Here is a 144,179-nt window from a genome sequence, read left to right as displayed (position 1 = left end):
CTAAAGATGTCACTTTAGGTGGTGTGGTCACAATGGACATAGAAGTCATAGATAAAAAACTCGACTATCTCTTACTGGGTCGCAGTTGGACATATGCCATGATATCCATCATATTTACTATCTTTCGCATCATCCTATTTCCATTGGATGGAAAGGTAGTTACAGTGGACCAGCTATCTTTCTTCACCACTTATTATTCCATGTTGCCAAGCAGCTCTGTAACCCTAGTAGGTGGTGTACCTAACTCTTATGTCAATGTTGGGTAGTGGATGTCCCGCGTAACAATTTTGGGTTTGATAGCCTAGAAGGTAGGATAAAAATATTGTAAACCTCTGGAATATGAGGAACGCAAAATGTAAAAGGTCGAATCAAAGGGTTGTCTGCCTAAGAAATAATATAGAATAATAGGAAGTAAGTCGGTCTACAGACCATAGGAAGGTATAAATAGAGCGTGGATCTATGAGGGAAAGGTAGTTCTTTTTGGAGTATAATCTTGGATCTGAATTGTAATGGGTTCTTGAGGAGAAGATTCCGAAGGCATCTGTGAGTCTGAGTTGAGTGTTTGGGTAGTGGATAGATGCTCTGCAGCTGTCTGCATAGAGGCCTAGAAGAGTCTGTAGCTGGGTGTGTGGGCCCCTATAGCTGAGTGTGTAGGGCAGATCTGGAAGTATTGGTGATAAAGGGGAAATAAAGATAAGTTTCTATAAATTATGTATTAAATCTGGGTATCACGGATCTGACATTATGGTTAATATATCTGTTTGATCTATATGCTTATGTTATATATGCATGCGAATCTAAGTTTATTCTAAGTGCACAAAATGGTTAAATCTGTTAAATGTTTTCTTAAAGACCTTGCTAATTATATCTGATTTACAATACTTCATCAAATAGATTAGATCTATAAACCACTTGATAATAGAATGTAGAAGTTATTTTGGGTTTGGATCTGCATGAGTCCAGAGTAGCGTGAAGCTATAGAAAGGTGTGCAAAACCTCCAAACCACATCTAGACATCCTAAGGGTGAGAAAACCTGGTTCCAACATCGTCCCCTACTATCTGAGTTGAGACCTTAATCTGCGCTCCACGGGCTGTTGCTGAAAGGGTCGGTAGCTGCGGGATTTTCTTGGCTAAATAATTCTTCCGAACCTGGGTCAAGCCCATATAAGCCAACAAATGGTTCTGTTGTTGGGACTGAGATCTGCCTAAAGGGTTTCTAATGTGAGATGCGGGGAATCTATAGAGAAAAGAATTGAAGGATCGAAGGGACCATGAATAGTAGTAGTTCAATTGTAACAATGACGAGCGTGATCTAGTTATCGGTATTCCAAGGAGCAGGAGGCGAAGACCCGAAACAATACTAGTTCGTGTTAAAATTAGTATGGAAAGCGCAGTGAATTGCAAATGATAATATTAGAAAGGCTACCTTAATCAGCGTGCTACAGGACCGAGCATTGACATTGTACATAAAATACTCAAGCGATCACCCAAAGGCGGGGCCAATAGAAATCCAGAGTGAATTAACGAATGAGTTTAGCTGGCTGAAGTTAGAAACACAATTGATCAAAGGGTTCAATGAGATCGCAATGATGCCTGGGGAAACCCTATGGGATTTAGACCAAAGACTAAAAAGTATTATTTGCGAGGCTAACATGACATTAACAGATGCGTAGCACTACACTTGGTTTATGGCATCCTTCACACCATGGATGGATGGATCCCATGGACAAAGCATTACAACTAGTAACGGCCGACATTTTCAAGATGCCACTAGAACCAGAAGAAATTGTGTAGCACAACTAGTCGCGGCAACTGTGCCAGGCCCTCGAACTCTATAATTTCCAGGTAGAATATTATAAGGACGATCCAAAAAATGTCAATAATTCAGAATCCAAGGGGAGCTGGGAGGTGCACAGACCCAAAATCGAAGATCTAGATATCATGGTGCCATTGAAAATGAAACAAGTCAATATCGGAACCAAAGAAGACCTAAAGTATGCTACAGTTGAGGACTATTGGGATGACGCCATAGTGGAGAAGGTCGTTGAATTTCTTTGGGAATATCGAGATTTGTTCCCAACAAAAATCCCCGAGATAAAAGGGATCCTAGCAGACTTGATAATGATGAAGATAATGTTGAATCTAAACACAACACCAGTAAATCAGTGACCCTACCGATTGAATCCAAAATATAAAGCAAAGGTTTGCGAAGAACTGGATAAGATGCTGGCAGTAGGAATCATTGAACTAGTCGAGGAGTTCAACTGGGTAAGTTCGATGGTTGTGTAGGAGAAAAAACAAAAGGGTGAGATTTGCATCTGCATGGATCTCATGAAGCTCAATGATGCCTGCATTAACAATCCATTTCAAACACCATTTACAGATGAAGTACTAGAAAATGTGGGGGGCAAGGAAGCCTAATCCTTCACGGATGGGTTCTTAGGATACCACTAGATCAAGATCGCACCTGAAGTCAGAAGTAAAACAATGTTTTCCACTGAATGGGGTTTCTTTCAGTACACGATGGTTCCCTTTGGACTAAAGAATGCGCTGGCGATATTTTCACGAATAGTGGTAGCGACATTCAAAGAATTTATACACAAATTCTTAGAGGTATATATTGATGATTGGACAGTGTTTGGATTGGTTAAGAAGCATGTAGCGAGCTTACGGTTAATACTGGATACTTGCTGCCGACACCAGATTGTGCTAATTCTAAAGAAGTGTACTTTCCTTGTCCCATTTGCGAACCTGCTGGGCCATGTGGTCTGTAAGAAAGGCCTAATGATAGATTCGACAAATATCGTTGTCATACTCAATCTACAAGCACTGTGGAGCGTCAAACAACTACGCGCCACACTGGGACACATGGGCTACTATCGAAAGTTCATCAAAAGCTACGCCAAGATCATAGCTCCGATGGAATAGTTGCTGAAGAAGGATGGTACTTATTACTAGAATGAGAAATGAAATAAAAGCCTGGAGACACTTAAGGAGAAGATGGCTTCAGCCCCTATATTGATCTTTCTGAAATGGGACGTCGAGTTTAATGTGCATGTCGATGTGTCATGTATCGCGCTAGGGGTGTTACACAGTAATTTGTCACTGCCTTTCTGTCAGTCACCCTGCTGTGCCCAGAATTCACAATCACCAAGTTCCTGCTTCCTGAACTGTCTCAAAAACCCATTTTTCCAAAGTTTTGTTCATCAGCGCGTCTGTTCCTAAAATAACCGCGATGACTGGCGCCCTGTAGTGTATTCCGTGCGCTGCCAGCGCGGAAGCACATCACTTTTCCGCGCTGGTCCACAGCGCGCCTTTCCCGTGTACTTCCGCGCTGACATGTCTGTCCCAGTTATTGAGACGCGGCGACAGCGCGACAGTTTCCTAATAATCCGCGCTGATCCAGTTTGGGCGAATTTGTTCAAACAACCAGCCTTCCAGATAACTCCAGGCTTGGTTGTTAGCTTTGTGAATGTCGACTCCCTTCTATGGCATGTCTGTTCGACCCTTTGCAACCACTTCCCTTGAAGATAAGCTCATCCTTCCACCCTTTTAGGAGGCTCCTTCTCCTATATAAACTCTCACCATTACCATGAGCAGCTAGTTAGACATAGCTTGGAATAGCTTGGATTGTGCAGAGCTTGTAGTGCTCAGATTGCTGCTACTATAGGTTTGGTGTGCTAGGTGTGGAAGTGATTGATTGCTTAGGGAAGGATGTTTTGTGTTACTTGTGTGTGAGAGAGAGTTGTTTGTCTTGGGAGAATCATCCTCAAAGGTGAATGCTTGAGATACATGCTGACTGGCCCCTCCTGAGAAGGTTACCGACGTCAGAACATTTGGTTGTACTCTTCTCTATTCTGATTAATAATAGATGACTGCTATTATTGTTCCATTCTCATTTGTCTATGCTATGGTTAAATGTGAATTACATCTTTTCTGACTGATGTATGGTTGCTTTTACTAGATTTCACGCTTGCGTTTGTTTCCTCTTCGTGTGTGCAGGTATCCATTCGCGGAGATCGCGGAGGATCGTGACCAGCCGAGGCGAAGGAGCGAAGGCAACATCTCTTCGTCAAACGACAGCGCAGGAATCCAAGTAGGTGCTCTTTACCTCTTGTTTAATCATAATTAGGAGCATGCGTAGCAGCATTGTGTGATTGTTGCTAGACCCCTACTGGGCTAGTAGGGATCGCCTCTATCCGTAGAGGGGATTTACCTCTCCAACAATTTGGCAGACTCCGCTGGGGATCAACCTTTTTGTCTTTTGGGTCCACTTTTGTGTTTGACTTTGATTGGTCTCTTTTCCGATTTTTTGGGATTGTCTCTGTGCTTATAAACTTTCTGGGCACTCCTGGGAAGTGTCTTAATTGTTAAAAGGCTCTTGCCTTTGGTTTGGGAAGTTTTTGTTTTGGCCTTGCTTGTTTTTTGCTCTCAGCGCGTTTTAATTTAGAACAGTCGCGCTGACATCGCGACCCTGTTCCTTTGGTACTCTTTCCATCACGCATGTACGTCTAACAGTCGCGCTGACCTCGTTTTCAGAGACAGCGCGCTTTATGCGTGTCCTTCCGCGCTGACATCGCGCCCCGTTTCTTTGTGATTTTTGTCATCGCGTCTGTGTGGCTTCTTTCCGCGCTGACCTCGTTTTTCTGAGACAGCGTGCTTTATCCCTGTCCTTCCGCGCTGACGTCGCAAAGTTGCTACAGGCCTCCTCCTGTCAGCGCCGAGTTGCTGAAGGCTACCCGCGCTGATCTTGTAAAGTTCATTTTTGACCAAATTGGCCTCCTAAACTTTTTGCTGTGACTATCCCTTCTTCTCTCCACCTGTTTGATGACTTGCTTTTCACTGTCTAAACTCTGAGTTGCTTGATTGCGGAGCTTGGTTCCATAGGGTTCCGTTTTAGTTCAGTTTTCTAATTTTGTGAATACCTTCCCTTTTGCTTTCGCTGCTTGGTTCGTGTTTTCATCATTACTTTTACAATTGCTGGATTGTGTTGGGTCTCTAATTGACTGGTTGCGACTCTTATCCTTCGGGTGTTCGCTTTTCTCCATTGATTTCGCACTCTAGCCCTAGGGCATCTAGTGGCCGTGTGTGTGTCAAGCCTACCGTAGGAATCTTGTTTGCTTGTTTGACCAGCCGATTTCAGATTTGTTTATGCACTTGTTCAGTGATTGTTGGAGTGTTTTGGTTTGTGTTTCCGAGTGGTTTTTCGCTTCCTCCTTGCTTGCAATCCTTGCTTGTCTTGCCGAGCTTAGATCACATAGCTCGTGCAAAACTTAGTTTTCCTTTGATTTGGAAGCTTTGGTTGAGTGCTTTGGGAACTTTGTGTGCTTTCATTAAGTAGTTTGCTTGGTGTTTCGGTTCCTCCAAATTCATTTAGATGCTTTGTGTCATTGAAAGGAAATCAAACTAGTAACTTTGCTTTAAAAATTGAAAAGGAAAAGAACATTTCGTTGATTTGCATCTTCAAAAGAAAAAGTTTCCTTTCCTCGCTTTAGTTGCATCAAGTTGCTTGTTTGCTTATATTGGTTTTGTTTGGTTAAAATTCTTTGCCCTCTCATAGCTAGAATTCATCGAACAAAATGGAATTCTTTGGCATGTAGCTTGCATCTAGGTAATTGTGAGGGAACATACGATAGAGCTTGAAATCGAAACTTGATCTCAAGATCAACTGTAAAATGAACCAAATGAATCTAAAAACGCATTGGAACTGAACGCAAACATCTAGAGGTCTAGGTTAGAGACGTGTTCCGGCGTCTTAAAACATAGTCACTGTTGTTTCACATTAGGTTGGGTGATTCCTCCTTCTGTGACTCGATAGTGGTCTAACACGGACTGCGCTCCCACGTACCGTTGCGTATATAGGGAGACCCCATTAGGCTCTTATCCTTTATCCATAGGAAGCCGATTCTGCCGCCTTCTGAACCGTAACGCACCGAACACAGCATTCGGGAAGATTGACTGCAGTACGGAAAGTCCTTGGCTCTCATACGATTGCTGAGGTGTATAAGCAGTTTTACGGGTTGCTTGGTAAACCTTATACCTAGAGTCTCCAGAGTAGTCACTTTTGATCCTTTTCGGACTCCCTAAATGAAAAGGTGCCTGTGAGCGTCTTGTCACTTCGTGCTCATTAAACATTCGAAGGAGACTGGAGTCATCTTTTCATCCTTTTCTCGACTCCTGAAACATGAAAAGGTCAAGTTTGGTTCTTGTGTCTTAAAATTAATTTGGCCACGATAACATCACCTGTTTTAGATCTTGTGTGCGATAGTTTTGAGTAGGGTTTTATCGTTAGTTTCCTTTAGGTTTTCTAAGGGGTCTGGTCATCCTGGCTGACCCATCAACTCCCGGTCCAAGTGATCAAGGTTCTCCATCCTCTGTTGCTCCAGAGGTACCAGTTGTAAGCGGTACTCTTCCCATTGTTCCGAGTATCTAGCCTATCAACGTACGTGCCCCAGGCGACGAATATTACATAGAGGATTGGAATCCTATCTGGGAGCCCGATTATACCCCCCGTACCCCTCGTACCCCTCTCGGTATGTCGTCTCCAATGTCTTCTTCCCACATGGATGAGACAGCTTCCAGCACCAGTGAGACGCCCGTAGTGACAGACATTGAGACCCCGATCCCGGCTTCCTCTCCCCTCCCTCCACGATACCAATCAGTGAGGGATAGGTATGCCGCTAGAACGACTTCTACAACTATATGGGATCCTAGTCTTGTTGCCTCCACCGGGCCCTTTGTTTCGCAACCCCTTAGTACACCCCTTACGACAGGGCTTAACACGCCCGTTACCTCAGTTCCCACTCAACCTACTGTCTGTGTAGCACGTTCGACTCCGGTTGTCAGTGCTGTACCAGTTTCCTCATCTGCAAACCCTCAAGCTGGTCCCTTTTCTGGTGGCATTCCAGGGTCAGGGCCGTATGATGCTTTTGGGGAACCCATAACGGACCCAGATTACGAAGGTCCCCTCTTTTACTATGATGAAAACGGTGAGTACCTCGAGAGCATTTCAGTTCTTCCTCATCGCCCTTTCGAAGAAAACGAGGAACCGTTGAATGTTACGTATGATCCCGCTACTCACACTTTTCTTGGGAACCGGGATCCTCCCAGACAGCCCATAGGACCACCCAATCAAGGCCAGCCACTCTATGTGCAAACCCCCCAGGGGCAACCACTTTATGGCCCGCCTGACCCAGGACAATCTGGGGGCCCACAGGGTCAACCTTACCAGGGACAACCCATGGGCATTGGAGGTCCGCCATATCCACATCAAAATCAACCTACTGGACAACCGGAGCAACCTTCCATTCAGCAAGGCCAACTCGGTTTCCAGCAAGGGTACCCATCTGGACAAACTGGGTCAGTTTACAATCCTCAAAATCAACCAGTGGTCCAACAAGGGTATCCTCTTGGGCAGGGTGGACAACCCTATGTACAACAGGGCCAACCTACCGCCCAGTTTGGTCATCTCCCTGGGCAGGGTGGACAACCCTACGTTCAACAGGGCCAACCTACCGCTCAATTCACGAATCCTTCTGGGCAAGGGGGGCAACCTGCTATACAGCAAGGCCAACCCTCTGCTCAGCCTATAAACCAAGGGGGGCAGCCTGCCATGCAGCAAGCCCAGCCCTCTTCTCAATCCGTTCACGTTGGGGGGCAAACGGGCCAACCGTCTATACAGCAAGGTCAACCCGTTGTCCGCCTCAATCGTCAACCTGGACAAGCTGGCCAACCTCGACGTCAACTAGCTATCCAACCAGTTCAGTCATCCGTTCCGCAAGGACGACCCTTGGTGGCGCATGGACAACCTGGTGCCCAGCAGGGCTATCCTACTGGCCAACTAGGTCCATCTCAAATCCGACCAAGTCAATCTTCGGGACATATGGTTCAACCCCAGCCGGTTCAAGGACATTACCCTGGGCCTCAAACTCAAACAGGTTATCAACCTTCTTACCAAACGCAGCCTGCCTATCAGGCTCCGTATGGGGCCCAGCAGTCATATGGCTACCAGTAACCCCAGGGGCAAAATCAGTTTGCTCCTTATCAAAATTACCAGCAACCACAGGTCACCCCTTATCAAAATTACCAATATGGTGCACCTGCCGGGCAAGCTGCTAGTACATGGGGAGCTGGGGGGCAGACACAGGGACAGCCGTCCGCATATGGCCAAAATCCATACGGACAAAACCCCTACGGACAAACTCCCTATGCACCAGGCCCTTTTGGGCCAGGTCCATCGGGACAAAATTCTTACGCGCCAGACCCTTTTGGGCCAGGTCCGTCCGGAAAGAGTTCGTGGGGGCAACCACCATCTGGGTGGAACCCTAATGTTGCCTCGAATCCGCAGCCACAGATGTCCTTCAACCCGCAGCTACCATTTTTGGCAACGTTGGAACTACCTGATGTGTCCAAGTTAACAAATGACCCTATTTTGCATAATCCATATTGGCCACCGGTTCCAACCAAAATACCAGGTGACTGTCCAAATTTTGACGGCAAAGCCGGCAAGGACCCTCAGGCCCATGTAATGACTTATCACCTTTGGTGCTCATCTAACTCATGGCTTGATGATTCTATCCGACTTCGCCTCTTCCAGAGGAATCTCACTGGTTCAGCTGCTAAATGGTACATCGAACTCAATCGCGGCATGTTTTCAGATTTCAACTCGTTGGCTATGGCCTTTTTAACTCATTTTCAGTTACCCATTCGGTACGAGACTGGGACCCATCTGCTCACGTCTCTCAAACAGGATACGGCTACGCACATCTCTGATCATATACATGAATGGAGAAGGCGTCGTCGCTTGATTAAATTTTGGATTCCTGATCAACTCCTGACCGACTGGTTTACCACGTCCTTTGTCCCTAAAATTGCCAAAGATATCGCAATGGGGGCGTGTGTAACTGAAGAGCAAGCAATCGCGCGAGCTCAGTACCTCGACTTAGTGTATTCTCAGTCAGGTACTTTGTATGAGTATTTGCCAGATGCCCCGAGGCCTGGACAACCCAAAGCTCCACCAAAGCCTTCTGTTGATGGAGTTATTGGTTCTGTAAATTCATCATCTAAGAAATCGGCCGCGAACCCTGGGAAGCAGAAACAGAGCGCCTCTCAAGAGAATGCTCCTCAGGGCCAATCTATTTCTGGGAATACCTCCGAGGTAAATGCCGTCCAGTCCACCGTGGCAGACAAATCCTCGAAAGGCAAAAAGAAAGGGAAGGCCAAAGATAAATCTGGACAGCCCAAGCAGAACCCTCCTAAACCTCCCTCCGAGGAAGGAGCCAAACGGAAGCCTAAGTATCCTTGTCTCATCTGCGAGGAGGATCACTACACCAAAGATTGCCCTAGGCGGTCCGAGGTTAGTCGGCTTTTGAAAGGTGCTCCAGGGTCTCCTGCTGTGCTTAAAGAGCCTTTCCCATCCCAGCAGACGCATCAGGTGGCAGACCCTTCTCAATCCTCTTCCTCGTTCGGTTCTCAGGTGTTCATGGCTGGAACCATCCCCATCCATGTTTCAACTCGAGCGAAAGATTATCCATCTTCAGCCGGGAAAGAGCCGGAGGTTCCCTCCAGCGCTCCTCCGTCCAGTTCTAGTCCCCTTCATATCGAACGGCCCAGCACCGAGACGATCCCCCGACCCCCTCCCAAAGGTGTACTCAGGAAGTCATCTTATAACCCCAATGCTCGTGCTGCCCAGCATTATAGCATTGTGGAGGACTTAGCTCAGGCTCCGTCTGCTATGTCCGCGTTAGAAGTCCTCCAGAGCTGCCCCTCCCAGAGGAAGTCCTTACTATCAGCGATTGGTGGCATAGACCCGGCAGATTCGGATTTAATTTCTTTTGATCTCGAGGGTTTCACGCAGAGACTGCCTCACCAGGTGGCCTTCCTTATACAGGTTCTCATCAACGGCAAAACGATCCATCGTACAGTCATTGATGAAGGTGCCTCAACCTGCATCATGTCGGTTGCTTGCTGGAAGGCTATTGGTTCTCCTGCTCTGAGCCAGTCTCCTACGACCCTGGAGGCTTTCGATGGAAGAGAATCTCGTCCGTATGGTATCCTCCCGCGATTGCCTATCTCTTTAGAAGGGAAAACAGTAGAAGTAGAGGTTGAAGTCGTCGACGCTAATCTCACTTACAACCTCCTCCTTGGACGAAGCTGGACATATGCCATGCAAGCCGTGGCTTCCTCCTTGTTCCGTGTCGTTCGCTTTCCCCATCAAGGGAAAATCGTCACGGTGGACCAGCTGTCCTTTTTTGCTTCCTCTTCTGAAGGGAATGTGCCATTCGTAGAGCATACCTCCAAGTCGCTAGTGAGTGTGGGTGCTAGATTATTCAAAGATCCCTCCTTGATGGGAGTCTTTCCCCTCCCACCTCCGAATCTCGCCTCCGTTAACATGATTACAGTACGTTCTGATCCATGGGTTCTCCCTCCCTTGAATCAGGAAGACTCTTGGGGCGAGATGATGCCGTTGAGTCCTGCCGAGCTCAACTACATCGAGATTGTCGCTGCATCGGCTCCACCTCTTGAACCTGCTTTTCCAAGCAGTGTTCCCGATTCATATGACCACTTCCCTTGGTTGGGAGAAGAGGCCACTTCGGATCCCCTGAAGGAATCATTTCCCTCCGACGAGGCTATCATTGAGACTATGTCTCTCGAGGAACTCCCTTGGTTAGATTACCACCATCGCTCTTCGTTTCTCCCTCCTCATTCGGAAATGGTCACATGTCTCGAGCGGTTTGCTTCATGTGTCCCATCTATCCCTCTCCAAACGCCTGTTCAGTTATATCAAGTGTCTTCGGAAGGAAATATGGGTAACATTACGCAAACCCTGGCTATCGACATCTCTGTCAAAACAGGGATTGTCGAGAATATTTTCATTGGAGTCACATGCACTCCTGAGGAAATTCAACTTTATACCGCTTTATTTCGTGAATTCCGTGATGTTTTCGCATGGTCTTATGAGGAAATGCCCAGCATTGACCCCAGTATTGTGGAGCACGAAATCCCTACTTATCCCGGCGCTAAGCCTGTTCGTCAGCGTTTACGCCCAGTGCACCCTCGAAAGGCTGCAGCCATCAAGGCCGAAGTTGAAAAACTCCTTCGAGCTGGTTTCATCTATGCCATTCCTCTCACGGAGTGGGTATCCAATATAGTCCCTGTGAAAAAAAAGCAGGGTACTATTCGGGTCTGTGTTGACTATCGCGACATCAATCGCGCCTGTCCAAAAGATAACTTTCCTACGCCTTTTATTGATCAGCTTATTGATGACTGCGCAGGAAACAAAATTTATTCATTTATGGACGGCTTCTCTGGTTACAACCAGATCAACATAGCCCCCGCAGACCAGCATAAGACTGCTTTCATTTGTCCTTGGGGCACCTTCGCTTACAAGAAGCTACCTTTCGGTCTTAAAAATGCCGGCGCCACTTTCCAGCGTGCAATGTCGTATGCTTTTCATGATATCCGACACATTGTACAGCCTTACCTGGATGACCTTCCAGCTCATTCAGCTAAACGTCAAGACCATCCATCTCATTTACGCGAAATCTTTCTCCGCTGTCGACACTACCGTATTCGACTCAATCCGCATAAGTGTGTCTTCTGCGTAGAATCTGGCCGACTGCTCGGGTTCATCGTCTCCCGGGAAGGTATCCGTCTGGATCCCCTTAAGGTCGAGGCCATTTTGAATCTTCCTCCCCCTGCCTCTCTACAGCAGTTACAGAGCTTGCAGGGGAAAGCTAATTTTCTCAGACGATTCATCCCAAATTATGCCGAGGTGGCTAAGGGTTTCACACGATTATTAAAGCGAGACACGCCCTTTCGCTGGGACGCTATCGCTCAACAATCTTTTGAGCGTCTTAAAGACCTTTTGGTCTCAACTCCGCTCCTAAGACCTCCAAATTACCACCATGACTACACCCTTTATCTAGCTGCCGCCGATACCACCATCGGCATGGTTTTAGTGCAAGACGATGATGATGGCACCGAGCATGTTATATATTATCTTAGCCGCAACCTTCTGGATACGGAAACTCGCTATGCATATGTCGAGAAGTTGGCATTGGCAGCTGTCTATGCCGTCCAACGATTCCGTCACTATATCTTGTTGCGCACGACGACCGTGATATCTGATTGCAACCCCATGACCTACATTTTGTCACGGCAGTTTCTGGGGGGCAAATACTCGAAGTGGATCGTAATCCTCCAAGAGTTCGACTTGGAATTCACTGCAGCCAAGTCTAAGAAATCTCTGGTCTTTGCTGAACTGCTCTGTTCCTTACCATCTCAGTCCGCACCATCTCACTCAGAGGAGCATATTCTGGATGAAACGCTATTTCTCATCAGCACTCTCGACCCGTGGTACGGGGACATTATCGTATATTTACAAACGTCTTCATTTCGTCCCAACACATCGAAAGATGCTCGACGACGAATTCGTCACCAAGCTCAACCATATCGCATTTTGGGCGATACCCTGTACCGCCTCGGCGTCGATTCTGTTCTTCGCCGATGCTTAACCCTCGAGGAGGCTGAGCGAGTCTTGAATGACTGCCACTCCGGCGCTTGTGGCGGCCATATGTCCGGATACGCTACCGCTCAGAAGATCCTCCGTGCTGGTTATTTCTGGCCTTCTATCTTCAAGGATTGCATCCTTGCTGTACGTGCATGTCACGAGTGCCAGGTCTACCACCGGAAGATGCGTGCACCTGTTGCACCACTGCACCCTGTCGTAACCGTAGGTCCATTTGCCAAATGGGGCATCGATTATACGTCCTGTAACCCTCGTTCGGCCGGGGGCATGGGTACATTATCGTTGTTGTGGATTATTTCACCAAGTGGGCCGAAGCGATGCCTACATTAAACGAAGACGGTCACACAGCGGCGCAGTTTTTATTCAATCATGTTATCACTCATTTCAGAGTCCCTCAGGCTATTGTTACATATCACGGAAAGCATTTCCGAAATCATATGATGACGGAGTTAACGACCCAGCTAGGCCTGCGCCAAGATAGTTCGTCACCATACTATCCACAATCTAACGGTCAAGTCGAAGCCGTGAACAAAGTTTTGATCACCATGCTTCAACGCACCGTCAACACGCACAAGTCTAACTGGCATCTTATGCTTTTCCTAGCCTTGTGGGCCTACCGGACTTCTGTGAAGGATGCCACCGGTTTCACCCCGTTTCAACTGGTCTATGGACTGGAGGCTACCCTTCCTGTCGAATGCGAGATTCCTTCATTAAAATTAGCTGTCGAGTTGCTTCCCAACACCACTCCGGTGGAGGAACGGCTTCTTTACCTAGAACGGTTAGACGAGACTCGTCGTTTGGCTTCTCTGGCTATCGAAGCGCAGAAGAAGAGAGTCAAGGCTCACTTCGACCAGAATATTCATCCCCGTTCCTTTGTTGAGGGAGATTTAGTACTGCTCTACGATCAAGCTAAGGATAAGCTGGGGGCAGGGAAACTCGAATCTATGTGGTTAGGTCCCTACATCGTGAAAAGAGTTTTACAAAAGGGCGCATATGAGTTGATTGATTATGAAGGAAATCCTCTTGACAAGCCCCGCAACGGGCTGTATCTGAAGAAATATTATGCATAACTTCACGCACTCACTTTGTATATACGTGTGTTTTGTGTTTTTCATGCATGAGTTTCGTTTTTGCTTTGGTATAAAGGCGTGTTTGCCTCTTATTATGTTTTCTTTTTCCTGTGCAGATGTCTAGTACACCTTATGTTGGTTTCGCTGATGGCGCCTGCCGCAGCACTTGTAATTTGTCTTCTGCGGCGTGGGTGATCTACGATCCTCACGGAGAGTTGTTAGACCTTCAGGGTGTCTGCCTAGGTCGTACCACTAACAACGTTGCCGAGTACAGCGCTGTAATTGAATTACTTGCCGAAGCAGTTGACCTCGGCATCCGAGAACTAGTGGTGAACCTGGACTCCCAGCTGGTCGTCCATCAACTCAACGGGCGATATTCCGTTAGAGACCAGCGCATACTAAGGTTATACCTACGTGTAAGATTGTTGGAACGGAATTTTGATTTCATTACTTATCAACACATTCCCAGACGATTAAATACATTGACTGATGCATTGGCAAATCATGCGTTAGATAGACATTTGCGTAACAGATAAACATCATACAGGAAAACATAGATAGCATAGTAAGACCATGAGCATATGTAAATAAATCATTTCAAGCATAGTTTACATATGTGTGCTTTTAAGCTTGCATTAAAAAATATAAAATCCATGGGTCATGTGTCATGCAAATTCATACATAAGATCACAATTGTACTGAAAAATTGCATAACATAAACAAGACATCATCACATGTAACAATGATCCATCCAAAAAGCCGGTATGTATATATATATATATATCGTGTGGCGCACTAAGGCGCTCAAAAATAAGTGTGCATGTCCAAAATCTCAGTACATCTGAGTCATGTGTCTCAAAACAACAGTGGAAATAAAACCTAGTTAACTAGTCAGCTGGATGATGCTCTCTGTAGTACACAGCTGCTCGTGCTACCCGCCTCAGAAGGCGGTGCACCCTGGGTTCCACCCCCACTGTATGGATCTGATGCTGTAAGGGGACCTCTTCGACCCCCTGGTAGTCAGGCACTCCCTCCAACAACCCCTCAAGGTTGCGAGCCACAGTCTCTGACGTGTCAACCCCTGGAGGGACTAAGGCCAAATCCCTAGCTCCCTGTCCTTCTCTCCGTGCCGTGGCAGCTAGGCCAATCGGTCTAGTAGGCCCCACATCTGCATACCATGACATTTATTAGGACATGTACATAAAAAATTCAAAAACATTGCAAAACTCAAAAGTCAAAGTGTTATACCTGCATCATCCCACTGTTCGCCTGGGGGCAGCACCAGGTCAGGGTCATTGCGGAAATCCATGGCCGCGTATGGCCAGTCCTCCACGAAGATAACCTGCTGATCTAGCCAGTCCCGGAAGAATGCTCCCTAGCTATGTGGCCGGCCGCCACCTCCACGTGGCATGATACGAGCCCATCGTGAGGCCCTCGTCTCCCGAGGATCCCTAGGAGCATCCACGGCCATCGTCTGCAGCCGCATGGCTGGCACTCGCTCTAGAATGAGTGGGACTAGGATAGACCCGTAGCCGAATTGTTTCGTCTCCCCGCGACGACAGTTGCTCAACTGCCTCTTCATGTTGTTGGTCACTGTTGTGCACCAATCAAACACTGTAGGCTCAAGGCAATCAAGAGCTAGCATGAGGTGGGTCTTTGAGGCCTCGTGGTTGGCCATGCTTCCCGCTGCCCGGGTCACCATGAACAGGATGGTGCGAAGGACTATGTTTCCCACTGTGGGGATTGCTACTTTCCCACTCCTCGTCTTCTCAGCTTTCGGACATACTCGAGCCATGAGGTCATCTAAAGGACCGCCGCCAGGTCGCTGTCCCTCTATGATGGGCCTCGCACCCCGGCGTGACAACCCAGTTAGAAAGAAGATATCCATGTGGTCAAATTCGATATCTTGGCCCCGAATAGTGAATTTCATGTCCACTGGGTTCCATGCCCTGATCAGCAGCTCAAGAAGATCATGCTGAGCCCTTAGGCGAGGTGTGAGAAAAAATTTCATAAAACCGCAAGCCCGCATGGCATTGCAGCAATCCACATTGGCCCAAGCAGCAATATCTTCAACATCGTGCACTCTTTCCTGCCATTGGAAAGCCATTATGTCCTGCACAAGCCATGAAAACAAATTAGAAGTGCTGGCATAGAAATTTTCACGTTCAAAATTGAAACAAAAAAATTTTTCCGCGCCAGCGCGGCTGTTTTAAAAACAGCCGCGCTGGCCATGGCAGCCCTTTGTTATTTTTCGAGGTCAGCGCGGAAGAACACGGGTTTTCCGCGCTGACCCGAAGTTGGCCGCGTTCTGTCTTAATTCGGCCAGCGCGGACCCGCGTGGGATTTCCGCGCTGACCGAGAGCGCATCCATGCGCCAAAAATTCACCCAATTGGGCAAATCCGACCGCTAAAAACCTACTAAACATGATCAAAATGCAGGGCAAGGAAGAGAGAACCTACCTGGAAGAAACGGTTCGAGAAATGGTGTCCGTACGGGCTGGAAATCACTCCGTCAACTTTCTGGCTTCTCCACGTCCTTCACGTCCCAAAATGGTAAAATGGTAAAAATGATTTCTTACTCCCCCTATTTATAGTAAAAACTCATAAAATGGCCATATTTTTTGGGTTTTTACCATTTTTAGCCATGACTTTAGCCCTAAATTTGTCGGATGCATGTTTTAATATGTTTTTTGCACATATCGAATGGATTTATGCGGGTAGTGCTCTTGTGCAGGTTCAGATAAAACAGCTTGGTCATGACGATTCTCCGTGCATGTGATCCCCAATATGTCGTCTCTAAGCTCTTTTCTGACATTAAACGAGAGAAGATAGCCGGGCTTCCCTTCAGCTCGTTAAAAAGAACGAAAGGCGGTCATTTTAAGCTCTTTTTCGACCGTTGAACTTAAAAAGATTGCCGGGTGTTTGTCATTTCGCACTCGATATCGGCTCTAAAACGACGTGTTTTCGACCGCTTTTTTACTTTTTCGGGTCGAAGGCACTATCCACGAAAAGTACTCCTCGGTCGTAATGGTCGGGCGGTTCTTTCGAGCATAGTTTTATACTTTTTCGGGCTCGAGAGACACAACTATACGAAAAAGGGCCCCCCTGGAGTCTCCTTTTCCGCGATCTTTTCAGACTCTCGAAACAAGAAAAGATGCCGAGTTTTTCCTTTGTCAGGCTCGTTAAACACTTAATGACATCGGGAATTGTCGAAATGACGCACATCAAGCATATGCTATCCCCGTCAAGCTTGTCATCCAAAAATAATCGGGGTACCTGCCAGGAATGGTGGGGAAAATGGAACTATGATTACAGTCGTGTCGGCAGTACGTCGCTCTTGAACATGGCACTCCGCTACTTCGTGTCTGGGTGGGGTCATCTCATCTTGTTTTCACTAGCCTCCATGGGTTTGGGATATCCTATTTGGCCTCTCATTTGCTCATTGCCGTCATCACCATATCCTCTGCTCATTTGATGTCAAGTACTGCCAAACCCGTCTTAGTGCCGCCATGTGTTCAAGAGAAGTTGACCTCTGCAACAATACAACCTCGTCTGCTATCTCACACAAATTATTTTACCTCTGTCTCGCGTCGATGATGTGGGAAACATCATGGCCCACCTTCGATCAAGGTCCTTTCCCGTCGACTCCAACTCATTATCCGGGAAGGGGACTTAGAGACTCCCTTCAGGTGCCTTGGAGCCTGCATGCCTCAATGGCAGGTTCCTCATGTTCGACGTAAGGCTTACATCACTGGCCTTCGATCGAATGATTCCGTGGGTGTTCGACGCTAGCTCATTGATTCACACGCCGCGGATTGTACCTATAGTACCTTGAGGGCCATTGTCATTATTGGTGGTACCTCTCGCGTCTGTTAACAGTTTCCATCATTGACTGGTAATCAGACGATGTTCATGCATGTTCGACTTCAACTCCTGTATTCACATGTTTGAACTTGTACTTTGTTCGGGTCGAGATGGAGCGCAAGACCCTGGATCCCTGTCTGTTACGGTCCAGGCTGCGATTTTGTGGATGATCATTACATGACTCATTGATGGATGGCTGCGCCCATACCTGAGTCTTCATGGATGGCTGCGACCATACCTTATCATTGTCTTGGTCTCTTAGCTGGGTGGCTCCGTCCATTCCACAGACCATTTCCGCATGTCTTTTGGATGGCTGCGCCCATGCCTAGACTGCATGAACTTGATTGTCAGAGATTTTCGGTCCTTCCTGGTGGTGTTCCAGTTCGGCGTGTGTTGTAAAGCATTTCACCCCTCCCACTCTCTCGGTCTTCATGCTTTAGGGGGCATCTGTTACACAGTAATTTGTCACTGCCTTCCTGTCAGTCACCCTGCTGTGCCCAGAATTCACAATCACCAAGTTCCTGCTTCCTGAACTGGCTCAAAAACCCATTTTTCCAAAGTTTTGTTCATCAGCGCGTCTGTTCCTGAAATAACCGCGATGACTGGCGCCCTGTAGTGTATTCTGTGCACTGCCAGCGCGGAAGCACATCACATTTCCGCGCTGGTCCACAACACGCCTTTCCCGTGTACTTCCGCGCTGACATGTCTGTCCCAGTTATTTAGACGCGGCGACAGCGCGATAGTTTCCTAATAATCTGCACTGATCCAGTTTGGGCGAATTTGTTCAAACAACCAGCCTTCCAGATAACTCCAGGCTTGGTTGTTAGCTTTGTGAATGTCGACTCCCTTCTATGGCATGTCTGTTCGACCCTTTGCAACCACTTCCCTTGAAGATAAGCTCATCCTTCCACCCTTTTAGGAGGCTCCTTCTCCTATATAAACTCTCACCATTACCATGAGTAGCTAGTTAGATATAGCTTGGAATAGCTTGGATTGTGCAGAGCTTGTAGTGCTCAGATTGCTGCTACTATAGGTTTGGTGTGCTAGGTGTGGAAGTGATTGATTGCTTAGGGAAGGATGTGTTGTGTTACTTGTGTGTGAGAGAGAGTTGTTGGTCTTGGGAGAATCATCCTCAAAGGTGAATGCTTGAGATACATGCTGACTGGCCCCTCCTGAGAAGGTTACCGACGTCAGAACACTTGGTTGTACTCTTCTCTATTCTGATGAATAATAGATGATTGCTATTATTGTTCCATTCTCATTTGTCTATGCTATGGTTAAATGTGAATTACATCTTTTCTGACTGATGTATGGTTTCTTTTACTAGATTTCACGCTTGCGTTTGTTTCCTCTTCGTGTGTGCAGGTATCCATTCGCGGAGATCGCGGAGGATCGTGACCAACCGAGGCGAAGGAGCGAAGGCAACATCTCTTCGTCAAATGACAGCGCAGGAATCCAAGTAGGTGCTCTTTACCTCTTGTTTAATCGTAATTAGGAGCATGCGTAGCAGCATTGTGTGATTGTTGCTAGACCCCTGCTAAGCTAGTAGGGATCGCCTCTATCCGTAGAGGGGATTTACCTCTCCAACAAGGGGTGATACTTACTCAACCAGGAGCGGAGGGAATTGACCATCAGATTATGTTCGCGAGTTGCTAGTTGTCAAAAGCTGAGAAGAATTACTCCACTACCGAGCATGAGGGCTTAGTGATGGTATACACACTTCAAAAATTCTACCACTATCTGCTTGGAGGCCACTTTAAGATGTATACCGATCACTTGATGTTAAAATACCTAGTGAGCAAGCTTGTGCTGGGGGCACACATTTGTAGGTGGTTGTTGTTATTCCAATAATATGAATTTGAGGTCGTTATAAAGCTGAGACATCTAAACGCAGGCCTAGATCACCTGTCCTGAATTAAGACTGGCGAAGAACCTACAAATCTAGAGGACAGACTCCTGGATGTATAGCTATATGCGGTGCGCATAGCAGATGGCCATTTTGAGGATATAATCCATTTCTTCACTATAGGAACCACACCGTAGGGATATTCTGTTCAGTAGAAGAAGGAATTGGTGATACGTGCAATAGACTTCACCATGATTGCAGGACATCTCTACAAAATGGGCAACGACGAAATATTGCGTAGGTATGTCTAGAAGTTCGAGCGAGGACAGATCCTGGCCAAAGCACATGCGAGTGTTACTAGCGGACATTATGCAGGTCATGCCATAGCCCAAAATATTCTTCACATAGGATTGTGGTGGCCCACTTTGCATCAGGATTCGAAAGCACACTATTGAGCCTGCAACGTATGTCAATGGATGGGGAAACCATCACGGAGAGATGAAATGCTACTCCAGCCATAGATTATGCTACATCCATTTGAGAAGTGGGAAAGCGAATTTGTGGGACCTATCGAGCCACGAGGGAAGACGCGTGCATGCTATATCATCACGGCAATCGAATATTTGACCTGATGGGTAGAGGCACAACTGGTTAAGGACTACACGGCTACGATAGCTACGAAGCTTTTGTTCGAGAACATACTGACAAGGTTTAGATGTCCCAAAATCTCATCAGTGATCAGGGAACACATTTCCTGAATGAAACAATCAACGCACTCACTGAGGAATTCTAGATATATCACCAACAGAGTACGCCATACCACCCGCAAGCGAATGGGACCGTTGAGGCATTCAATAAAATCTTGGAGACTGTGTTGACTAAGGTTTGTAATGTGCAGCGAAATTACTGGGACTTGCACATCCCTGATGTGCTGTGGGCATACCGAACCACGTGCAAGAAGCTGACGGGCCAGACACCTTTTTGACTAGTCTATGGGAAGGAGGCCATTATTCCTATGGAATATATTGTGCCTAGTCTGCAAATGATGAAAATCACAGGTATGGCAGAATGCGAGGCTTTGGAGGAAAGGTTAACGCAGCTAGAGGAACTGGAGGAGGAATAGTTTTTTGCTGGATTCCATCAGCAAGTGAAAAAACAATGCGAGAAAGCATTGCATGATCGCCATATCAAGGTGCGCACCTTGAAGGAGAATGATTTAGTATTTCTATATGACAGTAAGTTCAAAAAATTCCCTGGAAAAATCAGAATGCATTGGTTGGGACCCTATGTTGTCAAATAAGTTACCGATGGGGGCGTGGTTCAACTTTCCAAACTCAATGGAGACCCCTTCCTAGGTCGAGTGATTTCCCGAAGCTCTACATGGGCGGGCTGGTCACCTGAATAACCATTCAAGGGATAGTCTCACTGCTCTAGCTATTTGAAAGATAGTGTGGGATGGTAAAGCAATCTGGGGGAAAGAGGCGTGAGTACTAGGCTATGCATCAATTTGGCTCATCAAAAAGATCGCAGTTGCACGGTAAGAAGTGCACTGATGCGTTGCTAAGAAGAGAGGTGACTGTTCCTCTCACTATTCATGACAAGATGTTTGCATTATTGCGAAAGGGAGTGGACGGAAGGCATTTAAGAGAGGGAGTACGAGCTAGATATGGAATGAGCTACCACAGATTTTACACAAGGATGCTAGAATAGGCGGGAACCAATGAATTTGAAATTTGAATTGCTTATAAATCACCGAGAGGCATCCACTAGACGATATACACTTCTAAAAAACACCTGCTGGTTATTGATATGGAGCTTTTCATTATCTCTACACCAGGAGTCAGCCCGAGGGTGGTGATATGGCCGATGAAGAAACAAGATTCGCTAAGGAACATGGTGGTGGTAGCTGCAGGTGTCTCGCGGCGTGTAGCATCAGCAGTAGGGGATGTACTGGAAAATGGGAGACACGAAGTAGAATTGGTCCAGATGTGGTCACATCACCCAAGGGCAGGTTGGAGAACCACAACAAAAAGGAAAAATGATGGAAAAATGGAGACCATCAGTAGAAACAAAGTTGATAAGTTGTCTCTGAAGGACCTTGAGGATTGGGATCTCGCGATCGTAGCACAGGTCTTACAAAATTGCAACACAAGCTGCAATAGACCATGTAAAGAATATATGTGAAGGTCAAAAATGGTTGTGGTGGCATAAGGAGGTCCCATATGCGGCTCCCCTCTAGAGCTAAAATCCTACGAGGGGTTGTCCAGTGTTAATTGAGTAGAGCAGAATGAGCATTATCTATCACAAGAATTGGTAGAAACAATGAAGCAGGAGCCTGACGAAGCATTGTAGGAGACAACGAAGAAGTGGTAGGACAACGAGCATCACTTAGAGGAAGGTGAATCATAAAGCCGGGGCAGCATATCTCACCGCACCAACGAGTGACTCAGGATGAGTCATGATGATTGTGTTAGGGGACTGTTGGGTAGCGAAGGTCCCGCGTAACCGTTTTGGGTCTGATAGCCTAGAAAGTAGGATCAAAATATTATAAACCTCTGGAATATGCAGAGTGCGAAATGTAAAAGGTCTAGTCAAGGGTTGTCTGCTAAAGAAATAATATAGAATAATAGGAAATAAGTCGGTCCGTGAACCATAGGAAGGTATAAATAGAGCGCAGCTCTATGAGGGAAAGGCAGTTCTTTTTGGAGTATAATCTTGGATCTAAATTGTAATGGGTTCTTGAGGAGAAGAGTCTGAAAGCATCTATGATTTTGAGTCGAGTGTTTGGGTAGTGGATAAAAGCTTTGTAGTTATGTGCACAGAGGCTTGGAAGAGTCCGTAGCTGGGTGCGCGGACCCCTGTAGCTGATTTCACAAGGAAGATCTGAATGTATTAGTGATAAAGTGGAAATAAAGATAAGTTTCTATAATTTCTGTGTTAAATCTGGGTATCACGGATCTAACATTATGGTTCATATATTTTTTTGATATATATGATTATGTTATAGATGCATGCAAATCTAAGTTTATTGTAACTGCCTGAAATGGTTAAATCTGTTAAATGTTTTCCTAAAGACCATGCTAATTAGATCTGATTTACAATACTTCATCAAATAGATTAGATTTGTAAACCGCGTGATAATAGGAAGTAGAAGTTATTTTGGGTCTGGATCTGAACGAGTCCAGAGCAGTGTGAAGCTGCAGAAAGGTGCGCAAAACCTCCAAACCACATCTAGACATCCCAAGGGTGTGGAAACCTGGTTCCAGCACCCTCGCCTGCTACCTCGGGTGAGACCTCAGTTCGCGCTCCATGGGCTATTACCGAAAGGGTCGATAGCTGTGGGATTTGCTTGGCTAAATAATTCTTCTGAACCCGGGTCAAGCCCATATAAGCCAATAATTAGTATCGGTACCAATCTACTGAAGGCTTCTTCCTTCATGGGTTGTTTCCTTCTTTATCCGCCCCATGTTTCATAAACAGTCAATATGCTTTCTTATATTTAGACATTTACACATACAGAGAACAAATGCTGCTACACCATCTGAATTGGCCTACCAAGCCATTCAATCTACATCCGCATCTCCGTTCACTTTGTTTATAGCCAATGGTACCACTACCCCTCCCATAAATGTTAGAAAATTATATATTACGGAGCAATGGAACACATAAAATATTGCAGAAATATAAACACAGAAAATGCACAAAACAAGAGAGACACAGATATACGTGGTTCACCCAGTTTGGGCTACGTCCACCCCGAACAGCCAGTCCTTCCTTTCTATTATCCAGCAAAATGAAGAGACACAACCTACAACAAATCCGTTGTAATATCCTTTGTTTTCTCTCACAGTCTCACCTCTCTGTTTCTCGCTCACACAGAATTGTTAGCTTCTCTCACAAAACAATAATAAATCCAAAAATAAATAAATAAATTAAATATTCCAACCTAGGAATTTGTGCCTAACTCTTGGGTTGTTCCTCTAAGATAGGAGTTAGTTTAGGTAACTCCTATATTGGTGTGTGTCTGGTGAGAAATTATCTCAACCAAAGGAGAAATTATCTCAACCAAAAGTGTCTACGATAGCACGCACTATCTTGAGAACACTATCTCTCATCTATTTATTTGTAACACTATATTCAATTTTTTTAATGAATGAAAATGAGAGAGAATACCTGAGGAAGCATGACGCTGAAGCTTTTTCGGTCAATATTTTGTGTCTCGTTATTATGTGTGCTTTACATATTTTCTGAGTTAATTTCATTCTCAATAAGAATACACATCTATCACACAGCCTCAAATACAATACCCTCATACAAAGAGAGGGGTTGCCTTCTAGGGCAAAAAACCCTAAACAAACATAAGTTCTACCGTCAGATCATCCGCCTAATGAACGACCCAGATTGACTAGAAATTACTATACTTTTACAAGGCAATTTTACATTTATTTTTGGCTTCGGGGGCGCTGCCCCGAGCCCCCGTCGGGGGACCGCTGGCCCCCGGACCCCCCAGCCGGGGGGGATGGGCCCCCCCGAACCCCCGCAGGGGGGACAAGTCCCCCCCGCACCCCCCCGCGTGGAGGGGTGTACAAAACATCCTCGGGTATACATCCGGCTGAAACAAAGACCTCTGAAAAATCATGCTCCACACACAACAATAAATGCTCCTTCTTTCAATCCACTCAATCAAGTCCTACCTATGGATGAAGCTATTCGAGAAATCATGAGTTTAGAAGAGAGGCCTTGGGAGGATTTGCGCCATCATGTTTCTATATCTGATTCAGACATGATGCCTCTTCAAATCTTATCCCTGACAAACTAGAAATTGTTTGCTGACCCTATACGACCATCCAAACTTTGGAGGTGGAATGAAACATGGAGAATATTTCAAAGACATTGCTCATCAATATTTTTGTCAAGATAGGCATCATGGAAACATCCAAATTGGATCAGATTGCAATCCTGAGGAAATCGCAAGCTTTGCTTGCCTTTTTAAAGAATTTCGTGATGTATTCACCTGGTCTTATGAGGAAATTCCTGGCATAGATCCATCTATTGTCGAGCATGGGATCAAGCTTTATGACAATTCTAAACTTGTCCATCAAAGGCTTCGACAGGTCCTTCCTCACAAAATAGCAGCCATAAAAAATGAAGTATAAAAATTGTTACATGCTGGTTTTGTCTATCCTATTCCTTTAACAAAATGGGTTTCCAATCTGGTTCCCGTTGATAAAAAACAAGGAACCATCCACGTATGTGTCGAATATCGAGACTTGAACACCATGTGTCCCAAGAATAATTATCTTACACCACTCATCGATCAAATCATCGATGACTGCACCAATTCTGAATCATTTTCATTCATGGATGAATTCTCAGGTTACAACAAGATTGCTATAAAACCCAAAGACCAGCACAAAACCGCCTTCGTCTACCCATGAGGCTTCTTTGCCTATCGTAAACTCCCATTCATTTTAAAGAATGGCAGAGCAAATTTTCAAAGAGCCATGGACTACACATTTCACGATATCAGGCATATCATTGAAGCTTACTTGGATGACCCTCTAGTCCATTCCAAGCAACGAACACAACACCTAAACCACTTAAGAGCCATCTTTCTTAGGTGTTAGTTTTACAACATCTGCCTAAATCTACATAAATGTGTTTTCTTTGTCGAGTTTGGATGCTTACTTGGATTCATAGTCTCCAAGTATGGGATTAGGGTTGATCCTGATAAGGTAAAGGAAATTACTCAATTTCTCAAACCACAATCCATCCTACAACTCCAACGTTTGCAAGGGAAAGAAATTTTTTTATGATGGTTCATTGTAAATTATGTTGAGTTGATGAAAGGCTTTATGCACCTACTTAAGAAGGGAGTTTCATATCTGTGGGATGATCAAGCTCAATGATCATTTGATGCCTTGAAAAAGGCATTTATATCAGCCCCACTCTTTAGCACTCTCGACTATGGTCGTGAATTTCTTCTATACCTGGCAGCCTCGCCATCCTCTCTTGGAATGGTCTTGGTTCAGACTCATTATGATCGGAGTGAACATGTGATCTATTATCTGTCAAAAGGCTTGGTTGGTCCCGAACTCAAATATTCACATGTGGAAAAACGGTCATTGGTTGTTGTCTTTGATGTCAGCTGATTCTGACACTACATCTTGCTGCAATAGACTACTGTGATCACCTTGGAGAATCCCATGAGAAATATTTTGTCTCGTCAAGTAATTGGAGGAAAATATTCAAAATGGATCGTGAACCTCCAACAATTTGATCTGGTTTTCATAGCTGCCAAGGCGAATAACTCCTTAGTCTTCATTGAACTTTTGATGGACCTCCCCATCGTCAATCCTAACAAGATAGCCCACGATCCTCTTTCAGATGAGGCTATCTATCTTATCAACACCACTAACCCTTGGTACAGTGACATTCTTGTCTACCTCCAAGCACAATGGTTCTGCCCCAAACTATTGACAGGCAACCATGATTGCATCTGCCACCAAGCACGACACAATCTAGTGATTAATGATACATTATATCTTCGTGGTGCGGATGCAGTTCTTCGACATTGCCTCTCTCATGAAGAGGAAGAACATGTTTTAAATGACTGCCATGTTGGGGCACGTGGTGGTCATATTTATGGCATATCTACTGCACATAAAATCTTGTGCACAGGCTATTACTGGCCAACCTTATTCAAAGATTGTGTCAAGGCCATCCAGAAATCCCATCCTTGTCAAGTGTTCACCAAGAAAATATGTGCTCCTCTTTCCCTACTGCACTCGGTGATCTCCATTGGCCCCTTTTCCAAATGGGGGATAGACTTCATAACCTGCAATCTCGTTTCCTATACTGGACACAACTATATCATGGTAGCTGTGGACTATTTCACGAAATGGGTCGAAGCCCTTCCCACCTACAGAGCCGATGGAGAAACCATGGCACTATTCTTGTTTAATCAGGTTATCTATCATTTTGCTGTACCCCGCAAAATCGTTACAGACCATGGATCTCATTTCCAAAACCATATGATGTCTAATTTAACATCGCTTCTTGATTTTCATCATGATCAATCATCCTCCTACTACTCCCAAGATAATGGTCAAGTAGAGGTCATTAATGGTGTCTTAAAAACCATGATCTTTAGGTTGGTAGGAAATCATAAAAACAATTGGCACCAAATGTTATATTCGGCGCTATGGGCATATCGAACTTCAGTAAAAAATTCCATGGGCTTTACACCTTTCTAACTAGCTTATGACTTGGAAGCAGTTTTACCCATCGAGTGTCAGATCCCTTTCCTGCAAATAGCCATTGAACTCATGACCGACACTACTATCGAAGAAGAACACTTACTATACCTCAATCAACTCAACGAAACCCATTGAGATGCCAAATTGGCACTCGAGTCTCACAAGCATCGGGTAAAAACCCAATATGGCAAAAAGGTCAAGCCTTATTCTTACCAAGAGGGAGATCTTGTTTTGCCCTATGATAAAAAACATGACCTCTTGGGGGCAGTAACACTTCAAACCTTATGGCTAGGTCCCTATGTCATCAAGAAATCCCTCTCAAAAGGGGCATATGAACTTTAGGACTGGGAAGGAATCCCGCTTGTCGAGCCTAAAAATGGGCTCTATCTAAAAAAGTGTTATTCCTAGTATTGCACTAGGCATGTGCTTTGTAATTTTATGTATTTATAAGTTTTGCTTCCTTTTTTGGTGTGATTGGATTCTTTTGATATTTATTGGAGTGTTTGTCTCATACATCCTTCTCGCAATGCAGATGTCTTCATTACCCTTAGCATACATAGGATACACGAATGGTGCCAATAGTCATACACAATACATTACATCAGCTGCTTGGGTCATCTACACAGCTGAGTTATAACTATTTTGTTCCAAAAGAGTCTTTCTTGGTATTGCCACCAACAATATTGCCAAGTACATGTCTGTAATTTCACTTCTCATAGAAGCGTCATCAAGGGACATATCCAATTTGGTGGTCAGTATAGACTCCTAGCTAGTTGTTATGCAATTGACAAATCATTATCGCATTCGTAATCCAACATTGTTACGTCATTATTTAAGGGTACGACTCTTGGAACGAAAATTTGAAATAATCACATATGAACACCTTCCTATAGAATTTAATGCGATTTCTAATTCATTAGCTAACTATGTATTTTATTGGCATCTATCTCATTCACTATAGAAGCATGCATGAAAAGTAAAAATTTACTGAGTTAAAAATTTTACAAAAACATTTAAAAAACATTTACGCCATCAAAATACCAAAATGTCTGTATATATATATATATATATATATATATATATATATATATATATATATATATCAAAATCCAGTATTTTACATCGAAATATTCAAAACTTGGATGTTTTAAGTACAAAATGGCTACTAAGCCCAGCTAAAAACACCCATTGGCTACACCAAAACACTTGCTAAAAAGAACCTACTACTCTTGAAATGCTAAAACCGCTATAGCTATCCTTCGAAGAGGAACCAGAAACCGCTTAGGTACACCAACTGTGTGTCGTTTCATATGAGCGGGAATATCCCTCATAGGAAGGTGGGGGGGGGCACCCATGCTAAAGCCCTCTAGGTTCCTCAAAACCTTGCGAAGACTGTCAGCATCACCCCCACTAGCAGGTAGTTGGCCTCCTCATCGCATATGGCAGGGTTTGCCTGCAGGTCATAATGGCGCCATATCTGTGTTAAGCATAAAGCTTCATGTTAGTACTTATTTCACCTATAAAAACATTACATAAACATTAAAAAGCTAAAAAATACTTGAGGTACTTTCAAAAATCATTCTCACCTTGAGGACGCCAGTTGGTCTCGGGCAGCAGCATCAAGTCAGGGACGCCGGTGAATTCCATGCCCTCATAAGCATAGTCATCAATGATCACAATTTGGCCATGAAGCCACTGGGAGAAATCCTCCTCGAAGAAATGTAGGATCAGTCCTCCTCCTATGTGAGGATCGAGTGATGACCATCACTCTTACCTCAGCTCCCTCAGATCAAAGGGACCTAATCTCATCCTTGGGCGCATAATAGGTACCCTCTCAAGAATGGATGAAACTATGAGAGTACCATACCCAAAGTTGTGTTGGGTACGAGTCTTTCGTGTCGTTAACTCTGCCTTCAACTGGCATAGCATTGCTTCACATGATTTGAACATTTGTGGCTGGACACAATCAAATGCAAGCGACAGTTGGGACTTTGTTTCAACATGGGGACTCTTTGACCTCGCCAACTACACAATCAAACATAAAATTGCCCTCATAGACGTGGACCTTATCCTCTCTATGGGGACTCTGTTGTTGACTAGTATGCTCTCATGGATGCAGTAGGATTGCACCAGCTCTAGGGTAGATCGTGGATCTGGCCTACCCTCGGTGAGGTTTTCATGTGCCCCACTTCATGACAGACCAGTTAAAAAGTATATGTCATCGTAGTAAATATCCAGATCCTGATCTCCAATCCTAAACACTTTCTCGTGTTCATCCCAGCGCTGGATAATCCATATTAATAAATCCTCCTTCCCTTTCATCAGCTCCAACTTTGCATACTTTAGTAAACGGTAGCGGCGCAATGCAAGTATGCATGTTGTATTGTTTCACATCAGCAATTCCTAGTTATCATGGGCCCATTCTCTCCATAGACTAGTCATTATGGCCTGAAACCTACACAAAATGACCCTAAAAACAGTCCAAATGGGGCAAAAAAGCTTTAGGAATCGTTACATGAGGTTTTAAACTGCGTACTTAAGCTCTAACACTCCCCCTAGTAGTACACAGGGAGGATTAACACCCTCCAATAGGTCGTACAGGGTGTTTAACGCTCCATACAGGCATGTCATGTGGAAAGAGTCAATTTTGTGGACAAAACCAACCTCCCTAGAAGCTTAAGGCTTTCTAATGACAAACAAGACAATTAAGAACAATCCTTCTCTAAATATGCATTTACCATATAAGAAATCAAGTGTTTAGATCCTACCTGTAATCCAACGCTGTTGTAGTAGTCCAGCCTCATCGATCCGGATGAGCTCCTCCTTCTCTTCGAAACATGCATTCACTAACAATCAAACGATTAAATAGCACCTGAATATCTCATAAAGTAAAACATATTTAACATACAGAACAAGGAGTATATGAAACAACTCATAAATAACAAATTGTTGAGAAGAATGGACTTATTTGTATAAATAGGAAACAAAAGAAACCATTACAACCTGAGCCTTGGTGTTGTGCAAGTTCCTCCCAGGGTCCAGCAAGAGTTTTCCTTTACTTTGATCATCTCACCCACTTCCAAATGAAACAAGAAAGGATGGGGATCTCTCCTCACAAGCTTCTACAAGGAAGTCCTAATCTCAGCAGCATCTACCCTTAGGAATGTTCAGATTTCAACCTCTCCTCCCTCTGGCCCAATGCATGTATTTATAGTGCTGTAGAGGAAATTAATCAGGTCCACCATCAATGGGATAAGCCCCTTTTTGGGTGGGTTAGCTCCCCTCTTGATGGGATAAGTTCCTCTTCCATAGGGATACATGAACCATCTGGAGGCGCTCCATACACATCAAACAAGCTTCTAGAATGCTCTAGAAATGACCACAAGTAACTTTTTTGAAGTGAAACTTGCACCTTTTGACCTTTACAGGAGTACGCACCCATTGCTTTACAGACAGAGCGTACAAGTACGCAGGTATTGTGAACTTGGGTTGCATACACGCAGGTAAGGCTGAGAGAAACTACGTACCCAGAGATAATTGACTTTAAATGACTTTTCTCTCTTTCTTGGAGTTTTGACATGGAAAGCAGAGGCATGACACTTGCCAAGGAGGATAGTATGACAGTTGATGGAGCCATACTAACTGCAAATAGTCATGGTGACATTTTTTAGTGTAACAGATTGCCCCCTAAAGTGCGAAGCCTGAAGTAGATTTAGGGTTTCAAATCATCTAGGAAGGGTGAAGTACTTTATCATTTCAAGGATTATCTTGTGGAGAGCCTGGTCAGAACCTGCAAATATTCAACACAAAATACATATATAAGATGATATCATCGCTGAGGTAGGCATTCCCATACTCAGATTGAAAACTTTAACTAACAATCTAACTACTGCTCTGATACAGGAATGATTTTGCAGTACATCACAATCATAGACACATGTAGACACAGTATGGACGCAACCATCTGTTTATGATTAGTCTACTATATAATAAATACAAAACTCCTCGCAGCCTGCATGGTGGAAACTAGATCCAGGGTCTTGATTTCTACTTCCCGAATTGGTACGATTCTATCCATGCGAATAAATGAGTTGATGTCAAACATGGTAGAAACCACTTGATTACCAGTTAATGATGTAAACTGTTAACAAGTGTGAGAGAGACCACCAGTGATGTCAATGGTTCTCAAAGTACCCAGTACAATCCATGAGATCTGAATGAATGGGTTGATGTCGAACATGTCACGGAATCCTTCGATCGAAAGTCAATGATGTAAACTGCCGTCAAAGGCGAGAAACCTGCCATTGATGCATGCAGACTTCAAGGTACTAACGATTTCTAAGTCATCTCTCTAGATAATGTGCTGATGTCGATAGAAAGCGACCCGTTGCAGGCAAGCCCACAACATGAAATCATAGTTCAAGTTGAAGAAATATTGCTGTAAGGACTGACTCAGGGATGGTCAAAATGGATGACAAGTATTTTTCATATGAATGGTTTATTTGCAGAGACCTCTTGAACACATAACGACACGACAGATGGCTTGGCGACAATTGACCCAAAGTTAATACCCAGAAATGGTTGAAGACTTTCAAAGTGGTTTAATCAAATTTAAGACAAAGGATTTCCCAACCCAGGTGAATGAAAAAGTGTCGTGTTCAAGAGTGGTAATAAGTTTTTCTGTGACAAAGGATAACAAATAGGCTCATTCTTCTCTCTTTTCCCCCACCATTTCTGGCAAGTACCTCTTTATTTTTAACAAGCTTGAGGAGGATAACATATGCTTGATTATAAGCTCATCCTTCGGATGAGTCCAACTTAGTTTAGATTCAAACCCTAAGAAGGAGTGGTCCGTTCCTGTTTGTAATCGAATAGGTCCTCTACTGTGAAATTTTAACGAGTCCAGTATAGGAGAAACTCAGCGTTTTTCAATTTTAGAGAGTCTGAAAAAACTAAAGAAGACTCCAGGGTTGAACTTTTTCGTAAATTTGTGTCTCCCAAGCCCGAAAAAGTATAAAATAATACCTGAGAGAACCGCTTGATCTTGCGACCAAGGAGTACTTTCATGATTAGTGCCTTTGACCTGAAAAGTAAAAAGCGATCAAGGACACGTCGTTTTATTTCCAGTATCGAGTTTGAAACGACAAAAACTCGGCAATCTTTTCTTGTTTTTACAGTCAGAAAAGGGCTATAAGGGGACCGTCTTTTAATTCCGTTTTAACGAGTGTAAAAGAAACGCTCGGAAATCTTTTCATGTTTTAGGAGTCAGAAAAGGGCTTAAAAGATGACTCTGATATTTTGGTTTGTGAAAAATGATAATTTTCTCTGAAAGTACTTTTGTCCTGCACAAAAACAACACATTACTCATACCTGTTTAAGATAGGCAAAAATACATTGAAAAATATCTCTCCATCATGAAAAACAAACAAACCTAGCATTCATTTATCCAAAAAACCTATAAAAAGACTTTTTACCATGTCATTTTTACCATTTTACTGTTGAGGGAGAGAAAAGGGCTTTTGGCAAGAAACTTCCCGTGGACTTTGCGGAGAATTCGACCGTCGGAATCGAGTGCCGTCTCTTTCAGGTATTCCACAACATCCTCCTCTTTGTTTTCATCTGTTTAGAATTTCATTTTAAGCCCTAGTTTGATTTTTTGGGGGCTTTGGGGTTTCAAGATACGCTTCTCGGGGTATGCAGGTGCCCCATGGGCGACCTGCGTACCCCGACATTTTCGTTAACGGGAAAATGGCAGGAGTACGCAGCCTACCTTCAAAACAGCTGCGTACCGACGCTCTATTTCTGAACGCGGGGTGCGTACTCCGCGCAAAGCAATTTTAAAACCCCAAATCTCAAAACTAAACCATTAATTTTTTATTTAATGAATTCTAATGGGTGCTTTCTGGTGTGTAGATTGCCCACCATGCTTGATTGGCACGAAAGAGAACACGAAGATGTCGATTTGGCCGCAATAGATCATCAACCCTCCATTGATGCTTTGAAGGCATGCGGTCTCTACAAATACTGGGCCATACCTGGCATGAGGGCCTAGGTGCCATTCTTAGAGTGGCTGGTTGAAAGGTGGAATGTCTAGGAACAATGCTTTTACATCAGAGGGCAACAGCTCGAGATTGAGCCCTCAGACATATATTTTCTCACTGGTTTGCCTAATAGGGGCGAGCAAATGTCTGTGTTCGGGACTAGGCGGGGTGGCCAATCCCTTGCTAGTCTCTGGCTAGAGTGGTGCAACAATCAAAACTAGGAGAAGGGGATAGAAATCAAATACATATCCCGACCTGAACTTATGGTAATTGCCTTTACGGTTACCAGACTCTGCGGTGCGGCCGCTTTGCACATTGCCACCGGGTCCCAAATGCGGATGGCGATTGATTGCTTCCGAGGCACCATTTTCAACTGGTGCGATGCTGTATTGGCCAATATGAAGGGCCAACTGACTAGGGCAAAGAACGAGCAATTAAAGACCTTTGGGTATGGGCATTTAGTTGTGAGCCTTTCCCTAGAGAGAGTTCCGATGCTGATCCCCCAGCATCTCACTGTTGCAGTTGGGCCACCTCGGGAGCCAAAGTTGATGCGATGGGTTGCGGTGATGGCCCGGCATCCTGATGAGGGAGCGGGAGTTGTCTGATTTCCTGCGGGTTACTTTCACTGGTTGGAGGACCAGGTCTTTGCGATCTAGGATTTTCCGTATGCCGGAGTGGATTTTTGCAGTGATCCGGACATGGTTCTTCCACAGGGAGAACAATGGGACGATAGAGGTACTTCATTTTTCACAAATTTTTAAATTATCTATTTTTTTTGTTTTTATATATCGTCTCAAAACTGACAGTAAAAATTTTCAAAATGCAGATGTAGGTCCACGACGTCCAGCCAATCTCCGGCCTTTCGAGAGGAGACAACAAGTTGCACCGGCACCGGTCCCACAGGATGCGGCTGCAGAGACCTTAGCTGAGTTGGAGCAGGATCTAGAGTGTCTGACGGTGGATATACCAGAGACTACTATAGATGATATTCCTATCAGACTTCAGCGCTATGTAGTCGCAGTCCCAGGACCTTTTAGGAGGTTCTTATGTAGGGTAGCCCGTGCAGTGGTGTCATATAGGGAGCACCACCAGTGATTGGATGGTCACATTTTTAGACACATGTGACATTTTGGTTTTTTGTACTTATCATTTTTGCCGATCATAAGGTGTTTTGCAACCTATGATCGAAGACGATGTATTTTTTGACACACTCCTATCTATATATATCATTATTAACGGCTTATCTTGTTAAACATGTGTGACTAAATGTTAATGTTTTTAAATTTACATGTATGATTATCGCAAATGTCTGTCTAACATTCGAGAAGCAATTGCATCTGCTAATGTATTAAAAGACCTTGGAATATGTTGATATTTGATGTAATCAAATTCACGTTCTAAAAGACACACTCTCAAAAATAACCGTAATAACACTGGATTTCTAATGGCATAAACTCTATTAAGCTGTAATACAACGAGTTCAGAATCTAACCTCACTATCAAACTCCGAATCCCGAATGAAATGGATTCAGATAATAACTCAATCATTGCACTGTATTCTGCAATGTTGTTTGTTGTTTGACCGAGGCTCACCCCATGCATAGAAACTAACTCGTCAGAGGGCGAATAGATAACCCAAGCTGTGGAAGAGATATTCCATGTACTACGAATAGCACCATCAGCAAATCCAATATACGTTTGGAGAGGCATCGACATCTGCAATCATCAAGGGTAAAACCAGGATAAGCAGAATAACGACGAAAAACACACTTTCTAAGCTAAGCACACTGTCTATACTAACAAACACACTAGCTAGAAAGAAAAATTAACTTAACTAACCTAACGAAAATCTTCACACCCACCATTTAAGCATAGTACCTCTTTAGGTAAAGTCCATTTCTGGGTTTACCCAAAGAGTCCCCGTCAAAGTCAACCAGCTCATAGGCCCCTTTTGCTAGCTTCTGCTTAACAATGTAGGGTCCATGCCACATAGGAACGAATTTTCCAACACCTAATTTATCGTTAGCTTGATCATATAATAGCACTAGGTCTCCTTCCGAAAAATTTCGAGGGGTCACATTTCGATCATACTGAGCTTTCATTCGTTTTGCATGAGTCTCGATTGCTAGTGCAGCATCGCGTCGAGTCTCATCTAATTGAGCTAAGTATAATAAATGCTTATCCTCTTCAGAAGTATCTGGAAGTAATTCGACAGCCATTTGAAGTGATGGGATTTCGCATTCAATGGGTAGCACGGCTTCCAAACCATAAACTAGTTGGAAAGGAGTGAACCCTGTTGATGTTTTCACTGAAGTTCGATATGCCCAAAGCGCGGAAAATAACATGTTGTGCCAATTCGACCGATGAATCCCAATGATTCGTCGGATCATGATGACCAAAACTTTGTTGATGGACTCAACTAGACTGTTGGCTTGTGGATAATGAGTTGAGATATCGTGACGCAAACCAAGCTGGCCTGTAAGTTCTGTCATCATAATGTTTCGAAAATGGCGCCCATGGTCAGTGATTATCGCTTGTGGGACACCGAACCTAGCAATAATGTGATTGAATACGAAAATTGCAGCGGTCTTGCCATCTGCCTCGAATGTAGGCATCGCCTCGGCCCACTTAGTAAAATAATCAACTGCAAGGATGATATACGCATGCCCCCCGGCCGAGTGAGGGTTACATGTAATAAAGTCGATACCCCATTTGGCAAAAGGACCAACGGCAATTATAGGGTGGAGAGGAGTTGGTGGTGCGCGCATCTTGCGATCAAACACTTGACAATTGTGGCATTTTCGAACCGCAATGATACAATCTTTAAACATGGACGGCCAGAAATAGCCAGCACGCAACACCTTCTGAGCTGTGGCATACCCAGACATATGACCGCCACACGCCCCAGAGTGATAGTCATTCAAAACCCTTTCTGCCTCTTTGTGAGTTAAGCAACGTCGGAAAACCAAGTCTGCCCCACGGCGATAAAGAGTATCTCCAATAATTTTGTACTGTTGGGACTAGAATCGAATTTTCCGACGTTCTGACTTTGAAGCTTCGGGCCGAAAGGATTGGGTTTGGAGATAGATGATTATATCCCCATACCACGGATCTAAAGTGCTGATGAGAAACAGAGATTCGTCCGCAATGGGCTCCTCTGCCACAGTTTCCGTGTCAGCATGCGAGAAGTCACACATCAACTCTGCAAAGACTAAAGATTTCTTAGACTTAGATTTTTCAAACTCTAAGTCGAACTCTTGCAAGATAACGATCCATTTAGAGTAATTTCCCCCTAGCAATTGTTTAGTCAAAATGTAGATCATAGGGTTGCAATCCGAAATGACTGTAGTTTCATGGAGAAGAATGTAATGACGAAAACGTTGGACAGCCTGAACGGCTGCCAGGGCTAATTTCTCCACATGCGAATATTTTAGCTCAGTGGGATTTAATGTTCTACTAAGATAATATATCACATGTTCCGTTGTGAATTCGTCTTCCTGAACTAACACCATCCCAATCGTGGAATGAGAGGCAGCGAGGTACAAAAAGTAGTCTTGGTTGTAGTTGGGAGGATGCAACAATGGTGCATGGGTCAACGCATGTTTGAGTGCATCAAAAGATTGCTGAGCTATCTCATCCCAAGCGAATTGAGCGTTCTGTTTCAACAAGCGTGTAAAACCTTTTGTAACTTCGGCGTAGTTGGGAATGAATCGGCGTAGAAAGTTTGCTTTCCCTTGCAAACTTTGGAGTTGGCGAAGACTCGAACGGGGAGGCAATTTGATGATAGCTTCGACCTTCGAGGGATCGATGCGAATGCCGACTTTTGAAACTACAAATCCTAGCAATCGTCCCACTTCTATATAGAAGACACATTTGTGTGGGTTCAAACGTATACGATAATGCCTACACCTCATGAAAATTGCTCGTAAATCGACAAGGTGATCAGCTCGATGTAATGAATGAGCAGACAAATCATCGAGGTACGGTTGCACAATGTGTTTGATGTCATGAAACGCATAAGACATCGCCCTTTGAAAAGTGGATCCGGCATTCTTAAGCCCAAAAGGTAATTTGCAATAAGCAAATGTCCCCCATGGACAAATGAAAGCCGTTTTTGGTTGATCGGCAGGTAGAATATTGATTTGATTGTAACCGGAAAAACCGTCCATAAAGGAAAATATTTCACTGCCGACACAATCATCAATTATTTGATCGATATAGGGTGTTGGATAGTTGTCTTTGGGACAAGCACGATTGATATCCCTATAGTCGATACATATTCTTATTGTTCCTTGTTTTTTGTTAACCGGAACAATATTCAATACCCAATCCGTTAAGGGGATTGGATAAATGAAACCTGCTTTCAACAGCTTCTCGACTTCTACTTTAATTGCAGCCGCTTTTCGAGGGTGAATCTGACGCAAATGTTGCCGAACGGGTTTAGCGTGCAGGTAAGTCTTAATCTCATGGACAACAATTGCGGGATCAATTCCTGGCATTTCCTCATAGGACCAGGCAAACACGTCGCGGAATTCTTGAAATAGGGCCTTGTAGGTTTGAATCTCGTCATCTGAACACGAGGCACCTATATGAATGTTTTCAGTGATTCTGGGCTTGACTGAAATGTCAATGGGAATAGTGCGAGAGATGTTTCCCAAATTCAGCTCTGAATCAGGATGTTTCATTGGATTCTGAGCTTCTTTGACATATTCAGCTGTAAAAACTGATGAGAAATCGTTTTCAAAGTGATCATCCTCAGGTAAAAACGAAGATCTATGATGGAGATCTTCCCATGGTAAATCGTCTACACACAGGATTTCACAAAGTTGTTCGTCAGATGACACAACTTCGAGAAACACTATTAACTCCGAGGTTGAAGTGAAAAGTGATTCCTCACGGACCACATTCATTTGGTCGATTTTGGTTGAACGCGAGTCGGTAAAAGACTGCACGACTTCGTAAGCAATTTCATACGGACTCAAAGGCATAGCATCACCAAATGAGTCTATTTCAGATTCAGAAGGAACGATCCAAGGATCGTTGTAAACAATGGTATCTGATGTAATCATATGAATGGATGCGAACGAAGACACGGCGTTGATTGGAGGAAAAGGAAAAGTTCCCAGTAAACTGACATCTTTAACTAATCCTACACCAACATCCTTATAAGGGATAGTCATTTTACCGACATGCTGGATACTCTCTGAAGAGGCTGGGTCGGATGAAAAATAAGCCAGCTGGTCTATGGTCACGATCTTGCCATTATGTGGAAATTTTATTACTCTGAAGACCGATGAGACGACCGTTGTCATAGCGTAAGACCAACTTCGACCCAAGAGAAGGTTGTAGTCTAGAGGGGTATCAACCACCTCCACATCCAGACTAACGGTTTTTCCTTCAACCCCTATAGGCAAATCCTGTAGAATGCCAAACGGATGGAACCCACGGCCATCAAAGGCTTTAAGAATTGTCGGGGATTGGTTAAGTGAAGGAGAACCAAGCGATCTCCAACACTGAATCGACATAATACATGTGGAAGCTCCCTCATCAATTACAGACCGATGAATAGGCCTGATTTTTACTATCACTAGAATCTGGAAAGCCATCTGATGAGGTAAACGCGGTGTACTATTTTCTAGATTAAAGATTATCAGGTTCGGGTCCTGAACATCAACAACTCCTATAGCCGACAAAAGTAATTTTTGTTGTTCTGGGCATGATTGCAGCACTTCTAAAGCCGACATTGCTGAGGGTGAAACAGCTAAATCCTCAACAATGTTGTAATTCTGGGCCGCTCTCGCATGTGGATTGAAAGCAGACCTTCGAAGTACACCCTTGGTGGGCGGTTTAATTACTAAGTCAAGGTTAGGTTTCTCGATCTGTAGTGGATCGGAACCGGGAGCTGAGGTTGATGGATTTGACTGAGAAGATTCTGCTTCTTTCGATCCATCAACAGGACTTTTACTACCATAATCGTGTGACCGAGTCGCAATCCTTACATGAGACATCATCAATATGGGTTCTTTGACGGCACTCGAGGAAGAACCTATCATTTTGCTATCTTTCAGAAATGGATCCTTCAAGACAGAAGGAATTTGGGAACCTTTGACTAGTTTCGCAACCTCGGCCTGATGAGGGCAATCTCTTGTAAAATGATCTTCTTCACAAATAAGACAAGGATAACGCGGCTTGCGCTTTTCGTCATTGGTTTCCGACTTTTCTGTTTTCTCCTTTGGAGCTTTGTCTACTTTATTCTTCTTCTTGCCTTTCTTCTTCCCACCGTTTTTTGATTTAGCCGTAGATGACTCTACAGCGTGTATATCAGCAGAAACTTTAGCAGAAGACTCTTCTGTTGGGGAGTCTGGTAAGGTGATAGTGGGTGAAGAATTCTTTGAAGACTTATTCTTGCTTTTAGTATTCACCATACCAATCATGCCATCAGCAGCATGAGATCCCGAAGGAGCAGAAACGATTTGATTCGACTTTGGAAGATCTGGGATCTTTTCGTGTAACGCACCTGACTGAGTATAAACTAAGTCAAGGTACTATGCCTGAGCAATGACTTGCTCTTCAGTAACCACTCCGGCCTTAGCTACGTCTTTAGTAATCTTCGGTAATAATGATTTAACAAACCATTCAGCTAAGATTTGGTCCGGGATAAAAACTTTCACTAAACGCCTTCGACGTCTCCATTCATGAATATGGTCGGAAATATAAGTGGATGTCGACTGTTTTAATGAAGTTAATAACTCGGTGCCATTATCATATCTGACCGGCAACTGAAAATGTGTTAAGAACGAGGTAGCTAACTGACTAAAATTATAAAAAGAGGCTCGTGGTAACTCAATGTACCACTTGGCCGCGAGACTAATGAGCGTACGCTGAAAAAGACGTAAATGGATCAAATCATCCGAGATAGAATTTGAAGCACACCAGAGGTGGTAAGTCATCACGTGATTTGATGGATCCTCTCCAGACTTACCTTTGAACTTGGGTATTGTTACACCAAAAAATGTCACCATGACTATTTGCAGTTTGTATGGCTCCATCACCTGTCATACTATCCTCCTTAGCAAGTCTCATGCCTCTGCTTTCCATGTCAAACTCAAAGAAAGAGAGAAAAGTCATTTAAAGTCAAGTTATCTTTGGTACGCAGTTTCTCTCAACCTTACCTGCGGGTACGCAATCCAAGTTCACAATACCTGCGTACTTGTACGCTCTGTCTGTAAAGCAATGGGTGCATACTCCTGTAAAGGTCAATAAGCACAAGTTTCACTCCAAAAAAGTTACTTGTGGTTATTTCTAGAGCATTCTAGAAGCTTGTTTGACGTGTATGGGGCGCCTCCAGATGGTTCATGTATCCCTATAGAAGAGGAACTTATCCCATCAAGAGGGGAGCTAACCCACCCAAAAGAGGGGCTTATCCCATTGATGGTGGACCTGATTAACTTCCTCTACAGCACTATAAATACATGCATTGGACCAGAGGGAGGGGAGGTTGAAAGCTGAACATTCCTAAGGGTAGATGCTACTGGAATTAGGACTTCCTTGTATAAGCTTGTGAGGAGAGATTACCATCTTTACTTGTTGTATTTGGAAGTGGGTGAGCTGATCAGAGTAAAGGAGGACTCTTGTGGACCCTGGGAGGAACTTGCACAACACCAAGGCTCAGGTTGTAATGGTTTCTTTTGTTACCTTTTAATACAAATAAGTCCATTCTTCTCAACAATTTGTTATTTATGAGTTGTTTCATATACTCCTTGGTCTATATGTTAAATGTGTTTTATTTTATGTGATATTCAGGTGCTATTTAATCGTTTGATTGTTAGTGAATGTAGGTTTCGAAGAGAAGGAGGAGCTCATCCGGATCAACGAAGCTGGACTACTACAACAGCGTTGGGTTACAAGTAAGATCTAAAATACTTGATTTCACATAGTATAAATGCATATTTAGAGAAGGATTGCTCCTATTTGTCTTGTTTGTCACTAGAAAGTCTTAGGCTTCTAGGGAGGTCGGTTGTGTCCGCACCGTCGACTCTTTCCGCGTGACAAAATGGCGACTCCACTGGGGAATCCATGAATGTGCTTGAGTTCATTTTGATTTAATATTTTGGTCTGAGAAAAAGCGCTTGCTTTCTGATTTTTGGCTGTCTAACTGTGTGTTTGGGTGGGTTAGCTTAGGGTTAAATTAGATTTTCAGTTTTCTTAGCTTTGCCAGCAGTACGCAGGCTTTGAGTTCAACACAGTGCGTACTTGTACGCACTGTGACTGTGTGCACAGAGCGTACCCTCACCTATGTAAACAGGTCACCTGCGTACCCCTGTCAAATTTGAGAAAATCTCAATTTTTGCTTTTTGCTCTTTAGATTTTTTTTTTTAATTTGCTTTTACTGCCCAGATCCATTAGTTTACTATCAGAGATCTTCACCTAGACTTGTTCCATTAGTGTCGAGAGTTTTGGTAGAATTCATAGGGATTTTTCCTTAGGGTTTGATTTTTAACTGGTCCTGTAGTGACTTTGGCATTAGAGGTTGTCAAACTTTGGATCTCCCTGGTTTTGTTCAACCCTCTAAGGAGTCGGGCCTGTTATCAAATTCACCCTTGTGAGAGACCTACCTTTGTGTCTTCTCTTTGCGAATCTCGAAAACGTTTATTCATTGAACTTTGATTTTTTTTTTTTTTAAAAGAACAAAAAGATTTCAATTTTGTTTTTTATGATCAGTTTATGATTCTGCATGAACTAATCCTTAGTTACATTTTGACTGAGTAAAACATCCGGGAATCATCCTTGTAGGCTTTTTTCTTCATTAGTTTTACTTTTAGGTGAATTTCCCTTTAATTTGCTTTTGAGTGATTTTGGTTTGATTGCCTTAGATTTGTTAAATTTGATTTTCGATAAATAGTTTTACATGCTTGATTAATATAGGAAAAATACAAAATCTTCTTTGAAAACAAGTTTGCTTTGGTAGCATTTGTAGTCTTTTGAAGAAAAGGAAATTTTGTGAATAATTAGTGGTCATGAGTTGCATGTTTTGAAAAGATAAAGAGAATTGTTTCTTTGATTGTCTTTGTTAAGAAAGTTATTTTCTATAAAGTTTGCATTCTCTCAACTCTCTTAGCTAGGAGATTCATGGAAAAAGGAAAGTAGTGTAAATCATCTTAGGTGCATCTTTGTAGTGGTTGAGAGTCGAGTCTACACACCACCGGTTTCATCTCCACTACCTTTTGTCTTAAAGAAAAACCATAAAATTAACGCTTAAAGTAAAATCAACTTAGTAACTTTTTATTTACTAGGGCTCTGAAACACCAATATAGATCAGGCTAGTGTATTGGAGTAGGAGAGTAATTAACGCTCCAAGACAACAAAACCAAACAAGTAGCTGATCTTGTGGTAGGATAAATGCAACTATTTCATTTATACTATGGGAAAGCTCCTCTTAAAGGAGAAGCACGAGCTCGTGTCCGAACCAGTGAGGGGATCAATCCTCCCTCGTTGGGAACGACGCCAGACACGCACGTATTACAAACAGTAAACCTCGGATTAACCATTGTCAAGGAGCCAGGGGTCACTTGTCGGTAAACCTTGGATTATTGTCAAGGAGCCGGCAAGGGGATTGAGCTTGATACTCTGCCCTTGCGTGCTGTCGGAGTGTAGACTGTTCCCCCAGGTGTATTTGTTGCTTTTGGTAACCTTAGTGACCATTATCTTTAGGATTCTACCCGAGGTGACGGTGGAGGGAAGATCCCACTGTACCTGGAGCAGACGTCGCCTAGACTCACTTGGATTTTCCGGGGGGTTCACTTCACTCGAGACGGTTAAAGTGGAGGAACTTGTGCCGGTCTATTCATTAAGCAGGTTGTCGGGGTAACTGTTCCACCCACCACTTTTGTACTGAATTCGGCAATGTTGGGCTTCATCACCAACTAATGTTTTCGGTCCGGAAGGCTACTGTTTGTGCATGGTTTGACGCCCTAAATTCTTTAGGCGTGTGATTCAAATTTGTTTGGTTCTTTAGAGACTTTAGGTGGTTTGCTTTGAGATTTTACTTTGTTTGCATGTGCAGTAGTTAAAAACTTTTAACTGTGGCGGAATTACCGAGACAGTCCCGTAGACTTCGGGGCCAATCTCCTGAGATTGTTTCCGTGGCCGAATTGTTGAGGAGATCCTGTAGACTTCGGGGTGAACCTCCTCGAGACGACCCGAGTAATCTGGAAGGTTTGAAAGTCCTTGTAACTCCTCCTAGTGGCAGTAGAGTAGGTTCACCTGAAGAAGGAGAGTCTTCGTTGGTAGTCCATCCAGATTACCAAAGTCTAGAAACAGGTTACAATCCTGAACTGAGATAGACTCATTCGGTGATGCTTTGCCTTTGAGTCCATATGAAATTGCTTATGAAGCCGTGCAGTCTTTTACCGACCCGTGTTCAACCCAAATCGACCAAATGAATGTGGTCCGTGAGGAATCACTTTTCACATCAACCTCAGAACGGATAACGTTTCCCGAAGTTGTGTCATCTGACGAGCAACTTCGCGAAATCCTAAGTGTAGATGATCTACCATGGGAAGATCTCCATCATAGATGTTACACAGTAATTTGTCACCATTGGTCACCGTCCCTATCGCCCTGTTTCCATACATTGGAGGACGCATTCCGGGACCTGTGAGCAGTGACATAACCCAAAAACACTTGCATTATGTTCCCCTGAGTATGTACTTCATGTTCCCTGAAGACACCTTCTGCAAATTATCCCTGAAAAGTGCTCTTTTTCCATTGGCGCAGGTCCACAATATCTTACCCGCGCCAATAAATGAGATCCTCAAAAGAGGGCGCGACCACTGGCGCTCTGTCACAGAACAACACTCGCGCCAGCCCAGTTTAGTAATGATTTTTGCCAAAAGCACGCCCATATGATTTTTTCCCTTCAGATCACGAAACCTTTTGAGGGAAAAATCCAGTGGATAGAGGTCGAGCGTCATCATCTATCCTTGACAACTATCCACAGTAGCTTTTCCGAGATAATTCCAATCCACAATGGGTGTCCTGGTTCATCGAATCTTTCTACCTTATCCATCTATAAATATTTGTCCTCATGCATTAGACAAGCTAGTGCTAGTTGTTGAGTTCTTGGAGGAATGCTAGTTGTGATTATCATGAGTGATAATGAAGCATAGAGAGGTTATGCTGCCGGAGAGGAGACACATTGCAAGACACATATAGTTGCTCGCCCAGCCAGAGGAGAGGTTCAACGTCAGAACCTTGGTTGTAACTTTTCTTGTCTATTATTAATTAATGAGCGACTACTATTATAGTTCCAATCTCATTGTCTATTATAGTGATGTGTGATTTATTTCCTTTCTGACTGAAATATAGTTGTGCCTTGGTGGATTTTATGCTGGTATCTGTTCCTTCCTTTGCATGTGCAGGTGTCCGTTTATGATCTGCTGGAGCGAGGGAGCGGGAATATCAACTCTGCTTCGACTACAGCGTTGGATTTCAGGTTGGTCTTTTTAATTCACCTTTAATGTACAACTAGGAACTTGTGTGGCAGCGTGGTTTGATTGTGGCTAGTTCTGTTTTAGGCTAGTGGGATCGCCTCTGTTCGCAGAGGGGATTTACCTATCCAACAATTTGGCGACTCCACTGGGGATAAGCTATTTGGAGTTTGTCTTGCATGTTAATTTTCTCTTGCTTGCTTGAGTGAATGAGCTTCCTGGGTCAGTTTTGAGTTTATTCTTTACTGTTTGATCCATCTGAGCACTGTCAGCCCGACCTGAGGTCGTGTTATTTATTTTTCTAGCCGGTAAGCTTAATTGGCGCAGTTATTACTCTAACAGTCGCGCCAGTTGGAGCATGTTGCTCAAAAGCAACTCGCGCCAATCCTTTGGTAGCGCAAGTTGCAGGCTGACAGTCGCGCCAGCCCTGTAAATTTTTCTTGTGTGTGGGTGGAAAGCTCTTTCAGCCTCTTTTTATATCTCTTACAGCCTCTGGAAGTGTGTTGAACCTCTGTTTGACTGGTTTTAGCCTTTATCCTTCAGTTGTTTGCTTGTTTCTATTGATTTTCGTCTCAGCCCTAGAACATCTAGTGACTTTGTATGTCTAGCCTTCTGTGGGAAGTTTCGGTCTCTTGATTATCCAGTCAACTTGTTGTTTGTGTTCTGCACCTATCCAGTGATTTTTTAAAGCTTGATCTTCTATACTCTGAGTGATTCACTTCTAGCCTCTTTGGATTTTACTTGACTTCATTCGAACTTAGATTACATGGTTCATTGAAAGTCTTTGTGTTTTTCCTTGCTTGCATAGTTCATTTTGGTGTTTCAGAGTTGGTTCTATTTCATTAAGTGAACTTGGATTGTGCATATCTCTTAAGATTTGTTTAAATGCATCATGCCATCTTAAAGGAAAGAAAAACAAAATATCTTTTGCATCATATTAGTTAGCGTTTATTGTTATTTGTTGCTATTAAAAAGAAAAAGAAAAAATTTCATTTCTTGTTATTAGCTGCATTAGGATCTTTGTTGTTTGTTGAGTGATCATTTCATTTGTGTAAAGATCTCAACCCTCCTTTAGATAGAATTCACCGAATCAAATGATATAGTTTTGGCATATAGTTTGCATTTAAGAAGTTTTTGAGATATCACATACGGTAGGACCAAAAAACTGAAACATAATCGAAGATAAACTTTAAAATAAACTCAATGAACATAACAACGCATTGGAACATAACACAAATACTCTAGAGGTCTAGGTTAGAGACGTGTTCCGGCGTCTTTAAACCTGGTAGTTTATCGTCGAGTGGTTGGGTGATTCCTCCACAGTGAAACGATAGGTGCCAATACGGACTGAGCTCCCACGTACCGTCGCGTATATACGGGAAACCCCACTAGGCTATTATCCTTTATCCATAGGAAGCCGAGTCTGCCGCCTTACAAGCTGTAATGCACTGAACACAGCATTCGGGAAGATTGACTGTAGTACGGGAAGTCCTTGGTTTTCATGTAATTTCCAAGGTGTATAAGCAGTTTTACGGATTGTTTGGTAAACCTTTTACCTAGAGTCTCCAGAGTAGTCACTTTTGATCCTTTTCGGACTCCCTAAAAGAAAAGGTGCCTGTGAGCGTCTTGTCACTTCGTGCTCATTAAATATTCGAAGGAGACTAGAGTCATATTTTATCCTTTTCTCGACTCTTAAAATATGAAAAGGTCAAGTTTAGTGTCTTAAAATTTATTGGCCACGATAACATCTACCCAATTAGATTTTGTTTGCGTTAGCTTGAGTAGGATTATTTCTCCTTCAATGGCAGCCTTCCCGGCGCCCACCGGCCAAGGTATTCCTCCTGATGGGAACCCTCGTCCATTTCCTTCTATTGGAAATGTCGGTGTTCAGTATATCACAACATTTTCTTTGCCTGGGTTGACCATTGGTTTACCTGTATGGTTGTTTTCAAACTCGGTGGTCTCGAGTGTGATAACTCCTGTTCCGCCACCACCTCCTCCACCCGAACAACACCATGTTGATTCTAAGGTAGACCCCTCCCCTTCTTCGCCCATTGCTGCGTCCTCATCTTCTACTTCGCCTGGTGAAACCTTGGATTTCAGTAACCAGGTGGCTAAGAAGAAGAAGAAGAAGACCAAAAAGAAGAAGTCTCCTAAGGGAAAGGTCGCATCTACCACGAATATATCTGAAGTAGAACCACCTTCTGCTCCTCCGCGGAAGGCTAAGTCTCCTTGTCGATTATGCAAGGAGGACCATTTTCTTTCTGATTGTCCTGGTATTCCTAGGATCCTAGATATATGGTCCCGTGACCCGACTCGCCCCTTGTCATCGCAGATCGACGATACCTTATCAGTTGGTAAGAGAAAAGGGAAGGTTCGTTTCCCTTGTCGACTTTGTGAAGGTAATCATCTCCTTCGCCTTTGTCCACTTATGGATGAAGCCTCCCGTCTTTTGGAAAGTCTGTCAGCTCCCTTACCCCAACTACCCGCTGGATATCAGCGTCTTTGTGCAATTGCAGATCATCTCTCCGCTAACCAAGTGATCAAGCATGATTCCTCTTTGGTCCAACCCTCTCTTCCCGAACCTAGCTGTGCTCCGCCTGTTCCAGACCAGTCCCTGGTCGGAACGAGTGTTGATTTACATTCATCATCTATGCACCACTTTATCATCAAAGATGAACCACCTGAGTCCAAACCAAACGAAAGTCCAAAGTTCCAGATTACAGTTGACCCGGTCTTTCAAAAGGTCCAGCTTACAAGTGACCCGGTTTTGCCTACAGAAGTTCCATCCTTAGATGATCTTACATCTGAATCCAAACCAGACAAAAGTCAAAAGGTCCAGCTTACAAGTGACCCGGTTTTTCCTTCAGAAGTTCCATCCTTAGATGATCTTACATCTGAATCCAAACCAGACAAAAGTCAAAAGGTCCAGCTTACAAGTGACCCGGTTTTGCCTTCAGAAGTTCCCTCCTCAGATGATGTTATCACTGCAAAGAATGAAGACCCCACCGTCCAAATTCTATTCATCAACATAGACTCTAATGATCAAGTGAGCATCCCTCTCATTCCTTCGCACTAGGAAGAAAGTCCATCAGAATCATATCCGGCCGTCTATCCAGTCCCACCTCCAAGCAACCTAGTTGTTTCCTTCAATTGGGATCAACTAGGCAATCCTCGGTTACCAGCCTCCATACCATTTCGAATTATAGTCCAAGTCTACCGCATGGTTATGGCCGGTACAATTATTGATGAGGGATCTCCTGTGAGTATCCTTTCTTCAACAGCTTGGGAAGCACTTGGTTCCCCACTGCTTCTGCCTGAGATAAGAAACCTTACAGGTTTCCATCGAGAAACAACTCGACCTTTAGGAATTCTTCCCAATGTACCTATCACATTAGAAGGGAAGACTGTTCAAATGGGCATCATGGTAGTCCAAGGTCCGTTAGATTACAATTTACTCCTTGGACGAGACTATATTTATCGCATACGTGCAATTGTGTCCTCACTCTTCAGAGTGATGTGTTTTCCGCACGAAGGAAGGACGATCAAGGTCGTAGACCAACTTTCATTCCCCGGTTCACACTTCACATATAGTCATCTACCTGCAAATCCCCATGGGAACTCTAAGAGGCCCAATGCATTCGCCGAGCAAGCCGAATCAACTGAATCAATTGCATCAACAGAAGCAGTTGAATCACTCGCATCAGCTATTTCGTCTGCGCAACCAAGGGACAAAACAACAAGAAGAGGAGCATCCTCGCTCAATCTGATAATAGGACTGCTAGCCCCCCTTATGACTAATAATAAGAATAGTACTTATCACCCTCCCTTAGTTCCAAACATGGTTTTCATTAAATGGTGTTATTTCCACAGGAAATGCCTCAACATCCACTCCGTCATTCTGATGACGGCAGTTGACCCGGGCGCGTGACTGAGGCCCGGGGGGGCATGCATCCTCCTTCAAAATCGAGTCTTTCCAAGTAAACCTTCATTCCATCCACTCCGTGAATGCCATGAAGCTTGGGGGGCATGTACCTCGATTTTGCATTATCATGCTGGGGGCATGCAAAAATTTAATAAGCATAGTTTTTCGTTTCAAGCTTGTGTAAACATGAAACTGAATCCAAGCAGAGTTCTCCATGGTTCAAGCTTGTGGAAAAAATGAACCCATACCTGATTTACATCCCGTGATTACCTTTTATCTGCTAAATTCTGCTAGATGAGCCTTGGTTGTTTCATTCCATCGCCACCATCTCTTTGGCCGATTATATGCTTTCACCTGGTTGTTTATCCTTTCCTGAGGAACTGCAGCGATGAGTGGTTTTATTAGCCAGCCTCTTGACCTTTACATGTTTCGAGCAAGTTCCACCATTAACGGAACCAGTTGCTACCCTTTATACCACTCGTTCCTTCAGGACGAGTCGCCTTTACGCTCTTTTCTGACTCGTAAAATATGAAAAGATTGCCGAGTATTTTTCCTTTTTGACTCGTTAAAGAAAATAAAAATGGAGGTCTGCTTTCAGCTCTTTTCTGACCATTTAAAGAGGAAAAGATTGTCGAGTCGCTCCTCTTGACTCGTTAAATGTTAATAAGGGGTGGTCGTTTTAAGTTCTTTTTGTCGACCGTTAAAACATAAAAAGATTACCGGGTTTTTGTCGTTTCAAACTTGTTAATGGTTATGAAACGACATGGTTTTGACCGCTTTTTTACTTTTTCAGGTCGAAATCACTAATTATGAAAAGTACTCCTCGATCGTAATGATCGGGCAGTTCTTTCGGGTATTATTTTATACTTTTTCGGGCCCGAGAGACACAACTTTACGAAAAAGGACATCCCTGGAGTTTCCTTTTTTGCTGTCTTTTCAAACTCTCTAAACATGAAAAGACGCCGAGTTCTTCCTTTGTCAGACTCGTTAAAAATTGATGACATCGGATTTTGTCACACCACAAGCATATGTTATCCCCATCAAGCTTGTTAAAAATAACTAGGGTACTCGCCAGAAATGGCGGGGGGAAAAGAAAATTTTTGAACCATAATTATTACCGTGACGGCAGTATGTCGCTCTTGAACATGGCACTTTTTTGCTTTCGTGTCCAGGGTGGGGATATCTCATCTCATATCTTTCACTTGCTTCCATGGACGTGGGTACCTTATTTGACCTCTCATCCACTCATTGCCTCGTCATCATGACCTTTGATACATTGATGTCAAATACCGCCGATTCCATTAATGTGTTGCTGATATGTTCAAGAGAAGTTGACCTCTGCAAAGAAACAACCTCCCTCTGATAGTTCGCACAATCTTGATTCACAACATTATCTCTCTGTCTCGTGTCGATGATGTGGGAAACATTATGGCCCACCTTCGATCAAAGTCACTTCCTGTCGACTTCAACTCATTATCCAGGAAGTTGATCTAGAGACTCCTTTCCGGTGCCTTGGAGCCTGCATGCCTCAATGGAAGGTTCTTCGTGTTCGACGTGAGGTTTTCATCATTGGCCTCCGATCGAATGATTCTACAGGTGTTCGACTTCAGATCATTAATTCACACGCCGTAGATTGTACCTATAGTACCTTGAGGGCCATTTTCATTATTGGTGGTACCTCTCGCATCTGTTAACAGTTTCCACTATTGACTGGTAATCAGACGATGTTCATGCATGTTCGACTTCAGCTCATATATTCACATGCTTGAACTTGTACTCTTATACGGGTCGAGATGGAGCGCAAGACCCTGGATTGTGTCTGTTGTAATCCAGGCGTGATTCTTGATACTTGACTCATTCACTGGATGGTTGCGACCATACCTGAGTCAATTCATTAATCCTAACTAGATGGCTGCGTCCATACTGTGGATCTAGATTATTTATGTACTCTCTTATGGATGGCTGCGACCATACCACGTACATCATGTAATTGAACTATCAGCCGTGTCTCTTAACACAGATCCTCGGCGGCAGCTCTATATATGTGTTCTTGTGTGTTCTCATAAAGCATTTCACCCCTCTCTCTACCTCTCGGACTTCATGCTTTAGGGGGCATCTGTTACACAGTAATTTGTCACCATTGGTCACCGTCCCTATCGCCCCGTTTCCATACATTGGAGGACGCATTCTGGGACCTGTGAGCAGTGACATAACCCAAAAACACTTGCATTATGTTCCCCTGAGTATGTACTTCATGTTCCCTGAAGACACCTTCTGCAAATTATCCCTGAAAAGTGCTCTTTTTCCATTGGCGCAGGTCCACAGTATCTTACCCGCGCCAATAACTGATATCCTCAAAAGAGGGCGCGACCACTGGCGCTCTGTCACAGAACAACACCCGCGCCAGCCCAGTTTAGTAATGATTTTTGCCAAAAGCACGCCCATACGATTTTTTCCCTTCAGATCACGAAACCTTTTGAGGGAAAAATCCAATGGATAGAGGTCGAGAGTCATCATCTATCCTTGACAACTATCCACAGTAGCTTTTCCGAGATAATGCCAATCCACAATGGGTGTCCTGGTTCATCGAATCTTTCTACCTTCTCCATCTATAAATATTTGTCCTCATGCATTAGACAAGCTAGTGCTAGTTGTTGAGTTCTTGAGTTCTTGTAGGAATGATAGTTGTGATTATCATGAGTGATAATGAAGCATAGAGAGGTTATGCTGCCGGAGAGGAGACACATTGCAAGACACATATAGTTTCTCGCCCAGCCAGAGGAGAGGTTCAACGTCAGAACCTTGGTTGTAACTTTTCCTGTCTATTATTAATTAATGCGACTGCTATTATAGTTCCAATCTCATTGTCTATTATAGTGATGTGTGATTTATTTCCTTTCTGACTGAAATATAGTTGTGCCTTGGTGGATTTTATGCTGGTATCTGTTCCTTCCTTTCCATGTGCAGGTGTCCGTTTATGATCTGCTGGAGCGAGGGAGCAGGAATATCAACTCTGCTTCGACTACAGCGTTGGATTTCAGGTTGGTCTTTTTAATTCACCTTTAATGTACAACTAGGAACTTGCGTGGCAGCGTGGTTTGATTGTGGCTAGTTCTGTTGTAGGCTAGTGGGATCGCCTCTGTCCGAAGAGGGGATTTACCTATCCAACAATAGATCTTCGTTTTTACCTGAGGGTGATGGCTTTGAAAATGATTTTTCATCCATTTTTACGGCTGAATATGTTAAGGACGCTCAGAATCCCATGAAACATCCTGATTCAGAGTTGAATTTGGGAAACATTTCCCAAACTATTGCCATTGACATTTCAGTCAAAACTGGAATTATTGAGAACATTCATATAGGTGCCTCATGTACAAATGACGAAATTCAAACATACAAGGCCCTATTTCAAGAATTCTGCAACGTGTTTGCCTGGTCCTATGAGGAAATGCCAGGAATTGATCCCTCTATTGTTGTTCATGAAATTAAGACTTACCCGGACGCTAAGCCCATTCGGCAACATCTGCGTCAGATACACCCTAGGAAAGCGGCTGCAATTAAAGCAGAAGTTGAGAAGCTGTTGAAAGCAGGTTTCATTTATCCGATCCCGTTAACGGATTGGGTATCAAATATTGTTCCAGTTAACAAGAAACAGGGAACAATAAGAATCTGCATCGACTATAGGGATATTAATCGTGCTTGTCCAAAAGACAACTATCCCACGCCCTATATCGATCAAATAATTGATGATTGTGTCGGCAGTGAAATATTTTCCTTTATGGACGGTTTTTCCGGTTACAACCAAATCAATATTCTACCTGCCGATCAACCAAAAACGGCTTTCATTTGTCCTTGGGGGACATTTGCTTATTGAAAATTACCTTTTGGACTTAAGAATGCTGGAGCCACTTTACAACGGGCAATGTCTTATGCGTTTCACAACATCAAGCACATTGTGCAGCCGTACCTCGATGATTTGCCTGCTCATTCTTTACATCGAGCTGATCACCTTGTCCACTTACGAGCTATTTTTATGAGGTGTCGGCATTATCGAATTCGGTTGAACCCACACAAATGTGTCTTCTGCATAGAAGTGGGATGATTGCTAGGATTTGTCGTTTCAAAAGCTGGTATCCGCGTCGATCCCTCGAAGGTAGAAGCTATCATCAAATTGCCTCCTCCTTCGAGTTTGCGCCAACTCCAAAGTTTGCAGGGGAAAGCAAACTTTTTACGTCGATTCATTCCTAACTACGCCGAGGTTACAAAGGGTTTCACCCGGTTGTTAAAACAAAATTCTCAATTCTCTTGGGATGAGATAGCTCAGCAATCTTTCGATGCACTTAAGCACGCGTTGACCCATGCACCGTTGATGCATCCTCCCAACTACAACCAGGATTACTTTTTGTATCTCGTCGCCTCCCACTCCACCATTGGAATGGTCTTAGTTCAGGAAGATGAATTCGGAACGGAACATGTGATATATTACCTTAGTCGGACGTTAAATCCAACTGAGCTAAAGTACTCACATGTGGAAAAGTTGGCACTGGCAGTCGTTCAAGCTATCCAGCGTTTTCGTCACTACATTCTTCTCCGTAAAACTATAGTGATTTCAGATTGCAACCCTATGATCTATATTCTAACTAAACAATTGCTAGGAGGCAAGTACTCCAAATGGATTTTTATCCTGCAGGAGTTTGATTTGGAATTCGAAAAGTCCAAATCTAAGAAATCCTTAGTCTTTGCCGAGTTAATGTGTGATTTCCTGCGTGCTGACACGGAAACAGTGGTAGAGGAACCCATAGTGGACGAATCTTTGTTTCTTATCAGCACTTTAGATCCGTGGTACGGGGATATAATCATTTATCTCCAAACCCAATCCTTTCAGCCCGAAGCTTCTAAGACAGAATGTCGGAAAATTCGATTCCAGTCCCAACAATACAAAATAATTGGAGATACTCTTTATCGTCGTGGGGCAGACTTGGTTTTCCGACGTTGCTTAACTCATGAAGAGGCAGAAATGGTTTTGAATGACTGTCACTATGGGGCATGTGGCAGTCATATGTCTGGGTATGCCACAGCTTAGAAGGTGTTGCATGCTGGCTATTTCTGGCCATCCATGTTTAAAGATTATATCATTGCGGTCCGAAAATGCCACAACTGTCAAGTGTTTGATCGCAAGATGCGCGCACCACCAGCTCCTCTCCACCCTATAATTGTCGTTGGTCCTTTTGCTAAATGGGGTATCGATTTTATTACTTGTAACCCTCACTCGGTTGGGGGGCATGCGTATATCATCCTTGTGGTTGATTATTTTACTAAGTGGGCCGAGGCGATGCCTACATTTGAGGCAGACGGCAAGACTGTTGCAGTTTTCGTATTCAATCACATTATTGCTAGGTTTGGTGTCCCACAAGCGATAATCACTGACCATGGGCACCATTTTCAAAACATTATGATGATAGAGCTTACAGGCCAGCTTGGTTTGTGCCACGATAGCTCAACACCTTATTATCCACAAGCCAACGGTCTGGTTGAGTCCATCAACAAAGTTTTGGTCATCATGATCTGGCGAATCATTGGCATTCATCGGTCGAATTGGCACAACATGTTATTTTCCGCGCTGTGGGCATATCGAACTTCAGTGAAAACATCAACAGGGTTCACTCCTTTCCAACTAGTTTATGGTTTGGAAGCCGTGCTACCCATTGAATGCAAAATCCCATCACTTCAAATGGCTGTCGAATTACTTCCAGCTGCTTCCGAAGAGGAGAAGCGTTTATTGTATTTAGCTCAATTAGATGAGACTCGACGTGATGCTGCACTGGCAATCGAGACTCATGCAAAACGAATGAAAGCTCAATACGATCGAAATGTGACCCCTCGAAATCTTTCGGAAGGAGACCTAGTGCTATTATATGATCAAGCTAATGATAAGTTAGGTGCTGGAAAATTCGTTCCTATGTGGCATGGACCCTACATTGTTAAGCGAAAGCTAGCAAAAGGGGCCTATGAGCTGGTTGATTTTGATGGGGACTCTTTGGGTAAACCCAGAAGTGGACTTTACCTAAAGAGGTACTATGCTTAAATGGTGGGTGTGAAGATTTTTGTTAGGGTAGTTAGGTTAATTTTCTCCTTCTAGCTGGTACGTTTGCTTAGTTTAGACAAGTGTGCTTAGTTTAGACAAGTGTGCCTAGTTTAGAGAGTGTGGGTTTTCGTCATTATTCTGGCTTATCTTGGTTTTACTCTTGATATTGCAGATGTCGACGCCTCTCCAAACGTACATTGGATTTGCTGATGGTGCTTGTCGTAGTACACGGAATATCTCTTCCGCATCTTGGGTTATCTATTCGCCCTCTGACGAGTTAGTTTCTATGCATGGGGTGAGCCTCGGTCAAACAACAAACAACATTGCAGAATACAGTGCAGTGATTGAATTATTATCTGAATCCATTACATTTGGAATTCGGAGTTTGATAGTGAGGTTAGATTCTGAACTCGTTGTATTACAGCTTAATAGAGTTTATGCCATTAGAAATCCAGTGTTATTAAGGTTATTTTTGAGAGTGCGTCTTTTGGAACGTGAATTTGATTACATTGAATATCAACATATTCCAAGGTCTTTTAATACATTAGCATATGCAATTTCTTCTCGAATGTTAGACAGACATTTGCGATAATCATATATGTAAATTTAAAAAACATTAACATTTAATCACACATGTTTAACAAGATAAGCCAGTAATAATGATATATATATAGATAGGAGTGTGTCAAAAATATACATCGTCTTCGATCATAGGTTGAAAAACACCTTATGATCGGCAAAAATGATAAGTACAAAAAACCAAAAAAGTCATATGTGTCTACAAAAAGTGACTAGCCAATCACTGGTGGTGCTCTCTATACGAGACCACTGCCCACGCTACCCTACACAGGAACCTCCTGATAGGTCCTAGGACTGCAACCACATAGCGCTGAAGTCGAATAGGAATATCATCTATAGTCGTCTCTGGTATGTCCGCCGTGAGACGCTCTAGGTCCTGTTCCATCTCGGCTAAGGCCTCTACGGCCGCATCCTGTGGGACCGGTGCTGGTGCAACTGGTACTCTCCTCTCGAATGGCCGGAGATTGGCCGGACGCTGTGGGCCTACATCTACATCTTGAAAATTGTCACTGTCAGTTTTGAGATGATATAAAAACAAATAAAAAGTAAATAATTTCAAAAATTTGTGAAAAATGAAATACCTCTATCGTCCCATTGTTCTCGTTGTGGAAGAACCATGTCCGGATCACCGCGAAAATCTACTCCGGCATAAGGAAAGTCCTGAATCGTGAAGACCTGGTTCTCCAACCAGTGAAAGTAACCAGCAGGAAATCGAACAACTCCCGCTCCCTCATCAGGATGCCGGGCCATCACCGTAACCCATTGTATCAACTTTGGCTCCCGAGGTGGCCCAACCGGAACAGTGAGATGCTGAGGGATAAGCATCGGAACTCTCTCTAGGGCAAAGCTCACAACTAAAGGCCCATACCCAAAGGTCTTTAGTTGCCCGTTCTTTACCCTAGTCAGTTGGCCCTTTATGTTGGCCAACACAGCATCGCACCAGTTGAAAATGGTGCCTCGGTAGCAATCTATCGCCATCCGCATTTGGGACCCGGTGGCAATGTGCAAGGCGGCTGCGCCGCAGAGTCTGGTAACTGTAAAGGAAATTACCATAAGTTCAGGCAGGGATATATATTTGATTTCTATCCCTCTCTCCTGGTTCTGATTGTTGCACCACTCTAGCCGGAGGCTAGCAAGGGATTGGCCACCCGGCCTAGTCCCGGAGAGAGTCAGTTGCTCGCCCCTATTAGGCAAACCAGTGAGAAAATATATGTTAGAGGGCTCTATCTCGAGCTGGTGCCCTCCAATGTAAAAGAATTGTTCCTGGATGTTCCACCTTTCAACCAGCCACTCTAAGAATGGCACCTGGGCCCTCATGCCAGTTATGGCCCAGTATTTGTAGAGACCGCATGCCTTCAAAGCATCAATGGAGGGTTGATTATCTATTGCGGCCAAATCAACATCCTCGTGTTCTCTTTCACGTCAATCAAGCATGGTGTGCACCCTGCACATCATAAAACATCTGTTAGAGTCCATAAAATTTTAAAATTTTGGTCTATTTTGGAGAAATGAGGGTTTCAAAACGCGTTTTGTGGGGTACGCACCCCGGCTTTTAGGAACAGAGCGTATGTACGTAGCTGCCCTTAAGGCCAGGTGCGTATGCCCGATATTTTCCCCATTGAGAAAATATCGGGGTACGCAGGTCAGCAGTGCATGACCTACGTACCCCAAAGGGCGCATCTTGAAACCCCAAGACCTCCAAAAAATCAAATAAAAACCTAAAAATGAATTCTAAACGGATGGAAATTAAGAGAAGGATGTTGTAGAATACCTAATGAGACGACGTTCGATTCTGACGGTCGGATTCTCCGCAAAGTCCACGGGAAGTTTCTTGTCAAAAGCCCTTTTCTCTCCCTCAACAGTAAAATGGTAAAAATGACATGGTAAAAAGTCTTTTTATAGGTTTTTTGGATAAGTGAATGCTAGGTTTGTTTATTTTTCACCATAAAGAGATATTTTTCAATGTATTTTTGCCTATCTTAAACAGGTATGAGTAATGTGTTGTTTTTGTGCAGGACAAAGGGACTTTAGGGTAAACTATCATTTTTCACGAACCAAGATATCAGAGTCATATTTTAAGCCCTTTTCTGACTCCTAAAACATGAAAAGATTTCCGAGCTTTTCTTTTACACTCGTTAAAACGGAATTAAAAGACGGTCCTCTTATAGCCCTTTTCTGACCATAAAAACACAAAAAGATTGCCGGGTTTTTGTCGTTTCAAACTCGATATTGGAAATAAAACGACGTGTCCTTGATCGCTTTTTACTTTTCAGGTCAACGGCACTAAACATGAAAGTACTCCTTGGTCGCAAGATCAAGCGGTTCTCTCAGGTATTATTTTATACTTTTTCGGGCTTGGGAGACACAAATTTATGAAAAAGTTCACCTTGGAGTCTTCTTTAGTTTTTTCAGACTCTTTAAAATTGAAAAACGCCGAGTTTCTCCTATACTGGACTCGTTAAAATTTCACAGTAAAGGACCTGTTCGATTACAAACAGGAACGGACCACTCCTTCTTAGGGTTTGAATCTAAACTAAGTTGGACTCATCCGAAGGATGAGCTTATAATCAAGCATATGTTATCCTCCTCAAGCTTGTAAAAAATAAAGAGGTACTTGCCAGAAATGGTGGGGGAAAAGAGAGAAGAATGAACCTATTTGTTATCCTTTGTTACAGAAGAACCTTATCACCGCTCTTGAACACGACACTCTTTAATTCACCTGGGTTGGGAAATCCTTTGCCTTAAAGTTGATCAAACCACTTTGAAAGTCTTCAACCGTTTCCGGGTATTAACTTTGGGTCAATCGTCACCAAGCCATCTGTTGTGTCGTTATATGTTCAAGAGCTCTCTGCAAATAAACCATTCATATGCAAAATACTTGTCATCCATTTTGACCATCCCTGAGTCAGTCCTTACAGCAACATTTCTTCAACTTGAACAATGATTTCGTGTTGTGGGTTTGCCTGCAACGGGTCGCTTTCTATCGACATCAGCACATTATCTAGAAAGATGACTTAGAGATCGTCAGTACCTTGAGTTCTGCATGTATCAATGGCAAGTTTCTTGTCTTTGACGACAGTTTACATCATTGACTTTCGATCAAAGGACTCCGTGACGTGTTCGACAACAACCCATTCATTCACATTTCATGGATTGTACTGGGTACTTTGAGAACCATTGACATCACAAGTGGTCTCTCTCACACTTGTTAACAGTTTACATCATCAACTGGTAATCAAGTGGTTTCTACCATGTTCGACATCGACTCATTTATTCGCATGGATAGAATCGTACCAAATCGGGAAGTAGAAATGAAGACCCTGGATCTAGTTTCCACCATCCAGGCTGCGAGGAGTTTTGTATTCGTTATATAGTAGACTAATCATAAACAGATGGCTGCGTCCATACTGTGTCTACAAAAGTCTATAATTGTGATGTACTGCAAAATCATTCCTGTATCAGAGCAGTAGTTAGATTGTTAGTTAAAGTTTTCAATCTGAGTATGGGAATGCCTACCTCAGCGATGATATCATCTTATATATGTATTTTGTGTTGAATATTTGCAGGTTCTGACCAGGCTCTCCACAAGATAATCCTTGAAATGATAAAGTACTTCACCCTTCCTAGATGTTTTGAAACCCTAATCTACTTCAGGCTTTGCACTTTAGGGGGCAATCTGTTACACCAAAAAATGTCACCATGACTATTTGCAGTTTGTATGGCTCCATCACCTGTCATACTATCCTCCTTAGCAAGTCTCATGCCTCTGCTTTCCATGTCAAACTCAAAGAAAGAGAGAAAAGTCATTTAAAGTCAAGTTATCTCTGGTACGCAGTTTCTCTCAACCTTACCTGCGGGTACGCAATCCAAGTTCACAATACCTGCGTACTTGTACGCTCTGTCTGTAAAGAAATGGGTGCGTACTCCTGTAAAGGTCAATAAGCGCAAGTTTCACTCCAAAAAAGTTACTTGTGGTTATTTCTAGAGCATTCTAGAAGCTTGTTTGACGTGTATGGGGCGCCTCCAGATGGTTCATGTATCCCTATAGAAGAGGAACTTATCCCATCAAGAGGGGAGCTAACCCACCCAAAAGAGGGGCTTATCCCATTGATGGTGGACCTGATTAACTTCCTCTACAGCACTATAAATACATGCATTGGACCAGAGGGAGGGGAGGTTGAAAGCTGAACATTCCTAAGGGTAGATGCTGCTGGAATTAGGACTTCCTTGTATAAGCTTGTGAGGAGAGATTACCATCTTTACTTGTTGTATTTGGAAGTGGGTGAGCTGATCAGAGCAAAGGAGGACTCTTGTGGACCCTGGGAGGAACTTTCACAACACCAAGGCTCAGGTTGTAATGGTTTCTTTTGTTACCTTTTAATACAAATAAGTCCATTCTTCTCAACAATTTGTTATTTATGAGTTGTTTCATATACTCCTTGGTCTATATGTTAAATGTGTTTTATTTTATGTGATATTCAGGTGCTATTTAATCGTTTGATTGTTAGTGAATGCAGGTTTCGAAGAGAAGGAGGAGCTCATCCGGATCAACAAAGCTGGACTACTACAACAGCGTTGGGTTACAAGTAAGATCTAAAATACTTGATTTCACATAGTATAAATGCATATTTAGAGAAGGATTGCTCCTATTTGTATTGTTTGTCACTAGAAAGTCTTAGGCTTCTAGGGAGGTCGGTTGTGTCCGCACCGTCGACTCTTTCCGCGTGACAGGTATGTCACTGGGCAACTTATTTGGCATTGGCGGCCATAACGGAAGATAATTTATTGGATCGTTCGTTAGGCGCGTCAAGCCTGGTAAATCCAAAGTTGCGATAAACGGCAATTGCCGATTAGGATCCCTAAAACTCTGAGTCACAAGACCAGTCCCAGGAGGAGGATATCCAGGATAACTTGGAATAGGAATCGCATTCGGGATATTGTATCCTCCCGGAAAACCAGGATTAACCGGACCGTACTGGGGTTGCTGTGGTTGTTGATAAGTGTACCCAGGATACGGTTGATACTGGTAAATCGGTTGTTGGACAGAAGGACTGTATTGGTACTGTCCTTGGTACGGTTGATAAACAAATTGTGGTTGAGTAGTAACAACCGTACTTAAACCTGGCTGCCCCACAGGCATCTGAACCGTAGTTTGAATCGTAGATCTAGACAAGGGTAAATATGTCTGTGGAGTAGTGGCAGAGACAGTAGAAACCAGAGCTGTCGATACTCCAGAAGTAGGTGTGGTGGAAGGAACAGATGTTGCGGTAGTTGCAACAGTCATTTGAGATGGAGTACTAGGTGCAATTGGCGACTGAGTAACTACCGAAGGTACAAAAGTTTGAAAATTAGACCGGACTAGTTGCTGGGGTTGACCAGTAACCACAGGTTGTCCAGTTTGGGATGACAACTGTACGCTTGGCTGCAACACTTGTTGAACTTGTGATGGATCCCACACTACATTTATTCCGGGGTATTGACCCATGACAGGTTAAGGATATTGAGATCCATAACCAGATTGAGGGTAGGATTGAAAATTGAAAGGTACATTTCTCGTACCTTGAACATAAGATTGACCTTAAGGTGGTTGATAACCTTGACTCGAGTATTGACCTTGGGGTAGATACCCTTGAGGTAAGTACTGATACTGGGGTTGACCTTGAGGCATATATTGATACTGAGGTTGACCTTGGGGTACATATTGAGGCTGGGGTTGTGTTGTGGGGGAAAGTATCCAACTTGGAATGACCCTAACCCACTCTAAGGGTGACAGTTCCTTAGCAACAACTGAAAGCAAAGCAATCTAAAGTTTCTTCTTTATGACATGCAAGAGATAAAAGGGATAGATCCACTTACCGATGTCTTGCGCAAATGGTCGATCCTATCTCCTTTGTTTGCCGCTTGCTCCCAGCTCCAAGTCTTTTCACGGGCCCAGCTACACGAGATCCTGCAAATAAGACAAGAAAAGGAAACTACAAGAGGCATGCATGCATAAATGATTCAAGGATTAGCATAAATCAAAGACGCAAGTAAAACAATTCATCATTGAAACACATGCGAATAGAAGAACCTCAAATGCTTTATTAATATATGGAAGTAAGGTTCAGGCGGTGATACAACCATGAGAGGTCCAATCCAGCATCACCTTCCCGACGGAGAGAAATCTCTTCTTCACCTCCCTCAAGCAATCACCCAATACTCTCAACTGCAAACCAACAGTGATTCTTTGCACTGAATTCCGCCCTCTAGATCCCATGGGATGAGATCTTTATATAGAGTTTTGGAGTGAAGGTAAGTCATGTTGATGTGTGACTTGCTGTGCTCTTCAACTCCAGTTGTTCTTCAGTCCTTCACTTGGAGTTTCTACCTTCCACTTGGAGTTCTAGAAGCTCTTAACTCATTATTAGGCGAATCTTTTGATCACATGCCTTTCTGGAAGCTTCCTGGGCACTGGCACTTTGAGAAAAAGATTCCTCCACATGTCCAGTTACGCCCAACGCAGGTAGCCTTTGTCCTACCTGCTTTGCAACGCAGGTAGCCTTTGTTGCACCTGCTATGCAACGCAGGTAGTAAGGTACCCTTTGGAGCAGCTGCTTTGATTCAAAATTGACCTGTTTTGAGTGTTTTTTCAGTGGAAGACTGATTTGCAGAGCTGTGGTTTGCTGACCTTGTTCCTCTAAGGGTAAGAACAACATGTTTGAGGACTTTGGATCCCTCAGATTATTGACATTTCATGCTCCATGCTGTGAGGCACAAAAATGTCTATAACAGTTGCCCCCTAAAGTATGAGGTCGTTTATCGGGTGAAATGCTTTATTAGGAGGATCCGAAGTTCATTCAATCGTCGGGAGGTGACTTGTAACAAAATACAATACAATACATTATCTTTTCATACTTTCTTTTCATGATCTAGCTGAGGCGGGCATTTCCCATGCTCAGCTTTATAAATACATTTGCCGTACATAAACAGACGATCGTCTGATAAGAGACGGATAATTCTCTGCTTTTAATTATCATCCTTTCAGTAGGATAATCATCTGCTGCACATGTCTATGTTTTTATCTCCTGAATATATATCACAGCCCGGATGGATGAAACTAGATCCGGGGTCTTCAAACTTCCGATCTTCACACTAAGTACAAGTCGATCCATGTGAGAATTTCTTGAAGTCGAACATGGAAAGACATCGCTTGATTACCAGTCAATAATGTAAACTGTTAACAAGCGCGAGAGGAATCACCGATAATGATGATGACCCTCAAGGTACTGCAGCACAATTCACGTGGCGTGAATATAGGATCTGACGTCGAACACCACGCAAAGTCCCCCGTCGAAGGTCATTAATGTATACCTATCGCCGGAAGTGAGAAACTTGCCATTGAGGCATGCAAGCTTCAAAGTACTGAGGGGGTGTTCCTAGATCAACTTCTTGGATAGTGAGCTGATGTCGACAAGAAGCGATCCGTCAAAGGAGGGCCTTAATGAATCCCACATCAGTGACACGGAATGGAGCTGGTGATGATGGTGAAAACGATCTGTGAAATATGATTCAGGGTGGCGGTCATGGAAGGATGAAAGATGATGTATGGTAGTGGATGGGACCCGGTTGACACTTTCTGAATGACATCTCTTGAACATATAACGACACTGATGAGATGGATCGGTAGCATTACCCCATGTATGGATGGTATGGCGAGACCATGGTGAAGGGACCGGTGAATGATAATAACCCAACCCGATATTTACGGAGGCAAAAGTGTCATGTTCAAGAGCGACTTGCTACCATTAAGCTTTGAGGTTCTTCCCAATTTTTCCCCAGTCATTTCTGACCAGTACCTCTTTATTTTTGACAAGCTTGAGGAGGATAACATATCCTTGATCTATAACCTGCCCTTCGGGCAAGCCCATCGCTATGTTTTTAATGAGCCGAGCGATAGGGAAACTCGTTCTCGTCTATAGACAAGTTTGTCACTTATCACCCCTTTTTAACGAGCCCAGCGACAAAGACAGCTCGGTCCTTTTCATTTTTAGAGAGTCTGAAAAGGGTACATAAAGTGGACTCCAAAGGTCCTTTTTCGTCATCTAATCCCTTAAGTCCGAAAAAGTATAAAACAATACAGAAGGGATGAATGTTCGATATCTTTATCGAGCCGAACCAGACAAGCGCTCGATCTTTTTGTGCAATAATCCCTCAGGTCCAAAAAGATTAAAATCTAGAGGAGGGATAGCTCCTCCGGTCCTTTTAACGAGATGGAAGGCCAAAAACTCGGCAAACTTTTCATATTTTACGAGTCAGTGAAAAGAGCTCAAAGAAGACTCGTCTTTTGAGGAACGAGTGATAAACAGGGATAGCAGCAGATTCCAGGTACAGGTTGGAATTTTCCAATCACGGCAGTATTACAAGGATGGCTAGGTGAAATCACTCTTCACAGCTGTTCCTCAAAATGGGTAAACAATCAAGTGGATGTGAATGATCGGCCAAATGACAAGTGGAGGTGATGGTGCACAAACACGACCAAGGCTTTTATGGCTGATGAATTTACGGTCTCAAATGGTTATTTACCGGTTCATTTTTTCTGAATGAGCTTGAATTCTGGGGGAAGCTTGCTCACAAGCTTTGTTTATTTTTTAACGAGCATGAATTTCCGCGTTAAAACTGCTCGGATCTTGCGTTTATTTTTTAACGAGCATGAACTTTATGCTAAAACTGCTCGATTTTACCAGTCACAAAGTAGGAAGGTCTCGTGTGAGATAGCTATTTTTTATGGAGCTTTATCTCACGAAGCTATGCTCCATATCCTCTCTTTATGCAAGCTGGGTATCGGCTAATCCTACGAGTTTAATGGGTTAGACCTACAGGTTTAAAGGGAGGACCTAAAAAACTAAAAAACAAAATAGCCGCTCGTGCTTGCATTCTAAGAGGTTTGCATGCCCCCAGGTGTAAGTCTAATTTCAAGGTTACCCCTCAATTTGCAGGTAAAACATTTGTTTTACCGGGAGAGGCCTACCTCTTTCTGGTTACCCAAAGATTGTTCTGTTAATTCTTTTAAACAGAATCTTTCTTCGGCGATGTTTATCATTAGGTTATCCAAAGATGGTTACAATTTGTTGCAGCAAATAGCATCTCTTTCTTTGGGGCTGCCCCTACTTATCCTTTAAAACATTTGTTTTAATGGGTGAGGCTGGCCTTTTACCCAAAGACGGTACCTACTTGCTGCCGCAAACGGATCCCCTTCTTCGGTAGAGCCTACATATCTAGACAAAGGTGAATGACCTTTGTCAAACAAGTAACCTTGACAGAAGAATCCTATTCTAGAACAACCCCACTCCTAACAGCCCCTTCTGAGATTCCCAGTCTCTCTTTGTCTTCTTGTCCTTCTTCTCTACGAAGATGGCTCAGAGGAAGATTTTCAAAGATGAAGGAGGGGACGGGGTACGGACTAGTCATATTCTTCCGCGGAAATTCTACTTTACACCCAAGGTTTTTTCTGCCTCCAGAGCAGACCAGGATGCATGCCCCCTGGGTTCCGGCCTTCCTTTCCCGAATCACTCGCCTTCATCAGGAAGAAGAACCGGAGGTAGAGACCCTTCTTGATCGAAAAGACCATTGAGGATAGGTATGTGGCTATTCGCGATGCGTGATCCCGGGAGTGAAAGTTGGTCTACGAGCTTGACCATTCTTCCTTCGTATGGAAAACACATTATTCGAAAGAGTGAGGAGACTATTGCTTCCATGCAATATATATAGTCTCGTCCAAGGAGTAGGTTATAATCCAAGGGTCCTTGGACGACCATCAAATCTATCTTGACAGCCTTCCCTTTCAGTGCAATAGGCACATTAGGTAGAATCCCTAATGGTCGACTGGTTCCTCTGTCAAAACCCGAGATATTTCTTGTCTCAGGCAAAAGCGCCGGGAAACCCAGTGCTTTCCAAGCAATAGAGGACAGGATACTCACAGATGCCCCTTCATCGATGATAGTTCTAGCCATCACCATTTTGTATATTTGGACTATAATTCTAAACGGTATACTGGCTGGTAACCGGGGTCTTCCTAGTTGGTTCCAATCAAAGGACACAACTAGGTTGCTCGGTGGTGGGACCGAATATACGGCCGGATATGATCCTGACGACGCTCCTTCCTGCGATAAAGGAGTGGGCACATTGCCCTGATGTTCATTAGAATCGGTGTTGACGAAGAGGACCTGGATGGTGTCATCCTTACTCTCTTCGGTAGGGGTGTCAACTGAAGATGAATCCTCAGTGACTGTGGTATGTGAAGATGAAACTTCTGAAGGGAGAACCGGGTCAACTGCCGTTTCGACCTTTGGACTTTCGTCCGGTCCGGATTCAGTAGGTTCACTTTCAGCGACTGACACTTCAGCTGGCCCTATGAGCAGGGCAGCTATATTTTCGACCAACGAAGGACTTGGCGCGAGTTTTTGATATCGAGGAGGAAGTAGCACCGATGCCACCGGTTGATCTTCCAAAACTCTCTTTGCTTCGTCTAAAAAGGGACAACGGCGAAGGGTGTGATTTCCTTCACACAGTTCGCAGGGGGATCTCAATCCCTTTCGTTGTCTAGAACCTTCACTTTCGCTGGTCGACGGTAAGCATTCAACCTGGTTGTCAGAGGTTGACGCTTCCGAATCGTGCAAATGAGGGGACCAGTCCCTTAGTATCCGGGGAATACTGGGACAATCTCTGTGGAAGTGGTTCCCTCTACATATGACACGGGACGATTTGGGCCCGGTCCGTGCTGTGCGTGGGTTTTCGTTAGATACCTTCTGCTTGCCCCCAGGCGCCTTTGGCTCCTTCTGCTTCTTTTCTTTCTTCTTCTTTTCCTTCTTCTTTTCTATGGGAGCTGCACTTTTGGCGGCTTGACCTCTCGAAGAAGAAGGATCGGAGGAAGGCGTATAAGAAGTGGAAGGTTGGAGGGTAGCTCTAGACGGGTCTAACTGTCGACTCGACTGTTCAGGAACCGTGGTGGTCTGAACTACAGCGGTTGAGAATAGCCAAACTGGCAGGCCAATCGTCAGTCCTGGAAGCGACAATGTGGCCATGTGGGGCGCACCAACTTCTCCCCAAGAGGAGAAAGGGCTAGGGTTCCCATCATGTGGAATCCCTTGGTCGGTGCGTTCCATGTTCTCAACCTTAAGATCAACGTAGGAATCAGGGGTGATTATGTTCCGTTTAGAATGAATTTTATTATGACGACGCTTTAGACACAACTTGCTTTTTCACTTTTTAAGAGTCGAGAAAAAGCTAAAGATGACTCTAGTCTCCTTCGATGTATTAACGAGCCCGAAGTGACAAATGCTCGGATGGACTTTTTCAGTTATAGAGTTTGAAAAAGGCCAAAAGAAACTACTCTGGAGTTCTAGGCAAGGGTGTGCCAAACCTTTCGCGAAACCACAGAATACGTTTTACGGTACGAGTGGTCGATCTTCGTGAATGCTGTGTTCACTGCATCGCGATCAGTAGGGCAGTCGACACGGCTTCCTATGGATAAAGGCTTTGTTCCTATAGGGGTCCCCCAATATACGCGACGGTACGCGGGGGCTCAAGTCCGTATTAGTGCTATCGTCCCTCAGGAGGAATCACCCACTTTCGTAGAGATCGACAGTCACTATGTTTAACGACGCCGGTTCACATCTCTACCTAGACCTCTACTATGTTTCGTTATGTTTCAAAGTGTTGTTAGATAAATTCAGTTCTTTTTAGGTTGATCTTGCTTAGCAGTTTGCCTTTATGGATCACCACGTGATGTATATACAACTCCTAAATGCAGTCTAAGAATGATAAGCAAGCTTTTTTCAATTCTTTCAACTTATGAAAACCTTAACTACTGAAGGAAAAGAAAGACATCATCTTTTCAAACAGATCATGGAGCACACACTAATGCACCTTTCCCTAAATCGACATGCAAACTGTCAAAATGCACATGCACAATGCAAGTATTTCTTTTCTTCTTCCTTAATGTTGATGATTACAAAAAGAAAGTTGTTGTATAATTTCGAATTCGATTTCAAGCATAAGCAAATAAGTTTTGTCCAATAATCAAAAGAACACCTTAAGATTCGCTCATTTCAACACAAGAAATAATGAAATTCGAACCATATAACGAAAGCAAATGCTCAAGCAGCTATGAACAGCAATAAACTAGCTCTTAGAATCGTAACGACTCTTTCTCACAGGTCTAGATCCAAGAGGTCATAGCAAGACTAGTTCTCTTTCGCTATGGGAAACAGTGAATGACAGCAAGATATACAATAATAACAATCATGGTTTCAACATACAACTGAGGCGGAATGAAGGCAAAGAGAAGTGGTTTCAGCTGGGTATACAGGTTGACAGCAGGCTGCAAAAACAATATTGAAAACTGGGCAACAGACAGTGGGGAACCCCAGTTGCTCAAGGCAAAACTGGATCAGCGCAGGTACTGCACTGTCAAACAGGGATGCAGCGCAGGTAGCCCCTTCGGGACCTGCGTTGCAGTGCAAGTAGCCTTTGTTGCAGATGCACTGAACGAGACAACTCTCGTCCTTCCCAGATTCTGGGTCACAGTTTGCTCAAAAATCAACGGTTTTTGCTCAAATCAGAGGCTATCAGTCAAGTATACTCTAGAGGATGATTAAGGAAGATGAACACTATCACAAAGAGCAAAAGAGTCCTTGTGGATCAGCTCTTCAAATCATGAACATGCCCAGCACTGGGCTGGAGTAGCTACCCTCTACTTTGCATTCGAAGGACTCGCATGCAGTTCGATTCGGCACCCCCTTTGTTCAAGAGATGAATAGCAAGAATACACAAGCTACCAACAAGACACGATCCCCAGTGGAGTCGCCAGTCTGTTGTGGGGGAAAGTATCCAACTCGGAATGACCCTAACCCACTCTAAGGGTGACAGTTCCTTAGCAACAGCTGAAAGCAAAGCAATCTAAAGTTTCTTCTTTATGACATGCAAGAGATAAAAGGAATAGATCCACTTACCGATGTCTTGCGCAAATGGTCGATCCTATCTCCTTTGTTTGCTGCTTGCTCCCAGCTCTAAGTCTTTTCACGGGCCCAGCTACACGAGATCCTGCAAATAAGACAAGAAAAGGAAACTACAAGAGGCATGCATGCATAAATGATTCAAGGATTAGCATAAATCAAAGACGCAAGTAAAACAATTCATCATTGAAACACATGCGAATAGAAGAACCTCAAATGCTTTATTAATATATTGAAGTAAGGTTCAGGCGGTGATACAACCATGAGAGGTCCAATCCAGCATCACCTTCCCGACGGAGAGAAATCTCTTCTTCACCTTCCTCAAGCAATCACCCAATACTCTCAACTGCAAACCAACAGCGATTCTTTGCACTGAATTCCGCCCTCTAGATCCCATGGGATGAGATCTTTATATAGAGTTTTGGAGTGAAGGTAAGTCATGTTGATGTGTGACTTGCTGTGCTCTTCAACTCCAGTTGTTCTTCAGTCCTTCACTTGGAGTTTCTACCTTCCACTTGGAGTTCTAGAAGCTCTTAACTCATTATTAGGCGAATCTTTTGATCACATGCCTTTCTGGAAGCTTCTTGGGCACTGGCACTTTGAGAAAAAGATTCCTCCACATGTCCAGTTACGCCCAACGCAGGTAGCCTTTGTCCTACCTGCTTTGCAACGCAGGTAGCCTTTGTTGCACCTGCTATGCAACGCAGGTACCCTTTGGAGCAGCTGCTTTGATTCAAAATTGACCTGTTTTGAGTGTTTTTTCAGTGGAAGACTGATTTGCAGAGCTGTGGTTTGCTGACCTTGTTCCTCTAAGGGTAAGAACAACATGTTTGAGGACTTTGGATCCCTCAGATTATTGACATTTCATGCTCCATGCTGTGAGGCACAAAAATGTCTATAACAGGTTGACCTTGAGGAATGTACTGTACGATGGGTACATACTGTCCTTGAGGTTGCCCCCCAAACGCAATTTGTGTACCTTGAGGTTGCCCCCCAGGCATTAATTGAGGCTGCCCCCCAGGCGGTAATTGACCACCTTGAGGTTGAGAACCGGGAATCGAACCTGACATCATATAAATGTCTCCTACACCCAACGGTTTATTACCATTGTTTCCAGCTAATGACCCATGTCCATTGGGTTGAGGAGATGCTCCTGCAAAAGTACCAGAAAGTGACTGATACCTAGCAGGAATAGAAGGACCACCATACAAGAAAGATTCAGGAGGTTGAGTAAACACAGACGACTGACTAGACACATTTACAGGAGTATAAATACCTCCGAGTGGATAAGGAGTACGAGGTGGAGAAAAACTTATCCCTGAGTTGTCTAAGTAATTAGTTAACGAAAGATACCAAGTAGTACTTCTAGGTGGACTGTAAAAGATAGATTCACGCTCTCTTAGATCAATAGTAGGTTGATCTTCAAGAATAGGGCCGCCTACTTCTTCTTGCGGAGCAAGTTCTTCAATAGCTATCAAACCAGAAGGAATATTTTCGGTGATGACTCTTTCTACCCTAGGTGAATCAGGAACACTAGAAGTTGGAGTAACAGGTTCAGATATTTCAGGTTCTTCGCCTATATCACTAGTAGATGAAAAACTACCAGCAAGCTCGGAAACTACAACAGCTTCAGGATTATAACCTGTTTCTAGACTTTGGTAATCTGGATGGACTACCAACGAAAACTCTCCTTCTTCAGGTGAACCTACTCTACTGCCACCAGGAGGAGTCACAAGGACTTTCAAACCTTCGTAATGACTCGGGACGTCTTGAGGAGGCTCACCCCGAAGTCTACGGGATTTCCTCAACAAATCGGCCACGGTAACAATCTCAGGAGACTGGCCCCGAAGTCTACAGGACTGTCCCGATAATTCCGCCACAGTTAAAAACTTTTAACTACTTCACACGCAAACAAAGTAAAATCTCAAAGAAAACCACCTAAAGTCTCTAAAGAACCAAACAAATTTGAATCACACGCCTAAAGAATCTAGGGCGTCAAACCATGCACAAACAGTAGCCTTCCGGACCGAAAACACTAGTTGGTGATGAAGCCCAACATCGCTGAATTCAGTACAGAAGTGGTGGGTGGAACAGTTACCCTGGCAACCTGCTTAATGAATAGACCGGCACAAGTTCCTCCACTTTAACCGTCTCGAGTGAAGTGAACCCCCCGGAAAATCCAAGTGAGTCTAGCCGACGTCTGCTCCAGGTACAGTGGGATCTTCCCTCCACCGTCACCTCGGGTAGAATCCTAAAGATAATGGTCACTAAGGTTACCAACAGCAACAAATATACCTGGGGGAATAGTCTACGACCCGATAGCACGCAAGGGCAGAGTAACAAGCTCATTCCCCTTGCCGGCTCCTTAACAATAATCCAAGGTTTACTGACAAGTGACCCCAGGCTCCTCGAAATAATCCAAGGTTTACCGTTTGTAATACGTGTGTATCTGGCGTCTTTCCCAATGAAGGAGGATTGATCCCCTCACTGGTTTGGACACGGTCTCGTGCTTCTCCTTTAAGAGGAGCTTTCCCAGAGTACAAATGAAACAGTTGGATTTATCCTACCACAAGATAAGCTACTTGTTTGGTTTTGCTGTCTTGGAGAGTTAATTACTCTCCTACTCCAAGACACTAGCCTGATCTATATTGGTGTTTCAGAGCCCTAGTAAATAAAAAGTTACTAAGTTGATTTTACTTTAAGCGTTAATTTTTATGGCTTTTCTTTAAGACAAAAGGTAGCGGAGATGAAACTGATGGTGTGTAGACTCGACTCAAAGCACTAAAAAGATGCACTTAGGATGATTTATACTAATTTTATTTTTCAATGAATTCCTTAGCTAAGAGAGTTGGAGAATGCAAAATTTATATAAAGACAACTTTCTTGGCAATGAAAATCAAAGAAACAATCTCTTTATCTTTTCAAAACATGCAACACATGACCACTAATTATTTTGCGAAAATACCCTTTTCATTCAAAGACTCAAATGCCACTAAGCAAACTTTTCTTTCAAAAGAGATTTTTGGATTTTTCCTACTTAACAAAACATTTAAAAATCAAAAAGCAAACCTTTACAAATCTATCAAATCAAAGCTACTTAAAATCAAATCAAAAGAAATTCACCTAATAAGCAAATCTAATGAGGCGAAAACCTACAAAGTATGATCCCAGGATGTTTTACTCAGCCGTGATTTAACTAAGGACTAGTCAATGCAGAATCAAAAACTAGTCAAAAACAAACATAAAATCTTTTGTTCTTTTTTTGTAAAATGAAATTCATAGTTCAATCAACAAACTCTTCCGAGATTCGGCAAAGAGACAAAACAAAGGTAGATGTCTCACAAGGTTAGATTCTATGAAAGATCCGACTCCTAAGTAGACTGCAAATACCAGGGAGATCCAAGGTGTTACGACTTCTAAAGCCAAAATCACTACAGGACCAGTGTAAAAATCAAACCCTAAGGCAAAATCTCTATGAATTCCACTAAAACACTTGACACTGACGAAACAAGTTCAGATGAAGATCTCTGGTAGGTAACCAGTGGATCTGGGTGGAAAAAACAAATTAAAAGCAAAATCTAAGAGGAAAAAAGGAGAAAATTGAAATTTTCTCAATTTTGATAGGGTACGCAGGCAACCTGTTTACACAGGTGTGGGTACGCTCTGTGCACACAGCCGCAGTGCGTACAGGTACGCACTGTGCTGAACTCAGAGGCTGCGTACTTCTAGCAAAACTAAGAAAAACTAAAATCTAATTTAACCCTAAGCTAGCCCACCCAAACACACAGTCAGACAACCAAAAACCAGAAAGAAAAAGACTTTTCTCAGATCAAAGTTGCAGACAAAGGAAAAATCATTCACATCAATGGAGTTCCCCAGCGAAGTCGCCATTTTTTCATGCAGAAAGAGTCAATTTTGCGGACAAAACCAACCTCCCTAGAAGCTTAAGGCTTTCTAGTGACAAACAAGACAATTAAGAACAATCCTTCTCTAAATATGCATTTACCATATAAGAAATCAAGTGTTTAGATCCTACCTGTAATCCAACGCTGTTGTAGTAGTCCAACCTCGTCGATCCGGATGAGCTCCTCCTTCTCTTCGAAACCTGCTTTCACTAACGATCAAACGATTAAATAGCACCTGAATATCTCATAAAGTAAAACATATTTAACATATAGACCAAGGAGTATATGAAACAACTCATAAATAACAAATTGTTGAGAAGAATGGACTTATTTGTATTAATAGGAAACAAAAGAAACCATTACAACCTGAGCCTTGGTGTTGTGCAAGTTCCTCCCAGGGTCCAGCAAGAGTTTTCCTTTACTTTGATCAGCTCACCCACTTCCAAATGAAACAAGAAAGGATGGGGATCTCTCCTCACAAGCTTCTACAAGGAAGTCCTAATCTCAGCAGCATCTACCCTTAGGAATGTTCAGCGTTCAACATCTCCTCCCTCTGACCCAATGCATGTATTTATAGTGCTGTAGAGGAAGTTAATCAGGTCCACCATCAATGGGATAAGCCCCTTTTTGGGTGGGTTAGCTCCCCTCTTGATGGGATAAGTTCCTCTTCCATAGGGATACATGAACCATTTGGAGGCGCTCCATACACGTCAAACAAGCTTCTAGAATGCTCTAGAAATGACCACAAGTAACTTTTTTGAAGTGAAACTTGCACCTTTTGACCTTTACAGGAGTACGCACCCATTGCTTTACAGACAGAGCATACAAGTACGCAGGTATTGTGAACTTGGGTTGTGTACACGTAGGTAAGGCTGAGAGAAACTGCGTACCCAGAGATAATTGACTTTAAATGACTTTTCTCTCTTTCTTGGAGTTTTGACATGGAAAGCAGAGGCATGAGACTTGCCAAGGAGGATAGTATGACAGTTGATGGAGCCATAATAACTGCAAGTAGTCATGGTGACATTTTTTAGTGTAACAAGGCCATCTAGAGGGCACTAGTGTGCAAACACTGCTTTAGGGCACCTCAGATCTGCAAAAGTACACCCCTGAAACTATCAAGAAAGGTTAAGAAATGCATAGAGAAAGGTTTTAGCCTCTAACTAGGATTGATAGCACATCGAGTGGTCGCCTAGATCTCCTGCAATGGTCTGTGGAAAATCTGCTCCTCTTTAGCTCCAAAATGCTCACACAATTCTCAAATAGTAAAAATGGTGAATGTGAAAGCTCAAAACACTTCCTTACATTTATTTTTGGAGACATGTTTTTTTTTAAATCATTAAAGAGAAATTAGTCCATTCCCCATGATTTTTTATCATGCATGAACCCATATGGATAGGAATTGTTGCCTTTTATACTTTTTTAGCTTTTGATGAAAGTACCTTCAGGAATAAAAAGCAATAAATGCTGCATGCAATTCTCAAGGAGCGCTTTTCTTTTATGGGATATTTTATCGCTCTAAAAAACTGAAAAATCCTTGAGTTTGTCATCGTCGGGCTCGTTAAACACATACGATGACGGTCTTAGCAACACTTTTTTGTTCTTTTTCTAGCTCATTAAACTAAAAAAGACCATTAGAGAATTTTTTTAGGCATTTTTTTCTTGCTCATAAAACTGAATCCCAAGTTTTCTCTTTAGGTTCTTTAAGTATTTATAAATATAACTCAAGCATTCTTTTCGGTACTTTTATCTCTCATTAAATTGAAAAATCTTGAGTTTTTGTCTTCGGGCTCATTAAAAATCTATGGCAGCAACAAGAGCACTTGCTTTTTTGGGACCATTTCTCGCTCTTAAATCAAAAAATCCCCGAGTTTTTTCCCTTCTTCGAGCTCGTTAAATCTACGAAGAAGGAATGGGCAGTTCTTTTCCCTCTTTTTCCTTGCTCACTAAATTGAAAAAGATACCTTGACTTTTCTTCGTTTGACTCGTTAAAATTTGATGAAGGCATTGAGTTTGTTGTCGCGTGACTCATTAAAAATTCACGACGAAGAATGAGTTTAGTCCTTCTTCTCTTACTTGTAACAAAATGAGGTCAACATCTATTGAACACAGGTTTCTCTTTATCCAGATTAAATAGATCAACTCACATAAAAGTAACCGATCTAGGTATACTATTAACCTTTTGTTGCACCCGATAATCCTTTTCAGACTCTCAAAACATGAAAAGATCGATGATTTTGCCTGTCTAGATTCATTAAACTAATCATATAGGGCACAGAGTGACTCTTTTCACGGTCCTTTTTAGACTCTTAAAATATGAAAAGATCGAAGAGTTTACCCGTTTGGACTCACTAAACTAATCAGATGGGGAAAGTAGACAATACAAATGCATTCAATATTAGAAAGCATGGTTTGGAAACAATCGTTCGCTTGAACATGGCACTCCCTCAGATAAAACTTCCTTGTGACGGCCTCTCAATATGAATCCTACCATCCCATGAGTTTAGCCTAAATACCCCGATGTTCTTGCATCTCTGTATCATAACACTCTTTGGTGTTCATGAGTCTAGTGTTGCATGGTTAAAACTATTGTCATGCCTTCTATTGTTCAAGGGTTAACCTTTTGTTTCCTCCATCAACCCATCAAGCATATCCTTTCATCATGCCCTCTGTTGTTTAGACCCAATGCTCAAAGATTCCTCAAAAAACAAAATCATTCTTGTCCTGTTTCATGTTGATTGATGTAGGACATGTTAGTGTCAGTGCCTTCACACTACCATCAATGATCAAAATTGCTCTTTTTGCATGCATGTTAGGTGTCTCATTCAATCGGATACATTCCATTAGGGCATGGATCATATAATGGTAGAGGTTTCATTTTAGTTTCCCTCATGTCATATACCTGCTGACTTGCTCAAACATCTTTTCAGTTGTTCATAATTAGTTCCATTTCATTTTTAACCAGTCCTAGGGTTTAGTTTCATTAGGTATTAGGGTTTGTCTTCATGGTCATTCAGAATATATAAAGTGGTCAACAGACACATGAGGAGGTTAATAACGATAAAAAAAGTAAAAAATTATTAATTTGTAAACTTAATGAAGTTCTAACCTCAAAACTTGTTTTGAGGTAAAACAGAGCATTGGTATTTTTCATGTAATTTGATGTAGTTTTATGGTTTCTATATGTAATAAATGATCACATACTTCTCCTGGTCACCTGATGACATTGCCAAGCACCTGCCACTGTAAAAATCAAGTCATCTTGAGCACCAATCCGCTTGCAAAAGAAAAAGAGAACAAACCCTAATTTCCTCTCCCACTGAGCTAGGGTTGGCTATGGGATCAGAGATATCTGAGCAAAGGAGGCATAAGGGATATTAGAAGGCATGATGCCAATTCATATAATTGAACATCAGATCTCCACCTTTTTTCGAGAAGTCATTCCAAGGAACAAGCTATTCATCATACATAAGGGACAATTTTTCTTCAAGCTATGTTTTTGAGCGTGAAAAAATGAATTTGGAAAAAGTGAGAGAGGGTATTGTCCATAATAGGCCAAGGAAGACAAACGTCCTTCATTTTTTACATAGGTGTCATGTTTTTAGAGAAATGTAAAAAATACAAATTGCCTCAAGAGAGTTAATGCACCTCTGAAGTGACCTTGGGAAAATCAAGATTTCTCCTAGCTTGGTTGGCCAAATGACTTTGTTGATGAGTCAAATGATAACTAGACACAAGGAGCTTTCCAATGAGATATCATGATCTCACTTCGGAGTTGAGAAAGACCTTAAAAATTTGACTACAACAAAATTATCCATTTAGGAAGCCTCACTTTGCACATTTTGACCAGTCTTGGGAGTTTTGACTTTTTACAGGGCAACTGACCCCCAAATTGGAAAATTCAAGATTTTCGAGAAAGTAGAATCAACTAGATTTCCAACGAGCTATCACGCGCCAAATTTGGACACCAGGAAGGCCTCCAAAAGTGGTCTATAAAAAGGAATTGCACACCTGGAAGCCAGTGTTGCGCATAGAAAAGGCGTTGCACACCTGGAAGCGGGCGCTGAGCATAGAAAAGGTGTTGCGCACATCTGGCAGGTTTCCAGTGTAAAATTACACGGGCACTGTGCATACAAAAGGCACTGCACACCTGTGTGAGGGCACTATGCACCTGTCAGACACACTCAAATTGCTCCAAATCACTTCAAGTTGCCTCAAAACTCCAATCTCCTCCTCTTTACAAGTACATTGATCCTCCTTGTTGAAGAGTATTCTTGCATGAAATCTTGTTGGTCTTTAACCCATTAAAACAAAACTCTAGTATCCAGTGTTCACCATAATGTTTCAAGGTTCACTTGTTTATCTTTGTTGCTGATTCCTAAAACCTCATACACTACATACTAAAACCCTACCCTCCATATACCCCCCCCTACACACATTCCCATTCCCTCATATACACTTCCCTAAAACTCTACTTACATACTGTTGTGCTCTACAACAACCCCCCATTTCATATCATTTCTATTCACAAAATTATCATATGAAATGGGTCCCTTTTAGTTTTGATTGGTACCAACTTTGTATTATTCAAAAAGGTTCGAAAACAAAATGAAAAAATTATAAAAGACCTTTTCGACACACCAATTTTGGTCTTATAATATAAATAATCAATCTTTTATCATTGCGATAAAGCGATCGCAAGATCGCATATCGCAATGGAAAAGGAGGCATAACTTAAAAAACCATCGGTTTGCTCTGACGCGATAACATGTAATAGCTTATCGGACATCGACAATCATAATTTCCCATAATTAAAGTGCCTTTCAACCCAATGCGATGCGATATCGCTATCGGCGATCAGCGATACACTATGCATGCTTTTTAAAGTGTCTTTCGATCCGATGCGATGCGATATCGCATATCGGCGATCAGCGATATACCATGCATGCTTTTTAAAGTGCCCATACTCCCAATGCGATGCGATGCGATATCGCCATTGGCGATCGGGGAATTCAAAATGTGTCAATATGAAGATTTAAGTTTTCCCCGACACCCGATTGCGATAAAGCCAAAAGCGCAAACTTCAAAAAGTCGTTAAGGCAGAGGGATATTACGATTAATTCGTATTAAAAGCCTTATATTTCAAACAGTGATTTACCTACGCTCAACCGCAAAAACATTCAAGGCACGCTTAAACTAATCATTCGGCCGATTAATGATATGATGGGCATTTAAAGGATTGGCAGGTTTTAACGGCCATTTAATGAAATAGTAAGTCTAAAAATCTTCTCATAGATTGTATCCGCGGCCACTTTAAAGTTAATCTCTCATCACGCATTGATCAATATATCTCACTCATATTTGGTTTTCGCTACCAATTCTCTATGTTACGCTTATTTCCACTTCTGTGCAGAATTCTTCCGAAGTAATAGATTCAAGCAGAATGGGGAAGAAGTCTAAGAAAACCACAGTCGATTCCACTGCACCAGCCACAGGACAAGCCGTTGCTAATCTAGAAAATAAAAAGAAAGGATTAATATCTGATGCTACATGCTTAGGACTCGCCAAGACCACTTGGAAAAGTACCTATAATTTGATCGAAGCCGAAGAACCAAAGGTGACGGGAGTACAAGCTACAACGGGTTCCAGTAGAAAATCTGATGGTACTTTGAAATACTTGGCCGGCTCTTTCCTTCATTCGATAGCATCTCGGGAGCAAATTATCCCATATACGGATGTAGTAAAGTGGGCAATTGAGGAAATCCCAATTACAGACAGAACTTTATGCACCAAAGATGGGAGAATCTTCGGTTCATTCAAGCCTAATGATTTAAGGCAAATGTATCATTTGCCTGAGCCAGAGAAGAAATACAACAAGGCATTTATGGAGAAATTCCGAAATGAGAACGAAACTGAATCCGAACCCATTCGGGAATGGAGGCAAAATCCAGCGAAACACAAGCATGAAACTTCTGGTAAGTACTCTGTGGATTCCCTTTGTTCTCCGTATTGTTATGCTGGGATAATGATGTGTAGACTGTGGGGGTTGCACGATTCCGCTAACTTCACTATAGAAATGGTTCCCTTGATGGAAGCGGCATGTAATAGCGAGATAATGGATTGGGCAACCATACTACCAGATAAGCTAGTGAAAACAATTCTTAGTTTTAGAACTAAAACTTCCGTCTCAGAAAGGATTATTCCCCCATTCTACTACAGTGCTTATATTCTAGATACCCTGTGTTTTAATTCTGAGTTTCCTGTACTCGGCTGGAGGTGGACTCCACAAGACCCCACGCCTATTCACATATACTATCAAAAATTATGGAAGACTTCCTACAAGCACCATTTGTACCAAGTCTGTAACGGCTTCATGTTACCCATTCATTATTCTATTTTTAATAAAACTGCTCCCCAAATTTCTTACCAAGCAGGCATTGATTTAACATCAATAGGAAGATGGTTCGGAGAGGAGAAATTTACTTATGTAATAATTTTCGGCAGCCAAGCCGAACCTCATGTCCTTCCTTTGTACATACCTGACAAACTGCTAGCAAGGGAGATAGCCTATCAGATCATTTCCGAGGGAGTTACACAGACTCTCAAGAAAAATAAGAAGCAGGTCTGGCCCTCCTTTCCTCTGAGATGTGGTGTCTACACTTTGCATGATTTCAAACATGCAGAAAAAGAAGCTGCAAAAATAAAATCATTAACTCTGGCAACTCTCCCAAGTAGGTGATTTGATCCCAACAAAGTCGCCTATAATGCACTTGAACAGGCGAAATTAACAAAGTTTGATCATGTAGAAGATCAGTTTGATGACCTGTTCTCTTCAGATGAATCAATGGATCAGGTTAGATCGCTGGCCATAATGCAATACAAAGATGAAGGGTTAACTGAATTCAACAGACTTAGAGAACAGAGGTTGCAAACGCTGCCTCTAGATCTGTTAGCAACAACCCCAGCAACAAGACCAAGCGAGCCTGAAAAACAACATTCAAAGGAACCTCCGGTTACAACAAAAGAACAAGAGAAAGCGCAGGAGGAGACCCAGACTAAAGAGCAGGAGAAAGTGCGGGAGGAGACCCAGACTAAAGAGCAGAAACAGAGCAACATAGAAGTGAATGTGGATACTCATATTGATCCAAAATTGCTCTAGGAATGGCAGCATTTTTGATTCTATTATCAGTAGTCTGGAATGTTCAAAGGACACCGAAACTTTGAAAGCAGCAGATACACAGGAAACCACTTCACAATAGGTTCCAAGTGGAACTAGCGGCCTACCCAGTTCAAAGGAAGTAGAAATAATACCAAAGGACCCCTCTGATCAAATCATTTTGCAGGTAGAAGAAATTCCTCCCTTGGATGTCTTCTATAGCCCAAGGCACAAAGTTGTAGTAAAACGACAGAGGAAGAGAAGAAGGATTGATCAACCTTCCCTTTTCCCAGAACAGACGGTCACTAGCAATGTGGTTTGGAAGGAGGAATTTGAACCCTCTGATGACCTAACAAAACTATCACAATATGCTGGAGCCTATTCGGCAGCAACAATAGACAAGGCATCAGAGGTGAGTCTTTTATTAAAAACAAAAGACCAGGAAATATTTTTATTGCAGGCACAGCTAACAGAAGCACAGCAGAAAGCGGAGCAGGCAGAACAACAATTGTTAACACAACAACAAATAAATAATCAATTAACTCAACAATTGCAGGCAGAGAAACAAAGGATTGATCACAGCGCAATCCAGAAGCAGAAAGAGTTGTCTGAAGCCTTGGCACAACTGAGGGCAGCAAATGAACAAATGCTGAAGACAAAAGATGAGCAGATTGCTCAACTATCAGCACAGCTTGAGAAGACAAAGGGCGTCCCACAAATAACCGAATTCAAATTAGAAGCATTACAGGTAAATAAGGCATTAATAGCCCAAATCAAGCTTCTATGTCAACAAATCGCCTAGGCGGAGCCACTATGCGAATTGACGGCATCAATAAGTAAACAAATAGAAAAGGCTAGAACAAAATTAGATCAAGCTGAAGAAACGTTAACTGAATTTCTTGACTGGCAAGATACCGATCAGGGACAAGCGACAAATTTACCAAGAATTTTAGAGTCGCATAAAGATATATTGTTTACAGAATGGTAGTCCCAGTTAATGAAAGCAGAGAGGGCAATTTCAAGGTGCAAATCAACCACAAGTAATTTGGTTGCATTGGTTAATAATACTCTCTACTTGTCAAACATGATTTCCCAATGCACTCCAGGTAAATTGACAGCGGTCAAAACATTGGAGCAGTCATGCTATCCAGATCTAGAGGAAAAGGGCAGATTAATTGCTGGAATTAACAGTTTAACATGGGATACCTATTGGTTCTTCTTGGTAAAACCACACAGTCAAAGAGCCGCCCTCAAATGCCTTACATATGCAATTGGGTATATTATCCCCGATATTCAGGATGCCACCTATGCCGCCCAGCTTAACTCTCGCCTCAACAGACCGCCCGAAGTGGAGCCAATGCTTGCGATAAGTCAGCTCAAGTTTAAAGGCAAACGTCCTACTTCATGATTCATGCCGCCGACTGCCAGGTTGCTAAGAAGGAGATACTCAAAATCATTTGATACCAATTAAGTAGGATTTCAGTTTCATAGATAGTTAGTTTAATTCAGTATTTATAGACCCTTTCATGTTTTTAGAAAGGGTCATAAAGTTTTGTACTTTACTTAAAACGTGAAGTTGCACTACTGTGCTTCAGGCATATTCTTTTATAAAACTGGACCAATCATTCTGATTTTGGAAAAGAAGCTTTTATGCAAATGTGCACTACTGTCTTTGTTTGAAAGTATTTCTGCGTTAGAGGAAGAATTTTAAATAGCGATTGATGTGGGAGAGTGACTCGCAGCTCATATGGTACTATTATCTATGTCTGAATCCATTCTTTTTATATGAATTGTTATTTGATCACCTTTGCTATTATCGAATATATATATGTGTTTTAACAGCATTTCATTATTCCCTTCACCATTGAATGTTTATGGTAATGCTTTTCTTTTGATCATATATGTATTGATGATATAAATGATGAGTGTAGCAATATTGCGTTAATCACTTTGTTTAACTATTTAAGAAAAGTAATCTTTGAATGAGTAAATGTCCATGTTTATTAGATGGAGTCATCTACATGCCTGTTAATAAACATAGATCATCAAGCGCTACACCTCAAAGTACAATAGTTCCCGGGATTAGTAGTAATTCTTTTTATTTCGCTAATAAATTAAGTTATTCTCCTACCATTAGATTAGTTAATCAATCATTCATTCATTCCATTTATTCATTCCTGGGAAACTGGTCCCATTATCCCCAGTCGGAGCCACCATTCCAAACGGAAAAGGAGCTGTATTAAGGTCCGGACCGGGTGGTTATCCCCCAATGTTGAAACAACGATTTTCGGGGCATCAACACATACATAACCCTATACCCTCAATTCTTAAAACTCTAGTCATCCACTTCATGCATATACCCTAAACCCTACCATATTCCCAAACTCTATATCATATGCCTCTTAACCCTATCATAATCCCAAACCCTTCATCATTCATTAATCACTCTTTTCCCACACACCTATCCCATTCTTGTGCACCCTCATTAAAATTCCTATCTAAAATATCTTCATACTCACCATACCCTCATTCATTACTCCATCACTCCTCATTGATCATAAGACAAACAGCAGTACAATAAATGGAGAGGGACAATGGGTATGAAATGGAGGAAGCGACACATAGTGACAGTTCTAGAGAGAGAGACACTCAAGGCAGAAGACCTCATAAGGGAGGAAAACATATCAGAGAGGAGCCCAATAGTTTGAGAGAGCTGCAAGCTTGTCCATTTACCCTTTCTTGTTTAAGACATCAATCATGTTTACTTTTTGTGAAATTGTGAAAAAGGGTAAAATCCCATCATGAATTAGCAAGGTTGAGGAAGGCTTTGAGAAGAAAAAAGGAGAAAAAAAGAGCATGATAAAATCAATATCTTGGCTGAAGCATCATTGGCTCATCAAAGCACTTAACAAGGGTTAATCATGCCAAATTGCAAGAAATTTGGAGAAATTTTTGTCAATTTTGAAATTTTTAATGTAAAAAACAGGCTTTTTTTGGGGACACTTTCTTGCAAAAAAGTTTATATTTTTGGAATCAGCATGGGAAAATATGGAGGCTTAGAAATGGCTGAGAATTTTGGACAAGTTCTAGGTCTCCAAAATGGAAAAAACACCAAAAAATTTCCCTCTCTACCACTTTTTTGCCACATAGGAAGCAGTATTGGGAGAATCAAATTTTAGAGGGGCAAATGGACTCCTAATTCAGAAATTCAAGTTGTTCCAGAAAGTAGACTCACCAAGATTTTAACAATCTATATTGCACTTGATTTAGACTCCGGGATGCCTTCCAAAATTGGCCTAGAAAAAGCGCTACAAATAGGAGGAATTTTGCCAGTTTTGCCTGATTTTCCAGATTTCGCCTAGTTTTCTCTACAGTTGACTTTTTCTTGCTCTCTTGGTGAAATTATCATGGTAAATGATGTAATTTGATGTAATTATGGATGTAAAACACTTAATAGGCTACTTACATCAAGTCAAAGGTGGTTTTGAACCGAATGAATTGGTTTCCTTGGTTTTAGAGGCAAGTTGTTCCACTGCCTATATTCCTGTTCCTAGTTTAGATATGGTTGAAACAACCCATTTTCTCATGGATTCGACCCTGATAGCTAGCTTGAGTAGTTTCCTTGCCTATATCATGTAACTTTTTATTCATTTGTAAAGGTTTGACTTTGGCAGAAGAGTTGGACTCACAAAATATTTTGTATCAGCAGTTGACAAGGAATAAAACCAAGTTTCACAACTATTTTTGTGGGATTCTTGTGACAGTGAGTTTTATGTATTATTTCTTCTTTGTAATGAGTTTTTCTGATGTTTTATATGTATCCACATCTCTCTTTTTCTTATAAAACTAAATGAATCAAGGTGAATATGCTTTGTAATGGGATTGCATTTAATTTTCAATGTTTTCACTGTTTGAAGAGGATTCGTAGTTTCTTGTGCCCTCCTCAACTTCTCAACAGTATTACTCTACCATATCAATCCTTTTCTAGTACATAAGCCCTTGTCTACTCTACCCCACAAGACATGACTATATCCCTGAGTTGATTTCTCGGATCCAATCTGCGTTCTCCAATTGATCCAGCAACCAAAACCTAAAATCAAAACTAGAAACCCTAATCTACTATACCTAGCCTAAAATCAGCATTCGTTTCAGTCATCTCAAGCCATAGTTGCCATATTCTAGTTGAGATTGATAAGGAGAAAGCCCTCTCCCGACCTAGTAGGGCTAGCTACTAAGTTAAGCATGGTTTGATGTTACCCTAGACCTGCCTTCCTTCAGCCTGAGGTAGATCAAGGCACTAACATAGTGGCTGTTGGAGAGGTAAATCCCCTCTACGGATAGAGGTGATCCCTACTAGCCCAGAACGGGTCTAGCAACAATCAGTCAATGCTACCATGCAAGTTCCTAATTGCAAATAAAAGGTAGGCAATTAAAACCTACTTGGATTCCAACGCTAATGTTTGATGAAGAGACGTCACCCTCGCTCCTTCGCTTTGGCCGGTCACAATCCTCCACGATCCTCGTGAATAGACACCTGCACACACAAAGAGAAACACAAACACAAGCGTGAAATCTAATAAATTCAATTATACATCAGTCAGAAAGGATATAACTCACATTAACCATTACAAAGACAAATGAGAGTGGAACCATAATAGTAGTCATCTATTATTGATAATCAACAAAAGAGAATACAACCAATGTTCTGACGTTGAGTCCTCCTTTGGCTGGGTGCTCAGCTACACAAGTCTTGCAAAGCATGAGGGGATGGGGAACAAGCCTCTCTCTCTCTTTGGTAACAAGATCTTCTTACTTAGATTAAGCCTTATTGACACAAGGAAAGCTCTTGCAACTCTTCTTGATCTCTTGATATCTTCCTTACAGCATCAACATTATCGCTACCATTCCTACTAGCTTGCTCAAGGTATGGAGACAAGCTTTTATAGATGAAGGAGGGAAAGATAAGATCAATCACATTAATCATGGATTTGGCATTATCACTTGGAAACTTCCATTGAAGGGTGGCAAACTACTTCCCATTCAAAGAGATTCGAAGCCAAACCATCCTCGCCTAACATAGACTCAGTTGGTGAATGAGTTGGAGAGAACTTTCGGAAGTTGATTTGTTAAAAACTTTTCCCAAGTAGGTTGGCGCGATTGCGACTCTGTGACAGAGCGCCAACTGGTGCGCTCTCTTTGGAGGATTTTCCCCATTGGCGCGGGCCGTACATAGTGAACCCGCGCTAATGCAAAAAGGGCTATTTTTATGGGCAAGCTGCAGGAGATGTCTTCAGGGCATGTGAAGCTCATATTCAGAGGGGAATGATGCAAGTGGTTTCAAGTCTTGTCACTTCTCACAAGTCCCGGAATGAGTCCTCCAAGGTATAGGAGAGGGGTAATAGGGACGGTGACAAACGGTGACAAATTACTGTGTAACAGTGGCGACCGTACTGGGGAACATAGTTTTGTGTTCCTAAGTAAAATGTGATCAAGTTCAGATCTGATTGTTGATGGTGAACAATGATCAAACACGGTAAGGCTGAAATCATTCACCTGGTGACTTTAAATCAGTTTTGAGATCAGATCCAAGGACTCCACTAGAGGATGAACCTGACCAACAGAAACATGAAAGGACAATATGGAAAGATCAGGTATTCAGGTTGGAATTTCATCCAAGACATTATGTTCTTTGTTATTAATTATTTCTTCTCTTTTCCTGAGAATTTCAATAAGGCTTTGCGAAGTATATTGTATTTGAGAAAAGATCCTTGGCCAACATTGTTACAGGGAAAAGTGTCTATATAGAACTGCTCTATCCCACTAAGGTGTGACAGCTGCCTTAGAAACAAACAGAGAAAAGCTACTTTTGTTTTTCCTTTATGAATTATAGATAGAGAGGAACAGAAAGACCAACCTCTGTCTTGCGCTAATCCTTCGATTTGATCCCTCTCTTCTTTGATAGTTCTCAGCTACCTGCTCCCTTGCACGCCCAGCTTGACAAAGTACCTGTAAGATCATAGAAGCATAGCACTATACAAAGACATGGATCTATAATCATAAACAATCTAGGATCAGATGTAAATTGACCATACAAATGTAGCAAGCATCAATGACACAAAAGCATGGAGGAAAACTGAAATAGCTTTTATTGATAAACAAGAAAATATCCAGGAGGAGTTACAACCAGTTGTTCTGACCCAGCATCAACCTCCCAGCAAAGAAGCCCCTCTTCACCTTAGACAAAGCATAGAATGCCCAACAATCTGATGTTTGTCTCAAAAAACCAACAACAATTCCTTACAATATGAAAAATTCCAGCCCCCGGATCTCTGGGATGAGGGATCCATATATAGATATCTGTAAGGGGGATGAGTTAGCTTGTGATTTGATTAGTGTCTTCTCTATGATATTTCTTGTTTCCACTTGGAGACTGAAGGCCTCTTACTCATCCTTGGTCGAATTCAGTGAGGCAAGTGTCACAGGGGAATATTTTGGAAGCTTCCATTGCCTCTCCACCTCGCGGAATGACACTGCCATTTCTCATTTCTCACCCATCGCACCCCACATAAGGGACTTTTGAAATGCAACACACCCTCACAGTGTATTTAGGTGAGATGCAATGCACTTAGCCAATGGAGCAGCTACAATGATCCTGTTTTGACCAATTCTGAGCAGTATCTGGTGGAGAACTTCTGGGAGAAGCTGTAATATGTTGACCTTGTTCCTTTAGGGGTTAGAACAACACTTTTAGTGACTTAGGAGCCCTTGGTTTATGGAAATTTCATGCTTGGGATTGTAGGGCACAAAAATATCTATAATAGTTGCCCCCTAAAGTGTGAGGCCGTTAACCTTTTGGTGTCGGGTGAAATGCTTTATTATGAGGATCCGAAGTTCTTTCAATGCTGGGAGGAGACCTGTAATAAGATACAATACAATACATTATCTTCATAATATTTTCATGATCTAGCTGAGGTGGGCATTCCCATGCTCAGCTTTATAAATTCATTTTCATGTACATAGGACAGACAATCGTTTGAGTGTAGACTGATGATTCTGATAGAGCCATCATCCTTTTGGTAGGATGATTATCTGTGCTGCAATGATGTACACTTAATGTTTTTATTTCCCTGAATATATATCGCAGCCCAGTTGGATGAAACTAGATCCGGGGTCTTCAATCTCGTCTGATCTTCACTCGAAGTACAAGTCGATCCATGTGAGAAATGTTCTGAAGTCAAACATGGAAAGACATCGCTTGATTACCAGTCAATGATGTAAACTGTTAACAAGCGCGAGAGGAATCACCGATAATGACAATGACCCTCAAGGTACTACAGTACAATTCACGTGGTGTGAATAAAGGACTTGGCATCGAAAACCATGCAAAATCTTTTGGTCGAAGGCCATTGATGTAAACTTGTCGCCGGAAGTGAGAAACTTGCCATTGAGGCATGCAAGCTTCAAAGTACTGAATGGGGTGTTCCTAGATCAACTTCTTGGATAATGAGCTGATGTCAACAAGAAGTGATCCGTCACAGGAGGGCCTTAATGAATCCCACATCAATGACACGGAACGGAGCAAATGATTTTAATGGAGGTGAAAACGATCTGGTGATATAAGGTTCAGAGTGGCGGTCATGAAAGAATGGAGTATAATGTATGGTAGTGGGTGAGACACAGGTGAATTCACTGAATGACTTCTCTTGAACATATCGGCAACACTGATGTGATGGATTGGTAGCATTAACCCCAAATTTGGATGGTATGGCATGACCATGGTGATGTGACCGGTGAATGAAACAACCCAACCTGACTCGGACACGGAGTGGAAGTGTCATATTCAAGAGAGAATTGCTATCAACAAAGTTTCTTTGAGTTTTATTCCCAATTTTTCCCCAGTCACTGCTGACCAGTACCTCTTTATTTTTGTCAAGCTTGAGGAGGATAACATATGCTTGTTCTATAATTTTCCCTTTGGGCAAACCCATCGCTATGTTTTAACGAGCCTAGCAATAGTGAAACTCGTTCTCGTCTATAGACGAGTTTGTCGCTATTAATCTTTTCAATGAGTTTAACAACAAAGATAACTCGGTCCTTTTCAATTTTAGAGAGTCTGAAAAGGAATGTAAAGGTAACTCCAAAATTCCTTTTTTTTCATCTAATCCCTTAAGTCCGAAAAATTATAAAACAATACAGAAGGGATGAATTTTCGATACTTTTAACGAGCCGAACAAAACAAGTGCTCGATCTTTTTGTGTAATAATCCCTCGGGTCCAAAAAGATTAAAATCTAGAGGAGGGATAACACTTCCTGTCCCTTTAACGAGCTGGAGAGGCCAATGGCTCGACAATCTTTTCATATTTTACGAGTCAGTTGAAAAGAGCTTAAAGGAGACTCGTCTTTTGAGGAACGAGTGATAAAACGAGTAGCAGCTTATTCCAAGTAAGGTTTGGAATTTTCCAATCATGGCAGTGTCACAAGGATGGCTAGTGAAATCACTCTTCGCAGCTGTTCCTCAAAATGGGTAAACAATCAAATGGAGGTGAATGATCGGCCAATGAAAAGTGGAGGTGACGGTGCAAACACGACCAAGGCTTTAATGGCTGAAGTACTACATTCACAATGGTTATTTACCGGGGAATAGTTCATTTTCTAATGAGCTTAAACACGGGTGGAAACATTTGCTCATGTCTTATGTTTATTTTTTAACGAGCTTGAAATATGTGCTAAAACTGCTCGATTAATCCAGTCGTGTGATAAGAATGTCTCATATAAAAATGGCAACTTTTAGAGATTTTCCCCACATCCTTTCTTTATGCAAGTTAGGAAACGACCAATCCTACGAGTTTAAAGGGTTAGAGGTCCTATAAATTTAAAAAAATAAACAGCCACTCTTCGCTTGCACTCCAAAAGGTTTACATGCCCCCAGGTATAAAACTGAGTTTCAAGGTTACCCCTTCTTTAGTCCATTAAAACATTTTTTTTATCAAGAGAGGCCTCGCAAACAAAACACTTCTTCAGCGATGTCTATCGAAACAAACAAAGGTGAGCGACGATGCCCGCCAACTCACATAACTTTGATAAGAGAATCTTGTTCTAGAATAACCCCCTCTTCCAATCACGGACGGGGGTACAGACTAGTCATATTCTCTCGCGGAAACCTACCTTATACCCGAAGTTTTCCTGTCGAAGCAGACCAGGGTGCATGCCCCCTGGGTTTCAGTCATGTCCCCCCGAATCACTCGCGCTCATCGGGTGGACGGACTGGAGATTGTGACATTTCTTGCGTGAAAAGACCATTTAGGGATGGTATATGACTATTTTCTATGCGTGATCTAGGAAATGAAAGCTAGTCTACGAGCTTGACCACTCTTCCTTCGTGCAGAAAACACATCACTCTAAAGAGTGATGAGACAATGGCTCTCATGCAATAAATATAGTCTCATCCAAGGAGTAGATTGTAATCCAGGGGTCCTTGAACTACCATCACGTTCATGCGAACGGTTTTCCCTCTCAATGTTATGGGCACATTGGGAAGGATCCCTAACGGTCGACTGGTTCCTTTATCAAAGCCTGTCAGATTTCTCATCTCAAGCAAAAGCGATGGCGAACCAAGCGCTTTCCAAGCAGTTGAGGAAAGGATAATCACAGAAGCCCCCTCATCTATGATGGTACCAACCATAACCATTCTATATATTTGAACAATAATTCAGAATGGTACACTAGCTGGTAAACGGGGTCTGCCTAGTTGATTCCAGTAGAAGGAGACAGCTAGGTTGCTTAGAGGTGGGACCGAATAGATGGCCGGGTACGACTCTAACGAACTTCCTTCCTGCGGTAAAGGAACGGGTAAATTGCCCCCATGTTCATTGGAGTTTGTGCTTATGAAAAGAATTTGGACGGTGTGATCCTTGTTCTCTTCAGTGATTGTATCATCTGAAGATGGAACCTCTGAAGGCAAAACCGGGTCAACTGCCACCTCGACCTTTTGACTTTCATCTGGTATGGATTCAGATGGTTTATCTTCAATGATAGATGTTTCAGCCGACCACCTGAGCGGGCCAGCCGGATTTTCAACTGGTGACGGACTCGGCAAGAGTTTTTTATATCCAGGAGGAAGTTGTAACGGTGAAACCGGACGATCGTCCAAAACTATTTTAGCCTCATCTAAGAAGGGACAACGATGGATGGCGTGATCGCCTTCGCACAGTTTACAAGGAAATCTATATTTTCCTTTTTGTCCTAGGGCTTCACTTTCACTAGTTGACAGTGTGTTTTCAACATGATCATCAGAGGTTGATGACACTGGGTTGTGCAAACGAGGAGACCAGTCCCTTAAGATCCGAGGGATGCAAGGGCAATCTTTGTGATAGTGGTCTCCCTTGCAAATGACACATGGCGATTTAGGCCTGGTCGGTGCAGTGTGGATTTTCGTTAGACGACACTCGTTTGCCCCCATTCGCTTTTGGCTCCTTCTTCTTCTTCTCTTTCTTCTTCTTTTCCTTCTTCTCCTTAGGAACTTGACTTTTGGCTTACCAGCCCCATCAAGCGAAGAGGAAGGAGGAGAGGAAGAATTAGAGGAAGTAGAAGGTTGGTGGGTAACTCTGGACTCATCTAATTGCTGATTTGATTGTTCAGGAATAGTGGTGTTCTGAACGACAGAGGTTGAGAAGAGCCATACAGGAAAACCAATTTTTAGTCCTGGAAGCGACAATGTGGCCATATGGGGTGCACCAACATCTCCCCAAGAGGAGAAGGGACTAGGATTTCCTCCAAGGGGAATTCCTTGGTTGGTAGACTCCATTTTCTCAACTCAATATCAACGCAGGAAAGGGTAATGAATATTCCGTTTAAAATAAATTTTAGACGCTTTGACACAACTTTTTTTTTCAGTTTTTAAGAGTCGAGAAAAAACAAAAGATGACTCTAGTCGCCTTCGATTTTTAATGAGCCTGAAGTGACAAGTGCTCAGATGGACCTTTTCCGTTAAGGAGTCTAAAAAGGAACGAAAGGGACTGCTCTGGAAATCTAGGTAGAGGGAGTACCAAACCAATCGCAAAACTGCAGAATACTTTTTACGGTACGGTAGTCAATCTTCCCGAATGTTCAGTGCATTGCGATCGATAGGGCGCCAGACATGGCTTCCTATGGATAAAGGATTTAAGCCTATAGGGGTCTCCCAAAATATACTCGACGGTACGTGGGAGCAGAAGTCCGTACTGGCACTTATCATCTCAAAGTGGAGGAATCACCCAACCATCAGTGAGAACAATAGTTACCAGGCTTTACGACGCCAGAATACGTCTCTAGCCTATACCTCTAAATGTTGTGCGTTAAGTTCCAAAGCGTTGTTAGATTCATTGAATTTATTTTAAGTTGATCTTGTTTATGAAGTTTGCCTTTCGGGTTCACAACAAGATGTAGATGTAATTCCTAAAATGCAATCTAAGATGATAAACAAACTTTTTATCTCTTTTATGCAATGAAAATCCTAGCTACTAGGGAAGAGAAAGACAAAATATTTTCACAAAGAGAAAAGAGCACACTCTAAAATGCACTTTCCTAAATCAAGCCAATCAGACTGTCTATATGCAAATGCACATGCATGTATTTGTTTTCGAATTTCTTAGTATATGGATGCTAAAAAGAAAGTTGATGCACAAATCTGAATTTCTTTTCAAGCGACAAATATAAACAAGTTTCTTTTCGAAATCAAAAATAGAGATGATTATGATACCTTACGATTTTAAAATGAACACTCATTCTTGACACTAGAAAATTACAAATTCAGACCAAAAGCAATAGTAACAGGATAATTGACCATCAATAGCAATCAAACTTTTTACTACGATCGAAATCGACACTTGCGACAGATTCAAATCAAAGGAAGAGAGGACGATTATGCTACTTTTGCAAAGGAGAACTGTAAATGACTCAACAAACACACAAAAACATCTACAATTATTTTGTACAAAGGAGGCGGAATAACAGCAAGGAAAAGGGGTTTCAAACAGACATATACTGATCATAGGCAGCAAAATTCAGGGACAAAACTGGAAAGAATGAAGCACAGAAGCCACAGCTGCACAGAGCTAGTCTGATCAGCGCACCTGTAACACAGAGAATATGAAATGCAACGCAGGTTGTCCACTTGGGAAGTGCGTTGAAATTTAGAATCACTGAACAGTACCTGCGCTGGGCCAGAAACGAGACTTTGTTCGGGTTCCGGGTCACAGTTTGCAGTTCAGTTCTTGGTTTTTGGCCGAGTAAAAAGCAATCAGTAATTCAACAATCAGGGGTAGATCTAAGGAGGATCTAAAAGCTATCACAAGGGCAATCGGATACTTTGTGAATCAACTGTTTAAATCATAAACAGATCCAGTGAATGGATTGAAGAAACAGTTATCTACTTTGCATTTGTTATGGCAAATGCAGTTCGAATGCTACTTGTAAGTTTATGAAACAAACAACAAAGAATGATAAAAAACAAACTAATTAGCTCCCCAGTGGAGTCGCCATTTTGTTATAGGGAAAAGTGTCTATATAGAACTGCTCTATCCCACTAAGGTGTGACAGCTGCCTTAGAAACAAACGGAGAAAAGCTACTTTTGTTTTTCCTTTATGAATTATAGATAGAGAGGAACAAAAATACCAACCTCTGTCTTGCACTAATCCTTTGATTCAATCCCTCTCTTCTTTGATAGTCCTCAGCTACCTGCTCCCTTGCACGCCCAGCTTGAAAAAGTACCTGTAAGATCACAGAACCATAGCACTATACAAAGACATGGATCTATAATCATAAACAATATATGATCAGATGTAAATTGACCATACAAATGTAGCAAGCATCAATGACACAAAAGCATGGAGGAAAACTCAAATAGCTTTTATTGATAAACAAGAAAAGATCCAGGAGGAGTTACAACCAGTTGCTCTGACCCAGCATCAACCTCCTAGTAAAGAAGCCCCTATTCACCTCAAACAAAGCATAGATCACCCAACAATTTGATGTTTGTCTCAAAAAACCAACAACAATTCCTTACAATATGCAAAATTCCAGCCCCCGGATCTCTGGGATGAGGGATCCATATATAGATATCTATAAGGGGGATGAGTCAGCTTGTGATTTGATTAGTGTCTTCTCTCTGATAGTTCTTGTTTCAACTTGGAGACTGAAGGCCTCTTACTCATCCTTGGTCGAATTCAGTGAGGTAAGTTTCATAGGGGAAGATTCTGGAAGCTTCCATTGCCTCTCCACCTCACGGAATGACACTGCCATTTGTCATTTATCCTCCATCGCACCCCACAGAAGGGAGTTTTGAAATTCAACGCACCCTGACAGTGTATTTAGGTGAGATGCAACGCACTTAACTAATGGAGCAACTGCAATGATCCTGTTTTGACCAATTATGAGCAGTTTCTGGTGGAGAACTTCTGGGAGAAGCTGTAATCTGTTGACCTTGTTCCTTTAGGGGTTATAAAAACACTTTTAGGGACTTAGGAGCCCTTGGTTTATGAACATTTCATGCTTGGGATTGTAGGGCACAAAAATGTCTATAACAAGCATTTGATTCTTTCCCTTTGAAGATTATGAATACCAAAGATTTGTATGCCTTTGATCTTGATCAAGACCCTTCTTTTGAATCTTGTGATGACTGTCTTCAAATTGATGAGCCTCAAGAGACTAAGACTAATTCTACACCTTTTTTATATACTCCTATACCTTGTAAAATTCTAGATCGATACAAACCTCTGATTTTACCTCCTATATCCCATGTTTTCCTTAAAAATCATGACCTATATCTACCAAGATTTGATGGTGAACGCGACAACATCACTACTGAGAGACATGTATTGAATTTTGAGTCTTTTCTCAACCTTTTTGAAGTTGATGAAAAGGATGTCAATATTAGGTTTTTTTCTCTTTCTTTGCAAGGCAAAGTCAAGAGTTGGTTCAAAACCCTGCCTAATGTGAGCATCTCATATTTCCAACAGTTCGTCAAAGTTTTCCTCGACAAGTGGGTGGTCAGAAAAAACCCTTTCTTGATTATGGAAGAGTATAACCAGCTGAAAAGACTACCATGGGAGATGGTACAACAATTTTATGCCAGATTTAACCAAGTCTATTTTTCGATGCCGGTTAATATAAGGCCTCCTATTGGATCTGCTCTCTTGCACTACCCAGATTCCTTTGATCTAGAAATGGAGTTTCATATGAGGGAAAGGAACCTTGCAACACTTGAAGAGATGCAGAACAATGCAACAGATTTAGAGGCTAATCTGTTGATGAGAAGGGAAAAGTTGAAGGAAGAAGAGATGAAAAACATAGATCCAAAGGAACTGACGTCTTTAGAGGTAATACTCGACATTTTGGTAAGTGAAGTGGAAGAGATGATGAAAAATATCACCACAAGGAATGATTATGATGTTCAAGATCATGGATCACTGATTGAAGAAGAAGAAGTGGCTGATCCAAAACATTTTCTTTCTTATCCCAGTTGTCATAAATCTGATAGTGATTGTTTTATAGATCATCATAGAGAAGAGAGATTTGTTGATATGACATGTATGATTGATGATGTGTTTTATACTAATTAATTCCATAAGTTTGATCAGTATGATGATGATTATGTTCTCCAAACAGAAGCTAATATTGTAGAAAACCAACAGCTAGTTTGTGGAAGGAGGAAGTTCACTTTCAGTAGTTCTAGTACAGTGATCACCTGTTACATATCAGCTATGGAAATGACGAGGAAAGTGCAACAAATTTTGAAGTAAGTGAAGGATAGTTTCATTTTTTTTTGCTTCATCAGAGATAACTTTCATGCAATCAGAAATAAATTGTCAACAAGTCTTGATCTACACCATATTGAGGGCAATGAAAACCTTGTTCAAGACTTCTCATATCCAAATTTGCAGCTCCCGAATGCCATTGAAAGTCAGGATGTAGATGAAGACTTGGAAGTTGGAATATATGATAAAATGATGCCAGATGATTCCATACCATTTTATTTTTAATCATTTCAGTTTTTGAAGGGAAAATTGCGTAGTATATGTTCAAATGAGCAGCTTGTAGGGAATCATGTAATCTCATCAGAACCAATAGAAAATGGGTTACAACAATCTTTTCAAGTTTTTAACGATCCAATAGCTGATGTGTTGGATGATGTCTGCAGCCAAAATCCTTCTCCATTAGCTAACTATGAGCTTGAAACAAGTATTGATACAAACTTGATCCGGTAGCCAATTTCTTTGTCATTTTCAACAGGAGTCTTGTCACAAAGATCATATCAAAGTTTGCCTTCATGGTATGAGGAGAAGAAAAGTAATCCATTGGATGAGCTAAGTCCTAGTGTGCATGAATTTCAAGATCCTTATGCAGTGTTTTTGGAGTCATATAGAGCATCCCTATTATTCAATTTGGGAAAATTTGGATTTCTTTACAAGTTTTCATCAGAGTTGCCTTTCAGTAGTTCTTTCTTGTTGTTCATAAGAAATTAGTTGCGAAGAATTCCAACAACAACTAGAATTCTTACTTGGTTGCATTGGTTGTTTCATTTCACTTGATTAGGTGATGAATGGAACAGGTAGAGTAGGTTTTATTCAATAAGCTCCATTTTGAGCATATTTTCCAGTTTGTCAGTTGTGTTTTAGTATTGCGTCAATTTCAATTTAGTTATGAGTCCTGATTCTTGAGTCTTGAGTCTTGAGTTTTGATTTTTTTGTTGCTAAGATGTTGGTTCCATATTGCCCAATGGATAAGCCACTGGTCTGCTCTCCCAACGATCTATGGTTCTTGGCACCTCCAAGGAGCTACCATCCCCATTGGAGCCAATGTTAGTTTCAGTGTCTTCACACTGCCATCAATGATCAAAATTTCTCTTTTTGCATGCATGTTAGGTGTCTCATTCAATCAGTTGCATTCTATTGGGTCATGGATCATCTGATGGTAGAGGTTTCATTTCAGTTTCCCTCATGTCATATACCTACTCACTTGTTCAAACATCTTTTCAGTTGTTCATAATCAGTTCCATTTCATTTTTAACCAGTCCTAGGGTTTAGTTTCATTAGGTCTTAGGGTTTCTCATCATGGTCATTCAGAATAAATAAAGTGGTCAGCAGACACATGAGGACATTAATAAAGATAAAAAAGAAGTCAAAAATTGTTAATTTGTAAACTTAATGAAGTTCTAACCTCAAAACTTGTTTTGAGGTAAAACAAAGCATTGGTATTTTTTATGTAATTTGATGTAATTTTATGGTTTCTATATGTAATAAATGATCACATACTACTTTTGGTCACCTAATGACAATGCCAAGCACCTACCACTGCAAAAATCAAGTCATCTTGAGCACCAATTCGCCTACAAAAGCAAAAGAGAACAAACCCTAATTTCCTCTCCGACTGAGCTAGGGTTTGCTATGGGATCAGAGATATCTAAGAATAGGAGACATAAGGGATATTAGAAGGTATGAGGCCAATTCATATCATCAAACATCAGATCTCCACCATTTTTCAAGAAGTCATTCCAAGGAACAAGCCATTCATTATACATAAGCGATGGTTTTTCTTCAAATTGTGTTTCTGAGCATGAAAAAATGAATTTGGGAAAAGTGAGAGAGGTTATTGTTAATAATTGGCCAAGGAAGACAAACCTCCTTCATTTTTTACATATGTGTCATGGTTTTAGAGAAATGTCAAAAGTACAAGTTGCCTCAAGAGAGTTAATGCACCTATGAAGTGACCTTGGGAACATCAATATTTCTCCTAGCGTGGTTGGCCAAATGACTTGATTGATGAGTAAAATGATAACTAGACATGAAGATCTTTCCAATGAGCTATCATTATCTCACTTTGGAGTTGAGGAAGACATTAAAAATTTTACTGCAACAACACTCTGCATTTAGGCAACCTCATTTTGCACATTTTGACTAGTCTTGGGAAATTTGACTTTTGACAAGGCAAATGACCTCCAAATTGGAAACTTCAAGATTTTCTAGAAATAATACTCGATACGATTTCCAACGAGCTATCACACGCCCAATTTGGACACCGGTAAGGCCTCAAAAAGTGGTTTGTAAAAAGGCACTGTGCACCTGGCAGCTAGTGCTGCGTATAGAAAAGGTGCCGCGCACCTGGCAGCCGGTGTTGTGCATAGAAAAGGCATTGTGCACCTGTGGCGGGTTTCCAGTCTAAAAATACACTGGTGCTACACATACAAAAGGCAATGTGCACCTGTGTGAGGGCAATGTGCACCTATCAAACACACTCAAATTTCTCCAAATCACTTCAAGCTGCCTCAAAACTCCAATTTCCTCCTCTTTACAAGTAGGTATAATAATCCTCCTTGTTGAAGAGTGTTCTTTCATGAAATCTTGTTGGTATTTTACCCATAAAAACGAAACCCTAGTATCCACTATTCACCATAATGGTTCAAGTTTCACTCCTTTATCTTTGCTGCTAGTTCCTAAAACCTCATACACTACATACTAAAACCCTACCCTCCATATATACCCCTACACACATTCCCATTCCCATTCCCATTCCCTCATATACACTTCCCTAAAACTCTACTTACATACATAACACTACATACTAAAACCCTACCCTCCATATATACCCCTACACACATTCCCATTCCCATTCCCATTCCCTCATATACACTTCCCTAAAACTCTACTTACATACATAACGCTATACCCTAACCCTATACCCTCAATTATTAAAACCCTAGTCATCCACTTCATACATATACCCTAAACCCTACCATATTCCCAAACTCTATATCATATTCCTTAAACCATATCATAATCCCAAACCCTACATCATTCATTAATCACTCTTTTCCCACACACCTCCCATTCTCGTGCTCCCTCATTAACATTCCTATCTAAAATATCTTCATACTCATCATGCCCTTATTTATTACTCCATCACTCTTCATTGACCATAAAGACAAACAGTAGTACAATAAATGGAGAGGGACAGTGGGCATGAAATGGAAGAAGAGACACATAGTGACAGTTCCAAAGAGAGAGACACTCAAGTTAGAAGACCGCATAAGGGAGGAAAACATATCAGAGAGGAGCCTACTAGTTTGAGAGAGCTGCAAGCTTGCCCATTTACCCTTTCTTGTTTTAGACATCAATCATGTTTACTTTTTGTGAAATGGTGAAAAAGGATAAAATCCCATCATGAATTAGCGAGGTTGAGGAAGCCTTTGAGAAGCAAAAAGGAGAAAAAAAGAGCATGATAAACTCAATATCCTGGATGAAGCATAATTGGCTCATCAAAGCACTTAACAAGGGTCAATCATCCCAAATTTCAAGAAATTTGGAGAAATTTTTGTCAATTTTGAAATTTTTAATGTAAAAACAGGCTTTTTCAATAGGTGGTGCTGCTCTTTTGTTGGGGACACTTGCAAAATTTTTTATATTTTTGGAATCAGCATGGAAGAATGTGGAAGCTTAGAAATGGCTGAGAATTTTGGACAAGTTCTAGGTCTCCAAAAGGGCAAAAAACACCCAAAAAGTGCCCTCTCTGCAACTTTTTTGCTATACAAGAAGTAGTCCTGGGAGAATCAATTTTTGGAGGGGTTGATGGACTCCAAATTCATAAACTCAAGTTTTTCTAGAAATTAGACTTGTTGGCCCTCAGTTTTTGTCTATTTTTGCTTAGGGAAACCTACTTAATCCTTATATTTTCCATCCATTTTCCATCACATTCATCTCATTTTGATGTATTTTATGCATATTCAGGTGTTTAATTTTAATTTTTCAATTTCTAGAAGTTTTTATGAAAATTGAGTTTCAAGTGCAATTTTGGACTGAATCAGAAATTCCCGTAATAGCTATGTGGATGACATATTTGCAGGACACTTGGGCTCGAGTTTGATGCATGGATGGATATCTTAGGAACTAGGACTAAGCTAACTCCACTTGGTTCGGCCAGAACAAGCTTTATTAGGCTCGGTCAAGGTTGGTCAAACATGACTAGTCACCAGAAAATCCCTAGGAAATAGGGCAGTTTTGAGATTTTATGGGATTGACCATATTTCTTGGGATGAATTGGATGAGTTCGGCTTAGATAGGTGTATATGAGTAGATATGAGTGTTAGAGATAATATAGATTATTTTGTTTCATTAAACCTCTATTTAAAGCCAAGACTTTGATGGCTTTTGTAATGGGAATGGAATTTATATGTAACTTTTATATAGTTGGAGTTGGGAGCTAATTTGAAGAACATGTTTCATTTCAATTTGTTGTTCATGCTTGGTCAATTTACTGAAGTTGTTGTAGCTGAGATTTCTTCAAGTGTGCAAGGAAAGGGTGGAGCAGGGAAAATTTTAAGAACCCCCCCTAAATTTATAAATATAATAAATGGGCGAATCTCCATGGTATATAGAAAAAATGGAAGGCGATTTTATCAATAATATAATATGTATATATAATTTTTTGGCGAATCTCTCACCAGGCATGGCGAATATTTTACTCAATTATAAAATCTTGTAATATCTTGGCGAGTCTTTCACTAAATAACAAAACTTTGTAAAGTCCTAGTGAATCTTAGCATAGGCTACATGATGGTTTAATTCCCCCATTTAAATAGGCTACATTCCAAGTGAATACCATGGGTCAATACCATGTGCCATTTTGGTGAATACCATGGGTCAATACCATGTGCCATTTTTATTTTTATTAATTCTAACATTAGGGTTAATAATGGTTTTTTGCATGGTATTAATAACAATCTAGTCCATGGTATTTGTCCCATAGTATTTTGGCCATAGGTTTTACCTAAATATAACCCATTTTTTGAGTGTTCGTAAATATAAGGTGACTTATGGAGTAAATATAAAAAAAATGTTTTATTTGTTTACCATACCTCTCGTTTATTTATATTTTTATTAATTTACCATACCTCTTTTACAAATATGGTATTTGGCCCATAGGATTCACTTAAATAAAACCTCTTTCTTGAGCCTTCATAAATAGAACGAGGGTTATGGACTAAATATAAAAAGAGGTTTTATTTATTTACGATACGTCTAGTTTATTTATATTTTTATTTATTTACCATACCTTTTGAGTAAGTATATAAAGACATTTTATTTATTTACCATACCTCCACTATACTTATATTTTTATTTGTTTACACCCTTACATGTATATAAGGTGACTTATGGAGTCAATATAAAAAACGTTTTATTTATTTACCATACCTCTCATTTATTTATATTTTTATTAATTTACCATACCTCTTTTATAAATTTGGTATTTGGCCCATAGGATTCACTTAAATAAAACCTATTCTTGAAAATGTGCGAATGGAAGGTTGTAAGTCCTAATTTCAAGGGCTAAATTTACCTTTTTTACCCTCTCCCTTAAAATAAGGTGGGCTATTTGAGGTGATTTGTAAAAATGTACTATGATACAAAATATTTGCCCACTAAAAATTTAAAACCCCTTAATTTCGCCAGAAGGTGAACATTCGCCCCTAAAATTATCCTTGGGGTGGAGGGCCCCCACACCAAGCTAAGTACACTTCTTCGTTCAATTTTCATAGTTTTCATAGATTAGTTCTTGTTTCAAATGTATTTAGACGTGTGATGATTGTTGAATTAATATTGGTTTAATTCTAATCTACTTATGAAGGGACACAAAGGAATTTTGAGTTAAACTCCCCTTCTATTTGATCTTGAACTAAAACTGAATTTCATTCTCCATTTCTTATTTGAAGTTATTTCTTCATTTCTGGTTTGAAGCAATAGTGATTGTGATATAGTAGGATTGTGAAGAAGGACGATTTGGACCTCCTTAGTTAGCAGTCTCTTATTTTACATCTTCTGGATCATAAACCATTGTTAATTAGTGCTCTTAGATTCATCTTCATGAAAGTAGTATTGTAGGGAAGGACAACCTGGTTCTCCTAAGTTAGGAGCCTCTTCTCTTATATATTACATAAATGAAGTAGAAATTGTTAAAATGGGTTTATATTTGTAATATGTACTTCCTTAATTCTTCAAATTTTATCTTCTAAACTTCTGATGTCCATATACAGTGGATTTGCATCCAAGTTTTATAAACCCGGATTGATAATTAAATACTTGTGTTAATTTAGTCAATAAATTAGCTCAACATTTTGGTGCCATTGCCGGGGAGGAAATTATCAGCATAGTCAAATAGAAGATAAACAAAAACACTAAAAATTTAGTTAGTATACATTTCTCTTAGTTATATTTCTTTATGCCTAGAAATAGAGATCCTAAAATTAGGTTTCCAAAACAAAACCCCCCAACAAAAACATAAAATCAAAAAAAAAAACAAAACTACAAAATCCATTTACGCGACAAGATCTAAAAATGATGTTAAAGAATAGGTTACAACACTACTCCATTCTTCAACATTCTTTCTCATCAAATCTTTATGATCAAATAAATTTTCATGTCCAAACATTCATTAATGTATATTTTTTTAATTTGGATATGAGTTTACTTATGATCTTGTTACGAAAATTGATGCACTGGAAATTCTCTTATACTTGAGAGAATGAATTATTTTTCTAAAATAGAATAGGATAGAGTAGAATAAATAAACAAGTATAATGAATTCAAAATAAGACTTCCATAATAAATTTGATTCAAAAAATTTCTTCAAATCATTGTTCAATATTCATTTGAAAGGACTACATGGAAAAATGCAGTAAGAACAAGCCTATTTTGGGTAACCATATAGGATCATTATGAAATCATGTTTTTTTTACATATCTCTTGAAATCTAGTTTTGGAATCCATTTTGAAGTTCTCAATTTATATCACAAATAAAAATGTGATCAAAATCAAAACTAGGTCTCAAGTGACATGTTAAGGACAAAGTTAGTACAAACTATATTTGAAGTGTCTAATGGAAACATTTTTATCTAAAATTCATAGGGAATATATCCCTTAGAATCTAGTTTCTAAATCAATTTTAATCACTTCAATCAGGTATCATATGAAAAAGTTATTCTTGAAATACTAACTGCTTGTCGAAAAATCTGCATGGTGACAATTATAGGTCTTGGTTGTTCATTGGCATATTTGAAATACCAAATCATCTTCTTTTCAAAACATGCTTATATGGGAGATATATATTCTGGTTTAGTTTAAGACACAATTTGAATGATCCCATTTGGAGGTGAAATGAAAAATTTATGCCACATTTAGTGACTGCATGTCTTCGAAACAATATAGTAAAACTCTGCCTCCTAGGCCTGTTCATCACCAATTTTGTGATATCAAGCCTAAGAATTTTTAAAACTTGTTTGTACTGGAAATAAAAAACTGATTCTACTTTAATATCCAAGTGGAATCACATTGATCTGATCTTTATCAAAGACGTTACACTTCAAATAGTGACTGTTGGTCTAGTTAAAAATTAACAAGAAGCTCTATCAAACATGGCACTCCTTATAATATTTACCATATCATTTTAAACAATTTTGAAAACTTGTTTATACTGGAGGTAGCCATATGAATTCACTTCAACTTGGCTTTGGAATCACTCTAATAGGATATCAAACGAATATTTTGTAAACAAAATACCGCTAGGAGGTCTAGGCTGGCCACCATTCCTCAAAGGGGTAAATAAATGCATTATGTTTGTCTATCATATTTGGACTTGTTTTCTAAGCAATCCTTGTAATGATTTACATGTTTATTGGAAGAAGAGAGACTGTACACCTCTCTTCCTCCATCATCTAATGTTTTATTGCAGGCAAGTGCTATGTTTTTGCAGGTCATAAGAAGAATGAAGGAGTGAACTCCATGGATGAAGTAATTTTCAAAGTCAAATTCATATTCTAGAATATGGATACAAATGTTCAAGTCAACGCAAAGTGAAAATTCCCCTGATGTTGAGTTCATACAATGAAACTCAAACTCTTGAAGCTTGCTCTTCAATGTTGACCAACAACACCAACAAACCCTACAACATGATCGAGATCAAGACAAAAAGACATGAAGACATTCATTAGAAGAAGCAGTCAAGTTCAGTACCATGTCAAGTCACATCAATATTCAAAGAAGCCTTTCATATTGAATTCATATTGTTCATGATTTGATCCATCATCCATACTGTATGTTAAGCTCCATGACCATGCATGTTGAATTCCAGATTTACTACTATATCATGACTTCGATATAACCTATTTTCATAAGCTTTTCATGCTTCCCTACTCCATTACACCCCACCTCCATTCAGAAAAGGAAAAAAATTAAAAAATAGAAAAAGATAAAATAATAAAGGAGTTTGGTTGTGAAAATCCATGAAAGTGGCACAATACAAACTCGAATTCATATCGGAAAACCAACTTGTTTGGCCAATATGAATTCTCTATTTTGTTTTACCATTTCTTCAGTTTGAGTTTGCAGGAATCATCATCCACAATAAATAAGACTTGAGGACAAGTCTTCCCATCAGTAAGGGGGAAGGTTCGCAGAAATAAACTTAGTTGTGTAGTTGAATTGATGACGGAACTTGTCTTGTTGGCAGTTGGGACCTAAAATATTTTTGAAATCAATTGCAGAGGGACCTGAAATGTTAGCAAAAACATGTCCATGACAAAAGGGACCTGAGTTATCATGAATCAATTGCAAAGGGACCTGAACGAAATCAACAAGCAATGGACCCGAATCAATGAAGGATGCTAGAACAGAATGTATAAATAAGCTCTATCTATCTACGATATTTGATCAAGACAACTTCATCCAATATTGTTCAAGAACAACAACATTCATCCAATACTATAGGGAAGTACAAGTATCTTAAGTGCACAATTTTGTTCTTGCAAATTTAAATTTTTGTAGAAATTTTTAGACATTGTTAAAATTGAGTTAATACCTGAATGCATATTTTATATTCATCACATTTTCCTCATTCTATACCCATTAGCCTATGTCCATCCTACTACATTTACCCTATACCTAATCCAATTTTCATTCCATAACCCTAATATGTCATTATCCTTATATTCTACATTCCCTTCATATATTCCATATTCAATTCATAACCCTAACCCTAAGTATTTTTTCATAAAGCAAAAGGGGTCAAAGTGAGGATTGAAAAAGTTGAACCTGCACAAACAAAGAAAGCATTAATCCTATGAAAACAATTTTAAATATGACCTAAAAATGGTCATTTTAAAATTAAGGAAATCATTGCAATACATATGGAACATCAAACAAACAAAGTTGAAATGATTAAACCTTATCATCGTCTAAGGAAATGATGCATGGCAAATGGAATATGATATGATGGCAAACCTTATGGAAATATGCAACAATATCAAGCATATGGTAAAGGGTAAGATCATTTCAATAAATAGGAAATATATGCGCAAAAGGCAATAAAACATTTGCATATAACAAATATATGTTGCACATATGCGCTATATTGAAACATATTGAAAGGAACAATAGTTTTTGAATTCATTTAAAGCTTGCATGAAATGATATTAGGTGGGGGATATGATTCAAATGAGTTTGCAAACTGAATACGTGGAAATGTATATATGATAGTCACAGCAAAATAAGTCGGTATGCAGGAGGATAGCCATGATAGAACAGAAGGACGGCTTCAAATAAGTCAAGTATGAATGCCGAATGGTGTCAACAGCACAATGAAAATAATTAGGCACAGTTCCATTCAGAAGATCGATTGATATATGCACGACATACTAGTATAGGAAATGGGTAAAAAAAAATGTTTTTTAGAAAGTATGATCAAGCAATGTGAAGCATCGTATAGGAAATGGGTCAAAACGTTTTTAAATAAAACACAGAAAAAAAGCTACGTTGCATTCTGGTCAGAGCACAACCAAACAGTAGAATGGTCAAAACGTTTTGGTAAAAAATACCCTGTGCGTTTTTAACAAGAGCTACAGCTACAGTCAACAGGTAAAAACGTTTTGACATGAACCCTGTGCGTATTAACAGAGAAGCATAACATTTGATGCTCAGAACCATAAATTTGTTGCCATCATAGCCATTTTGAAGGCTCAAAGAAAACAATGAAGCATTGAAAAATAAATTAGTGTATAAGCTTTGAAGTGAAAAACGTTTTGGTCAAAAGCCCTGTGCATTTTAAACAAAGCTACATCTATGCAAAACACACTCTCTCAGCTATTGAAGTCGTAAAAAGGCATGTACACTGTGGATCCAGAGAACGTGGCCATAGGAAGGATGAAATCATGGCAGCTACAGGTACGTAGAACAGAAAATGACTTGGCAGGTAAAAATAAAGGGTCAAACTACATTTAAACAAACTCTGTAATGTTATTTTCCATAATTAAAATGCAACCCAGCTCAGTGATTGAGCCTTTCATCGCGTGAACGAAGTTGGAGCCATAAAAAACACAGAGAGGAATGCAAAGCTAAGCAAGGAGCGTAGAAATAAGGCAGTTATACATAAGTTTTACCGCTGAGTTAAATCCCATGGATTGCGCAGGCAAATAAGGTAAGATCGGATGTTTAATAAATGCAACATAGGTTCATGAGGAAATCTGGGGATTTTTCTAAAGATCGCCGGGATATGGAGCACCATTAAACAGTCCTCAGAACTCACCAATAGCCAGGTAAACGCCGAAACTACATCTTGATTCCAGAAACTAATAAATACAAGGGTTAGATGAACAACAATATTAATGAAGTAAATAGCTATGTGATAAGGAACCATGATTTGTTCATCAATCAAGGCGTTCAGTAAGGCACAAAAATTATGCAAAGAAATGCGGCATTCCAACCATATTTCACATGCAAAACACGTCATTAACATATCTATGGGATCATATGCGTATTTTGCACAGTCGAAACAAAGCTTTTGTAAACAATGACCTTGTATAGCAGAGGAGGCAGAGTGTTACTGTTTAAGAGCTGAGGATGCGTTTTTTTTAGTGTTGTTTCATGACATAGTATTTGTATGGCCAATACGTTTGTTTCCATTGCTACACAAGGATATATATTGCATGAATTTGATTAAAAGAGAACTGTAATGTGTAACAAAAACGTATACTATATACATGAATGAATTTTGGTTGCTGCAGGGGATTGGATTGTATTGACAATCGAGGTAGTATATTGTGCAGCAGAGGTTTTCAAAGGGACGAGTCATTTAAGTTTTTGTAGGAAATGCACTGATTGTTTGAAAATCTATTAACGATGAAAATCCTTTAGTTTTTAAACAGTGCAGGGGTTGATACAAACCATTGAACAGTGAGCAACAAGTTTCTTTATGATTATTAACACAATGCTGAAGATTAGTTATTGAATTTTGGCTTGCATGATGAATTATACAAGGAGCAGAAGAGCAATATCTTGAGATTACATTAAGATATTTTTCTTATGTATTTCCATTTCAAAGCAGAGCTCAATTTTTTTACAAGAGGTGTTTGTTTTTTTCTACAAAGGGTAATGATTTTAAAAAAGTAGTGACTTATTGTTGTCGTGAGACAGAAATTAAACAAGATTTCAATTCAATTGTTTTAAAAAGAGCATCAGAAAAGAGGTAAGTAGGATACTGGAGAAAAAATTTGAAGAGAAAAAAATTGATTGCAAATTGAATGATCATTCAATCTCAGGAATGCATTTCAATTTTGAGAAGCTACTATTTTTCATTGCTTTTTCTGGGCAAATGAAAATGAAATTTGAAAAAAGAAAACATGGGTTTTCTTCAGAACGAGCCTAATTAGACTCCATGAAAACAACTTTCTCAAATTCATTTCTATTTGAGATATTTTTATGCTTATTTTAACCCCTATTTTGCAGATTTCATGGGTAAATGAGTGGCTAAATTGAAAGTGAATGCCTAGACATAAAAAATTTTGCTTCTTTTAATGAGATGTAAGGGCAACTGGATATTGGATGCTTTGAGTAAAATTGTTGATTTGAGAGGGACATGAATCCTGTGTCGGAATGTATTGTAAAATTCAAGTTTTATTTGTCATCTGAAGCTGCTCATCCAGAATGATATATTGGTAAAGAATGTCATCCACAAGAAAAGAGAAGAAGTACATGAAAGCATCGATATCCTTTTACAGGTAGGTCAAGAGAAAGCTTCATCTTCAAGGGGAAGAGCCATTAGTATAACATCAAGGGAGGTCAACATACAGAGGTAGAAGATCAATGAGATAAAGACAAGCATGAGGACATGTTTGAAGATCAGCAAGGGGGAGATGTTGGCCCTCAGTTTTGGTCTATTTTTGCTTAGGGAAACCTACTTAATCATTATATTTTCCATCCATTTTCCATCACATCCATCTCATTTTGATGTATTTTATGCATATTCAGGTGTCTAATTTTAATTTTTCAATTTCTAGAAGTTTTTATGAAAATTGAATTTCAAGTGCAATTTTGGACTGAATCAGAAATTCCCGTAATAGCTATGTGGATGACATATTTGCAGGACACTTGGGCTCAAGTTTGATGCATGGTTGGATAGATTAGGAACTAGGACTAAGCTAACTCCACTTGGCTCGGCCAAAACAACCTTTATTAGGCCCGGTCAAAGCTTTTCAAACATGACTAGTCACCAGAAAATCCCTAGGAAGTAGGGTAGTTTTGAGATTTTATGGGATTGACCATATTTCTTGGGATGAATTGGATGAGTTCGACTTAGATAGGTGTATATGATAGATATGAGTGTTAGAGATAATATAGATCAGTTTGTTTCATTAAACCTCTATTTAAAGCCAAGACTTTGATGGCTTTTGTAATGGGAATGGAATTTATATGTAACTTTTGTATAATTGGAGTTGGGAGATAATTTGAAGAACCTGTTTCATTTCAATTTGTTTTTCATGCTTGGTTGATTTACTGAAGTTGTTGTACCTGAGATTTCTTCAAGTGTGCAAGGCAAGGGTGGAGGGCCCCCACACCAAGCTAAGTACACTTCTTTGTTCAATTTTCATAGTTTTCATAGATTAGTTCTTGTTTCAAATGTATTTAGATGTGTGATGATTGTAGAATTAATATTGGTTTAATTCTAATCTACTTATGAAGGGACACAAAGGAATTTAAGTTAAATTCCCCTTCTATTTGATCTTGAACTAAAACTGAATTTCATTCTCCATTTCTTATTTGAAGTTATTTCTGCATTTCTGGTTTGAAGCAATGGTGATTGTGATATAGTAGGATCGTGAAGAAAGACGATTTGGACCTCCTTAGTTAGGAGCCTCTTCTTTTACATCTTCTGGATCATAAACCATTGTTAATTAGTGCTCTTAGATTCATCTTCATGAAAGTAGTATTGTAGGGAAGGACAACCTGGTTCTCCTAAGTTAGGAGCCTCTTCTCTTATATATTACATAAATGTAGAAATTGTTAAAATAGGTTTATATTTGTAATATGTACTTCCTTAATTCTTCAAATTTTATCTTATAAACTTGATTATATCTGATGTCCATATACAGTGGATTTGCCTCCAAGTTTTACAAACCTGGATTGATAATTAAATACTTGTGTTAATTTAGTCAATAAATTAGCTCAACAAGACTCACTAACCTTTCCAACGAGCTATCCTGCACCTGATTTGGACTCTGGAAAGCCTTCCAAATTGGCCTAGAAAAATCACTGCGCATAGGAGGAATTTTGCATGTTTTGCCTGATTTTCCATATTTCACCTAGTTCTCTCTGCAGTTAACTTTTTCTTGCTCTCTTGGTGAAATTATCATGGTAAATGATGTAATTTGATGTAATTATGGATGTAAAACACTTAATAGGCTAGATACATCAAGTCAAAGGTGGTTTTGAACTGAATGAATTGGTTTCCTTGGTTTTAGAGGAAATATATTCCACTGCCTATATTCTTGTTCCTAGTTTAGATATGGTTGAAACCACCCCATTTCTCATGGATTCGACCATGATAGTTAACTTGAGTAGTTTCCTTGCCTATATCATGTACATTTTGATTCATTTGTAAAGGTTTTGCTTTGGCGGAAGGGTTAGACTCACTGAACATTTTGTATTAGCAGTTGGCAAGGAATAAAACCAGGTTTCACAGCTACTTTTGTGGGATTCTTGTGACAGTGAGTTTTATGTATTGTTTCATCTTTGTAATGAGTTTTTTTTATGTTTTATATGTATCTACATCTCTCTTTTTCTTCTAAAAATAAATGAATCAAGGTGAATATACAAAATACACTATATTTACAGTGCTTTGTCTTGGGATTGCATTTAGTTTTCAATGTTTTCACTGTTTGAAGAGGATTCATAGTTTCTTGTGCCCTCCTCAACTCCTCAGCAATCTTACTCTACCATATCAATCCTTTTCTAGTACATAAGCTCTTGTCTACCCTGCCCCATAGGACATGATTGTATCCCTGAGATGATTTCCCAGATCCAATCTGCCTTCTCCAATTGATCCAACAACCAAAACCTAAAATCAAAACTAGAAACCCTAATCTACTATAACTAGCTTAAAATCAGCATTCATTTCAATCATCTCAAGCCCTAGTTGCCATATTCTAATTGAGATTGACAAGGAGAGAGACCTCTCCTGACTTGTTAGGGCTAGCTACCAGGTTAAGCGTGGTTTGATGTTACCCTAGATCTGCCTTCCTTCAGCCTGAGGTAGATCAAGGCACTAACAGGACACATTATTTCCTACCTTTTGATGGGTATCTTCCTATCGAATTCAACACTCTATCTAGGAAGACAACCTAGAAACATATTTAGTGCCTTGGTACTTGCAGACATTAGTGGTAGGTCATGTTGGAGAGGTAAATCCCCTCTACGGATAGAGGCGATCCCTACTAGCCCAGAACGGGTCTAGCAACAATCAGTCAATGCTACCATGCAAGTTCCTAATTGCAAATAAAAGGTAGGCAATAAAAACCTACTTGGATTCCAACGCTAATGTTTGATGAAGAGACGTCACCCTCGCTCCTTCGCTTTGGCCGGTCACAATCCTCCACGATCTTCGTGAATAGGCATCTGCACACACAAAGAGAAACACAAACACAAGCGTGAAATCTAATAAATGCAATTATACATCAATCAGAAAGGATATAACTCACATTAACCATTACAAAGACAAATGAGAGTGGAACCATAATAGTAGTCATCTATTATTGATAATCAACAAAAGATAATACAACCAATGTTCTGACGTTGAGTCCTCCTTTGGCTGGGTGCTCAGCTACACAAGTCTTGCAAAGCATGAGGGGATGGGGAACAAGCCTCTCTCTCTCTTTGGTAACAAGATCTCCTTACTTAGATTAAGCCTTATGGACACAAGGAAAGCTCTTGTAACTCTTCTTGATCTCTTGATATCTTCCTTACAACATCAACATTACCGCTACCATTCCTACTAGCATGCTCAAGGTATGGAGACAAGCTTTTATAGATGAAGGAGGGAAAGATAAGATCAATCACATTAATCATGGATTTGGCATTATCACTTGGAAACTTCCATTGAAGGGTGGCAAACTACTTCCCATTCAAAGAGATTCGAAGCCAAACCATCCTCGCCTAACATAGACTCAATTGGTGAATGAGTTGGAGAGAACTTTCGGAAGTTGATTTGTTAAAAACTTTGCCCAAGTAGGTTGGCACGATTGTGAATATGTGACAGAGCGCCAACTGGCGTGCTCTCTTTGGAGGATTTTCCCATTGGTGCGGGCAGTACATAGGGAACCCGCGCTAATGCAAAAATGGCTATTTTTATGGGCAAGCTGCAGGAGATGTCTTCAGGGCATGTGAAGCTCATATTCAGAGGGGAATGATGCAAGTGGTTTCAAGTCTTGTCACTTCTCACAAGTCCCGGATTGAGTCCTCCAAGGTATAGGAGAGGGGTAACAGGGACGGTGACAAACGGTGACAAATCACTGTGTAACAGATGCCCCCTAAAGCATGAGGCCCGAGGGAGAGAGAGGGGTGAAGTGCTTTACAAGAACATGCGTGACTGAAACACGGCCGCTGGAGAACCTACGTAAAGAAGTACAACTGATATCTCAAGTACATGATGTATGTGGTATGGGCGCAGCCATCCATAAGAGATTATATAATGATCTAGATCCAAGGCATGGACGCAGCCATCCAGAGAGGATCGAAAATTAGACTCAAGCATGGTCGCAACCATCCAGTGAATGAGTCATGTAATAATCATAACAAGCCACAAATCGCAACCTGGATTCTAAAAGACAAAACCCAGGGTCTTGCGCTCCATCCTGACCCGAACAGAGTACAAGTTCAAGCATGTGAGTATATGAGTTGTAGTCGAACATGCATGAACATCGTCTGATTACCAGTCGATGATGAAAACTGTTAACAGACGCGAGAGGTACCACCAATAATGACAATGGTCCCCAAGGTACTATAGGTACAATCTACGGCGTGTGAATCAATGAGCTGGCGTCGAACACCCGTAGAATCATTCGATCGGAGGCCAATGATGAAAACCTCTCGTCGAACACGAAGAACTTGCCATTGAGGCATGCAGGCTCCAAGGCATCGGTAGGGAGTCTCTAGATCAGCTTCCTGGATAATGAGCTGAAGTCGACAGGAAGTGACCTTGATCAACGGTGGGCCATAATGTTTCCCACATCATTGACACGAGACAGAGGAAAGACGTTGTAGTGAATCAAAATTATGTGAGGTACCAGAGGAAGGTTGTATTCGTGTAGAGGTCAACTTCTCTTGAACATATCGACGACACGACAATGCAATTTGGTAGTATTTGACATCAACGGATCAGAGATCATGGTGACGAGGCAATGAGCAGATGAGAGGTCAAAAACGGGATCACCCAAACCCACAGAGGCCAGTGAAATGCAAGATGAGATGTTCCCACCCAGACACGAAAGCAGAGAAGTTCCATGTTCAAGAGCGACATACTAAAAACTCGACAATGATTATGGTTCCATTCCCCATCATTTCTGGCGAGTACCCCGGTTATTTTTAACAAGCTTGACGGGGATAGCATATGCTTGTGAAGATCCGATGTCATCAGAGTTTAACGAGTTCGACAAAGGAAAAACTTGGCGTCTTTTCATGTTTAGAGAGTTTGAAAAGACAGCAGAAAAGAAAACTCCAGGGGGTCCTTTTTCGTAAAGTTGTGTCTCTCGAGCCCGAAAAAGTATAAAACAATGCTCGAAAGAACCGCCTGACCATTACGATCGAGGAGTACTTTTCATGAATAGTGACATCGACCTGAAAAAGTAAAAAAGCGATCGTTATCACGTCGTTTTCCTAACCGTTAACGAGCTGGAAACGACAAAGGCCTGACAATCTTTTTGTGTTTATACGGTCGTAAAAAGAGTTTTAAAAGCGACTGCCTCTTATTAACGTTTAACGAGTCAAGAGGAGTAACTTGGCAATCTTTTCATCTTTAAACGGTCAGAAAAGAGCTGAAAGCGAACCTCAAAGTAACCTTTTCACATGTTTTACTGAGCTTGGAAAAGTAGAAAAAAGGAGCTCGTTTCGTCGCTTGAGTTGCACCACACCTGTCATCATACCAAAAACAACGTAAAACCCATTTTGATATAAATATATTCAAAAATACCCAAAAAATAATATTTTTAATGCATTTTAGGTCAAAAAATGCTATAAAATAGTGAAATGGTAAAAAACAAATTCACTTTTTACTTTTCACCTTGTGAGTTTACCATTGGAGGGCTTTGGGTGCAAACTTCAACTGTTGATTGTGATCAATCCAGGAAATCAATCGAGCCGCCGTCTGGAGAAGGTAAGAGGTCTTGTCCTTAGCTTCATTTTCATTTCGTTTTTTTGGTTTTCCATCCACAGATTGATCCCCTGCAAGGGGATTTGCAAAATTTAGGGTTGCGCCATTGGCGTGGGTTTCCCACTCGGGACCACACTAATGGGATTATTTTCCAAAAGGGGGCGCACCATTGGCGCGACTGTTTTGAAAACAGTTGCGCCAACCGCGCGACCTAATTTTCCCGTGTATTTTACCGTTAATTTTGCAAATTTCCTTGAATTATGGTTTCACCAGTGATCTAATGATGGTATTTTCGACTTTATGGTTGCATGGATTCGTCAAAATGGTTGTAGAATGGAGAGAAAGAGAGCATGATGTTATAGATGCTCTGGCACTAGAGGATGAAGCCTGCATGGATGCCTTGAGGGATTGCGGCTTAAAGAAGTTTTTCCTCACCTCCTATTTGCGTGCACAACCGGAGCTACTACGATTTATCGTGGATGCTTGGGACATAGAGGATCAGGTATTCCGCTTGCGAGATCAGACATTGGAGCTGGATGTTTCCGATGTCTATTTTATCACTGGTTATCGCGGAGAGGTGCACGACCCATTTTGACTGGAAGTAGGCCTTCCGGAGAAAAGATAGGGGAGGTGATGGACCGGGTTTGTCCGCGGGCACAGTTTGGACAGAACAGTGCCAAGGTAGATATCATCACAGTTCCATACCTAGTGCTACGGGTGATACTATTCACTATTACACGGACAGCGGGGGTACAGGCACCCCATGAGGCCAGCAAGAATCATTTACTGCTGGCAACCGAGTGTCTCAACCCTACTCTGTTTGACTGGGCCACAGATGTGACTCTTAACATCAAGAGACAGCTTATGAAGTGTAAGCGTGGGGGCAACAAACAGTTCGGGTATGGATCTATTGTGGTATCCTTCTTCTTGGAGCGACTGCCGATTTTCCGGATTCAGGGAGGTATAGTGGCAGATCCAGTGCCACGGGAACCGAGGATGACTCAATGGGCAGCACTCATGCCCAGAGGAGGAGGGGGCCAGCAGATGGCCTGGAGGCCCGAGTTCTTCATATGGCTTCGTCACCAGATGATTGCTATAGAGGATTGGCCCTATGCGGGAACCGATTTTACTAGACCCAGATCTCCCATTGCCTGCGGGAGAAGACTGGGATGAGGAGCTTGGTAAGAACTCTTTGTGTTTTTTGATGTTTTTGATGTATTTGATTTTTTTTATAATACATGCATGTCTCTGACAACAGCTATATATATGTAAGAAGATGTTGGTGCAGAGCGACCAGTTGGTCTGTCCCACATAGCACGGAGGGTACAACTCACAGCCGACCCTCAGGTGGAGGGTGGTGTGGGTGAAGAGCTAGTACAGAACCTTGAGGGACTCACTCGAGGGATTCTAGACTATGCCAGATTGGCGGATGTGCCCTTCGCGTACCAGAGGCACACAGTGGGAGTACCGACTCGCGTCCACCGTCTGTTGAGACGTTTGGTGCGAGCGGTGACATGCTATCATGAGCATCACCGTGATTAGACGCCTAGGTTTCATTTTTGCATATTTTTGAGAGACATGTTATCTCCGGCCATATGAGATTCGAACATGTATTAATTTTTTGGACTTATTTTTTGATGCACACGGTGCAAACATTATGACATACATATATATATATACATATGCTTATCCTATGGTCTTATTACGTTTTCTATGTCTTCTTGTATAATGTTTATCTGTTACGCAAATGTCTATCTAATACATGGTTTGCCAATGCATCAGTTAATGTGTTTAATCGTCTTGGAATATGTTGATATGTGATGTAATCAAAATTCCTTTCTAACAATCTTACATGTAAATACAACCTTAGAATGCGTTGGTCTCTGATGGAATATCGCCCGTTGAGTTGATGGACGACAAGTTGAGAGTCCAAGTTCACCACCAATGCACGAACGCCGAGATCAACTGCTTCGGCTAATAACTCAATTACAACACTGTATTTGGCAAGATTGTTAGTGGTATGACCCAAGCACACACCTTGAAGATCTAGCAACTCTCCGTGAGGATCATAGATCTCCCACGCCGCAGAAGACAAATTGCAAGTGCTACGGCAGGCACCATCAGCGAAACCAACATAAGGTGCACTAGACATCTGCACAAGAAGCAGAAAGCACAATAAGAGGAAAACATGGCTTCACACCAAAGCAAAACGTGAAATCATACACACATAACACACTTTTTAAAAACACACGTATGTACAAACTAGGTGCACGAAATCATGCATAGTATTTTTTCAAATAAAGCCCATTATGGGGCTTATCGAGAGGATTTCCTTCGTAGTCAATCAGCTCATATGCCCCCTTTTGCAAAACTCTCTTCACAATATAGGGGCCTAGCCACATGGGTTTGAGTTTACCTACCCCTAGCTTATCCTTAGCTTGATCATAGAGCAGTACTAGATCTCCCTCAACAAAGGAACGAGGTTGAATGGTATTGTCGAAGTGAGCCTTAACTCTCTTCTTTTGTGCTTCGATAGCTAGAGAAGCTAAGCGATGGGTCTCATCTAGCCGTTCTAGATAAAGAAGTCGTTCCTCCACCGGAGTGGTGTTGGGAAACAACTCGACAGCTAACTTTAACAAAGGAATCTCACATTCAATAGGAAGGGTGGCCTTCAGTCCATAAACTAGTTGAAAAGGGGTGAAACTGGTGGCGTCCTTCACAAAGGTCCGGTAGGCCGACAAGGCGGGGAACAACATCAAATGCCAATTAGACTTGTGTGTACCAACGGTACGTTGGAGCATGGTGACCAAGACTTTGTTCACGGCTTCAACTTGGCCATTGGATTGAGGGTAGTACGACGTCGAACTATCTTGATGCAAGCCTAGTTGGGTCGTTAGTTCCGTCATCATATGATTACGGAAATGCTTTCCGTTATCCGTGACGATAGCCTGAGGGACTCCAAACCGTGTAATGACATGATTAAACAAAAACTGCACTGCTGTGTAACCATCTTCATTCAATGTAGGCATTGCTTCGGCCCATTTGGTGAAATAATCCACGGAAACGATGATATACCCATGCCCCCCGGCTGAACGAGGGTTACAGGATGTATAATTGATGCCCCATTTGGCAAAAGGACCTACGGTAACAACAGGGTGCAGTAGTGTAGGAGGTGCGCGCATTTTCCGGTGGTAGATCTGGCATTCATGGCATGAACGGACGGCAAGGATGCAATCCTTGAAGATAGAAGCCCAGAAATAACCAGCACGGAGGATTTTCTGGGCGGTGGCATATCCGGACATGTGACCACCACAAGCACTGGAGTGGCAGTCATTCAACACCCGCTCAGCCTCCTCGAGAGTCAAACATTGGCGGAGAACAGAATCAGCGCCGAGGCGGCAAAGGGTATCGCTAATAATGCGATAGGGTTGAGATTGATGACGAATCCTTTGTCGAGCATCTTTTGATACATTGGGACGGAAGGAAGACGTCTGCAAATATACTATGATGTCCCCATACCAAGGGTCGAGGGTGCTGATTGGAAACAACGTTTCGTCCGGGATATGCTCTTCCGAAAGAGAGGGTGCAGAAGGAGATGGCAAAGAACAGAGCAATTCAGCAAAGACCAGAGACTTCTTAGACTTGGCAGCAGTAAATTCCAAGTTAAACTCTTGGAGGATTATGATCCATTTCGAGTACTTGCCCCCCAGCAACTGACGCGACAAAATGTACGTCATTGGGTTGCAGTCAGAAATCACGGTCGTGGTGCGCAATAAGATATAATGCCGGAAACGTTGGACGGCGCAGACAACAGCCAATGCCAACTTCTCGACGTAAGCGTAGCGAGTTTCCGTATCCAAGAGGTTGTGGCTGAGGTAATAGATAACGTGCTCATTGCCGTCATCATCATCCTGCACTAGAACCATGCCGATAGTGGTATCGGCGGCAGCCAGATAGAGAGTATAATCACGATGGTAGTTTGGAGGTCTTAATAATGGAGCAAAGACAAGGAGGCCCTTGAGTCGCTCGAAAGACTCCTGAGCTATAGCATCCCAATGAAAGGGTGTGTCTTGCTTCAACAACCGTGTGAAACCCTTAGCCACCTCGGCATAATTCGGGATGAATCGTCTAAGGAAATTTGCTTTGACCTGCAAGCTCTACAACTGCTGCAAAGAAGCAGGGGGAGGAAGATTCAGAATGGCCTCGAATTTGAGGGGATCCAGACGGATGCCTTCTTAGGAGACGATAAACCCGAGTAGTCGACCTGATTCAACGCAGAAGACACACTTATGAGGATTGAGCCTAATACGGTAGTGTCGACAGCGGAGAAAAATTTCGTGAAGATGGGAGGGATGGTCCTGACGCTTGACTGAATGAGCTGGGAGGTCATCCAAGTACGGCTGTACAATGTGATGAATGTCATGAAAGGCATAGGACATTGTACGCTGAAACGTAGCGCCGACATTCTTTATGCCGAAAGGGAGCTTCTTATAGGTAAAAGTGCCCCAAGGACAGATAAAAGCCGTCTTATGTTGATCAGCAGGTGCAATGTTGATCTGGTTATATCCAGAGAAGCCGTCCATAAATGAGTAAATTTCGCTTCCTGCACACTCATCGATAAGTTGATCGATGAAGGGTGTAGGGAAGTTATCCTTAGGACAGGCACGAATGACATCACAGTAATCAACACAGACTCGGATAGTGCCCTGCTTTTTGTTCACAGGGACTATATTAGAAACCCAATCCGTCAGTGGAATGGGGTAAATGAAACCAGCCTTGAGAAGCTTTTCGACTTCTGCTTTGATGGCTGCGGCCTTTCGGGGGTGCACAGGGCGTAGGAGCTGACGTACAGGCTTAGCACCTGGATACGTAGGTATCTCGTGCACCACTATACTAGGGTCGATGCCAGGCATTTCTTCATAGGACCAAGCAAAGACATCACGAAATTCGCGAAATAGGTCAGTGTAGAGTTGAACTTCCTCTGGAGTGCAAGTGACTCCAATATGAATGTGCTCGACAATCCCTGATTTCACAGAGATGTCGATAGGTTGGGTTTGCGTAATGTTCCCCATATTGCCCTCAGAAGATACTTGGTAAATTTGAATAGGCGTTTGGAGGGGCGAGGATGGGATACACGGAGCAAACCACTCGAGACATGCGATCATTTCCTAATGGGCAGGGAGAAAGGAAGAGCGGTGGTGATGATCTGACCAAGGGAGCTCTTCAAGAGACATGGTCTCTATGATGGCTTCATCGGAAGGAAATATTTCCTTTAATGGATCCGACGTAGCATCATCTCCAAGCCAAGGGAAATGAACATACGAATCGGGAACACCGCTCGAAAGAGCAGGTTCGGGAGGGGAAGCTGATGCAGCAACAATTTCGACGTAGTTGAGCTCGGCAGGACTCAATGGCATCATATCACCCCAGGAGTCTATCTGATTAGCGGGAGGAAGGACCCACGGATCAGAACGTACGGAAATCATGTTAATAGGGGCGAGATTCGGAGGTGGAAGGGGAAAGACTCCCATTAGAGTGGGATCTTTGAAAAGTCCGGCTCCCACACTCTCGAATGACTTAGAGGTATGCTCCACAAATGGCACATTACCTTCAGAAGAAGAGGCGAAGAAGGAGAGATGGTCCACCATGAAAATCTTCCCCTGGTGAGGGAAACGAATGACACGGAAAAGGCAGGAGGCCATGGCTTGCATGGCATATGTCCAGCTACGTCTGAGGAGGAGATTATAGGTGAGATTAGCGTCAACGACTTCTACCTCCACTTCTACCGTCTTCCCTTCCAAATAGATGGGCAAGAGTTGGAGGATACTGTAAGGACGGGACTCTCTTCCATCAAAGGCTTCTAACGTCGTAGGAGACTGACTTAACGTAGGAGAACCAATAGCCTTCCAGCAAGCAATAGACATGATGCAAGTTGAGGCACCTTCATCAATGACTGTACGATGAATTGCTTTGCCATTGATGATGACCTGGATAAGGAAAGCGACTTGGTGAGGCAGTCTCGGTGTAAATCCCTCGAGATTGAAAGAAATCAAATCTGAATCATCCGGGTCTATGCCACCGATAGCCGATAGCAAGGACTTCCTCTAGGAGGGGCAGCTCTGGAGGACTTCTAAAGCGAACATAGCAGAGGAAGCCTAAGCTAAGTCCTCGACAATGCTATAGTGCTGGGCAGTACGAGCATTAGGGTTGTAAGACGACTTCCGGAGTACACCTTTCGGAGGGGGTTGGGGGATCGTCTCAGTGCTGAGCCTTTCGATGTGGAGAGGACCAGAACTGGACGAAGGAGCACTGGAGGGGACCTCCGGCTCTTTCCCGGCAGGAGAAGGATATTCTTTCACTCGAGTGGTGACATGGATGGGAATCGTTCCAACCATGAAGACTTGAGAGCCGAATGAAGAAGAGGGTTGCGATGGATCTGCCACCATTTGAGTTTGCTAGGAAGGGAAAGGTTCTTTAAGCACGGCAGGAGTCCCAGGAACACCTTTCAATAATCGACTAACTTCGGACCGCCTTGGGCAGTCCTTAGTATAGTGATCCTCATCACAGATAAGACAAGGATACTTAGGTTTTCGTTTGGCTCCTTCCTCGGGTGGAGGCTTAGGGGAATCTTGTTTGAGCTGTTCGGATTTATTCTTGGATTTCCCTTTCTTTTTCCCTTTCGAGGATTTATCTGTCGTGGTGGACTGAATAGCGTTTACCTCGGAGGTACTTCCAGAATTAGATTGGCCCTGAGAAGTATTTCCATTAGAAGCGTTCTGTTTTTTCTTCCCAGGGTTCGCGGCCGATTTCTTTGATGACGAGTTTACAGAGCCAATAACTCCATCAATAGATGGTTTTGGCAGAGCCTTGGATTGTCTAGGCCTCGAGGCGTCTGGCAAATAATCGTATAAAGTACTCGACTGAGACTATACTAAGTGAAGGTACTGAGCACGCGCGATAGCTTACTCTTCAGTTACACAAGCTCCCATGGCGATGTCTCGCGCGATCGCAGGGACAAAGGAAGTTGTGAACCAATCGGTCAGGAGTTGATCAGGAATCCAAAACTTGATCAAGTGACGACGCCTTCTCCTTTCATGTATATGATCGGATATATGCGTAGCCGTGTCCTGTTTGAGAGACGTAAGGAGATGTGTCCCTATCTCATACCGAATGGGTAACTAAAAATAAGTTAGGAATGCCATAGCCAGCAAGTTGAAATCTTGAAATGTTCCGCGATTGAGCTCAATATACCACTTAGCGGCTGAGCCGGTGAGAGTTCTTTGAAAGAGGCGGAGCCGGATGGAGTCATCAAGCCATGAATTCGATGAGCACCAAAGGTGATAGGTCATGACGTGAGCTTGAGGGTCTTCACCAGCTTTGCCATCAAATTTTGGGCAATCACCGGGTATTTTAGTCGGAACTGGTGGCCAATATGGATTATGAAGAATGGGATCATTCATTAACTTCGACACATCTAGAAGTTCCAACGTCGCTAAGAAAGGCAACTAAGGGTTAAAGGACATTTGTGGCTGTGGAAGAGAGGTAGTACCAGGGTTCCAACCAGGTGGTGGTTGCCCCCATGGACTCTGTCCGGATGGGCCTGGACTGAAGGGGCCTTCCCCATAGGGATTTTTCCCATAGGGGTTCTGTCCATATGGATTATGTCCATATGCAGACAGTTGACCCTAGGTCTGCCCCCCAGCACCCCATGGATTAGCAACTTGACCTGCAGGTGCAACGTACTGATAATTCTGGTAAGGAGTGACCTGCATCTGTTGATAATTTTGATAAGGGGTAAACTGAGTTTGCCCTTGGGGTTGCTGGTAGCCATACATTTACTGAGCTCCTTACCGAGCCTGATAAGAAGGTTGCGCTTGGTAAGAAGGTTGGGGCCGTGGCCCACCTTGGATTTGATAACCAATTTGAGTTTGGGGCCTAGAAAGATGTCCTTGAACAGGTTGGGCTTGGACCATCTGGCCGGAAGGTTGGCCTGGTTGGGTTTGGGATGGACCTGTTTGCCCAAAAGGATGTGCTTGCTGGGTACTAGGTTGTCCTTGAGCAACCAAGGGTTGTCCTTGCGGAACAGATGGTTGAGCGGGTTGGACAGGCGGTTGACCTTGAGGTTGGCAAGCCTGTCTAGAAGGATGACTAAACCGGGCAGTGGGTTGGCCTTGCTGCGTAGAAAGCTGGCCTGTTTGCCCAGAAGGATGCATAGACTGAGCAGTGGGTTGGCCCTGCTGTACGTAGGGCTGCCCCCCTTGCCCAGAAGGATGACTAGACTGAGCAGTGGGTTGGCCCTGCTGTACGTAAGGCTGCCCCCCTTGCCCAGAAAGATACCCATGTTGGACTGTCGATTGACCTTGTGGAATATAAGTTTGTCCAGCTTGTCCAGAGGGATAACCCTGCTGGAGACCAGGTTGGCCTTGTTGGATGTAAGCTTGTCCTGGTTGTCCAGACGGGTAACCTTGCTGGGTACCAGGTTTCCCTGGATAACCAGAAGGTTGACTCAGATAGGTAAACGATGGACCACCAGCGGCCGAAGGTTGTCCCTGATAGGGTTGTCCTTGTGGGCCCCCAGATTGTCCTGGGTAAGACTGGCCATAATGTGGCCATACATTTGCTGAGCTCCATACCGAGCCTGATAAGAAGGTTGTGCTTGGTAAGAAGGTTGGGGCCGTGGCCCACCTTGGATTTGATAACCAATTTGAGTTTGGGGCCTAGAAAGATGTCCTTGAACAGGTTGGGCTTGGACCATCTGGCCGGAAGGTTGGCCTGGTTGGGTTTGGGATGGACCTATTTGCCTAGAAGGATGTGCTTGCTGGGTACTAGGTTGTCCTTGAGCAACCAAGGGTTGTCCTTGCGGAACAGATGGTTGAGCGGGCTGGACAGGCGGTTGACCTTGAGGTTGGCCAGCCTGTCCAGAAGGATGACTAAACCGGGCAGTGGGTTGGCCTTGCTGCGTAGAAAGCTGGCTCGTTTGCCCAGAAGGATGCATAAACTGAGCAGTGGGTTGGCCCTGCTGTACGTAGGGCTGCCCCCCTTGCCCAGAAGGATGACTAGACTGAGCAGTGGGTTAGCCCTGTTGTACGTAAGGCTGCCCCCCTTGCCCAGAAAGATACCCCTGTTGGACTGCCGATTGACCTTGTAGAATATAAGTTTGTCCAACTTGTCCAGAGGGATAACCCTGCTGGAGACCAGGTTGGCCTTGTTGGATGTAAGCTTGTCCTGGTTTTCCAGACGGGTAACCTTGCTGGGTACCAGGTTTCCCCGGATAACCAGAAGGTTGACTCAGATAGGTAAACGATGGACCACCAGCGGCCGAAGGTTGTCCCTGATAGGGTTGTCCCTGATAGGGTTGTCCTTGTGGGCCCCCAGATTGTCCTGGGTAAGACTGGCCATAATGTGGCTGCCCTTGGGGGGTTTGCACATAAGGCGGCTGGCCTTGGTTAGGCGGTCCTTGAAGCTGTGCAGGCATTGCTTGGCCTCCATGAAAAGAGTGAGTACTAGGGTCCCAAGCAATGGATAATGGTACTGAAACCTCAACGAAGGGTTGAGTAGGCAAGGGTTGAGAGAGTTGAAGGTATTGACCAGTAGAATCGTAATAAAAGAGTGGACCTTGCATGTTCGGATCCTGAACAGCTTGCTCATAGGTATCATATGGTCCCCCTCCTGGAATAGGACCAGAAGAGGGTGGAGCACTTTGTGCAGGGTGGACGACTCTAGGCGAGAGTTCTGGCTGGCCACTACTCACTTGACCGTGAGGGGGACTAGCACCACTGTTCAAAGATGAAGATGTTTTTACGACACTAACAGCCGGATTTGAATGTGCTACACAAACAGTTGGATTCGTCGGAACTGAGGTAACAAGTGTACTATGGGGTTGTGAAACAAAAGGTCCCGTGGTGGGAGTGACATGAGGATCCCACATGGTCGAAGCAGGAGTCCTGGCAGCTACCCTATCCCTCAACGACTGATAACGCGGGGGGAGTGGAGAAGTAGCCGGGATGGGAGTGTCAATATTCGACACCACAGGTGTGTCACTCGTGCTAGGAGATGTCTCATCCATGTGGGAGGTAGACATTGGAGACGAAACACCAGGGGGGGTAACAGGAATATCGTCCTCGTCAGGCTCCCAGATGGGGTTCCAATCGACTTCGTAATCTTCATCGCCCGGGGCACGAGAGTTGATAGGTTGGATACTCAGGATAACAGGAAGAGTATCACTTACAACTGGTACCTCAGGAGCAGCGGAAGATGGAGAGCCTTGATCACTTGGAATGGGAGTTGACGGGTCAGCCAGGATGACAAACTTCAAACAAGACCTAAGGGAGACTAACGATAAAGGACCCTACTCAAACTAACGCACACAAGATCTAACCAGGTGGTGTTAACATGGCCGAATAAATTTTTAAGACACAAGAACTAAACTTGACCTTTTCATGTTTTAAGAGTTGAGAAAAGGATGAAAAGGTGACTCTAGTCTCCTTCGAATGTTTAATGAGCACGAAGTGACAAGACGCTCAATGGCACCTTTTCTTTTAAGGAGTCCGAAAAGGATCAAAAGTGACTACTCTGGAGACTCTAGGCAAAGGGTTTACCAGGCAATTCGTAAAACTGCTTATACACCTTGGCAATTGTATGAGAACCAAGGACATTCCGTACCACAATCAATCTTCCCGAATGCTGTGTTCGGTGCGTTACGGCTCGCAAGGCGGCAGACTCGGCTTCCTATGGATCAAGGATAAAAGCCTAGTGGGGTCTCCCCATATACGCGACGGTACGTGGGAGCACAATCCGTGTTAGACCACTATCGAGTCACAGAAGGAGGAATCACCCAACCGTAATGTGAAACAATAGTGACTATGTTTAAAGACGCCAGAACACGTCTCTAGCCTAGACCTCTAAATGTTTGCATTAAGTTTCAATGTGTTTTTAGGTTTATTCAGTTTATTTTATGGTTGATCTTGAATTAAGTTTCGGTTTCAAGTCTTACCGTATGATCTCTCACAATTGCCTAGATGCAAACTACATGCCGAAGAATACCATTTTGTTCGATGAATTCTAACTATGAGAGGGTTAAGAATTTTCAATCAAACAAAACGAACACAATCAATCAAACAATCTAATGCGGCTAATGGCAAGGAAATGAGACTTTTTCTTTTGAGAACACAAATCAATGAAACACTATTTTTCCCATTAACTATTGAATGCAAAAGATATTAGTTCGATTTCTTTTTCCAAAGGCACAATGCACTTAAAATGAATTTTGAGAGACAGCAACACCGAGTAAAGAGAAATAAAATCACTCAAAGAAAAACACAACAAAGCTCCCAAGACACCAAAACAGTTTTCCAAATCAAAGGAAAAACAAAGGCTTGTACGAGCTATGTGATCTAAGCCCAACAAGGCAAAACAAAATCCAAGCAAGAAGGAAGCAAGTCACTTGGAAATCAACCAAAAACACTTCAACAATCGCTGAGCAAGTGTAAAAAGCAATCACAAAGTTGGCTGGACAATCAAGAAACCCAAGACTCCTACGGAAGGCTTGACACACATGGCCACTAGATGCCCTAGGGCTAAGGTGTGAAATCAATAGAGAAAAGCAAACACCCGGAGGACGGGGGTTAAAACCAGTCAAACAGGGATCTAACACACTCCAGCAACTGTAAAAGACGTGGCAAGATACAAACCAAGCAGGCAAACAAGCGGACTAGAAAGGTTAACAGGCCTGGTGCGACTGTCAGGCTGTAACTAGAGATATAAAGGTATTGGCGCGGGTTGTTAGTTAGCAACATGCACCAACTGGCGTGACTGTCAGAGGAAAAGTCGCGCTAATAAAGTTTGCCTAATCAAAAAGAAAAACAGATGACCCTAAGCTCGGTTTACAGTACCTAGGTAAGCCAGGAAGCAAGGGACAGCAAGAGATTCAATCCAGAAAGCTATCTAAGGAAGCAAGCAAGAAAACCAAAGAGACAAGACTCTCCCCAGCGGAGTCGCCAAATTGTTGGAGAGGTAAATCCCCTCTACGGATAGAGGCAATCCCTACTAGCCCAGAACGGGTCTAGCAACAATCAGTCAATTCTACCATGCAAGTTCCTAATTGCAAATAAAAGGTAGGCAATGAAAACCTACTTAGATTCCAACGCTAATGTTTGATGAAGAGACGTCACCCTCGCTCCTTCGCTTTGGCCGGTCACAATCCTCCACGATCTTCGTGAATAGACACCTGCACACACAAAGAGAAACACAAACACAAGCGTGAAATCTAATAAACGCAATTATACATCAGTCAGAAAGGATATAACTCACATTAACCATTACAAAGACAAATGAGAGTGGAACCATAATAGTAGTCATCTATTATTGATAATCAACAAAAGAGAATACAACCAATGTTCTGACGTTGAGTCCTCCTTTGGCTGGGTGCTCAGCTAGACAAGTCTTGCAAAGCATGAGGGGATGGGTAACAAGCCTCTCTCTCTCTTTGGTAACAAGATCTCCTTACTTAGATTAAGCCTTATGGACACAAGGAAAGCTCTTGCAACTCTTCTTGATCTCTTGATATCTTCCTTACAGCATCAACATTACCGCTACCATTCCTACTAGCTTGCTCAAGGTATGGAGACAAGCTTTTATAGATGAAGGAGGGAAAGATAAGATCAATCACATTAATCATGGATTTGGCATTATCACTTGGAAACTTCCATTGAAGGGTGGCAAACTACTTCCCATTCAAAGAGATTCGAAGCCAAACCATCCTCGCCTAACATAGACTCAGTTGGTGAATGAGTTGGAGAGAACTTTCGGAAGTTGATTTGTTAAAAACTTTGCCCAAGTAGGTTGGCGCGATTGCGACTCTGTGACAGAGCGCCAACTGGCACGCTCTCTTTGGAGGATTTTCCCCATTGGCGCGGGAAGTACATAGTGAACCCATGCTAATGCAAAAAGGGCTATTTTTATGGGCAAGCTGCAGGAGATGTCTTCAAGGCATGTGAAGCTCATATTCAAAGGGGAATGATGCAAGTGGTTTCAAGTATTGTCACTTCTCACAAGTCCCGGAATGAGTCCTCCAAGGTATAGGAGAGGGGTAACAGGGACGGTGACAAATGGTGACAAATTACTGTGTAACATGTCACCTTTTGTTTGATCAGGGGTTCTCATTATTGGCTCCTGGTTAAGCGATTCTACAGGTGTTTGATGACAAAAACATCTTTCACACTCGTTAGATTGTACTGTGCATATTGGAGACCATCACAATTATTGATGGCCTTTCTCACATTTGTTAACGGTCTACATTATGGAATGGTAATTAGATTATTTCATGCATGTTCGACATCAACGCATATATTCACATGTATCAATCTATGTTGTTCGGTGAAGCAGAAATCAAGAACTTGGGTAGAGGTGTGCATAATCAGCCTTGATTCCTCTCCCAAGTTGCGTATATTTTTTTTTGGAGACAACTCATCAGATTGATCCTATTATGACACCAAATCTTCATTGTGCTTATCGGCGGCCAACATCATCATGTCCCTTTTATGAGAAAATCACTCTGACATAGCTACTGAGCATGGGAATGCCCGACTTAGGACATGATTTTAGTAGTTATATATATGTGTGTGTTGTATCAGGTTTCCCATACCACTTGAAGCTCTAATCCTCTCTCTCTTTTTGTCGAAGAAGGAAAATTACAGCTAACTAAAGTATTTAGGCCATCATCGTAGCCTCTGATCTCACACTTTAGGGGGCATATGTTATACAACAAAATGACCCCTCATTAGCTCAAAGGGGAAAGACATGATAGCTGAAGTAAAGACCAAGATCACATGCCTTATTTCCACACTAATGTTGGCTATACACTAACAACCTGCTTTATGAAGCATATATTTAAGCATAAGGGTGTGTTAGTGACCCTACTAAATCTAGTTGTTAGATAAGGAATAGTGTTAGTGGATTCTAATGAAGTTATAAAGGTCAAAGGAGCGAATTGACTCATAAATATCTAGATATTTGCTCCTAAATCTACTCAAGAAAAGCAAGGAAACATCTCAAGTTTGACCTATTTGGGGTGTTGGGTTCTGTTATATTCTTTCCACGTAGTTAATAGGGGGTTTGAAGGGCACCCGTAACCCCACTTTATGGGGTCTGGGGCAGCGCCCCGGAAAATTTTGGTTTTGGACCATATGTTAGGTTGGGCGGACCCACCTATGGTTTTGTGCATGATTTTCGCACATGTTTTTTGGACGCGATGGTTTTTAGTCCATGGTATTGGACGCGATGGTTTTCGGTCTATGGTATTGGATGCTTCGGCATGTATAAATATGTATTGTAACATTGAAAGGAAAATAATGAAAAATAAAGCTGGTAGTCCCGGTTTTGGGATCCAGGGGAAAATTTCTGTGCATATGTGTTTTATGGGTTATGATCTCGCATTGTTTATTTTCTTTGTTTAAGAATTCGTATGCAGGTAATTTCTGTACAGGGTTAAAACCTACATTTGGTATCAGAGCTATTTTGGCTTCAAGGGGACGCCTTTGTTGCTGAGGGGTTTCGCTCGGGCCTGTGGTAGACCCTGTTCAGTAGGAGATCTGCGAGATCGATTCTGGTGGTGAAAGAAGATGGTGAGCAGTGGAAAGATAAAGATTGAGAAGTTTCAATGGTCAGAATTTTGAGTTGTGGAAACTCAAGATGGAGGATCTGTTGGTAGATAAAGATCAGTGGATCACGGTAGATCCGGGTACTAAACGATTGGGAGTGACCGATGAAGAATGGAAGAAGTTGGATCGGAAGGCAAAGAGCACAATACGATTGTGTGTCTCGGATTCAGTATTGCTGAATGTATCAGCAGAAGCTACGGCAAAGGCATTGTGGGTCAAGTTAGGGAATTTGTACCAATCTAAGTCTCTGGTGAATAAAATGTTTATGCGGAAAAAGCTGTATAACCTGAGGATGAAAGATGGAAACTCGGTGACAGAGCATCTGAATGTGTTTAATAATGTATTAAGTCAATTATTATCTGTTGATATTAAAATTTCAGATGAAGATAAGTGCATCAGTCTGTTGTGTTCTCTACCAGATTCGTGGGATAGTCTGGTTATTGCAATAGGTAGCAATGCAACTGCTTTGCAATTTGATGAAATAGTCTCAGCCTTGCTGACGGAGGACATGAGACAGAAAAATATAGACAACCAGAATCGTGATGCCTTGTCTGTACGAGGACGGTCCTAGAATAGAAACAAAAATAAGTCATCGAGTGGGAGATCTAAATCTAGAGGGAGATCTAAATCTCCAGGAAAACCTACAAAGGTGGTGTGCTAGAAATGTGGAAAGGAAGGGCACTTCAGAAGGGATTGTAAATCTAAAGCTCCTGATAAAGGAAGGGGATCTGATGATGCTCCTTCTGTAGAGGCGAAAACCACCTCAGATGAAGGTGGGGATGTGTACCTGGCTTGTTCAAGTACACATGTAGATCATGAGGTGTTGGAGAGGTAAATCCCCTCTACGGATAGAGGTGATCCCTACTAGCCCAGAATGGGTCTAGCAACAATCAGTCAATGCTACTATGCAAGTTCCTAATTGCAAATAAAAGGTAGGCAATGAACAACTACTTGGATTCCAATGCTGTTGTTTGATGAAGAGATGTCGCTCTCGCTCCTTCACTTTGGCCGGTCACGATCCTCCACGATCCCCGTGAATAGATACCTGCACACACGAAGAGAAACACAAACACAAGCGTGAAATCTAATAAAGGCAATTATACATCAGTCAGAAAGGACATAACTCACATTAACCATTACAAAGACAAATGAGAGTGGAACCATAATAGTAGTCATCTATTATTAATCAATAACAGACAAGAGTACAACCAAAGTTCTGACGTCAGATCCTTCTCAAGAGGGTCCAGCCAGCAAGTCTCTTAAGCATTCACCCTTGGAGGTAAATCTCCCAAGACAAGAACTCTCTCTCACACAAGCAACACTTTACAACCTTCCTTAAGCTCTCTAGCAATCCCACACTTGTCACACCAACTACCTACTAGCAACAGCATTCTAAGCACTATCAACTCCACACTATCCAAACTAGCTACTCATGGCAATGGTAGAGGCTTAAATAGGAGAAGGAGTCTCCATGAATGGTGGGAGGATGAGCTTATCTCCAAGGAAGGTGGCTCAAATGATGAACAGACATGCCATAGAAGGGAGGGCGACATTTACAAAACCAACAACCAGGTCTGGAGTCATCTGGAAGGCTGGCTGTTAGAACAAACTCGCCCAAACTGGATCAGCGCGGGTGTGTAACTGCACTGGAGCGCTAACATCGCAGCTGAATAATAGAGAAGGTTATGTCAGCGTGACCCAATATAAACAGAGGATGCGTTAGTTCATGAAATTCGACCAGCACAGAAAACACGTGTGCTTCCGCGCTGGCAGCGCATTAGTTGTATTATGAAGCGCCAGTCAGCGCGGTTATTTTAATAACAGTCACGATGATGGAAAAAACTTTGGCAAAGTGGGTCATTTGGCCAGTATGATTACTTTGAATTCATGAGACAGTAGGGAGACTGATAAGGAGACAGTGACAAATTACTGTGTAACAGATGCCCCCTAAAGCATGAAGCCTGAGAGAGTGGGAGGGGTGAAATGCTTTACAAAACTCGCTGAACTGGAACACCACCAGGAAGAACCTACACATATGTACAACTAATATCTCTATTACATGTAGTCTAGGCGTGGGCGCAGCCATCCAAAAGGCATACGAAGAAGGTCTATGGTATGGACGTAGCCACCCATCTGGAGAGACCATGATGATAATAAGGTATGGTCGCAGCCATCCCAAAAAGACTCAGGTATGGGCGAAACTAGCCATCAATGAGTCATGTAATAATAATCCACAAAAATCCAAACTGGTTTGCAACAGACAAAAAACCAGGGTCTTGCGCTCCATCCCGACCCGAACAAAGTACAAGTCCAAGCATGTGAATACATGAGCTGAAGTCGAACATGCATGAACATCGTCTGATTACCAGCCAATAATGAAAAATGTTAACAGACGCGAGAGGTACCACCAATAATGACAATGGTCCTCAAGGTACTTATAGGTACAATCCACGGCGTGTGAATCAATGAGCTAGTGTCGAACACCCGCAGAATCATTCGATCGGAGGCCAATGATGAAAACCTCGCGTCGAACACGAAGAACCTGCCATTGAGGCATTCATGCTCTAAGGCACCTGAAGGGAGTCTCTAAGTCACTTTCCTGGATAATGAGCTGAAGTCGACAGGAAGTAACCTTGATCAAAGGTGGGCCATAATGTTTCCCACATCATCGACACGAGACAGAGAAGGATAAAATATTTTGTGTGAGACATCAGAGGGAGATTGTAAGCTTGCAGAGGTCAACTTCTCTTGAACATATCGACGGTACAATAGCAGATTTGGCAGTATCTGACATCAAATGAGCAAAGGTCATGGTGACAAGGCAATGAGCAGATGAGAGGTCAAAATAGGATAACCCAAACCCATGGAGGCTAGTGTAAAACAAGATGAGAAAAACCCCACCCATACATGAATGCAGACTAGTGCCATGTTCAAGAGCGACATACTGCCGACACGACAATTACAGTTCCATTTTCCCCACCATTTTTGGCAGGTACCCTGATTATTTTTGGATGACAAGCTTGACGGGGATAGCATATGCTTGGAAAGCGTCATTTCGACGGTTTCTGATGTCATTAAGTTTTAACGAGTCTGACAAAGGAAGAACTCAGCGTCTTTTCCTATTTAGAGAGTCTGAAAAGACAGCAGAAAAGAAAACTCCAGGAGGGTCCTTTTTCGTAAAGTTGTGTCTCCCAAGCCCGAAAAAGTATAAAACAATGCTCGAAAGAACCGCCCGACCAGTATGATCGAGGAGTACTTTTCATGAGTAGTGACTTCGACTCGAAAAAGTAAAAAAGCGGTCAGAAGTAGTCGTTTTGGAGCCAATAATGGGTGAGAAACGACAAACACCTGACAATCTTTTTAGTTTAAACAGTCGAAAAAAGAGCTTTAAAGGCGACCACCTCTCGTTCCTTTTAACGAGCCAAGAGGGAGCTCGGCCATCTTTTCTTGCTTTACGTCGAAAAAGAGCTTAAAGACGATGTTTTGGGACCAAGTGTGTATAGGACCGTCGTGACCCTGCCGGTTAATAGAATCTGCACAAGAACACTACACGCGTAAACCTGTTCGACATGTTAAAAACATAGTAAAACATGCATAAAAACATAGCACAATGACACTGGCACTAAATACATGGTAAAAAACATGACCAAAAACCCACATTTATGAAAAATCATAGTCAATTATAATTTTTTACCATAAATAGGGGGGTAAAAGAAGTTTTTTACCATTGTTACCATTTTGAGCCGTGGAGAACGTTGTGGAGCTCCGAGGTTGACGGAGCAAATTCCATCCCGTGCGGACACCAATCACCCTGCAATTTGTTCCAAGTAGGTTCTCCTTCCCCTGCGCTTCATTTTGAGTCATTTTAGCTGCATTTCCAAGGTGGGAAGTGGTAGTTTGGGCGAATTTTATGAGCTTCAATTCGCTCTCGGTCAGCGCGGATTTCCTCATCGGGTCCGTGCTGATCGAATAATTTTTACACACACCACCCCTGGATCAGCGCGGAAAACACGTGTGCTTCCGCGCTGACCCAAGGAAAAAAACAAAGGGCGCCATTATCAGTGCGACTGTTTTAAAAACAGTCGCGCTGACGCCGTGAAACTAAATTTTTATCAATTTGAACGTATACATTTCAACAGTCAGGGCTCTAATGATTTTTTGTGGTCATGCAGGACAAAATGGTATTTGTTTGGCAAGAGAGAGCTCACGATAACAAGGATATAGCAGCTTATGCCGATGCTGGGCGCCGTAATGCAATGCGGGCATGCAGGTTGCTCAAATTTTTCCTCACTCCGTGCCTGCGAGCACAGCCCGATCTTCTCGAGTTCCTAATCAGAGCCTGGAATCCTATTGATGGAAAGTTTACGATTCGAGGCCGTGATATCGAGTTCGATTACACGGATATCTATTTTTTAACCGGGTTATCACGCCGAGGTGAGATGCCCATTCTAGAGGGGCAACGACCCAGTGGTGAAACCCTCGATATGCTGATGGCTCGAGTGTGCCCGCGGGCACGTAAAACACGGAGTGGAAAGGTAGCTATTCCGACGGTGGAGGACATCGTCCTTCGAACCATACTCTTCATGGTGACCCGGGCAGTGGGCTGATTGGCCAACCACGAGGCCTTGAAGACCCATCTACTATTATCTCTCGAGTGTTTACAACCCACCATATTCAACTAGGCAGCAGCAGTAACAACCAGTATGAAGAGACAACTGAGCAACTGTCGACGTGGTGAGTCGAAGCAGTTCGGTTATGGGTCGCTTTTACTCCCGCTCATGCTAGAGTGGGTACCGGCCTTACAACTACAGGACATGGTCGTGGATCCACCCAAAGGTCCCCGGGAGACGAGGGCTAGTCGATGGGGCCATGTCATGCCGCGAGGAGGTGGCGGCCGCCCAGTGGCATGGGGTGTATATTTTCGAGAGTGGCTGGATCGATAGGTTATTTTTGTAGAGGACTGGCCATATGCTGGCATAGACTTCCGCGGAGATCCAGACATGCCACTGTGTGCGGGAGAGCATTGGGACGATGGTGGTAAGCCACTTGATCTCTTTTTAATTTTTTATTTTTTGTAATGTTTTTTTAATTTTTCATGTACATGTCTTTACGATGAATGCTATGGTATGTAGATGTGGGACCCACAAGACCCCTTGGTCTAGCCCCAGAGGCAGAGAGAGAGGCACATGGCACTGGAGCCCTAGCCCTGGCTCCTCCAGGAGTTGATACTATGGAGACTGTGACACAGAACCTCGAGGGCTTACTGGCGGGAGTTCCAGATTACCAGGGGATAGAGGAGGTCCCCATAGCATCTCAGATCCACACAGTGGGGGTGGAACCCAGGATGCACCGCCTTTTGAGGCGGGTGGCACGGGCAGCTGTATGCTACAAAGAGCATAACCCACCACAGTAGACATCTAGGTCTTATTTCCCACTGATGTTTTTTGAGAGACACGCGTCTCAGATGTACTGAGGACACCGGCCTTATCTAGACATATACACTTATTTTTTAGCGCCTTGGTGCACCTCGTGATATATATATATATATATATATATATATAGATATATATATATATATATATATATATCTATATATATATATATCTATATATATATACTGATTTTGGATGGATCTTTTACATGTGATGATGTTTTTATATGCTATGCAAATGTCTAATAAATGTGATCTAATGTATCAGTTGCATAACACGCGACCCACATATTTTAACTTTTTATGCAAGCTTAAAAGAACACATGACAACACACATGCAAACTATGCTTGGAAAAGGATTTATTTATATACATATGCTTATTCTATGGTCTTATTATGCTTTCTATGTCTTCTTGTATAATGTTTATCTGTTACGCAAATGTCTGTCTAATACATGGTTTGCCAATGCATGAGTTAATGTGTTTAATCGTCTCGGAATGTGTTGATATGTGATGTAATAAAAATTCCTTTCTAACAATCTTACACGTAGATACAACCTTAGAATGCGTTGGTCTCTGACGGAATATTGCCCGTTGAGTTGATGGACGACAAGTTGAGAGTCCAGGTTCACCACCAATGCATGAATGCCGAGATCAACTGCTTCGGCTAGTAACTCAATTACAGCACTGTATTCGGCAACATTGTTAGTGATACGACCCAAGCACACACCTTGAAGGTCTAGCAACTCTCCGTGAGGATCATAGATCGCCCATGCCACAGAAGACAAATTGCAAGTGCTACGGCAGGCGCCATCAGCGAAACCAGCATAAGGTGCACTAGACATCTGCACAAGGAGCAGAAAACACAATAAGAGGAAAAGACGCCTTCACACCAAAGAAAAACGTGAAATCATACACACATAACACACTTGCTAAAAACACACGTATGTACAAGCTAGGTGCACGAAATCATGCATAGTATTTTTTCAAATAAAGCCCGTTACGGGGCTTATCAAGAGCATTTCCTTCGTAGTCAATCAGCTCATATGCCCCCTTCTGCAAAACTCTGTTCACAATATAGGGGCCTAGCCACATGGATTCGAGTTTTCCTGCCCCTAGCTTATCCTTAGCTTGATCGTAGAGCAGTACTAGATCTCCCTCAACAAAGGAACTAGGTTAAATGGTATTGTCGAAGTGAGCCTTAACTCTCTTCTTCTGTGCTTCGATAGCTAGAGAAGCTAAGCGACGGGTCTCGTCTAGCCGTTCTAAATAAAGAAGTCGTTCCTCCACCAGAGTGGTGTTGGGAAGCAACTCGACAGCTAACTTTAACGAAGGAATCTCACATTCAATAGGAAGGGTGGCCTCCAGTCCATAAACTAGCTGGAAAGGGGTGAAACCGGTGGCGTCCTTCACAGAGGTCCGGTAGGCCCACAAGGCAGGGAACAACATCATATGCCAATTATACTTGTGTGTACCAACGGTACATTGGAGCATTGTGATCAAAACTTTGTTCACGGCTTCAACTTGGCCATTGGATTGAGGGTAGTACGGCGTCGAACTATCTTGATGCAAGCCTAGTTGGGTCGTTAGTTCCGTCATCATGTGATTACGGAAATGTTTTCCGTGATCCGTGACGATAGCCTGAGGGACTCCAAACCGAGTAATGACATGATTAAACAAAAACTGCATCGTTGTGTGACCGTCCTCATTCAATTTAGGCATCGCTTCGGCCCATTTGGTGAAATAATAGACGGCAACGATGATATACCCATGCCCCCCGGCCGAACGAGGGTTACAGGATGTATAATCGATGCCCCATTTGGCAAACGGACCTACGGTAACAACAGGGTGTACTGGTGCAGGGGGTGCACACATTTTCCGGTGGTAGATCTGGCATTCATGGCATGCACGGACGGCAAGGATGCAATCCTTGAAGATAGAAGGCTAGAAATAACCAGCACGGAGGATTTTCTGGGCGGTGGCATATCCGGACATGTGGCCGCCACAATCACTGAAGTGGCAGTCATTCAACACCCGCTCAGCCTCCTCGAGAGTCAAACATCGGTGGAGAACAAAATCAGTGCCGAGGCGGTACAGGGTATCGCCAATAATGTGATAGGGTTGAGATTGGTGACAAATCCTCCGTCGAGCATCTTTCGATACATTGGGACGGAATGAAGACGTCTGCAAATATACGATGATGTCCCCATACCAAGGGTCGAGGGTACTAATTAGAAACAACATTTCATCCGGGATATGCTCTTCCGAACGAGATGGTGCAGAAGGAGATGGCAAAGAATAGAGCAATTCTGCAAAGACCAGAGACTTCTTAGACTTGGCAGCAATAAATTCCAAGTCAAACTCTTAGAGGATGACGATCCATTTCGAGTATTTGCCCCCCACCAGCTGACGTGACAAGATGTACGTCATTGGGTTGCAGTCAGAAATCACGGTCGTGGTGCGCAACAGGATATAGTGCCGGAAACGTTGGACGGCGCAGACAGCAGCCAATGCCAACTTCTCGACATAAGTGTAGCGAGTTTCCGTATCCAAGAGGTTGCGGCTAAGGTAATAAATAACGTGCTCATTTCCGTCGTCATCATCCTGCACTAGAACCATGCCGATCGTGGTATCGGCGGCAGCCAGATAGAGAGTATAATCACGGTGGTAGTTTGGAGGTCTTAATAATGGAGCGGAGACAAGGAGGTCCTTGAGTCGCTCGAAAGATTCCTGAGCGATAGCATCCCAATGAAAGGGTGTGTCTTGCTTCAATAACCGTGTGAAACCCTTAGCCACCTCGGCATAATTCAGAATGAATCGTCTAAGAAAATTCTCTTTGCCCTGCAAGCTCTGCAACTGCTGCAAAGAAGCAGGGGGAGGAAGATTTAGGATGGCCTCGACTTTGAGGGGATCCAGATGGATGCCTTCTCGGGAGACGATGAACCCGAGTAGTCGGCCTGATTCCACGCAGAAGACACACTTATGAGGATTGAGCCTAATATGATAGTGTCGACAGCGGAGAAAAATTTCGCGAAGATGAGAGGGATGGTCCTGACGCTTGACTGAATGAGCTGGGAGGTCATCTAGGTACGGCTGTACAATGTGACGAATATCATGAAAGGAATAGGACATTACACGTTGGAATGTAGCGCCGGCATTCTTGAGACCGAAAGGGAGCTTCTTATAGGAAAAAGTGCCCTAAGGACAGATAAAAGCCGTCTTATGTTGATATGCTGGTGCAATGTTGATCTGGTTATAGCCAGAGAAGCCGTCCATAAACGAGTAAATTTCACTTCCTGCACACTCATTAATAAGCTGATCGATGAAGGGTGTAGGGAAGTTATCCTTAGGACAGGCATGATTGATATCACGGTAATCAACACAGACTCGGATAGTACCCTGCTTTTTATTCACAGGGACTATATTAGAAACCCAATCCGTAAGTAGAATGGGATAAATGAATCCGGCTTTGAGAAGCTTTTCGACTTCAGCCTTGATGGTTGCGGCCTTTCGGGGGTGCACAGGGCGTAGGCACTGACGGACAGGCTTAGCCCCTGGGTACGTCGGTATTTCGTGCACCACGATACTGGGGTCGATGCCGGGCATTTCTTCATAGGACCATGCGAAGACATCATGGAATTCGCGAAATAGAGTAGTGTAGAGTTGAACCTCCTCTGGAGTACAACTGACTCCTATGTAACTGTACTCAACAATCCCTGGTTTCACAGAGATGTTGATGGGTTGGGTTTGCGTGATGTTTCCCATATTGCCCTCAGAAGACACTTGGTAAAGCTGAATAGGTGTTTGAAGGGGTGGGGATGGGATACATGAAGCAAACCGCTCGAGACATGCGATCATTTCCGAATGGGGAGGGAGAAACGAAGAGCGGTGGTGATGATCCAACCAAGGGAGCTCTTCAAGAGACATGGTCTCTATGATGGTTTCATTAGAAGGAAATATCTCCTTCAATGGATCCGATGAAGCATCATCTCCTAGCCAAGGGAAATGAACATATGAATCGGGAACACTGATCGGAAGAGTAGGTTCAGCAGGGGGAGTCAATGCAGCGACGATTTCGACGTAGTTGAGCTCGGCAGGACTCAACGACATCATATCACCCCAAGAGTCTTCCTGATTAGCGGGGGGAAGAACCCACGGATCAGAACGTACAGAGATCATGTTAATAGGGGCGAGATTCGAAGGTGGGAGGGGAAAGACTCCCATTAAAGTGGGATATTTGAAAAGTCCGGCACCCACGCTCTCGAATGAATTAGAGGTATGCTCCACAAATGGCACATTACCTTCAGAAGAAGAGGCGAAGAAGGAGAGCTGGTCCACCATGACAATCTTCCCCTGGTGAGGGAAATGAATGACACAGAAAAGGGAGGAAGCCACGACTTGCATGGCATATGTCCAGCTACGTCCAAGGAGGAGGTTGTAGGTAAGATTGGCGTCAACAACTTTGACCTCCACTTCTACCGTCTTCCCTTCCAAAGAGATGGGCAAGCGTTGGAGGATACCGTAAGGACGAGACTCTCTTCCATCGAAGGCTTCTAACGTCGTAGGAGACTGACTCAACGTAGGAGAACCAATAGCCTTCCAGCAAGCAACATACATGATGCAAGTTGAGGCACCTTCATCAATGACCGTATGATGGATTGTCTTGCCATTGATGATGACCTGTATAAGGAAAGCGACTTGGTGAGGCAGTCTCTGTGTAAAGCCCTCGAGATCGAAAGAAATCAAATCTGAATTAGCCGGGTTGATGCCACCAATAGCTGATAGCAAGGACTTCCTCTGGGAGGGGCAGCTCTGGAGGATTTCTAGAGTGGACATAGCAGACGGAGCCTGAGCTAAGTCCTCAACAATGCTATAATGTTGGGCAGCACGAGCATTAGGGTTGTAAGACGACTTCCAGAGTACACCTTTCGGAGGGGGTCGGGGGATCGTCTCAGTGCTGGGCCTTTCGATGTGGAGAGGACCAGAACTGGACAGAGGAGCGCTGGAGGGGACCTCTGGCTCTTTCCCGGCATGAGATGGATATTCTTTTGCTCAAGTAGAAACATGGATGGGAATCGTTCCAGCCATGAACACTTGAGAGCCAAACGAGGAGGAGGGTTGAGATGGGTCTGCCACCATTTGAGTTTGTTGGGAAGGAAAAGGTTCTTTAAGCATGGCAGGAGGCCCATGAGCACCTTTCAATAATCGACTAACTTCAGACCGCCTTGGGCAGTCCTTAGTGTAGTGATCCTCATCACAGATGAGATAAGGATACTTAGGTTTTCGTTTAGCTCCTTCCTCGGGTGGAGGCTTAGGGGAATCCTGCTTGGGCTATCCGGATTTGTCCTTAGCTTTCCCTTTCTTTTTCCCTTTTGAGGATTTATCCACTACGGTGGAATGAACGGCGTTTACCTCGGAGGTACTCCTAGAATTAGATTGGCCCTGAGAAGCATTTCCATTAGAAGCGTTCTATTTTTGCTTCCCAGGGTTCGCGGTCGATTTCTTTGATGACGAGTTTACAGAGCCAATGACTCCGTCAACAGATGGTTTTGGCGGAGCCTTGGACTATCCAGGCCTCAGGGCGTCTGGCAAATAATCATATAAAGTACCCGACTGAGAGTATACTAATTCAAGGTACTGAGCACGTGCGATAGCTTGCTCTTCAGTTACACAAGCTCCCATGGCGATGTCTCACACGATCGCAGGGACAAAGGAAGTCGTGAACAAATCGTTCAGGAGTTGATCAGGAATCTATAATTTGATCAAGCGACGATGCCTTCTCCATTAATGTATATGATCAGATATATGCGTAGCCGTGTCCTATTTGAGAGACGTGAGGAGATGTGCCCCTGTCTCATACTGAATGGGTAACTGAAAATGAGTTAGGAATGCCATAGCCAGCAAGTTGAAATCTTGAAACGTGTCGTGATTCAGCTCAATATACCACTTAGCGGCTGAGTCGGTGAGAGTTATTTGAAAGAAGCGGAGCCGGATAGAGTCATTAAGCCATGAGTTCGATAACACTAGAGGTGATAGGTCATGACATGGGCTTGAGGATCTTCACCAGCTTTGCCATCAAATTTTGGACAATCACCGGGTATTTTAGTCGGAACTGGTGGCCAATACGGATTATGAAGAATGGGATCATTCGTTAACTTGGACACATCCGGAAGTTCCAACGTCGCTAAGAAAGGCAACTGAGGGTTAAAGGACATTTGTGGCTGTGGAAGAGAGGCAGTACCAGGGTTCCAACTAGGTGTTGGTTGCCCCCATGGACTCTATCTAGATGGGCCCGGCCCAAAGGGGCCTGGCCCATAGGGACTTTGCCCGTAGGGGTTCTGTCCATATGGATTCTATCCATACGCAGACATTTGACCCTGGGTCTACCCCCCAGCACCCGATGGATTAGCAACTTGACCTGCAGGTGCAGCGTACTGATAATTCTGGTAAGGAGTGACCTGCATCTGTTGATAATTTTGATAAGGGGTAAATTGGGTTTGCCCCTGGAGTTGCTGGTAGCCATACATTTGCTGAGCTCCATACTGAGCCTGATAAGAAGGTTGCGCTTGGTAAGAAGGTTGGGGCCGTGGCCCGCCTTGCATTTGATAACCCATTTGAGTTTGGGGCCTAGAAAAATGTCCTTGAACAGGTTGGGCTTGGACCATCTGGCTGGAAGGTTGGCCTGGTTGGGTCTGGGATAGACCTGTTTACCCAGAAGGACGTGCTTGCTGGGTGCTAGGTTGTCCTTGAGAAACGAGGGGTTGTCCTTGAGGAACAGATGGTCGAGCGGGCTAGACGGCCAGTTGACCTTGAGGTTGGCCAGCCTGTCCAGAAGGATGATTAAGACGGGCAGTGGGTTGGCCTTGCTGCGTAGAAGGTTGGCCCATTTTCCTGGAAGGATGCATAGACTGAGCAGTGGGTTGGCCCTGTTGTACGTAGGGCTGCCCCCCTTACCCAGAAAGATGACTAGACTGAGCAATGGGTTGGCCCTGCTGTACGTAAGGCTGGCCCCCTTTCCCAGAGGGATACCCCTGCTGGACTGCCGGTTGACCTTGTGGAACATAAGTTTGCCCAGTTTGTCCAGAGGGATAACCCTGCTAGAGACCAGGTTGGCCTTGTTGGATGTAAGGCTGTCCTGGTTGTCTAGATGGGTAACCTTGCTGGGTACCAGGTTGCCCCGGATAACTAGAAGGTTGATTCTAATAGGTAAACGATGGACCACCAGCGGCCGAAGGTTGTCCCTGATAGGGTTGTCCTTGATAGATTGTCCTGGGTAAGACTGGCCATAAAGTGGCTGCCCTTGGGGGGCTTGCACATAAGGTGGTTGGCCTTGATTAGACGGTCCTTGAAACTGTGCATGGATTGCTTGGCCCCAATGAAAAGAATGAGTACTAGAGTCCCAAGCAATGGATAACGGTATCGAAACTTCAACGAAAGGTTGAAGAGGCAAGGTTTGGGAGAATTGGAGGTATTGAACAGTAGAATCGTAATAAAAGAGCGGACCTTGCGCGTTCGGATCTTGAACAGCTTGCCCATAGGCATCATATGGCCCCCCTCCTAGAATAGGACCAGAAGAGGATGGAGCACTTTGTGCAGGGTGGACGACTCTAAGCGAGAGTTCCGGCTGGCCACTACTCACTTCACCGTGAGGGGAACCAGCACCAGTGTTTCGAAGACGTCGTTATAGCACTAACGACCGGAGTCGAGTGTGCTACACAAACAGTTGGATTCGTGGGAACTGAGGTAACAGGTGTAGTATGGGGTTGTGAAACAAAGGGTTCCATGGTGGGAATGACATGAGGATCCCACATGGTTGTAGCAGGAGTCCTGGCAGCTACCCTATCCCTCAACGACTGATAACGTGGGGGAAGTGGAGAAGTAGCTGGGATGGGAGTGTCAACATTCGACACCACAGGTGTCTCACTTGCGTTGGGAGATGTCTCATCCATGTGGGAGGTAGACATTGGGGACGAAACACCAGGAGGGGTAGCAGGAATATCGTCCTCGTCAGGCTCCTAGATAGGGTTCCAATCGTCTTCGTAATCTTCGTCACCTGGGGCACGAGAGTTGAGAGGTTGGATACTCAGGATAACAGGAAGAGTATCACTTACAACTGGTACCTCAGGAGCAGCGGAAGATGGAGAGCCTTGATCACTTGGAACGGGAGTTGACGGGTCAGCCAAGATGACAAACCACACACAAGACCTAAAGGAATCTAACGATAAAGGACCCTACTCAAAATAATGCACACAAGATCTAACCAGGTGATGTTAACGTGGCCGAATCAGTTTTTAAGACACAGGAACTAAACTTGACCTTTTCATGTTTCAAGAGTCGAGAAAAGGATGAAAATATGACTCTAGTCTCCTTCGAATATTTAATGAGCACGAAGTGACAAGACGCTCACTGGCACCTTTTCTTTTAAGGAGTTCGAAAAGGATCAAAAGTGACTACTCTAGAGATTCTAGGCAAAGGGTTTACCAAGCAATCTGTAAAACTGATTATACACCTTGGCAATCGTATGAGAACCAAGGACTTTCCGTACTGCAGTCAATCTTCCCGAATTCTGTGTTCGGTGCGTTACGGTTCGCAAGGCGACAGACTCGGCTTCCTATGGATCAAAGATAAAAACCTAGTGGGGTCTCCCTATATACGCGACGGTACGTGGGAGCACAATCCGTGTTAGACCACTATCGAGTCACAGAAGGAGGAATCACCCAACCGCAATGTGAAACAATAGTGACTATGTTTAAAGACGCCGGAACACGTCTCTAGCCTAGACCTCTAGATGTTTGCGTTAAGTTCCAATGCGTTTTTAGGTTTATTCAGTTTATTTTATGGTTGATCTTGAATTAAGTTTCGGTTTCAGGTCCTACTGTGTGATCTCTCACAATTGCTTAGATGCAAACTACATGCCAAAGAATACCATTTCGTTCGATGAAATCTAACTATGAGAGGGTTAAGAATTTTCAATCAAACAAAATGAATACAATCAATCAAACCATCTAATGTAGCTAATGGCAAGGAAATGAGACTTTTTCTTTCGAGAACACGAATCAATGAAATGCTCTTTTTCCCATTAACTATTGAATGCAAAAGATATTAGTTCGATTTCTTTTCCAATGGCACAATGCACTTAAATTGAATTTTGAGAGACAACAACACCGAGTAAGAGAAATGAAATCACTCAATGAAAAACACAACAAATGTGAAAATAAATGCTTGAGCCCAAGCAACTGTAATCCGTGTCTGGGTAGTGAGAAGTAATCGAAACAATCCGAGGACTGGTTCAATGAAAATCACCTAAACAACCAAGGAAAGCAAGCAAAGAGGAAGGTATCCGCAAAAGTAAAGGCAAGTAGTAACGAATCTTTGTGAACGAGTGATAAAACAAACCCAATCCAATGAAAATGAGATGATAACACCAGGTCACAGGACACAAAAACAAGATCCGCCCAACAAGACTTCGCAAGCAAGTGCTTCAATATTCAAACAATAGAAATTAAGTCATAAACCAGGTGGAAAGAGTAGGAGATAGTCAAACCAACAAGCTCAAGAGACAAAATTGAAAAAAATCCAATTCTACAGGATCAGCGCGGGTGGTACACAGCAACAAAGCGCTGACCAGAAACCACGCGTAGCAACAAAGCACTGTCAGCGCGGAAGTACACGACTTAACCGCGCTGGTTCATTTTTCAGGACCGTCGCGACTGTTAAATGTACAAGCACGATGACCACGAAGTCAAAGAAACAACTATGCGATTTCAACGCGACTGTTTTGATATAAACTGCGCTGATGCTAAAAAACAGGCACAATCAAGACAAAAGCTCCCAAACCAAGGCAATAACTCTTTAAAAAATCAAGGCACCTCCCAGACTGAACCAGGAAGTCTAAAAGCAGAGGACTAATCCCCGATCTTTGAAAAGAGAGTAACAATCAAACTCAAAGCAAGAATGAACAAAAAGAGACAAAGGCTAGCTCCCCAGCGGAGTCGCCAAATTGTTGGAGAGGTAAATCCCCTCTACGGATAGAGGCGATCCCTACTAGCCCAGAATGGGTCTAGCAACAATCAGTCAATGCTACTATGGAAGTTCCTAATTGCAAATAAAAGGTAGGCAATGAACACCTACTTGGATTCCAACGCTGTTGTTTGATGAAGAGCTGCCGCTCTCACTCCTTCGCTTTGGCCGGTCACGATCCTCCACGATCCCCGTGAATAGATACCTGCACACACGAAGAGAAACACAAACACAAGCGTGAAATCTAATAAAGGCAATTATACATCAGTCAGAAAGGACATAACTCACATTAACCATTACAAAGACAAATGAGAGTGGAACCATAATAGTAGTCATCTATTATTAATCAATAACAGAGAAGAGTACAACCAAAGTTCTGACGTCGAATCCTTCTCAAGAGGGTCCAGCCAGCAAGTCTCTTAAGCATTCACCCTTGGAGGTAGATCTCCCAAGACAAGAACTCTCTCTCACACAAGCAACACTTCACAACCTTCCTTAAGCTCTCTAGCAATCCCACACTTGTCACACCAACTACCTACTAGCAGCAGCACTCTAAGCACTATCAACTCCACACTATCCAAACTAGCTGCTCATGGCAATGGTAGAGGCTTAAATAGGAGAAGGAGTCTCCATGAATGGTGGGAGGATGAGCTTATCTCCAAGGAAGGTGGCTCAAATGACGAACAAACATGCCATAGAAGGGAGGGCGACATTTACAAGGCCAACAACCAGGTCTGGAGTCATCTGGAAGGCTGGCTGTTAGAACAAACTCGCCCAAACTAGATCAGCACGGGTGTATAACTGCACTGGAGCACTGACATCGCAGCAGAATAATAGGGAAGGTTATTGTTAGTGTTGGTCTTGAAAGCCCTCCACCAGTTATCAAAGCTCTTTGCATTTGCATGAGTAGGTGTCTCATCAGTGTCAAATTTTGCATCCCGTTAGGCATGTCATAACCCTGATGGAGGAGCTGGTCTACTTATACCCCTCTTGGTTTTGCTGGATCAGGTCATATCAGTCATTAAATTATTTCAAGCTTGTCTTGTTTTGTCTTGAGGTCCAAGGTCCTAGGTCTAGGGTTTTGGTCATTTATCTCTGCAAGGTCATGTCTTTAAGAGTCCTTGAATGCCCAGCAAGCCAGAGGGAGGATGGTAAACATGTTTCTTTGATATTTTCATCATGTACAGTTCATTTTTAACCTTGGATTTAAAAACTCTGTTTTTAAAGCCAAGGTCATGTTAAATTTTTGTAAAAAGAATGAATTTCCAAAAAGTCTTCAAAAAGGCAGCAATAACCCTGGTCCCCTTGCCACAGTCCCTCAGATGATCTACCTGCAAAAAGAATCAAGTCAAAGCACTCAAAAAGTCAAGTTCAGGATAAAGGAAACCAAAAAATCAGTGTTTTAAAAAGTGTCAAAAATAAACTTTATAAAGTGGGTTTATGGATGAAATCTTTTCAAATGGAGTCTATAAAGGTTCAACTTCCCTCCTTTTACTCTCATTATGCATCTCAATGCTTGGAAGAGAGGTTTGAGAGAGTGATAGGCGAAAGGAGCAAAATCGCAGTGATTTCGGGCAGCTGAGTGGTGCGCGACCCGTTGAAGGAGGTGCGCGACCTGTTGGGCAGTGCGCGACCCGTCCAAGACCCCTCAACAGTGCAGAAATACTACGGGCGCGACCCGTTGGGAGGTGCGCGACCCGTTGGGAGGCCTGCGCGACCCGTTGATCTGTTTGCCTCCAAACTTCAACAACTTTCTTCAATCTCCCTTCAAATCATCCAAATCGATCGAGGTAGGCTCTTTACACATTGTCTTGGAGGTTGATGATGGATGTAAGCTCTCATGCTATGATTTTAACCTCAAATCATGCAAATGAAAAGGCTCATATGGCTGCAATATTCATGTGCAAATTGTGTTAGGGTTTATGGTGTTTCAAGCTGTTTTTTCCCTTTAATTGGTTTCCTTCCCTTCCCTTTTGCCCACCCTCATTTGTAAATTTCTTTTCCCCATGATTATTTTATAAACAAAATACAAATCCCCTTCCCATTCCTTAATCACTAAAACTGAAAACCCTACCCCTCTCCCAAAGCGTCAAAAAACAAAACAAAGTGAAAACTCTAATTCCCCTCTACCATATGCATATGCAAGATAACAAGAACTGTTGGTAAAATGTCAACATGTGTGGTGTATGGTTTCCCTTTTGTTTTTCCCTATTAAACATGTATGCATATGTTCCCATGTTCACTTTTATGCATATTTTTTCCCATATGCAACAATCTTTGCAAATGATTTCCCTATCACAAATATGCATTCCTTTATGAATATGATTTGCAAAATTTCCCTTAAAAATTCCCTGTTATCTTTATATATTCCCATTCCTTGTTAAAATATCCCTCCCCTAACATTTCCCTCATGTTTGGTTCCCCTTGAAACAACATAGATTTCAACACTTTTTGCAAGTAGAGACAGCAGTTCAGTTTGTCCACTTTGCTCCAAAACCATGTCAGAAACCGAAACTTATGAGCAAAGTGATGACCATTCATCATCTACAGAGGTTGAGGAACAGAGGAGGCCTCGTAGAGGGGGTAAGGGAGGACATCATAAGCGGGAAGAGCCT

This window comes from Pinus tabuliformis, chromosome 2_2 (assembly GCF_031772625.1).
Source record: "Pinus tabuliformis cultivar Carrire ecotype Pingquan chromosome 2_2, CPIR1, whole genome shotgun sequence".
Taxonomy (NCBI): domain Eukaryota; kingdom Viridiplantae; phylum Streptophyta; class Pinopsida; order Pinales; family Pinaceae; genus Pinus; species Pinus tabuliformis.
The sequence above is the reverse complement of the archived record's forward strand: the minus strand, read 5'-3'. Positions refer to the sequence as shown.